The sequence below is a fragment of the Erythranthe guttata genome, chromosome 6 (assembly GCF_056151865.1).
Source record: "Erythranthe guttata isolate IM_541 chromosome 6, IM_541, whole genome shotgun sequence".
In the NCBI taxonomy this organism is placed as follows: domain Eukaryota; kingdom Viridiplantae; phylum Streptophyta; class Magnoliopsida; order Lamiales; family Phrymaceae; genus Erythranthe; species Erythranthe guttata.
Window position 1 is genome coordinate 6,454,583 of NC_142538.1, and position 140,017 is coordinate 6,594,599.

The 140,017-nt window shown below is 34.1% G+C and overlaps 21 protein-coding genes and 1 long non-coding RNA gene across 30 annotated transcripts; 8 read left to right on the forward strand and 14 right to left on the reverse strand.

Annotated features, from left to right (window-relative positions):
* Window positions 1-381: 381 nt before the first annotated feature.
* Window positions 382-2,870, forward strand: LOC105951083 (putative pectinesterase/pectinesterase inhibitor 59). Its single transcript, XM_012974475.2, has 2 exons — window positions 382-1,407; window positions 2,040-2,870. The coding sequence occupies exons 1-2, from the start codon at window positions 429-431 to the stop codon at window positions 2,732-2,734; spliced, it is 1,674 nt and encodes a 557-aa protein (XP_012829929.2). The 5' UTR covers window positions 382-428; the 3' UTR covers window positions 2,735-2,870.
* Window positions 2,871-12,496: 9,626 nt separating this feature from the next.
* On the forward strand, window positions 12,497-15,241 carry LOC105951090 (NAC domain-containing protein 7). 2 transcript variants are annotated; one of them, XM_088819724.1, is made up of 5 exons: window positions 12,497-12,607; window positions 12,715-12,768; window positions 13,418-13,609; window positions 13,708-13,983; window positions 14,275-15,241. In XM_088819724.1, exons 3-5 carry the CDS (start codon window positions 13,450-13,452, stop codon window positions 14,997-14,999), a joined length of 1,161 nt encoding a protein of 386 aa, XP_088675850.1. In that variant the 5' UTR covers window positions 12,497-12,607; window positions 12,715-12,768; window positions 13,418-13,449; the 3' UTR covers window positions 15,000-15,241. The 2 variants fall into 2 exon arrangements, with proteins under 2 accessions (XP_088675850.1, XP_088675849.1); XM_088819723.1 differs by having other exon boundaries at window positions 12,503-12,768.
* A 4,765-nt stretch (window positions 15,242-20,006) lies between these two features.
* Window positions 20,007-23,441, reverse strand: SKS2 (SKU5 similar 2). The gene is made up of 9 exons (XM_012989310.2): window positions 23,022-23,441; window positions 22,457-22,566; window positions 22,101-22,371; window positions 21,866-22,004; window positions 21,383-21,749; window positions 20,929-21,294; window positions 20,766-20,844; window positions 20,463-20,665; window positions 20,007-20,372 (listed from the first exon to the last, which is right to left on the reverse strand). Exons 1-9 carry the CDS (start codon window positions 23,154-23,156, stop codon window positions 20,273-20,275), a joined length of 1,770 nt encoding a protein of 589 aa, XP_012844764.2. The 5' UTR covers window positions 23,157-23,441; the 3' UTR covers window positions 20,007-20,272.
* Window positions 23,442-27,908: 4,467 nt separating this feature from the next.
* LOC105964801 (BAG family molecular chaperone regulator 7) lies at window positions 27,909-31,024 on the reverse strand. Its single transcript, XM_088819725.1, has 3 exons — window positions 30,195-31,024; window positions 28,552-28,833; window positions 27,909-28,310 (listed from the first exon to the last, which is right to left on the reverse strand). The coding sequence occupies exons 1-3, from the start codon at window positions 30,888-30,890 to the stop codon at window positions 28,080-28,082; spliced, it is 1,209 nt and encodes a 402-aa protein (XP_088675851.1). The 5' UTR covers window positions 30,891-31,024; the 3' UTR covers window positions 27,909-28,079.
* Window positions 31,025-35,530: 4,506 nt separating this feature from the next.
* Window positions 35,531-37,930, reverse strand: LOC105964783 (uncharacterized). The gene is made up of 4 exons (XR_016031527.1): window positions 37,720-37,930; window positions 37,457-37,586; window positions 36,932-36,996; window positions 35,531-35,840 (listed from the first exon to the last, which is right to left on the reverse strand). It is a non-coding gene; the product is annotated as an uncharacterized LOC105964783 (long non-coding RNA).
* Window positions 37,931-44,712: 6,782 nt separating this feature from the next.
* On the forward strand, window positions 44,713-46,419 carry LOC105964800 (uncharacterized). 2 transcript variants are annotated; one of them, XM_088819727.1, is made up of 3 exons: window positions 44,713-44,903; window positions 44,937-45,150; window positions 46,144-46,419. In XM_088819727.1, exon 2 carries the CDS (start codon window positions 44,939-44,941, stop codon window positions 45,113-45,115), a length of 177 nt encoding a protein of 58 aa, XP_088675853.1. In that variant the 5' UTR covers window positions 44,713-44,903; window positions 44,937-44,938; the 3' UTR covers window positions 45,116-45,150; window positions 46,144-46,419. The 2 variants fall into 2 exon arrangements, with proteins under 2 accessions (XP_088675853.1, XP_012844762.2); XM_012989308.2 differs by having other exon boundaries at window positions 44,714-45,150.
* A 204-nt stretch (window positions 46,420-46,623) lies between these two features.
* On the reverse strand, window positions 46,624-48,676 carry LOC105964799 (putative glycerol-3-phosphate transporter 1). The gene is made up of 3 exons (XM_012989307.2): window positions 48,605-48,676; window positions 47,537-48,518; window positions 46,624-47,460 (listed from the first exon to the last, which is right to left on the reverse strand). The coding sequence occupies exons 2-3, from the start codon at window positions 48,492-48,494 to the stop codon at window positions 46,901-46,903; spliced, it is 1,518 nt and encodes a 505-aa protein (XP_012844761.2). The 5' UTR covers window positions 48,495-48,518; window positions 48,605-48,676; the 3' UTR covers window positions 46,624-46,900.
* Window positions 48,677-50,871: 2,195 nt separating this feature from the next.
* LOC105964778 (heat shock 22 kDa protein, mitochondrial) lies at window positions 50,872-51,975 on the reverse strand. The gene is made up of 2 exons (XM_012989283.2): window positions 51,666-51,975; window positions 50,872-51,384 (listed from the first exon to the last, which is right to left on the reverse strand). Exons 1-2 carry the CDS (start codon window positions 51,868-51,870, stop codon window positions 50,984-50,986), a joined length of 606 nt encoding a protein of 201 aa, XP_012844737.1. The 5' UTR covers window positions 51,871-51,975; the 3' UTR covers window positions 50,872-50,983.
* A 1,131-nt stretch (window positions 51,976-53,106) lies between these two features.
* LOC105964798 (LUC7 N terminus domain-containing protein) lies at window positions 53,107-58,348 on the reverse strand. Of its 3 annotated transcripts, XR_016031774.1 has the most exons (9): window positions 58,034-58,318; window positions 57,572-57,700; window positions 57,346-57,385; window positions 55,949-56,024; window positions 55,657-55,857; window positions 55,357-55,569; window positions 54,662-55,039; window positions 54,486-54,552; window positions 53,107-54,342 (listed from the first exon to the last, which is right to left on the reverse strand). XR_016031774.1 is itself a non-coding variant. In XM_012989305.2 (8 exons), exons 1-7 carry the CDS (start codon window positions 58,074-58,076, stop codon window positions 54,707-54,709), a joined length of 1,035 nt encoding a protein of 344 aa, XP_012844759.1. In that variant the 5' UTR covers window positions 58,077-58,348; the 3' UTR covers window positions 54,438-54,552; window positions 54,662-54,706. The 3 variants fall into 3 exon arrangements, 2 of the variants coding, with proteins under 2 accessions (XP_012844759.1, XP_012844758.1); XM_012989305.2 differs by lacking the exon at window positions 53,107-54,342 and having other exon boundaries at window positions 54,438-54,552; window positions 58,034-58,348; XM_012989304.2 differs by lacking the exon at window positions 53,107-54,342 and having other exon boundaries at window positions 54,438-55,039; window positions 58,034-58,333.
* A 7,378-nt stretch (window positions 58,349-65,726) lies between these two features.
* PEX11B (peroxin 11B) lies at window positions 65,727-67,089 on the forward strand. Its single transcript, XM_012989281.2, has one exon. The coding sequence runs from the start codon at window positions 65,907-65,909 to the stop codon at window positions 66,579-66,581; it is 675 nt and encodes a 224-aa protein (XP_012844735.2). The 5' UTR covers window positions 65,727-65,906; the 3' UTR covers window positions 66,582-67,089.
* Window positions 67,090-67,786: 697 nt separating this feature from the next.
* Window positions 67,787-69,762, forward strand: LOC105964797 (cell number regulator 6). Of its 3 annotated transcripts, none has more exons than XM_088819728.1 (5): window positions 67,787-67,976; window positions 68,109-68,227; window positions 68,630-68,744; window positions 68,994-69,262; window positions 69,377-69,762. In XM_088819728.1, exons 2-5 carry the CDS (start codon window positions 68,117-68,119, stop codon window positions 69,593-69,595), a joined length of 714 nt encoding a protein of 237 aa, XP_088675854.1. In that variant the 5' UTR covers window positions 67,787-67,976; window positions 68,109-68,116; the 3' UTR covers window positions 69,596-69,762. The 3 variants fall into 3 exon arrangements, with proteins under 3 accessions (XP_088675854.1, XP_012844756.2, XP_012844755.2); XM_012989301.2 differs by having other exon boundaries at window positions 67,805-67,976; window positions 68,116-68,227; XM_012989302.2 differs by having other exon boundaries at window positions 67,801-68,227; window positions 68,630-68,748; window positions 68,998-69,262.
* Window positions 69,763-71,908, reverse strand: GONST3 (golgi nucleotide sugar transporter 3). The gene is made up of 2 exons (XM_012989299.2): window positions 71,463-71,908; window positions 69,763-71,117 (listed from the first exon to the last, which is right to left on the reverse strand). The coding sequence occupies exon 2, from the start codon at window positions 71,110-71,112 to the stop codon at window positions 69,988-69,990; it is 1,125 nt and encodes a 374-aa protein (XP_012844753.1). The 5' UTR covers window positions 71,113-71,117; window positions 71,463-71,908; the 3' UTR covers window positions 69,763-69,987.
* A 9,973-nt stretch (window positions 71,909-81,881) lies between these two features.
* TIP5;1 (tonoplast intrinsic protein 5;1) lies at window positions 81,882-83,083 on the forward strand. Its single transcript, XM_012989288.2, has 3 exons — window positions 81,882-82,124; window positions 82,207-82,460; window positions 82,691-83,083. The coding sequence occupies exons 1-3, from the start codon at window positions 82,001-82,003 to the stop codon at window positions 83,078-83,080; spliced, it is 768 nt and encodes a 255-aa protein (XP_012844742.2). The 5' UTR covers window positions 81,882-82,000; the 3' UTR covers window positions 83,081-83,083.
* A 416-nt stretch (window positions 83,084-83,499) lies between these two features.
* LOC105964779 (F-box protein At5g51370) lies at window positions 83,500-85,365 on the reverse strand. The gene is made up of 2 exons (XM_012989284.2): window positions 84,083-85,365; window positions 83,500-83,979 (listed from the first exon to the last, which is right to left on the reverse strand). Exons 1-2 carry the CDS (start codon window positions 85,270-85,272, stop codon window positions 83,694-83,696), a joined length of 1,476 nt encoding a protein of 491 aa, XP_012844738.2. The 5' UTR covers window positions 85,273-85,365; the 3' UTR covers window positions 83,500-83,693.
* Window positions 85,366-87,284: 1,919 nt separating this feature from the next.
* On the forward strand, window positions 87,285-88,958 carry LOC105964794 (uncharacterized). Its single transcript, XM_088818869.1, has 5 exons — window positions 87,285-87,809; window positions 87,868-87,890; window positions 88,087-88,306; window positions 88,388-88,481; window positions 88,548-88,958. Exons 1-5 carry the CDS (start codon window positions 87,345-87,347, stop codon window positions 88,811-88,813), a joined length of 1,068 nt encoding a protein of 355 aa, XP_088674995.1. The 5' UTR covers window positions 87,285-87,344; the 3' UTR covers window positions 88,814-88,958.
* Window positions 88,959-89,736: 778 nt separating this feature from the next.
* On the reverse strand, window positions 89,737-93,885 carry LOC105964793 (splicing factor-like protein). The gene is made up of 2 exons (XM_012989297.2): window positions 91,151-93,885; window positions 89,737-90,086 (listed from the first exon to the last, which is right to left on the reverse strand). The coding sequence occupies exon 1, from the start codon at window positions 93,627-93,629 to the stop codon at window positions 91,188-91,190; it is 2,442 nt and encodes an 813-aa protein (XP_012844751.2). The 5' UTR covers window positions 93,630-93,885; the 3' UTR covers window positions 89,737-90,086; window positions 91,151-91,187.
* A 1,074-nt stretch (window positions 93,886-94,959) lies between these two features.
* On the forward strand, window positions 94,960-98,642 carry LOC105964791 (N-terminal nucleophile aminohydrolases (Ntn hydrolases) superfamily protein). The gene is made up of 8 exons (XM_088819729.1): window positions 94,960-95,104; window positions 95,654-95,750; window positions 95,991-96,162; window positions 96,706-96,770; window positions 96,869-97,255; window positions 97,351-97,409; window positions 97,919-98,023; window positions 98,153-98,642. The coding sequence occupies exons 2-8, from the start codon at window positions 95,688-95,690 to the stop codon at window positions 98,388-98,390; spliced, it is 1,089 nt and encodes a 362-aa protein (XP_088675855.1). The 5' UTR covers window positions 94,960-95,104; window positions 95,654-95,687; the 3' UTR covers window positions 98,391-98,642.
* On the reverse strand, window positions 98,596-101,016 carry LOC105964792 (putative kinase-like protein TMKL1). Its single transcript, XM_012989296.2, has 2 exons — window positions 100,175-101,016; window positions 98,596-99,432 (listed from the first exon to the last, which is right to left on the reverse strand). Exons 1-2 carry the CDS (start codon window positions 100,674-100,676, stop codon window positions 98,843-98,845), a joined length of 1,092 nt encoding a protein of 363 aa, XP_012844750.2. The 5' UTR covers window positions 100,677-101,016; the 3' UTR covers window positions 98,596-98,842.
* Window positions 101,017-107,042: 6,026 nt separating this feature from the next.
* LOC105964780 (acid phosphatase 1) lies at window positions 107,043-109,190 on the reverse strand. The gene is made up of 3 exons (XM_012989285.2): window positions 108,578-109,190; window positions 108,258-108,467; window positions 107,043-107,382 (listed from the first exon to the last, which is right to left on the reverse strand). Exons 1-3 carry the CDS (start codon window positions 109,018-109,020, stop codon window positions 107,205-107,207), a joined length of 831 nt encoding a protein of 276 aa, XP_012844739.2. The 5' UTR covers window positions 109,021-109,190; the 3' UTR covers window positions 107,043-107,204.
* A 3,437-nt stretch (window positions 109,191-112,627) lies between these two features.
* Window positions 112,628-115,327, reverse strand: LOC105964771 (G-type lectin S-receptor-like serine/threonine-protein kinase At1g11330). Its single transcript, XM_088819730.1, is given in 8 exon segments — window positions 112,628-113,172; window positions 113,267-113,417; window positions 113,510-113,744; window positions 113,847-114,057; window positions 114,143-114,333; window positions 114,416-114,523; window positions 114,667-114,969; window positions 114,972-115,327. Coding segments are annotated over 8 exon segments (1,773 nt in total). The 5' UTR covers window positions 115,228-115,327; the 3' UTR covers window positions 112,628-112,854.
* Window positions 115,328-116,189: 862 nt separating this feature from the next.
* LOC105964789 (G-type lectin S-receptor-like serine/threonine-protein kinase At1g11330) lies at window positions 116,190-118,988 on the reverse strand. Of its 2 annotated transcripts, none has more exons than XM_012989292.2 (7): window positions 118,202-118,988; window positions 118,005-118,112; window positions 117,716-117,906; window positions 117,430-117,640; window positions 117,098-117,332; window positions 116,853-117,007; window positions 116,190-116,776 (listed from the first exon to the last, which is right to left on the reverse strand). In XM_012989292.2, the coding sequence occupies exons 1-7, from the start codon at window positions 118,752-118,754 to the stop codon at window positions 116,757-116,759; spliced, it is 1,473 nt and encodes a 490-aa protein (XP_012844746.2). In that variant the 5' UTR covers window positions 118,755-118,988; the 3' UTR covers window positions 116,190-116,756. The 2 variants fall into 2 exon arrangements, with proteins under 2 accessions (XP_012844746.2, XP_012844744.2); XM_012989290.2 differs by having other exon boundaries at window positions 116,857-117,007; window positions 118,202-118,985.
* Window positions 118,989-132,709: 13,721 nt separating this feature from the next.
* On the reverse strand, window positions 132,710-135,440 carry LOC105964790 (G-type lectin S-receptor-like serine/threonine-protein kinase At1g11330). Of its 2 annotated transcripts, none has more exons than XM_088819731.1 (7): window positions 134,717-135,440; window positions 134,504-134,611; window positions 134,216-134,406; window positions 133,930-134,140; window positions 133,593-133,827; window positions 133,352-133,502; window positions 132,710-133,275 (listed from the first exon to the last, which is right to left on the reverse strand). In XM_088819731.1, exons 1-7 carry the CDS (start codon window positions 135,270-135,272, stop codon window positions 132,952-132,954), a joined length of 1,776 nt encoding a protein of 591 aa, XP_088675857.1. In that variant the 5' UTR covers window positions 135,273-135,440; the 3' UTR covers window positions 132,710-132,951. The 2 variants fall into 2 exon arrangements, with proteins under 2 accessions (XP_088675857.1, XP_088675858.1); XM_088819732.1 differs by having other exon boundaries at window positions 133,348-133,502; window positions 134,717-135,432.
* Window positions 135,441-140,017: the final 4,577 nt, after the last annotated feature.

Consider the following 140,017-nt stretch of genomic DNA (forward strand, 5'->3'; position numbering starts at 1 on the left):
TTAAAAAATAAAATAGCATGCAATATCCATTTATTTTAAAATATACATATAAGATGCTTCCCTTTTCCAACAAATTACAACAAATTAAATTTAATGCAATCTTCAACATGTTCTAATCAATGGCTCTTGACACGATGATACGGCAAATTAAATTAAATTCAATTAAATCAAATTAAATTAAACCCCCTCTCTAAAATACTTAAATCCCATGCACCTTGAGTGTAATGGCAGTGATCCATGAAACAAGGATCTCGTCATTTTAAAGATACTTCAAATTTCAACTTTCATCAAACTAATTAATTTATTAATTTATTTATTCTATTCATTTAATTTCCCTCCATTTCAAACAATCCCAACTCTCAAAAATATATACTTCTATAAGAAGAAATACCCTTGCACAAATTCAAACCCCTACTTTCCCTTTTATCATGGTTCAATTAAACTCTCCAAATTTAAATAAAACCATGACCATCATAATAACTAATTATAACCCTAAATCCTCCTTCTTCGTCGTCTTCGTTCTTTTCGTAATTATTTTCAGTAAAGAAATACACGCGGATGACGAAATTACCAAAAAGGGCATCGGGTGGTGGTGCAGCACGACACCCCACCCAGAGCCCTGCAACTACTTCATGGCCCGGTTCGACCCGAAAACCCGGGAAGATTTCCGGACCATGACTATAGTTGCCTCACTGGAGCGGGCCATAGACGCCCAAACCCGGGCCAATGTAAGCGGGTCGGGCTGCCGGAGCAAAAGAAAAGCTATTGTGTATAGAGATTGCAATAAGCTGATGGAGAACACAATCCTCCAGCTCACCAGCACGTTGAACAACATCCAAACGAACGCCACGTTTACGGTTTTCGACGCCCAGACGTGGCTGAGCACCGCCCTCACGAATATCGAGATCTGCCGATCCGGGTCACGTGACCTGAACGTGACTAAGTTTACTTCCCCGATTCTATCGGGGAATGTTTCCGAGCTTATAAGCAACTGCTTGGCCACAAACGGAGCTCTCCTCCTCGACGGCGGCGGCGGCGGAGGAAACTCGTCGGCGGCGGCGGCGGGGGGGGGTGGCCGTCGGGGGTTTCCGGGGTGGGTTTCCGGCGGGGATAGGAAGCTGTTGCAGGACATGGCGCTGGCGGCGAAGGCGAACGTGGTGGTTTCGCAGGATGGGTCAGCGGGGAGTTTTAGGTCGGTGCAGGCGGCGATTGACTACGCGACGGCGAGGAGGGTGGGGAATGGGAGGGTGGTGGTGTACGTGAAGAGAGGAGTGTACAGGGAGAATATTCTGGTGAGCAGGACGATGAATAAAGTGATGCTTGTCGGAGATGGGTTGAGGTACACCGTCATCACCGGCAGCCGGAGCGTGGCGGCGGGTTTCACTACTTACAGTTCTGCAACATTTGGTAAACTCTCTTCGCCCCGCTTTAATTATTTAATTATTAGGGTTTTAATTAATTAGCTCGTGGTTTTTCTAATTAGACAACATAGTTTCGATTATTTTTTTTTTAAATTAAGATTTTATTGTTGTTTGCATTTTATTAATTTCAGTATTTTTTGTACTTTTTTTTTCTTTTCAATTAGCATGCATGTTGCAGAATTAACGTGATAATGTTATTACTTTGACCAATCGGTACAGTTGACTTTGAAAAGTGATTAAATGTAACTATTCTTTGTGGTAGTTAAGAACAGATTTATCTTGATCGAACTCGTCGCATATGATTTTTTAAGTACAATTTGTGGGTTGGGTTATTAACTTATTTTAAATTAAGAGAGTTTACCCAGTACAAATATAAGTGTCTGCGGATTCTTTTGTTAAAAAAATAAAGATTGAGAAGCTATATATAATCAATCAATTGCATGGACAACATATCTAGCTTAATGGCTAATTAATTAACATGTTGTGACTTGTGATTCAAAATTGTTAATCAACCAGTTGCTTGAGTCTAAATTTTTTTAGCACTTTATTTAATTAGCCCCAAGTAATTTCCATCAAGGCGAAAAAAGCTCGAATTATATTTGACATTAATTTTTTCAGGAATCGACGGCATCGGATTCATAGCGCGAGGAATCACATTCCGGAACACCGCGGGCCCACAAAAGGGCCAGGCGGTGGCTCTCCGCTCCGCCTCCGACCTCTCCGTGTTCTACGCATGCGCGTTCGAGGGCTACCAAGACACGCTCTTCGTCCACGCGCAGCGCCAGTTCTACAAATCATGCTACATCTACGGCACGATCGACTTCATCTTCGGGAACGCGGCCGTCGTGTTCCAGAACTGCATAATCTACGTCCGGAAGCCCTTGGTGGGCCAGGCCAACGTCGTCACGGCCCAGGGCCGGGGTGACCCGTTTCAGAACACGGGTATATCCATCCACAACTCCCGGATAATGCCCGCCCCGGATCTGAAACCCGTCGTCGCCTCGTTCAAGACGTATTTGGGCCGACCGTGGCAGCAGTACTCTCGGACCGTGATTATGAAGAGCTTCATCGACGGGTTTGTGGTCCCCGAAGGGTGGTCGAGGTGGGAGGATTCGGATTTCGCGTTGAGTACACTTTATTATGGGGAGTACAAGAATTTCGGGCCGGGCGGGTCGTCTAGGAACCGGGTCAAATGGCCCGGTTACCATATTATTACGAGCCCGAACGTGGCAAACCGGTTCACTGTGGGGAGTCTTATCGCGGGTCGGGCGTGGTTGCCTTCCACTGGGGTCCCATTTATTGCTGGGTTGTAACTTGTATTATTATTTATTATTACACGTCTTGTTAATTATTATGTAATTCTTTTTTTAGTGATTTATTAGTTGATTAATTTTTTACATGTCATGCCATTATGACAGAAATTAATGAACGTTACTTAGAATTGTTCAATTTATTTGTCAATCCATAAAAAGAATATAAGAAACTAAGGTTGTTGTTTGTCGCATATCGAAAATTTGTAACACGCGTAGTTATGCACATTTATATATGAAATGAACAGTCAGTCTCTCTTTGAGCTAGCTTTTGGAAATGAGTTCTATCCAGTCGAATAGTTTTTGTTGATATAATAGTTTTATTTTTGGGTCTATTAGATATAACCCCCTTAAACATTCAAATAATAAGGGTAGACCCAAATTTAAATTTGCCATTTTGATAAAAGCCCAAACTTTTCGTAATTACATAATTACCCTCAATCAAATCCCACAAATCCCGTTACTTTACCTTTTTAAAATTAATAGACTGTCTCATATCTTTTAATAGACTATCCCATGTATCTAATTCGACTATGGGTTTAATTAATTGACTATTCGAAAAAATAATAATATATATGGAAACTGAATAATATGTTTGTTTGAAATACTAATCAATTAGGGTAATTTTCCTTATTATATGAAAACGATTAGGGTAAATAATAATATATATGAAAAAATAATAATATATATGGAAACTGAATAATATGTTTGTTATACTAATCAATTAGGGCAATTTTCCTTATATCATGTAATAGACTATCTTATTGATCTAATTCGACTATGGATCTCGTTAATAGACTATGGATCCCGTATTATTCAACCACATAGTATATTAATAATTTCAATATAGTACATTAATCTGCTATGATAGTATATTACGGTTATAATATTGATATGAAATTGTGTTACAAACAATATACCACTGAAATGACAAGAACATTGAGAACAACACCAACGTAAAGTATTCCACATAACCAATAAAATAGTACATTAATAATCTCATAATTTCAATCAAGGGTTTTGATAAAATACATAAAACACATCATAACACAATCAAACCAATATGTCGAGTTAAAAAGCTCTAGTACATTAATAATCTCATAATAGTATAATAAATTGATAATGGTAGTATCATACGGTATTCATAATAGTATACTACTGTATTACAACGGTTTAACACTTAACCGAAGTTACCGAGCCATTACATCGTAAACACCTCTTTATAGCAATCAACCCACCAAACCTCAACAAAATCCGTACGAAATTCGCCATCGAAAAAACCTAAAATCATGAAACAAAATTAAAAATGCAGAATACTAAAAAATAATTAAATAGACTGCAAATACATTTGAATGATAATACATTAATATCATCAAAAATAAACTTAAAATGCAAAATTCATACGCTAAATTAAAAAAGACTACGAACTATATTTTAATGTACTACCCAGCACACTTAAATCGACTGTTATAAACAAATAAACCAACTATCGATCGGGATAAAAACATGAACTCGACCAAAGCGGACAATTATTCCGATTATTGCATAAACCAACTACGAAGCTCATATAAAACAACTCTGGTCCGATCTGCGTGAACCATCCTCTTCTAACTCTGTCAATCCTCTTCCAAACAAACATCATCGGCCAAGAAAAACGATATATATGACGGAATAATTTTGTTAAAAAACGTTCTACTTAATAGAATCAAGTATCAACACAACTCTTAAAAATTTCTAACCACCGTACACGACAATCATGGATATTGAGCAAAAAATAAAAACGAATAACGCATTCATACCCGCTTAACAACGTCCAACAACAAACGCTCAAAAATCGATCCTATTTCCACGACGGTGCAGAAATCTTCAATGACGATAAAACCCGCTGGAACGATGAAGAGAATCTTCAAAAAATATTGTACACGATTTGATATAACGGCCAATGATCTCACGTAAATTTATTCCGTGATTTTAGGCAACGTATCAGCAAATCTCAAATCACGTATTAAAGGAAATAAATGCCGTTTAATAATAAAACAGGGGTATTAAAGGGAAATTATATAATATATTTTGCCAAGTTGGCAAAATTGGGTGTATCTCAAAAAGGGGAAAAAAAATTGGATCTACCTCATTAGAAAATATGAACAAGGGGGTTTTCCCTAATAAACCCTTTATTTTTCCGTTTTAAGTGTTAACCGTTAACCGTATATACATGGATGATAAATCTGTAAATTGTAACTGTAGAGCTGATTCGGATATATATATATATATATATATATATATATATATATATATATATGTATGTCAAAATACCATTTTTTTTCCTTAATTCATTTGTGCTCTTCAAAATGATTATTTATGTGAATATCTCCATTACATGTGGCCTAGTTGTATTTCTTACTATATACTACTTGAGTATCATGTACTCATTATATAGCTAGGTATAATTCTACAAGTACTCCTAGATATTTATAAGAGCAACTCCAATGGGGTAATCAAATAGAGTATTCAAACATTTAACTCCCATTTACATACATAAAAATAGAAATCTTTTACTCCAATGGAGTTATCAAATGAGGTTTCCATTTTGATAATTCATCTTTTGGGTTGTAAAAATACTTGCTGGAAATTGAGTTATCAAAAATGTAACCTCCTAATCATTCAATCAGAAGTTGACACGTGGCAATTACAAATAAAACCACCAATAAACTTCCAATTGATAATTAATTTGATAACCATGGTTGGAGTAGATGAATTTTAAATCAATATTAAAATAATTCTCAAATATCAAATGAGTATTTGATAACTCAATTTTGATATCTAGCATTGGAGTTGCTCTAAGGATAGAGTTATGGTCAAATTACGAAAACCGCCTTTCTATTTAGATAATTACAGTCACCTCCCTCAACTATGTATTATTTTATGAAAATACCATCCGAAGGTAAATTTAAGGATATTAAATCGGTAAAACCGAACCGAATTTCGATACGCTAACATTTCATACCGTTTACCGAACTGAATATATGATTTGGTTTGGTAAATAATCGAATTACATAAATTTTATATAAAAATATTTAAAAGGAGAGGGTGGTTGCGACTACCTAAACAAGAAGTTTTTTTTTTCTCGTAATTTGGCCGTACCATAGGGGACAGGGGTGCAGTAATTTGCTCTATTTATAAAGTAGAGTTCATTAGGTTCTACTTATTCTCTCTCTAGGAAAAAGAAAAATAAAAAAAATCACAGACACACACTTATTATTATAAGATGACTTATTTCTATTTTAAACTAGTATAATTTTATAATATTAATTTTATTGGTTGTGTGAAAGTCATTCTTCGACTAGTGTATGTTCGGTAAATTCTACCGCATAAAACACAGCAACTGTTTTCGCTGAAGTTGGGTCGAAGACCAACCAAACATTCGCCCGTATGCGACCTTGCCGCCCGATACCCACTATACCATCCGATGAGTTGACCGCCGTTTCAAAACTAACTTTAACCATATCGGAGTTTGGGGCCTTTCAACGAGAATTCAGAAGAGCGCCCCCTATATTCGCATTAAGGACCTTGGTAAATGGTAGACGTATCATTTCTCCAAATTGTTGCAAGAAAAGGATTACTTCCATAGTTACCCTTTGTTGCCCTTCAAAAAATATATCTGTTGTGAGAGAAACATAAGGTGAGAGACTATATGAAACAAAACAATATCTCTAACATCATAATCCATTTGTCTAATGATTGGAGAAAAGAAAAAGTGTTAATCGAGCCAAATTCGAATTTTCTTGTCGACCGTTTCTTGATAGGGTCGTGTCGATATATGTTTGATTATGGTTTTATTTGTAAAAAAAAAATTGAATTTTTTTGGGGTCAAAATAAACGTCATTTAATGAATTTTTTTGCAGGGAATTTCTAAAGTGAGGTGGTTAATTTTGGAGCAATGGGGGTATTATTGTCTTTGTAATGTTTAACGTGGCATGCACCCAAAGCGAAATCCGCGTAGGCCCACAAAAAATATTAACAAGAAAAAAGCGGGAAGAAAATATATTATAATATAGGGCTCCGGTACGCCGTGAGATTAATGCGGATAGTGGGACCCAGAAAAAGTAGGGGCTCCGCGATGCCATTGGTTCGCGTAGAATTCTTCCATTCAGACGTTAACACGTCATCACAGAACGCCGTTTCCCCACTCACCACCCAATCCGTTAGCACGGGTGCAATGATGTCATGCCAAGATTCCGCGTTTTCTTTCTCAAACATTATAATCCGATAATGTCTTTTGGTTTGTTAACAGTATGGATTAGAGCTAAAACAAAAACAAAAAAAAAAAAAAAAATCAGTAAAATAATTTTGTTATTAATTGTTTGGAAAAAAGGTATAACCAATACTATCAAATAATAGGGGGTTTGGCTAAACTTATAAGCCGTTAAAAAAACTTTGTAAAATATTTAAGAGTTTATAAGTTCTTTTAAAATGTTTGACAATTTAAAAATTTAAAAATTCAAAAATTAAGCTGCCGATAAATAAATAAGATTGTTTTTTAGAAAGCACATATACCCAAACTTTTTATTTAAGATCTTAAAATAAGTAAAAAATGATTATAAGATTATTATCCAAACACTTTATAAATTAATTATAAAAATAAGACATAACAACTTATCGACACTAAAGATAACTTATTAGATGTAAGAACTTATCAACTGTTTAAAATGAATTTACACAAACGGACCCTAAATGCAGAATTATAAGTTTGTTGTCATCTTATAGGATATTTTAGGAACTTATTATGAGCTCTCAAAAATTAATTAGCTTAGTAATTGTTTAAGAAAAAAATATTACATTAAAAATTAGTAGTTTAAAAATATATTAATTTATTTTTAAATTAAGTTTTACATTAGCTAGCTCCCTCCTTTGGTTTTTACAATAATAATATTATAAAATTACCAATTATAACATCTTATAATTTAATAATCCATAGTTAATTAACCAAACATCTGAAGAACTGTCTTCAAAAGTAAGATCTAACATTCTATAAGGTCATAAAATCTTAAAAGATGCATTGGATCTTTTAAGTAAATTAAGACAAACAACATCTTGGGTAGATTACACTAATAAAACATACATACGGCCGTCTTTCGGACGCTATATCTGAAAGTTACATCGGGAACTTTTTTCTTACCGACTGATACAAAAAATCAGAATCTAGAAATTCATTTCAAAATTTAAGCTGCACATTTTCGTCCCTGAAGCATTGCACGTTGATTTTTTTTTTTAAATGGATGGCGGTGGGATTAAAACACAAACCTTTCATTTGCCTAGCTCTAGTCCTACATTGGACGACCACGTTATCCAAAAACTTGAATTAAGATCCATCATTTAATATTCATATCTCCAGCATTATAATATGTATAATGCAACATCAATTCGAAACACATGTGAAGACCGAAGTGATCAAAATGGACTTAATTAGTTAAACCATCTTTTAGTTAAACTTAAGATTTTTTTTTTAATTTTTAATTTTTAAATTTTTTTTTTGATTTAATTTACATATATAGTGATGAAAAGTACATGATGATGGTCTATATATATATATATGTGTGTGTGTGTGTGTGTGTGTTACATTAGAGTGAGTAGAATGATGAGAGTCGGTAGTGGATGAGAAGCGTATTAGTGACGAGCAAGAATAAGCTGGTAAGTTCAATCATGTCTTGGGATTTTATATGATATTATGGAGGAGTGACTTTATTACCAAAAAATAATATATTATATAATATCATAAATATTTTCTTAATTCTTTTTAAGTGAACAAATTACACAAAATATATTTAATCGATATTATCGATTTCATGAATCCGCGTCGTCCTTTGGAAAGTTTATGCGTTTCCTTTTTATTAAATTTTGCTAAACTCGTGGTCGAGTACGTGTAAACCCTCTAAATGTAAAAATTACCCTATTCGTTTTCAACAAACAGTAAAAAGAAATGGTTTGTTAGATGCTACATTCGACTAATTTTACTAAATATTTTTTGTCATACATGTGTATAAGTAAGTATAAGATGTTGTCCTCGTCTCATTTTATTAGATCTATCACAAAAAAAAAAAAAAAAAACACTATATTTTATTAGGTGTAACAAGCACAATACTTGAAGAAAAAAAATTGTACGAGCTTAATATTTCATAGATTCTCTAGTAACTAATTATTCGAGTAAGTTTGAGAATATCCTGCAATGGATGGCCTAACGATTGGAATAAGTGAATTTGTGTCTATTAATTGATCTATGTTCGAATCATCTTTCTGGCGATCGCCAAATGGAGTCTGTCACAGTTAGTCCAGTATGATCTACGTGTCTGGTGTGACTCGCATCTACGAGAGTGTAGATTTTATGAGTGGAACAATCAACCGCTGTGCTCATAATTTAGGAAATTGACAAGCTAACAACATAAAATTAAATGAGACGAGACAAAATTAGAACTAGAATCATTAATATAACAAACATCGAAATAATTTGTCACCATACAAAGTCTTTGTTGCATATAATTAGCACTCAATAATCCCCCACAGAAAAATGAAATGTCCCATAGAAATCAAGTTCGAACCGTGCGCATTTGTGGGGCCCATTTTTGGTCACTAGTGAATAGTGATAGACAAGAATTGGTAGGGACAAGAAACACAATTGGGTTCAAAGGGGGTCCATTATTTTTCCCCATTTTGACACATGGGGTTTTGGTTTTAGGCCTTGAGAATGTTCCATTTAATCAAGTGATCAAAAAGAAAAGAAATGAAAAAGAAAAAAAGAAATTATATTGATTTTGTGTTGGATCACCCATCTTTAGGTGATTAAATATAAACACTAGGGTATGACCATTGCACGCGAGTAACTTATCTATGTAGAGTCGTCGCCATGTCGGGAGCTGAAAATCTTCGAGTCTTGAACTTGTAAGGGTATGGTGATTCCGGTGGTTGATTTTGTGAAAAACCTTCAGACACCCAAGTCAGTAGTTGCCTATGCAAACAGGTGACTATGTAAAACAACATGAATTTTAGGTAATTCAGATATAAAGGATGTAACGTACCTTGTTAAGTGAGTCAGGAGCTAGGGCTTTTATTTATGTCTCCATTTAAAACGAATTATTTAAGAAGTCAATTCAATAGAATACAAAACCTAAAAAGAATTAGTATTTTAATTTCAGAACTATGAAGAGGAATTATGAAAGTGCGTTTATGGCCCTAGAAATTAAACTAAGAAGCTTCTCTAAATCTTTGAGACAAATCTGATATTAATTTTTTAAATAATTTCAAAAATGTGATTTTTCTCCCTCTCCAAAAACTCAATTATAATTCATATTTTTTTAATTATATTCTGCATTTTACTTAGTTTATATTTAATTAAATATCTAATAAGTTTCAGTCAGCTTCAACCTTCATCAATTGCAGTACTTTTATACAGGATTTTTGTATAGGAGTGGATTACGGTTTATTCTATGCTACATTGGGTGAAATACATTGGGTAGATCTTTACCATTAATATATACATACACACCCACACCTACATTGATGTGTGTAGACCAACTATAGAAATCAACCGGTGTAATCTTCACTGAATGTAGTATATAAATAACCGTGGATTAGTAGGGGTAGGAATTGGAAATAAAATTTTGAATTATTTCGATCCGATATTTTTTTGGAACAATACTTTTTGTTTTGAAAGTTTCAAGTTCAAAATTTTGCGATTTTTTTTAAAAGGAAATTGAGATGCATATTAGATTTTGATTTTCTTTCCAATTTTTACTTTAAAAAATAGTTCCAAAAATTACGACTTTGTCCCTCTAAAATTAGACACAATACCAATATTATTATAAATTTTGTATTCTTTGTGACCTTAAAATTGAAATTTCATAATACCAAATAACACAAAAAGGTAAAATGCACTGTAAAAATTTATGTGTGATGAGTTCGACCAAAATTAAATTCGTGACACGTAACACGTTCAATAAATTTAAACCAACAATTACTACACCTGAATACATGAAACACCAACTTGGAAAAAAGATAAGTTGAAAGCAAAGATGAAAAGAAAGCTAGAAATAAGAAAAGAAACTTGAACACCACAATAAGATCATACTTTTTTCCCCTTTTAAACTAACACATTACACATGTCATATCCTTAATTTACCAGATATTCTTTTCTGGAAAACATTCCAATATGAGATTGTTTATTATTTTAAAAATACTCTAATAAAAAAGTAATAATGTAGCACGATAAGTAGCTCTATTTAAAAATAATATATATAGAACTAAACCTAGTTATTTTCTTAACCAATATAAAATATTATTGAATAAATAATTAAATTGAAGGGTAAATTACGGACACCTCCTGACCTAAGGTTAAATTACGAAAAAGTTCCTTATATTTGGATAATTATAATTACCCGTCAACTATGAATATTCTTATAAGTTCATCTTTGCAATATTAAATTTACTATATGTATTTTTTATGTTTAAAAAATAATTTAAAATAAAATTTAATTATAAATATAACATCTACCATTACTTATATATAGTAATTTTTTAAAATCATATAAACAACTGACTTAACAAAAAAATTATGAGTTATTATAGTTAATATAAACAAATAAGATTTTTCTTATCATATTATATATATATATATATATATATATATATATATATATATATATATATATATATATATATATATATATAATTAAAATCAAGAAAAAAAGTTGGTTTTTAAATTTACAACGATTATCTTTTGTTGTCAAATCACTTGGGGGATTTACAACAAAATATTTCGTTGTCTTTCGTCACTTATTCACAAAAAAAAAAATTTGTTGCCATTGTAAATGTATTTACTACAATTTTGTATCGTAGCAAAAAGAAATACTCTTTTGCAACAATAAAGTTGTTGTCTTACATTAAATTCGTTGTAAAATATATACGATATTATTAACGACAATATGTTTCGTTGCCTATGAGATTCAAAGGCAACAAAAATATCTTGTTACAAAAACGTTATTCTTTAGCCACAAATACTATAATTTGTTGCTAAAATATAACTATTGGCAACGGAATTCATTTCGTCGATAAAGAAATCGTTGCCTATTTTGCATTTTCTTGTAGTGGTTTCGAGTTCCACATTTTGAAACAAGATGATCATAAGATGTGTCTCTTGGCTTGTAAATAACAGATTGTGGTGTATCAGCAAACTGCATTTTTGCGCAAAACAAGTACAAACTAGAAAAAAATCCACGGAATCTAGAATATTATGTTGAATTTGACATTATAAAAGTGAACGTAAAAGAAAATTCATACTTAATGGTTGATTGTAATTATCCAAATAAGAAGATTTTTTTTATAATTTAACATTATCTCGGGGGTGACAGTACTTTACCATTAAATTCTGCGCAAAAATTAAGAGGTCTCTATCAGTTGCGGGTGGGCAATTCCGCCCCATTTTTTCTAGCGCTCAGAAAAAAAAGCTTTCACAGCAATTCTGGTCACTGCTGACAGCGAGACACAATCAAAATATATAAATATTATTTATTTAATCAAACCTTTCATCATCAAACTCTCTCTCTCTCTCTTCCTCTTTCTCTCTCTAACGATCATGAGTTTGGTAGTGTGTTTTTGCTTCGTATAAATATAAGTCCCATTTGTTCATTCATGTTTCTCTTGCTCAGCCACTAGGGTTTTCTTTTCTTCTTTTTTTTAAAAGAAGAAAAGTATTTTTTGTTCTGTTACAGAAAAAAGAAGAAAACCCCCTTTTTTATCGGGATCTGATCATTCGGGCCGGGCCGGGCCGACAGGAAGAAGACACTGCGTGTAGTTAAGACAGTAGTTGATGAGGGTTCAATTCCCGAGGTGAAAAACCTTTGTTTCATCTTCTTTTGGTCATTTTCTTGTCTTTTCTTTGTCTTTTGATCTACACTCAAACTTTCCATTAATTTTTTTGGATGAATCAATTGAAGTTCTCTGTGTGCCTAGATCCGTGAAGTAGTGTGCAGATCACTCGGATTTTCAAGGTCTCTCTCTCTCTCTCTCTCTCTCTCTCTCTCTCTCTCTCTCTCTCTCATGATGTTATGATTTCATGCGTGTTTTAAGCAATCATGATTTCATTAGTGTGCGAATTAACAACCCTCTGATGAAAAGAAAATTTTAGTTTGTTGATTATTTCACACCTACATACATAAGACATAAATTCATTCAAACTATTAAAAAAAAATCAAAGAAAAGATTTTTTTTACTTATTTATTAATTTTTTTTAAAGCTTGATCAAAACATTTTCTTAACGTTTATTTCGATCTTTTCGTTACTAAGAATGTGAATTCAAAACTGGGCTTTTCGATCTTATCGACATTATATTATATATATACTCATGTCGAATCATATGGTTAGGCATATCATGTATGTATTGCAGTAAAAAAAATTAATAAATAAAAATAAAATGTTCATTCTTATATCTTGATTGAATTTTTTTCATGATTAAGTTTGGGATTTGTTTTGTTAATAATTATTTTGCTTAGTAATTAATAAAATAATTGTATAGGTACTACTTCAAAACAGTAGCAATTAGTAAATAATATATAAATATGTACTAAATCAGATATATTTGAAAATTCTAGTAGTTAATCACTCGATCCATAAAAAAAAACTTATGTTGATAAATTGCAGGTTTTTTTTATCGGATTAGTAAACGAAGAATTATGAATACATTTTCGCACGTTCCTCCTGGATTCCGGTTCCATCCTACCGAAGAAGAACTTGTCGATTATTATCTTAGAAGGAAAATTAATTCGAAGCGTATTGATCTAGATATAATTAAAGATGTTGATCTTTACAGAATTGAGCCTTGGGATCTTCAAGGTAATATATCTATATTATATTATAAGTAATATGTTTTTTTTTCCAATTAAATAGAATTATAAATGTTAATTAATTAATTTTGTGCTTGTATTCGTTAGAGCTTTGCAGAATAGGAACAGAAGAGAGAGATGAATGGTACTTCTTTAGCCACAAAGACAAGAAGTATCCAACCGGAACTCGTACGAATAGAGCTACCGCAGCTGGATTTTGGAAGGCAACGGGGCGCGACAAGGCGATTTATTCGAAACATGATTTAATTGGAATGAGGAAAACTTTGGTTTTTTATAAAGGCAGAGCACCGAATGGTCAAAAATCCGATTGGATTATGCACGAATATCGACTCGAGACTGACGAAAATGGAGCCCCTCAGGCAAGTTTTTATTTCTTTAAATTTTAATTTTTCAAATACAACAATTAATTATATGACATTTTAGGTAATCACAAGAATGTGCATCTATTAGTTATTAATTATTATTTATGTAGAAGCTATAAACTAGGTTTAGCTTATGTGCCTGCATGAAATTAAAAAAAAAAAAACCCTAATAAAATAGCTCTTGATTTTTAAATTTTTTTTTCTTATTCTATATATTATATTAAATTATCTTATTTTTTTACGAATAATATTTTTTTATTTCTTTTGGAAATAAATAAATTAAAACAGGAAGAAGGATGGGTAGTGTGCAGGGTTTTCAAGAAGAAAATAGCGTCGACGCAGAAACACAGCGAACACGATTCGCCAATTTGGTACGAGGATCATGTTTCGTTCATGCCAGACATGGATTCACCAAAGCAGCACCACCATTCTTATTACAACCATCCTTATAATAATAATAATAATAATAATAATAATAATAATAATAATAATAATAACAACAACAATAATAATAATATCAATAATAATAATAGTAATAATACATCTTGCAAGAATTCGAAGATGGAGATGATTAGTTACTTGCAGTATAGCGGAATCCCGTCCGATAATAATAATCACAATCACTTTCTTCATCAGCTTCCACTTCTAGAAAGTCCGAAGTTGCTTCAGCCGCAAGCTTCGTCTTTTGAGGGAGGTGCACTCAATGTAAACCCTAGGAGCAATTTCGATCACAATTTTCAGACGAGTACGAATTTGTTCGGAAACAATATTAATATTAGTGAAGTACTGTCCGAAGATCAGGTGACGGATTGGAGGGTACTCGATAAGTTTGTTGCGTCGCAGCTCAGCCAAGAGGAAGTTGTTTCGAAAGAAAACGATAGCGTTATTATTAATGCAGCGATTCAAGAATCGAATAATATGAATATGGGGGGTAACTTGAACAGCAAGCAAGAAACTATGCAGGAGAATAACGCCTCGACTTCGTCTTCTAGTTGTCCGATTGATCTGTGGAAGTGAATCGTGATCTCGATAAAACGAAACAAGACTGTACATGTTGTGATATTTTTTTTTCGGGAGGAAGTATCATCATTTTATACAGTTTCTTGTAAATAATAAAACTGATAATATAGTAAAAGATTATTTGTTGTATATCTTGTAAGATAATTTAAGGTAATATCGGATAATGAATCGTTCTCCGATCCATTGCCGATGTAATAACTAATAATAGCGAAACTGTGTAAACGTATAATGCATTGAGCAGTAAATTTAAAATATATATATGTATTAATTCCCCTTTTGTATTATAAAATGTCATTTATTTTCCAAACTCAAAGTCAAGAAACCCTAATTAGCTAAGAAATTAAAACTGCAGGATTAATATATAAGCAAATTAATTTAATGTGAAAAATACCAGATAGTCCCAAATAACAACTTTTACATCCAAAAAGTCCCAAAAAAAATATTCTTCAATCTGAAAATCAAAATATTAATTAATAATAGATTATCCAAATAGTCAAATTCATTAAACCTATTCATTTTAATTTGGTGGAATATATATTATCATTCATTAAATATAATATATAATTCATAATATTAAATTATAATTTGAATTTTTTCGTCCAAAGTGACGATTAATATAAAGTTTGAAGAGGATTTATTTTATACATATATTGAAGGATAATATAGTCCACTAAATCCTATTACAAATTTTAATTTATTTTTATTTTTTATTTTTTTACGAACCAATTAAGTCTAAAGAACTCCGAATTGTGATTTTTTTTTCCTACTGATAAAACACCTAGTGGAGAATGATTAAAATTGGGCAATGAGCAGAACAAAAGTAGCTTGTTGATCGATCACCTGGTTATATATTTTAATGGTAGCATTTTTGTAAATAACCAATTTGAGTGATCGCGACTTTGATCTTGCTTGGCTGTTAATCGTCGCGAAAAAGGCAAAATAGACGTCCCTTTGAAGGCCAGGCTATACGGCCGCGGGCATTAATGCATGTATGTATGTTAGCTTCTTGTATGGTACAAATATATATAATGTTCTCAAAAAGACTTTATGCTAAAGTTTTCTTCTCCTTTACACATAAGTAAACCCTCTAGTACTTATAACTAATAACAAAACCTAGCTATCATGATGATATATACATATATATTTTTCTCAAATAAGCTTTCTAAGCGATGAGTATATATACTCGAACAACGTCTGAGAACATATTAATATATCATTTACAAATTTTCTAATTTATTTTTTGTGTTACCTTTGCATATTTTATTTAGTTTAATAGTCATTCCACATTTATTTATATATATATAAGTAAGTAATGAGAAGTGTGTACTTTAACAAATATTACTTCATACATAGTTCATACACTTGACATGCATACGTAAGATGCATATATATGAGATGAAATATCAAATTGAAATCGAAGATGCATACGTATATATACTAGCTAGGGTTTTTTTCTCGCCATATGAAAGTTTCATGTTATAGAACAAGAGGTCACGTGATAATATGACTCAAAATAAATAAATAAATATGTATATTCAATTCTAAAAAAACGACGAAAATGCGTTTCAGAAGGGGATTTAGTGAAAGTTGAAGAGCATGCATATATTCAAACTGTAAAGTTGTTAAGCAATGGAAAATAATATTTTCTTTGAAAAGCCCTTTTGTTTTTTAATTTCGACCGTTGAATTAAGAAGCTCTTCCTTGGAGCAAACTATATATATATATATATATATATATATATATATATATATATATATATATATATATATATATATATATATATATGCACTGATTGTTGTAAACGATGAACGATGTAAAAATAAAAAAAAGGGTATATATTAATTACCAGAATTATTCACAATTTCTTCCATTGATGAATTTGAAAGGGAGCCAAGAAAAGCAGCAGAGAACAAGAAAAACAAGAGCAATATATTTATATGGAATGTACGAAAAGCTATGCTCATGTCTTATTCAAGAAAATATAGCTGAAGCATTTGTCTTGTAATAATCGACATATCAAAGTATATATGTATGTATGTATGTGCGTGTGTGTATATATATGTGTGTGTGTGTGGCAAACATATGAATCCTAGGAATAGAAAAAGGGAATCATCTTTTCAAGTGAATGAATGTTTTTTGGTCGGCCGGTTGAGGTAAAAAAACTCTACACATATACACACTAAAACAAACATATATGATTATATATATCATGCACTGCAGCCTAGGATCATAAAACCGGCCATATAGTGTATTTGAGTATTAGTACAAATGTGCAATGGAAGTTAACATCATTAAAAGCCTGGAATTTTTCATGTGGATTGGTATGATTTTGTATGATCACGTTCTTCATCATTTTTAAACAAAAAAACATTTATGTCTTGGGACTTGGCCCGGACCCAAAAAAGTTCGAAAAAACTCTCTCTCTCTCTCTCTCTCTCTCTCTCTCTCTCTCTCTCTCTCTCTCTCTCTCTCTCTCTCTCTCTCTCTCTCAATTAAGAAGGGTTTTACAAGAATATAGCGGTATGAACTCATTAGAATCATTAGACCTTTTCAAAGTCAGAGTTCATTCTAGAAGATCAAAATTCTAGAACAAATTAATTTTAAGGTAAATAACATTAGATTGCCTAAATTTTAATTTGCTCTTTTTTGGGGATTACAACCTCAACGAAAAAAAAAAAAAAAAAAAACTCCGATCCCACCCTAGCTTAATAAATTGTGCCACATTGCCCATTTTCAGGCTAAAATCGCCGGAATTGGATACACGCGCATTGCACATGCGATTTAGAAGGATTTTTTTGTCTTTCCAAGTTTAAAAAACCTTTTTTTTTGTAATTTCCCTCAATTCATTATCTTCTTCCTCTTCTAGCCATCATCCCCAATTCTTGTACAATTTCCCCATTTTTTTCCAATTCCTCTTCTCAATTCTCATATGCCCCGACCAGATGAAAAAATCATCACTCAAAAGAGGCACATTAGACTCAACATTTTAATCATAAACAGTTATAGTAGGTTGAACAGATTCATCTTCACAATCAGAAATTATCATTTTGATCACATACAATTTTAGAGGAAGGAATTTCGACCTCGTTTGTGGTGGATTCAACAACAATCACATACGTATTGGAGATATTAATATTAAATGATACATTACACTAACAGCTTAAGCTTTTGGTTGGGATGGTCATTCAACATGGTATCAGAGACAGGCCAAATGAAAGGTCCTGAGTTCGAATCTCACAATCACCCATTTAAAAATATTTCAAGTGCAAGGCTTCAAATGTAATTCGCCTGCACTTGACGGATGCGATTACGGCCCCAAAACTCGGGACATTGCTTATATCTTGGGTAATGAGTCTGCCATAAGTAAGACAACACATTCTTAACGCAGTGATTAGTGTTTTCTCCCTTGTCTCATCCTTATTGTCGACAGATATATAATACATAATGAATAAGTAATATATTTGATTTTATTCTTCTATGAAACTTTAGCTCGATCTCTTTGGCTAAATGTTTTTCTTTTTTCTTTTCATTTGTCAATTGGATGATACGCTGACATTATATTTGATTTCGATGATCTTTCTTCTTACATAAGTGCTCATTTTCACTAATACTCTGAGTTAACAATATTTTTACCAAAGAGTTACTTATAAAAAACATTGTTTGCTTCTATTTTACCTAGGGGTGAGCAAGTTGGACCCATCAACCCGCTACACCCGTCAAACCCGTGAAAAACCGCCTCATTGGGACCGGAAGGATAGATCCATCCATAGGATCGGGTCCTAAAATGGCGAAGAACCGTGGGTTTGGGTCTAAGACGGGTCCAATTTTTTTTAATACCCGTGAAACCCGTCCCGCCCCGCAATACAAAACGCCGTCGTTTTGTTTACATTATATAGTATAATAAAGTAATAATATTAATGAATAAATAAAGTATCTCTAGTGTATCAAATACATAAATCAACTAAACTATAATTGTGGAAGTAATAGCTATAAAGATTATGAAAATTTCTAAGAAAATGTAGGAAAAAAAACATATATATACAACGGTCAACACACGGCAGCAAAAAAAAAAGAAAGAAAATGGTGTTGAATGAAGCTTAATAGCGTTGGTTATGCTTGAAAAAATTATATTTATTTTATTTAAATTTTGTCTTTTTAAGTTATGAATTAGTTATTTTTAGTTTTATATTAATTTTTATTTACTCTTGACACTTACATTATTTATGTTTGGCTTCAATTTAAAATTTTAGGTTATTCATTTTAGTTTCTAATTATTCTCCGGTAAAACTTATAATTATATATATAAAAAAAATAGTTTAGACGATAACGGGTTTCGACCCGTAAAGGTTGGGTCCTACTACAAACCCGCCATGGACCCGTCTATCATAAACCCGTTAAAAACCCACAAGTTTGGTTCTTCAAAATCAAGAACCGTTGTTTAACGGGACGAGGGCGGGTTTTGATAGAACCCGCGGGTTTATGGCCCGCGCACACCCCTAATTTTACCGAAGAGATATATGCATCATCACTGCAGAACTAGCTACGAATCTAAGGGCATGTTTGGCTAAATTTATTTTAAACAGTTGATAAGTTTTTATGCTTAATAAGTTATTTTAAGAGTTAATAAGTTGTTGCATCATAATTTTAGAATTAATTTTTTAAAGTGTTTGGATTATGATCTTATAAATTATTTTTATTCATTATAAGATCTTAAATAAAAAGGTTTTATTTGCTTTTCAACAACTTATTTATAAAGAAATTAAAGTTATTTTTTTTAAATTACCAAATACTTTGAGAAGAACTTAGAAGCTCTTTTCAACAACTTATTTGTAAACAAATTAAATTTTTTTTTTTAAATTACCAAAAACTTTAAGAACTTATAAGCTTTTTTTAACAACTTGTAATCTCAGCCAAACACCCTCTAAGTCAACAAATAAGAACAAAATGTAAAACAAAACAAATAAAACAACATACAAACCCAAAAAGGTCCACCAATAAATATAATTTAAAAAGGAAAATTTATATTAAAGAATCCCATCTTTGGGCACACAAAGAATGTTACATCTGCAACAACACAATCACCTACAATCACACACTACGAAAGTACTTTGGACAATTCCACACAAACAATGTATATCATCAAATTCAATAGTTCGAAAAAAGGAAGAAAAAAAAAGTTTTCCTAAATCGAAGTAAAAATAACACGATTTCTATCAGGAAGTTCTTCCAACAATTGTAAATATTTCACCAAACTACAATTATTCCTTAGCTTAAAATGCGAGAAATATCGCTGTAAGATACGCTATTACCAGAACAACACAGAAATGCGAGTCTACTTTCAGAGACGAGGCTAACGAAGTTTTCTGCGGCCTGCAAAGTAACATAAGAAAGCATATATTAGTATCAACAAGTTAAATGAGATTAGTGTGGACTTATGTAATAATTAGTGTCGTAAAATACTTTTGCATGTGGCTGAGGGCTCCGCAGTAGAGAACATTATCGGGCACAGGCAACTCCGTTTTGTTTCCGGAATCTTCTGGATTAATAATTCTCATGTATGTTTCCTGCCCAAGATACCACCTATCAAGATTCTCTGTCCTAAGATTCCACGCACCCACGTTGTCGAGAGACACAAACACAGCTGTCCATCCTCCCGGAAAAATCTGTCCATACATACATACATGTAATAAAATTATAAAATAAATGGTTCTTGATTAACACTAAATATTAACAAACACCAATAAACGAGCTTTTATTGCATACCTGGACAGTGGAACGAGATATTGCGTCCCACCTATTGTACGATCCTCTGTTTTTCTCCGTCCATTCACCATAGCCCATCCTGCACAAAATTAATCAAAAAATTAATTAAACTCGATAAAGAATTCATTTTTAAGTATATATGAAAATTATATATATTATATACCCGACTACAAAGAAAGAATATCCATCAAGGTGAAACGTTTGCACAATGGTATCATTGTTCTGCAATATAATTTCGATGAACCCTTTATAAGTTGCATTGATGAGGGATCTATCCACAACGGCAGCCCTATCCGAGGGCGTCTTCGGAAAATCGAGCTTATAGTCGCCCTTCACTTTGTACACATCAGCAAGGCGTATGGGAGTATCGGGATTCACAAACGAAATCCCGTTGTACGTAGCTCTTAATTTCCCGTCTATAGTCAAAGGCGGACCACTCTTGAGCACATACACGTCGGTCACATTTATCGAACCGTAGTGGAACGAGCCCTGTGGGTTAGGGCGGGCCCCACTAGCACTCACGTTCTGCCTGAACCATACATAAAACATGAAAAAAAAAAAAGATAATAAGAAACAAAAAAGAAATTTTATTACAAACACAATTATAATAAACAGACCTGATGGACATAGCCTGGTTGAGCGAATACGAACGGTCGTAAACATCGTTAGGTGGGTCAGGGAGCGGGCCTGTGGGGCCCGCTTTTGAGTTGGAGTAATGTAAAACCGCAACGCCTGTGACCTTTTGCCAGAGTGATTCATTCACAAACCTAGCACTCGCTACTATGTAATAATCAGTGCTTGCGTTCTGATCCATTGTGACTAGAAACGAGAACGACTGGCCCACGTGTATATCCATGCTCGTGTAGTTCTGCTGCGACGTGTAGTAGCCTTCTGTCTCTGCCAATAGCAAATTGTGGCCCTGTATTCGGAAATTCAAACTAGTCGATACTCCTACATTATGCACACGAATTCTGTACGTTTTACCTGCAATTTCAAAAAAACAAAAAAAAAAAAAAAAAAAAAAAAAACAAGAAACGTTAATTATTAAAAAATAAAAATGAATCGAACTAATCGAATTTTGTGAAGATTTAAAATTTTACCCGGATCAACGTTTATAGTTTCGTGCTCGATTCCATCGGGTACGAGAGAGGTGTTGTATCTATAGGGTCCTTTTCCGTTAATAAGAACTCCATCAGGCATTCCTAATTCTTTTCCACCATCGAGTGCATTTCGAAGAGCCTAATGATTTTTTTTTATGCATTAACCGAAATTAATTATAATGTCGTACTCTACAATCCGAGTGCATAATACAAAATTATCGAAAAAGGATTATACCGTATGGTTGCGAGTATACCAATCGCCGATCATAATTACGATATCGCCATCGGGGGTATTGAAGGGAATGGGAATAATGTCCCGATTATTGACGATGAAAGGGCCGAATCCACCAGACGATCTTTGCATGCCGAGCGAAGGGTAGTAAAAGAAGCTCCCGATTTGATCCTTGACTTGGAATTGATAAGTCCAGTTCCATTTCGGTGGGATCGGGCAATTGGTGCCGAGAACACCGTCTTGCCACGAAGATCGACGCATCTGGATTCCGGACCTGGAAAATGAATGAATTAGTGGGAATTAAATAAATCGGAAAAATCAAATTGAAATCTGTGGAAAATTGGGATATAATTGTTCACCATGTCATGAGGAGATTTTCGTCTAGTTTGTTCTTGACGTTTACGGCGACGTTGTAATTAGTTGTGACATTGAGAACAGGGCCTGGGAATTTCCCATTTACTGCTATTACCTGTAAAAAGGGAGTGAATTGCATATAAATATAATCTGATGCAAATATTAAATAAATAAATAAATAAATAAAAATGAATTATAAAATAACAACTAACAAAGAAAAAAATAGTAGTTTTTGGAAGAACACCAGATATGAGAAATGAGAACTGTATGTACAGAGCAAATTAATGTAAATCGAAATCGAAATCGAAATCGAACCCGAAACGGAATAGAATAAAATCTGTATAGCATAGAATTTACTGCTAGTGTTTATCCATAGTCAAAATCCAATTTACAAAATTGAGAAGTCACAAATCCGCACAAGTCAAAAAAACAGAATCAAATTCGATAAATCCTAACTTCACCAATAACCAAAACAGAAAAACAAAAAAAACACACACACAAACACACACAGTGAACGGATGAAAATTGAAAAATTGAAAAATTGAAAAAATGAAGAAATAATTATTTAACCTGTTGAGGAACACCAAGCGGAGAGGCAGTGATGTAAGAGATATCCAATTCGAAGTTGGCGAAGGGGTCGGCGCCAAAACACACACCAAATAGCAAACCGACGAAAATCAAATACAGCAGACGAAAAGCCGCCATTAACGAATTGAGCGAGCGCAGAAACTTTTATTAATTAACAAATAACAAAAAAATAAATCAGTGTTTTTGTTTTTTTTTTTTTTTTTTGGTTTTCCAGAGCCAAGTTTATTCAGTGTTTTTTTTCACATGAAGAAACTTCGCTGCGGCAAAATGCAGAGGAACGGAGTGAGTGCTAATTAATTTTGATTCTCTGCGGCTAACTGCTGTGCTGTGCTGTGCTGGCTTTTGATTCTCTCTCTCTCCTCTTTCTCTCTCTAAATGCTGGTATGAAGTATTCATGTCTATATATTTCGTTCTAGAATTGTGTGGCGTGATAGGCGTTTTTTTCCTTTACCGGTTACTTTTACAGCCGGTTTCACTTTGTGTCATTATTATTACTTATTACTTATTATTATTATTATTATTATTATTATTATTATTATTATTATTATTATTATTATTATTATTATTATTATTATTATTAAGAAATAAATAAATGGTTTTTTTAGTATTTTGATTAATTTTCTGAATTAACAAATTGAAGAATAAAATTAACTCGATTTGGAATTTCTACATAAAAAATAGGGTTTATACTATGCTGTACCGTGTGATAAATACATACAAGATTGTTGATTTATTCATTTTTTTTTACTTTCCTTATTTCTCTATTTTCACATATTGATTTGTTTTTATGATAAATTCACATATTGATTTTGATTAAATTAATTATCGATCGGAAATTTTATTATTTCATATTGTCTGTCTGTCAGAATTCTTGCATTTTTTTTCTTCATATTATTCCTAAATTCTCTCAAACATCACCAATGGAAAGACCGAGAGTAATTCGTAAAACGATAAATTTATTATATTAAATACGTATTTATTAGTTTTCTTAAAAGTTTGTAATGAAAATTGCATTTAATGTTGTTTTCCTCTTCTTGTTCTGCAGATTATTCAAAAAATAACACAATTAATGTAAGTAAAAATGAATTTTAATGATTTACAGGATTATATTTATTTCATTACATTGTCTGAATAAGGAAAATGTTATATTGAAGATTCACTACTTATAATATACAGAGGATTATTACCATAATAAACTTCAATATTATAACAGTTCATGGTAATAAAATTTATTTATTTCCCAATATATTCAATCCGAAATGATAATTTTTTTGACTTTTAAAAGAATGCAAGTGCAAGTGCAATATTACACATAATCTTGTACAAAAGGAAAAAAAGTAAAAGAATATTTTTTTTCCCGCAAAACTTCTTAATTTATAATCTATAATAATAAAATCTATTAAATTTAATTGGAATTAATTCGTTTCACATTAAATATTGCACCAATATTTCTTTTATTTGGAAAGTTTATTCCCCAAATCGTCCATTGATATTCGAATCATTTTTTTGACACAAATATTATAAATACTCGAGCTTTATTTTTGTTTTTTTAAAACAACCGGCAATTACCGGTGGCCATTCAACGCTTTTTGCATGCAAATAAATGGGTCCCACACATGGCGAACGGGATTTATGTGGGGCCCATTGGAAACAAACAGACACCGGCAAATTTATCCACTACCAAATTTGCGCTTTTGTTGCCCTTTCCTTTATACCTTTGGCTTGGCGCCAATTTGCTGACCTGGCAATTTTTTTTGATTTACTCCTTGTTTTGCTTCTAGCTAATATCCGATCTATGAGATGCTGCATCGTGATTTTATATTTATATTGTAAACACATATATATACATGAGTGCGTGTTATTTAGTATATATCAAAAGTTTAAGATTTACTAAAAAAAAAAGTTTAACATTAACATTTACAAAATTTAAGTTCATAATTTTGGATTTTATTTAAATTCAGTTTCCTAATTCATATTCGAGTATTTAAATTTATGGGGTGATTTGCCAAACACCATTCAAATCTAATTTTTTTTTCTAAGGATAATTATATTTTCTCGTTTCACTAAAAATCAATCAAACAGCTTAATTACAGAGCTTAGTTTAAAGATAAACATATCATTTTGTAGGATAGTGGATGTAAGATCACAAACTGAGGGTCGATATAATTTCTCAATAATATGAAAAAAATTTGTAATTACAATTTTACCTCAGGGAGGTGATTGTATTCTGCTCGTGGATGAATAAGTAGACAAGCTCTTACTCAATATCAAATTTTAAAAGGCTTGTCTTTGTTACTAATATATGAAGGTCAATTACCAAGTTTTTGCATAAAACAATCATTAATTTAAATTATCTAAATAATAATATATATATATAAAAAAAAAAAAAAAAAAAAAAAAGATTATGAAGGCGAATTAAATTACTTTCACTAGCTACTAGTCATTTTCACTTACCATCACTAAATACTAAATTAGAGAGAAAATGTCATCATCACACAATATTGGCAATTGAGTAAAAATATTGTTCTATCACATAAATATATTTTCAGTTTCAATACTGAATGGACGTCCAAACAAAAACCCAACTAATTTCATTTTTTTAGGAATTAATAAATAGGTCTTAGGTGCGTCTGAAAAATATTCAAGTTGATTTTAGCCTGAATTGGAACACCGACTCAATAATTGAATGAAAATACTATGAACCCTAAATAAATTTATGAAAAAAAAAAAAATCATTTTTATAAGGATAACTATCACTTTAACCCTTTTGCAGTTACAAGTTTTTGCAAATGACTCTCATTGTGCTTGTAATATCAGTTAATATTTTCGTTGTATTTGGCAGGGAGTAACGTTCCTTAGTTTTTTTTTTTTTTTTGTTAAAACTTAACTACGTGGTTAAACATTAAAGAAAGTTGTAAGCACAAGGGCACCATATGCAAAAATTGTAGTATTTGATGTTTGAAACACAAAATTAATTTTGACGGAAAAACTATAGACGATATCCCTATCAACCACAAGGGAATTATGTGTTGATATTACGAGCATTAAAGATTCATTTGCCAAAGCATGTGATTATCGAGGATTTAAGTGATATTTACCCTATTTTATAATTGAGTTAATTTATCGACTAATTCATTGATAATTTACTAATGTAGAATAAAGTCTAATTTTTACGTGTAGTCTAGAAAATGAACAAAGAAACAAAAGAAGAAAAACAAAAAATGAGCTGGCTAAGTGGCTAAGGTTAGTTTGCAATAACTAAAACCAACAAAAAAGTTATATATATATATATATATATATATATATATATATATATATATATATATATATATATATATATATATATATATATATATATATATACAACTATATTTTTATTTTATTTTCCATTTCCGTAAATTAAAAAAATGTCCTTATCCATAGTCGTTTTCCTTCTTTCATTTTCTCCTTAGTATTTGAATTTAAGAATTTAAAAAAAATAATGAAATTTTAAATTCATAGCCTTGGCTTTAGGTATAACATACATTATTTCTTGAAGTGGATGTTATATATCCATATTAGATTCGAGCTAGAAGGCATTATTGTATATATTTTACATAGCTAATTTCTCTTAATCTAGAATCTATTAATTAAATAAGTATATTAAAATGAATTAGTAATTAAATTAAGTGACCAATATTGTTGATGTTACATATATTTTACATGATGTGATATAGAATAAATTCAAAGAGATCAACAATCGGCTTGTGTCTTCATTTACAATTATATGCGAGATTTTTATATCGTAATGAAGGAACACGCATCCAACCATACAGATGTACTGAGTATACCTACATTCTCGTATAATAGCTTGCAAATTATACTAGAGATGTCAATTACATTAGACTAATAATGTGTGACAAGTTCTACCTAGCTACCGTCAACACCGTTAGCAAGGGATTTCAAACGCGGGTCAATTGACCGATGGTAAATAAATTATATTCATTTATATATAATTAGTTTGAGAAGAGGAATTGTTTATTAATTAATTAGTATTAGCAAAATTACAAATTGGGTCCGAAAGCATGCAATTGCTTCTCGTTCAATCTACCCATGCACATTTAAATTTCATTCAACAAATCACCCTCTTGGTTGCCTAACTACCTTCAAACAGAAAACATTATCTGAATTATCTCAACTTTTTTTATTTTAATAAAAGAATTCATTGAAAGACCAAAAAGAAAGAAAAAAAATAATAATAAATAAAGAAAAAGACAAAGAAGATAGATAACTGATCGCTTTCACGCCTTGGGCTTGGATACACTAATTAAAACACTTTAATCAAACCAAGAAAATCCATAAACAAGTCAAAAGAAATATAAATAAATAAAATATTCATACACCTATATTTTTCTTTGAAAAAATTACAACTTGCAGGCTCACTTGATCCAACCGTTAGATCATTCCTTACGGGACGACTAACCATAACTCCCTCTTCCAAGAAATGTATCGCTTTTGTAAGATTAAAAACCAAGTATGTCGGTCTTACAATTCTTCGGTTCAATTCAATTTTGGTTTTTCTCGGTTCACGTTCCGATAGTTTATTTTTTTCCCTTTTTTCCAGTTCAAAATCAAATACAAGTTTCGAGAAATAAACGTATCAATGGTAAGAATGCCAAAAATATTACCGAATAAACTCCACACCTCCCTCGCACATTCTAATTGGAGAAACTAATGCTCGAGTTGTTTCAACCTAGGTTTTCAGGTTTTAGATTTCGGGTTTTCGGGTTTTCGTTTTAACCCGAAAAAAAGCCCCACATTTAGGGGCTTCACTGCCCGAACTCGACATTATTCCAAACGTCAATCCAAGGCTCCAAGCTATAACCTCAATCAAAGCAAATTAAACATCATTAATTTCACAAAGAATTCAGATCTTCGTCCACATGTTAAAGATAAAACTAGAACACAAGTCTCGACACTTACACGAAATATTTCTAAGAACGAAAATAAAATCAAGTTGTTCAGCTAAATACGCAAAAACATGCGTTAGTTTTATTACAATCAAACATCGAAACTTTGAGAACCGCTAGTTTGCTCTTGATCAAGCATTTGAACCACCTGCGCAACACCAGCAGCGAGTTCCTTGTTGATAGTGCCATCTGGCATATCGAACATTCTCCTCCTCATCGACAAAGACCTTCCGGAAGCTTCTTGAGGCTCCACCACATCAAGCATACCCTCCAGCTCTTCCACCATTGATTTCTTCGCCCCCCTAACCATCACATCATAACCCTAAATCCCCCAAAAAAAGAAAAGAAAAAAGAAACCCATTAAAAGAGCACATAAATATATGTATGTACGGTAGAACCTCGATAAATTAATAACCTCGCTTAAATAATACTTTATTCCTGGCCCAACTCGGTAAATACATATTAAATTATTATTTCGATAATTTAATATTTCTCTAAATTAATAGAATTTTGTTAGTCCCGACTGTATTAACTATATATGTATGTGTATGATAGGGTGGTACCGGAATAGCGTCAACGGTGAGAAGAAGAACGATGATTTTTTCGGAGAATCTCTGACGCTCTTCGGCATTGTTTGATAAACGACGGCGATAAGAGAAGTTGTTGAACAAAGACCTTATTTCCTTCAATTTTGACTTTGCAATTGCCAGCTCGCGAAGTGCGCGTAGAGATTGAGACCTTCGAATTAAATAAGCCCGGAAACTGATTTGAATAAGAGAAGCTGCGTCTTGTGGAGAGAGCTCCTTTTTCTTTCCGTTTCTCTTCTCCGCTCTCTTAGCAAAGGCCTTTCAACACACGAATGAAAGGAGAAACATGTTGAATAAATATTGAAACGAGCCTCAATTTGTAAGCGAAAACAAGAATTGAATAAAAAAAATACGTCTAGACGATTTCATATTTTCTTGGGGAATGTTCCAATTTACGGATCCGTCTCCAAAACGATTTTTTCTTTCCGAAAATTATGTGGCATCCACTAACTCTCAAGCCTACTTTATTTGTAAAGATTAGGGGTGAAAGTCGGATGCATCGGAACGGCATTAGTTTTTTCGGAAAATTTCCAAAAAAAAATTGGAAGTACAAAATCAATTTCAATTCCAAAATTTTCGGAATCTAAAAATTCATTCCAATTCTAAAAGACCTGGAAATTTCGGAATTTCGGAAATCACATAAGTTTTAAAATTTCAAAACTTAGCGGAAATTTTCTGAAAATTTCATAATTTTCCAAACATAAGAACATCCACGTCGATAAAAGTAAAACTAATAACTACTAAATTTCAGTTCAAAAAATTAAACCACATCGTGATATCCAATAAAACTGCTACCAATAATTCAATATGTCAAAATCCTTAAACAAAACTTCAATCATATTATTGTTTCAGAAAACAAAAAAAAAAAAACAAAAAAAAAACTTAAAATAAGTACTATAATATATATAATTTATAGGTGTATTTTTTGGGAAAAAGTCGGAATTTTTCGGAAATAATTTTGGAAATTAAATCGCATCGGAAATCGGAAATCGGAAATTCCAATTTTTTTATATAATTCTAATTCCAATCCAAAAAAAGTCGGAAAAATTCGGAAATCAGAATTTCGAAAGTCGGAATGAAAAAAGTTGTTCCAAAATCGGAACTTTTCGATCGGAACCGGTGGAAATTGGAAGCTCCGTTCCAACTTGCACTCCTAGTAAATATACATAGAACTTTCAATATTTTCAACTCTCATCCAAAATTCTGCATCGAATCAGACATAAACTACATTAATTGTTCGAAACGATTATATACATGCATATATATTATACATGTATATCTAACTCTTATAAAGAGAAGGTTTTTGCAGATTAAACGAAAGGCAAATGCTGCCATTAATCAGTACATGTGAACCGATCTATCAAAATTTCTTCAAAACATCGAATATCGACTCACTTCTTCGTCGCCTCGGACTAATCGAAACAACACAAACATACAAATAGGCAAAGAGACCTTCACAAATTGTTTCCACCACAAAGGATACTCTATAGTTACTTATAATAAAATATTCAGAAGAAGAGCCAAATTCATATTGTTCATCACAATTAAAATATTCAGAAATCGGATTAATAAAAAAAAAAAAAATTGAATTAATTAATTAAAACAGAGCAAACACTGACCTGCCTCAACACAACGCCACCATGGCGTGAGGGCTCTTCAATCTCAACAATGCGGGCGGTGGGGCCCACCTGCTTACCCTTCTCCTTCACTTTATCACCTTTCTTCTTCTTCGTCTCCTTTTCCGATTTGCCGCCGGTCGACACATTAACCGTGTAACTCCGTTCGATCGGACGGCAATCACCGCCCTTGCCCTTGCCTTTAATCTGAGCCGTACATTTGTAACTCTTCTCCAACACGTTACACCCATCCTCGCCGTTCTTAATCCCCGCCGTCCATTTGTACTTCCGGTCTTCGTCCGGCTCCTCAATCTCCGCCGTCCACGTGTACTTCCGCTCGCCGATCTGCTTCTTCTTCCTCGCCTTCTCCTCTTTCAATAGGCTTTCCAAACCGATCTCCAATTCCGACACGCGATCGGATATCGCCTGCAGGTACAGCTCACTGGGTCCGACCCGGCGGGAGATCCGGCGGGTCGAGGTCCGGGATGGGGTTTTCTCGAACCGGATCAGATCGGCGACGGCGTCAAATTCATCGAGAGGAAAGTGTGGAGGGTGGGAATATTCTAGAAGGTCGAAAGCGTGGTGAAACTCGTCTTCAACAATGGCGAACGAAGGGAAGAAGGGGTTCAGGAAAAGGGTTTTCGGAGGGGAGAAAATGGAGGTTTCTTCGACAATGTCGAATCTCCTGAACCTCCTCATTTTTATCAGATTTAAAATCAAGAAAAACTCGGTCGCGATTGAGGTGATGATATATATAGAAATGAATGTATATATATGTATGTATATGTATATGTATAGCTTGGTTTTGTGGATATATTTGTGGGTTCATTACTAAAATAATATTAAATTTATATTTATTAAAAGAGTAAAAAACAGTTTACCCCCTAAACTATAGCCCGTTTTGCACTTTACCCCCAAAACAAAATTTTTTTGCACGTTTTTACCTAAACTACGGTTTTCGTTGCACGGTACCTTAAAAAAGGAATATTCCGGGCATTTTTGCCGGAATCCCACACATGTGCCTTTCACGTGATTTTTCGAAGGGTAAAACGTCTCATCACTTAAAAACGCCTCCACCACCAATTACATAATTATTAATAATTAATAATGAAGACAGAAACTATTTAATTAAACAAAATCATTATTAGAAAAAAAAAAAAAGAGTCCACCATCAGATTTGTAGATCAGATACAGAGAACGATGCCGTTCAACAGTGTACTGGTGGCGTCAACGGCGGAGATATCGGCGGCGGTATGGCAGCGGCTGGCGTGTCTGCCGGAGCAAATAAGCAGCGATCAGATGTTGGAATTGGTCGTATGTTTCCCTCTTAAGCAATTGGGCAAATTTGCCCTTTTCGTTTGGACTTATCTTTGCGTCGCTCCCCACCCTAATCGCCATCTCTACTACGCTTCCTATTACGGAATACAATAACAGTGTAGTAAACAGTTTTAGAACTAAAACTAACCATGGCAGACATTGTGATAAGCTTGACGAACATTCCTCTTAGTACACCGCTGGCTGCAATTGATTTTGCAAAAATCAATAAAATAAAATAAAATAATTAACTGCAAAATCAATCCCCAAAAAAAAAAAGATTACCATTTGGCAGGTTCAGTAATTAAGGAGCTTATATTTGCCGAATACGGCCTGAATCTACCGCCGACTTCCTGCAATCACACACACACACACACACACACACACACACATAAATCGGAGAAATTAGATATACAGAAATTTCAGAATGGCGAGCTTTTAGTGTGTATTTTTCGGAGAGAGAGAAGGTGGTCGAAGACTCGATCGGCGGCCGGTGGGTGACGGAATTTTTGGCTGGGATGGGTATGGGATGGTGGTGGCACGGTGGGCGAATGGGGGAAGAAGACAAAATATTTTTTTTGTTTTTTGTTTTCTTTGTTTTGTTTTTATTTTTTATTTTTTTGTTTTTTAAAGAATAATTTATATTTAATATTAAAGATGTAAGTGAATGTACGAAGATACCCCTGCAAATGTCACGTGCAAGTCACATGTTTTAACTTTCCGGTCAAAATTGCCGGAAAATTGAGTTCAGGGGGCACCGTGCAACGAATTAACGAGTTCAGGTAAAAACGTGCAAATTTTTTTTGTTTGGGGGGTAAAGTGCAAATCGGCTCATAGTTTAGGGGGCAAACTGCTTTTTACTCTTATTAAAATTTCTAATTGACCCCATCAAATATATTAATTAATTAATAATGAATAAAAATAACTAACGACATTAAAAATATATTATAAATCTATAAAAACTTGATAAAATATAATTCCTTTTTGCTTTTCTTGTTTCTTTTTGCTTTTGAAAATCTCACCTCCAATCTTATCCATTAGTTTTTTTTATTATTATGGCAAAGACTTTTGATTTACTTTTATCATAGCTTAACGAAAAGAAATTATCCAAAACATTGTTACTGTAAGAGCTTCCGTCCCGAAAACGGCCTTTGAACTAGAACATCATCTTCAACTTTATCGTCTTTATCAATTCTCATGTTGCCATCATCACTAAGTTATGTTATTTTTTTAGGGCAGTCCAAAGATATTGAGTAACTATTTCACCATATCATCCAAATTTTTTTTTTTTGGTATTTATCAAAAATGATAATTCTAATAATATTTTCATTAATTAATTAATGTATAAATTAACAAATTATTAACTTATCGATAACTGAATATGTGACCACATTAATTGAATTGATTAGTTAGTATTTTTAAGTGAAGTTGGTAAATTTAATATTTTTAATTAGAGATTTAATTGTAGTTAGTATTTTTAAGTGAAGTTGCTAAATTTAATATTTATTTTAACGAGTATATCTTCGAGTTTACAAATTAGAAAATCGTACTTGGATGATTTATGTAGAAATATTAAATTAATAAATATATAGTAATTTTTCTTTTAGTTGTTGTTTGCAAAAAAAATATTAAAAATTAAATTGGAAGTTGATGATTGTAAGTGCCTTTTTGTTTTTCAGGAATAAAATTATGGGTGTCGTGGAAAAATTGACTATAGAGTTTGTAAATAAATTCAAAATTTTAATTTATGTTTGTGAAATTCCTTAAATATCACGATAAAGTGGAGTTAGATAATATATATTACAATCCCACATGAGTGTAACTCAACTGGTTCCGGAGATGGTAAGTTGGTGCTAGGATCGAATTCTGGCAGTCGCAGTGTCGGAATTTCAACTCCAATGAGGGTTGGTTCCTTGTGACCACCAGATCCGGGTCCGCTGCCTTAACGGACCATTTAGTTGACGAATCCTAGCAGTCGCAGTGTCGGAATTTCAACTCCAATAAGGGTTGGTTTCTTGTGGCCACCAGATCCGGGTCCGCTGCCTTAACGAACCATTTAGTTGACGAGTGATTTCGCCTTTTTAAGATAATATATATTAGAATAAATTCTAATTTTTAATTTATTTTAAGATAAATAAAAGTAATATTCGTAAAAAATCATAAATAAAGTATGCATTAAGCTAACTAAACTGAATGTATTTTCAGAATCGTTTTACAAATTACAAACCCCACTTTTGTACGCTACTTTTTTACAAGAACAGCTTTTTATGCGATTTTATTATATAGTAATTCTTTGACGTAAAAAGGAACAAGATCCAAGTCAATCAAATTATATTTTAATTTTTTTTTTAATATATTGTCAATTTTATTATGCTTTTACATCACGTCAAATTATTTATGAATTGGGATTATCTAGCATATAAGTAAATTATAAGCATTACTAATTTGAATTATACTCCACAAGAAAAATCAAATGAGGCTATGATGAACATATGATTGATTTATTGAATAGCAAAACCAAATAGAAGTAGTTGCGTATAATATCAAAACATTTACCAAAAAATAGTGTGTAAGTAAAATTGATGGATCATCGCGTAGTAGTTGCGTATAATATCAAAACCTTCACCAAGAAATCGTGAATTGTTGCGTAAAGGATGACCTAACAGTTGGAGTAAGTGAGTTTGTGTCAATTGACTCAAACTTGAATTCCCTTATCTACGGTCACTAGGTCGAACTCGTCACACATGATTTACATCTCTTGTATTAGTTAATTATGAATTAATCTCGTATAAAAAGATAGAGAAAATAAAGAATGTTTTGTGATCAAATCCTACAAAATCAAGAAAGAATCTTTGGTGATGCACATAATCGTAGGTAAAGTATGGAGGAGCACATGGGCTTCTGATTTCCGACAACTCTTCACCATTCCCATTTGTCCTAAACTCTTTAATTATTGAATTTATTATATAAAAGGATCTAACTTTCAGGTAGTTTATTTAGTATATCTTCAATTGTATTATATAAGGTGTACTTTTGATATAGAAAAATATCATTCATTCATCATTTATACAAATTAATTTGAGTATATACATGTATAAATTAAAGTTATACGAAACTTTAGATGGTGTTTGTAAAAGCTTATTTAAAAGTAGAAGTCAGTGATTGTGAGTTAAATTGGGATTAAGTGATTATTTCTAAAAGTTGAGGGTGTTTGCAAATTAATTGGAAAATCAATTAAAATAGAAAAAACAAGTACAATGGTGCTTTTAAAATTATAGCTTAAAACAATTTATTTTAAGAGAAGAAAAAGTAGAAGCTTGTTTTATAAACACGTAAAAATAAATTATATGCAGAAAAAAGCTCATAATCTATTTTTAAAAGCAAACACCACCTTATGAAACCGATGGAGTATTACATTTTAATATTTTATGATAATAATTAAAAAAAAAAAGAAGAAAAAAAAAAGTCTTCTAACTTACTCAAGCCCAATGTGATTCGGCCCATCTGCGTGCAAAATAATTGTACGCTACACAGACTACAAAAGAGCCAATTAAATACATTTATTTAGATAATGTTAGGTTGCACAAATCGTATTAATTTAGGTTTTTAATTAAACTATAGTGAAAACTAAACCCCTAATGGATAATTAGACTTTTTATTCAGTACTATGTTTCTTTCCTTGTATTAGATCTAATATTAAAATTATTAATCTAGTACTTAATATGATTTATCTATAACGTCCCTAATGTAATAACTAATAATAATTCAATCGATCATACTTTTTGTTGTCCTTTACATATATATGTTTACAAAATTAATCGCATGAGGAGGCTCACTAATAATTTTATTGAATAATAACATCTATAACTATAAGATTTTATTTTTTTATTGCGAGTCTAAATTAAATTATTATTGCCAATTGAGCATATTACTAATGAGTATTGTTGCCATATTAGGGGTGTAAATCGAATGGATCGGATCGCAAATACCCTTTTCGAAAAAAGTACGATTTCTTTTTTCCATAATTAGTAAATTTAAATAAATTTAATCATGCATGATATAATGAGTTATTATATATTGTTATCAATTACAAAACCTTCACGTAAATATATCGATTATTACAAGTGGCAACATAATCAGAGTACGAACACTCTTTATAAGAAATTAAATAATGATGATAATAATTATTGTATAAAGTAAAATTAAAAATCATTTGTTGTGAATGGGTGATTTGCGATGGGGTGGCTGGTAATCTGTTTCTGAAAGATATTCTTCCTTGAAAATTGAGGAATTTAAATTCTTTTCTCTAATACTTTGATGTGTCCATCTTGAACCCTACATTTAATAATATATTGGTTATAATTAATAAATTAACAATTAATAAATTGATGAAAATGTTTTGGCCCACCGATATAATTTTACTTTTCACCTACTCAATATACATTCTTTTGACATTTTTAAATAAAGCATGTTTGCCCCACCAAAATAATTGTTTTTTTTTTCGTTTCTATAATATATTAAATTAATTATTTTATTAGTTCCTAGATGAATATGCTATTATAGGAAAAAATATAATTTTAATCATTAAAAAAGGTAAATAACACAATTATGTTACGGTTTATTTGATGCTACACCCAGTGAAATACACCATTTATGGCTAATAATTATTCAAAATCTTCAATTTAATATTTGGCTTCCAAAAAAAAAGTTTTGCAAAACTAAGTCTAAATTAGAATATATAATTAGAACATTAAAAAAGAAAACATAAATCACTAACCATCCACATTACATAAAATAACTCTCACCCTAATTAATTCCATAGGATGCCAGTTCTAAGTTATAGTGTGTAACATTAGAAATTATTTTGAGTGTTTAATTAATGTATATTATTAATTTATTATTTTACATTTCGTTATTAATATATAATGCTATTCTTTAATTTATATTTTTCATTCAGTGGCTCTTACTATTGAACTCCTCTATTCCGTTCATATTTGTAAATATCAATCTTAATTTTAATACAGTTAAATCTCTATAAACTTCTTCTAAAAAAAAAAATCCTCTATAAACTAATACAATTATGACCAGCCAAATTTTATCAATTTAGTGAAATATTAATTTAACAAAATATTTTTTTTAGCACGTTGCCATCGAGTCAGGTCTGAGTAAACATATTATCGAGGTTATTAATTTACCGAAATTCTACTATATATTATATATGACCTCACATATTTTCTTTTAAGACAAACTACATCCTTAATTATTATAATTTCAACTTTATGATTTTATTTTATTTTAAATAATTTTCATAAATCATTAATTAATGTAATTTCCTCTTATTTTTTTCATATAGTATATATATGCGTTTTAATTTGTTTGGGGACAAATTAAAAAGCTTAAAAAAAGAATAAAAATTTCTTATTTACCTCTGCAGATTTTGTTGCATGCAGCAAAGCCTTGCGAAGAGAAGACTTAGAATCCTCACTACTTCCTGCATTTCTCATATGTATAAGTAGTTCAAACATCTCTCTCTATATATACATATATATATATATATATATATATATATATATATATATATATATATAAATGAAAATTAAAAGAAAATGTAATGTATATATCATGAGTTAGACCAGTAGTTCTTGGCTAAAAACTGGTAATTAAATGTAACATCTTCCAATGTAGGGTTTTGTGTGTGTGTGTGTGTGTGTGTGTGGAGTGTAAGTCACGTTAATTAATGCCAACTAATTTTATGGAAGAAACAATATATAAAAAAATAATAATAATAATTAAGACACAAATGATATATAATTAAGAACTAAATCAACTGAAACACAAAACATTGTATGTATATGTATATATTCAGTTATGAGTAGGAGATCTGGTGATTGGTCGAGAATAATCGGAAAAAAACCCGGAATAAATGGATTGATGATGATTAGTAATTACACCTGACTTTGTTCCTTCAATATTAATTAATCCTCCTTTATTTTTCTTGCAAACATCTTCTTGATCACTTTCCTCCCCATTCGAACTTATCACACAACTTTTGTTGCTGGATTCGAGCTTCGTTTCCTCGATCTGCTTACAAATTCGGAACAAAAAAAAAAAAAAGAACCCAATATTTAATTTCTCTTAATTACATATATATAGTTGTAATTAAATATGTAAGAAAACTATAATTAAATATAAAGAGATGAAAATAAATAATTACCTTGTGAGGGTAGTGAAGCTTCTTGTGCAATATATCAGCTAAAAGGCGAGCATTACATGCATGCATAGACAAGCTGCAAAGAAACAATATGATCAAGAAAATGGTTTTGGCACACATAATAATTAATTGATATATGGTGATTTAATTTAATTAGTTTATAGAAATATTATGGATTGTTTATATATATATTCTGAGAAATTTAAAGATGTATATTTTCTTTTGTGACTGGGGAACTATGTATATATATATATATGAGTTGTCTATGATTAGACAGTATTGATTCTACAACTGGTCTGTTAATTATAGTGAAAGATCAAGCTTTTAAGTTAAAAGGTCGGTTCAAATAGCTTTTGTTGGCCTAGGGATTTACAATTATTGTTTGAAAAGTTAAAAAAAATATTTATTTATTAAATATATGACAATAACAATTATATCAATAAATAATTGAATAGAATACAAAGAGTTTTAAAAAGTAACATAAAATATAGTTGTGTAATCTTTGAAAAGCACAAAAAAAAAAAACTTGTAAATTAATTAGAGATGTATGACTGAAAAATAGGAGATTAATGTTGAAAGGATTCTATGCAATTTGGTTTGAATTTTGTACATTTTTCCATTACATTATTAGTAGAGCATAAAATGTCATTATAGTTTTTTAGGGTTAGCTTAATGTTTCTTTCTTCTATGTATAAAGATACACTTATCAAATTGGGGTTCTTTAGGGTTGACCTCACGTTTCTTTATTCTATATATAATGATACACTGAAAAAATTAAGAATAATTATTTAGGAGTAGTAAATATACATAATTAGAAGTTAGAACAGTAAAATGCGACAGATAATATGAAATAAAAATATTTATCGTTAAAAGACCTAAACTTATGCAAAAAAGGCAAGAATAGTAAATAACTAATTATGGAATATATTTCAAAAAAAAAGAGCCAAAGAAGGAAAAAAGAAATAAAGAAAAATAATAAAAACAATATATGTATAGACCAAGATTGTGTTAGTTTGAAACAAGAATTTGGTGTAGGAAGGGACAAAAGAGACTGTAGTAAACTAGAGAGGTAGGTTATAGGGTACATAGTCTGGTAACATGAAGAAAAAAGCATGCAGTGTGTGTGTGTGTGTAATTTGACAAGACATATGATTGAGTAAATTTCAAGTTAAACACTTCACCTTATCTAACTGTTTTGTCAGGTCTCAATCAACACTGTTCTCTTTTTTTTTTCTTTTTTTCTTTTTTTTTTTTTCTGTTTTTTTATTTCACCCCCAAAGCATATTTGACTACTGTGTCATGCATATATATATATATATCTGGGCCTAGTGCCAAACCAAACCCCACCCACACACGCACACTCGATCGTACGTACGTGTGTATAATAAATACATCACTAATAACTCTTACTTCATTTTAACATTATTAAATTACTCATCGAGACAATTCAGTAGCGGAGCCAGCATAGCATGCATAGGAATAAGAGAGGCAATGGCAACCCGACATCTAAAAGTGTTCGGAGGTGGTAGCATTATCGGCCCCTTTTAGAATTCTTTTAGTGCTTCCGGCTTCGGCCACCGGAAACTTGAAATCATCCTAGTGGGACAATTGTTACAGCTTGTATACACATAGCAATGCTAACGAAATTATATTATCATGGCTCAGTTTGCTTTCTTATATAGAATTAGTCGATATAGTACGATTGTATAATTAATGGTAACTGATTGTACGTTTGGAGTACTAGGAAGTTCAAACTACACAATTACTCATTAAATTAAGGTAATAAAAAGTTGTTTTATGAAGTTATCGAAACATGTTTTGGAAGTTATTTTTCATTTTATTTTATGGAAATATATGTTTTGGGGAAATAAATTCTGAGAAATAAAGTAATGTTTGTTTATAATTTGAGATCAGACAAAATACAGGGTGGTGATCAAATCACATTTGAAGTTGTTGAAAAAAATGTATTGTTGAAAAAGAATTGAAATATAAAATGATGTTTGTTTGTTTTTTAATGAAGACAATTTTTATTTTACCAGTCAAATCCTTTTTTATTGCGGCAGTCAAGTTATGTCCGAAATAGAGAAAAACTTTTAGAGTTGTTTAAGGAATTTCAAACCTAGAATTTTAGCTTAAACATTTTTATCTCCAGGATTTTAGGTAGAAAAAAAAATAGAGGGTTCACATTGAAAGTAACAATCACAAAATCAGGGGAAAAATAAAAAGTAAACAGACACCTTGTAATTTGTAATGAAAAAAAAATATTAAAAAAAAAAAAAAAAAAATAGGTTCCTTGATTTAGGTTTGATGGATCAGATATCTATATGCATTGATATCTGAGTTAGACCATCTATTGCTTATTGTCTTCTACTTCTTGAATCTTCCAATTTTTACTATTTGTTCATGATATTTCAGATATTATTTCACCAATTCATGGGAAGCACGTGTGCGGGAGTAGGGTAATTTGGTAATTTTCAATAAATTACTACATATATTTTGCATATATTCTATCTCGTACATGGTTAATTTATGAAAGTTAGGTGATTTTTATAAAATTTGACAAATGTAAGAACAAATTGATTTTCAAGATTAGTAACTTTCTTATAACTTGTTCTCTAAAAAAAAATCGGTAGCTGATGCGGGATCAATCAAGATTGGTAGCTCGGCTCTTGAGAGTCGAGCTCGAGAGTTGACTCTAGAACCCAGGTTCAATGCCACGAGCTCTCGTTGACCGAAATGCATATACTTGTTAGCCTAACTTTCCAGAACCCGTCCCCATCCCATATATTCGATCAATTATTTTTGTCAATTCCCATTATGTCCCATATTTTTTCGGGGCAGGTAATACCCAGAAATTTTTTATCAGGGTGGGGCACGGATCCATCGGAACGGGCCATCAGTAAGAATATTACTTAATATTTTAATTTGTGGTAGGAATATTACTTAATATTATTTAATGTTTTTGACTACTTCCATAGTATGCTTCAAACACAAAAGGTTATTGCAATTTGTCTGGAGATTTACAGACATGCTCCAAACATTTACCCTAAACTTAAGTCTCTTAGCTTTTGGCTAAAATAGAAACAAGAAAAGTCAGATTGACAAAATTAAGAAACAGAAACAATTTTTTTGTATGTTTCTAGGATGATTAACTTCCTATGTGTCTCTCCATGTTTGCTGCTAATAGTAATTACCACCTTAATTTAATGTTAAAAAAATATGAAGATTTGAATTTAATGGAGTTGTTGGCATTGGAATGCTAATATTAATCTAAGAGAATACAATCCAATAAAATTTACAAAAGAAAAAAAAAAGTCTGAAATATTGACCCGACTTGATGGTAATGTGCCGTATCGACTAGTCTAGTAAATTTAATAATAAGGGTAAATTACACCTATACATCTGAGGTATGCTAAAATAACTATAAGGTGGTCATTGTAGTATCGGTAATTAGACAATTACCCTGAAACATTGTTAGAAATCTTTATTGAAAAAAAAAAAGAAAAAAAAAATAATAATAATAATGCACTGGATAAGTTATTCCGTTAGGGTTCTAACGGACTATTAGTTTTAAGTAGTGGTGGAGACTACATAGAGTTAGATGGTGACATGGCTCTCCTCACATTTCTTAAATTATTATTATTATTTTATATAAAATTTATAAATTTTCTTCTATACTAGCATTAACGCCCATGCAGGAAACAAATATAGTGAATATCGGTATGACTGTAATTACCAATACTATAGGGACCTTAAAGTTATTTTAGCATACTTTCGGGGTGTAGGTGTAATTTACCCTAATAACAATGAACAGACATTGTAAAAGAACATCATTCATTTATTTCTTTACCTAAGTAGTTATTTAATTTAATTTACAGGCACGTCGGAAACCAAGTTCTGATACGGAAAGATATATAAGTTTATTATTTATAGTATTTTGTTACCATTGAAGATGTTTAATCTAGACGGCACGTAACTGAATAACAATCATGATTCATTTCTAACTGAACAACGAAGCAGCACTCGCAGCAACGACGACGACGACAACTAATTTAACATGATCAAAAGCAATCAAGCAATAATTAAAGAACTTAAGAAACACATTTATTGGCAAACTCATGTACCACTTATAGGAAATTATGAATATGGCATTTTTTTCCAGCTTACAGACAGAAAAAGAAAAACAAAAAAAAAAAAAAAAAAAAAAAAAAGAAAACAAAGTTGTTGAACTGTTTCAGACATAGGTATGGAATATACTACAACAATGAATCGATTTCTTGTCAGATATTTCAGGGATCAAGAATTCAAGATAAAAAGCATAGGTAAGAATTCATGCTGCTCATTGCAGCATAAGATTCTTATTAGCTAGCTCCAAAACTACTATATTATATTTTTTAACTGATTCAAAACAATTGAGACAAGTTAGACTAGTTTCGACTTTCGATCAATAGAAACAGTACGCCGTTCGATCCCATGTTAACAAAGTCGGATATAATCTTAGATGTGATCATTAGCTAGTAGAAAAAAGACTTTTTATTACGAGTTGAATTCGCAGCAAATTGTTCGAAATTCGTAGTAAAAGCTTGTTTGCTACGACTTTACTATGATTTTTTTCTCCATAGGAAATATAGGCGTGACAAATACTTTATCGTAAATATGTAATATTATTTATAACAAGATATATCATGAAGCAAATAAATGTACCTATTAATTTCAAATTAGCTCCTTTTACTTGAACCTTTACATGGTAGCAAATAATTATATCTATTATTTACCAAAATCATATTTGTGAAATATCGAGTTAACCTCAAACGAAAAGTGGAACTAACTAAACAGTAAAACATCTATCGTAATTTTTTTTTTCTTCATAAATCCCATAAACCAAATTCTGATAATACTTCTACATTGCGAAATTCTGATAAAACATTCGATCGTAATTGAATACAACTTATTAAATTACTTTGAATGCTGGAAGAAAAAATAATGGTAATTTCGGGCATAAATTCACATGCTCTCCCATTCATTACACCTGTAAATTTAAGAACTTCTCCAATTGTCTTAGCACCGACATGATTTTAACCAATTTTTCATTGTGTAACAATATCCCTTGCTACATACACTTTCGCCAATGAATCGTCAACCTCCTCTTCATCAGTAATAGCAGAAATACAAACACATTCTGCAACAAATTGTTTTGGTATTACACAACAATATATGTGAACACGACTTCCAATCTAGAAAAAAAAAACAAAAACGTAACTCCTCCTCAAATTAAATTTGAATAATTTAATTTTTATTTATAGTTATTCATAATACTAACAACGACCTTTAAATGGATAATCATACCCTAATAGGCTGAAGAAATTCTAACACTCTTTTGATTCATAGGTCTTCGACCGACATTCTCCACCTATAATTTAATTGAAAAAAACAATCGATCACATTTTCGATAGCATAAATATACAATAGTGTATATCCAAGCACATCACGTCATCGTAAATTTCGTAATAGTACTCATGACATAACTCAAGTAAAGGTAAATGTAAAGTAAAAAATTAGTACTTGTTGTTCATCCAAATTAAGAAATATTTCTAATTCAGTTGGTCCTCAGCAAGGTAGATGCAGATGCAGATGCATCTTGAACCTATATAAATTTATATTATGTTAATATACTTTTAAATTTTGGAGTTAATGTCATAATTTTTTTACCTTACCTGAGCATTATGTGACTTGCCCGAATATATTGCAGGAAATTGACTTATTTATAACAATTCCAACTTCTTAGAGAGGTTATTAATCTTCTCCTTCTCCAGGAGCAACGACTCTTTCTCATAAATAAAACCTTCTTTCATTTTTTTATTTTTTCGAAATTTCTTCTTTGAAATCCTTCGTTCTTTCTGACTCCAATTTTTTAGATGTTTCTAAATTAAAAAGTACTTAGGTCTTTCCATCCTACATGCCTTCTCCTCGAAGAAATTGTGCATTGAGCCAATTGTTGCTTAAATTATTGCCATTTTGGAAGCTTGCATTCTTATAGACTAAACTAAGATAATCGACTTCAACTACGTTGTTGATTGGAATATTCAGGTCTTAATTGATAGTATTAAGAATTAAGGTATATATTGGACATTGTGGCCTATATAGAGGTTTAAATTTGTCAATCGAAACTCAAATTTCGCACCTCACAATCTTGCTTTGTGGCCCAAAAGTTGAAGATTAGGAAGGAAATGTTTCTCCTAAATTCACAATTTTTTTAACTTACATAACTAAAATTCTGATTTTGAAACATAGTGGACTAAAACTCTCAACTAGCAAACTTACAGCACTAAAAAACTCATTTTGCCCACTCATAATCGAGGTAACCACTTGTAGACTCCTTTTTCTTGATGCTTTCTATTTAATCCTTTTCTTTTTATCAAAAAAAAAAAAAAAAAAAGAACTAAATTATCCTTCATTACATGTAATACAAAGTTAATTGTAATTGATTTACTTGTTAACTCATTGCAAAAGGCAAGAATAACATTTGAAGCTTATCGTAGAAAATGAGTTCTTGCACATTGTTATTTTTTCCTCTATAATTTTCAATAAATAAAACTAAGTTAGGATTTAAAACGATTAAATATTTTTTCGTTAAACTATATTATCTATGAAAGTTTGAAAATAACTCAAATGATCAATACAAAAATGAGGACGGCTATCGTTCAATCATCGCTCGCTTGTCATTAAATTGCTTCGTCATTGCTCTTCGCTACTAATCGGTCTTGAAGGAGAACGTTCACCTTGTAGTACGAGGCGATCTTTTACGACGAGGATAGCTTTCTTTATATAACTGGACTTGAAAAATGTCAAAATTAAGTTATTTCAAATGGTTATGATTAATATTAATTATTATTATTATTATTATTTTGGGACCTTCTAAATTTTGCTTATTTGACCAAAAAAATGAAAAATAAAATAAAATGAAACTAAGAGACTATATTTAATTGGAAGGAAAAGAAAAAGAATAAACCATATAATATAAAAGCCGACTCGAAATTCCAAAACCGGCTTTGCTTCTTGGGTGGGTTATTTTGTCGAACACCATACGAGCATTCTCAGCACCCATCAATTTCACACCATTCGGCCGCGCACGGCGGACGATCACGGTGGAGCTGGCGGTTTTGTTTCAGTTCGAATCAGAAAAAAATCTCAATCAAACAGCAATTTGCTCCTCCATATAGCTATGGGTATATTCAGGGGCAGCTTCCCGTTCGTAGCTGGATCAGTGTGCGGAATATACATAGCTCAGAATTACAACCTCCCTAACATGAAGAAGGTCGTTTACGAAGCCCTCTTCACCGCCAAACAAGTCGAAGAGAAGTACCGCAAGCCTAAGAAGCCTGGCGACGACGTCGTTTGAGCACTTTTCTCAATTTCGGCGGAATTAAGTTTCAGGTTTTTCCCCCTGCAAATTTCTCTCCCCTTTTTTTTTTTTTTTGCCCCTGAAATTCATGATGGTTTTATGCGTTTAATAGAGGTAATTTGATTTGAATTGTATGAATCGGATTGAAAGAATTAATTGATCAGCTGTGGTTTATCGAGGGGTTTTCATTGCTGTTTGATGTGATACAGAATCGAAATTTTGTCTGAAATTTTTTAGGTAATTAATTCGAGCTAGGGTATGTTCTTCTCTGTGTGGAATTAGGAGCTGAGATATCCGTTTTATCCTCTTGTCGGAATCCGCATTCGTTCGTTTTTTGTCAGCTTGATGTTACGAAATTCATCCATCTTACGGCAGTCGGGTAGTTCATTAGGGTTTCTTTCTTTTCTATTTTGCCCTTAAAGTTTTGATGGTTTAACATAGAGATAGATAGATCCGATTGTATGTATTGGATCGATATAATAATTGATCAGCTACGTGTAACTGGTTTATTGAGGGATTTGACTGACGATTAACTTAATTTAGAGTTTGCTGATCTCGTTTGTTCGTTTGGTGTGCTACTGAGTTCGAAATTTGTGGGAATTTTAGATGCGTTTATTGGAGCTATCAACCATGAGAGTGTAGATTAGCACCTTTTTCAATGTCGTCTCGGATTTCAATTTTTGTACCCTCGTCGAAATCTCTCTTTGCTTAGTTTTTGTCTGCTTAATCTTGTCAATAAAATTCATCCATCTTACGCCAGTCGTCATAGTTCATCGATGGTTTACTTTTTCTCGTTGAAGATGTAATAATGGACAAATTCTTTTACGCTTCTTTGTAGTAAGGCAATATATTTCAGTCTTGGTCACTTTCTGTTCCTTATTTACGATCTGGAGATTTAAGATACGAAGCAACTCGCTTATTTGCAGTAGTTCTATTCTGTTCTTGATGAGCTTCAGCGTGTATTAAGATTCGTGTATCTTTCATCTCGAATTTTCTGAAAATTGACTTCGATGGATTTTTAACAGTTTGCAAAAGGATTCATTATCTCAAAGACGCATACCTGGAGTAATGTGGGGACCGGACGGACTGCCACATGTTTAACTGACCGTTTGTTGACGGTACGATTTTGATAATTAATTGTTGATCTGCTTAGTGTAAAAGATGATCCTTTCTGAAGATTGACCATGTTGATATTATAAACTAGTTGTATATTGATCGAGTTTTAAGCGTGATGATCTTTGTGTATACATTGTTCGTTCGGTACTTGAGAAACAAGATAGTGACAGAACCACTCTCAATTATTCCATGTTGTTTCCTTACTGCATAGTGCATACAATATATACATGCTACTTGTTGATGGTTGGTTTCAAATTTGTGTTCAAGAAAATGCATTTGTAATATGTGTGTGTGTGTGTGCGTGTGTGTGTGTGTGTGTGCGTGTGTGTGTGTGTGTGTCTATATATATATATACACACCATTTTTTTGTGCCAGAAACAGAGTAGAGATCAGAAAAGAAAATGTTAATATCTGCATAGCCATTTCATGTGGTCTTTCCTAGGGGACAATGCAGCTATTGTCCCATGTAAGAACTTATGTTTACATGTAATAAAAGAAACAAAACAAAACAAGGGAATCGCCATATCTTCCCTTTGTCACAATCTCCAAATCAACATCTCCTCGAAATGCAAAACAAAATCTTTCCAACTCGTCGAAGCCAAAAATACCTATCATCACACACAAAAACAAGAAAACCCGAAAGCCAAAACGCCATCCAATATCAAATCATACTTCACGTACATCGTGGGTAGTTCTAGAAACTTCTTCCGAACCCGACCCTCGAATCTTCTCCGCCACCTCAGCCACAACAAGCCTCGTCAGGAGCAAGCCAGCTATTAAGGCAGCAACCATAAGCATAGTAAACACTCCACTCCAGCTCTTAGCCGAGATATAGCCAGTTAATAGTGGTCCAATAGCAGCTCCAATCGAACCGGTTCCATCAATTATAGCAGTAACAGTTGCCAAAGCTCGTGCGTTGCCCTTCAACGAGCTATGTGTTCCTAGGTCAGCTGAAACTGCGGTTGTAATAAGAGCGTAGGGCCCGTTCACGAATACTCCCGTTATAATCATGAGTATGATGTTTATGGTCATGGATATATGGCCATAGCTTCTGTACAAGAAGAGAGCTGGTATAGAGCAGTACATGAAGCTTGCAGCTGTTATCGCTCTAGCGTCCAAACGGTCGGAGATGTGTCCAGCTAGGATTCCTCCGACCACACCTCCCACATCAAATAGTGTCGACAAGTTTCCGGATTCTTCATCTGTTAAGTACCTCCCGTTTATAGCTGCCGACGGAAGTTACGAACGTATAAGAAGCACATAAACAATTATATGATTAAAAAAACTTGTAAAAATATGTACCTGTGTGGCTTATGTAGAAAGGAAGCCAGTATAAGAATGTATAGGCCACCAATTTAGCGAAGAAAAGGCACAACGCAAAAGGGGCAACCCCGGGAATCTTCCACGCCTTTAGAAACCCGACGGGTTCGTGTCGCACTGATTTTTGTTTCATCAAAGGTTCTCTACTCATTTCCTCCCATGTTTTCTTTGGGTGAACGTCGTCTAAAACGGCGTCCACAGATTCCGGAGTCACCGGTAACAAAAGGAACACCACCAACGCGACCAAAATAATAAGCAAACCCGGAACAAACATCGACCAACCCCATCCATACTTCAATAGAATCGAAGCAGCAACAGAACCGATAATATTACCGAAAGATGTATGAGAGTTCCAAACGCCCATTATAAGTCCTCTCTTCTTTTTCCCGAACCAATTACCAACAACCGCAATAACCGACGGCCAACCGGTGGATTGGAACAATCCAGCAAACATTTGAACTATCAAATAGTAATAGAAGATATGAATGTTTGCCCAATACCCGATCCCGAACAGAGCGGTGAAAATTCCCGTCCCGACCATTCCTATGGTGAGGAATACTCGAAGATCCATTCTATCTCCAATATGGCCCGAAAAATACATTCCCACTGCGTAAACAAAAAGGAAAGACACGTCGAGCTCACCGAGCAATGCCGTTCCATCTGGACCGTTGAAAGGTATCCAGCCTTTCCTCTTCAGTGATGGATGGTCAGGATTTGCGCGTCTCGTATATAGGTTCGATGATTGGGGGTCGAGGGCACTCTTGACGATGCTCGTGGTTTTTCGAGTGGTGTGGTAGGATAGGTAGGCGAAAAATGTTATCGATAAGACAATGGCTTGATATGTCTTGTAAGAAATTGGAGAACCTCTTTTGTACTCGATGTACCGGATTCCGAGAGGCTTTACTTCCGCCTCCGGGGCTTCGTCTTCCATCGAAGCCATGAATTGCTTGTGAAGCAAGTTTCTCTGTAAATAAAACAAATAACCATGAATTAGATTATAAAGTGAAGAAAGCATCAAACAGTACAGTTGTAGCTAAAGAAAATATTTACCTTTTATTTTTTATTTGTTTAAAGAACAAAGAATTGTCTGATAAAGGTAGTTCCTTGATCAGCTATTTAAAGGTGATGCTTGTAGAAAGGGTCAGTTGTGGATTTCCAGAATTGTCCCTCTCAAATTTGACTTAGATGACTCGATTGACATATTTGCCCTCAGAGGTGTTTTTTTTTTTTAATTCATGTTTTTGACTTGGATATTATATATAAATAAAGTTATGAACAACCATATCCACAAACCTATAATAATGCTAATATGTTTTTATTGTTGAAAATTTCCTAAATATTCCTTAAAGTGCAAAAATGAATAAAGGAATAAATACTTTTATCAGGAGTATTTACTTATATATTTCACTATGATTACATATAATATTATATATAAGTAAATACTATGATTACATATATATATATATATATATATATATATATATTTGATCTTGTATAATTTGGGAAGAAAAAGAAATTCACAGACATGCTACAATTGTCAAAGAATGATGTTATTAAATATTGTTGACAAATGCTTTTGGAGTATCTTTTAAGAATATGCTTTTATTTATCCTAAAAGATGTGATAACATGATATAGTTAGATTGTGTCATCAGCTACAATTGTAGAGTATGTATTCATACTGCCAGCTTAGCTCCAAATCAACATTATATATTTATATGATATCGTGTTTCTTTATATATATAAAAATAATAAATTCTTTTGTAGGTTAGGATCATTGAACATCTCATCGAAACACGACCTCGATCGATGTACCGCGGCCAAATGTTAACTTAATTTCAAAACACTTGATGGCCCTCCAAGAAGGGTCGTTCAATAAAGGGACAAGGTTGAAAGGTATTACCATTTACTAGGGCTGGCAATCGGGCCATGTGAGCCGAGCTTGGGTCGGCTCAAGCTCACATACCATCAGACTTCGTTCACATACCATCGGGTCTCATTGTTATAGGCTCAAGCTCGGCTCATGTATTTTTTCGAATTTCGGGTTTATATCGGCCCCATTACGATATAATTGTAATGAGTAAAAAAAAATTATAAAAACATGTAATAAACAAGATTTACCTTCATTGAAGCCAAAACTTAAACGATATTTGCAAGTTATTAGAAAAACTTAAAAACAAGACCAAAAGAAGTATAAAGATTAGTTACTCTTGTTATTGGAAATGTTTTATATTCTCAAATCTCGGTGATAAATTTCAGCAATTAGATATCGATGTATTTTTTGCATTTGATCCATATTTTACTTATTGTCACCGCCACCGCCATTGCTACCACTTAATTCATTTTATTTTGCAAAATAAAATAATTTTATACGGTCGTAACTTGTATAGTTGTATGTTGTCATAGCATTACAATAATAAATATATTATATATTTTATTATTAACCTAATCGGTCGGGCCTTATTCTGGTTGAGCCATAGTAGGCTCAAACTCGGCTCATAAATAAGTCGGGTTTAATAAAATGGCTCAAGCTCGGCCCGGCGCACCAAAAAGTAGGCTCGGCTCAATTGCCGGTCCTGCCATTTACCAAGAAATGGAACCACGGTTTCTTGAATTATACACATTAATAGAGTTAATTATCTGAATAGGGTTAACACATTAATAGAGTTAATTATCTGAATAGGGTTATTATACACGAGATGTAGGTATACCAATGCACCTATATAGTTGGCTGCAAGTTCCTTCATTACCCAAAAAAAAAAAAATCTGAATAAAGAAAAAGTTAGAAAGACAATTTTTGAAACGATTATATTCGAGTAGAGATTAATTTTGAAGAAATTGCTAAAATTATGTCCACATTTGAATTCCGTCGTTCGGATTCGGGTACATAACATCCAGACTCAATCGCTTCCATGTGTTTGGGGTGCGACGCCTAGGGGATGCCTGAAAATTAAGTTTTTTGTTGCGGCGTTGCTCGAGTTGACAGGTTTTTGGGCGGCTAAATGCGGAAGAATGTCAAGCTTTTTCGGCTCTTTGAACTTCAACATTCTAAGCTTCAGGGATCGAGGACGGATGTGGTGGAAGATGATAGCATGACAGTGATCAACGCTCTCGAAGTCAATGTTGCTTCTTAGTTCGTTTAATTCTTGCAATTTTTCTTTTATTAGACTTTCCGGTTACGCATTACCTTGGCTCATTGCCAAGCTACTCGATTTGATTTAAGTTGTACCGAAGGATCTATCCTTTGGCATTGATTAAAGTGTAAGATCTCGTAAGCGCAACAAACCCGATAAAGATAGCTTAATTAAATCCTCAATAGAAGATAAAAACATCAAACTTCATTTAACAAAAGCTTTCATTTCATCAACTAAAAAAGACTAACCATCTAAAACAAAAAAAGGCTCCAACTTCAAAAAACCAAACCATTCATTCACTCAACATTGACATGGAAAACATCAGTCCTCTCTTCTTCCTTAATCTTGGGCACAAACACTTTCAGAACGCCGTTTTTAATCTCCGCCTTAATCTCACTGGTCTTGTACAGTTTCTCCGGCAGATCGATCCTGCTAGTGTACCTCCTTCCGCCGCCTTCCTCCTCCTCGAATTCCTTCTTGCCCTCGCCTCTGATTACCAGTGTGTTCTGCTCCACCGACACTTTCACATCTTCTTTGCCGAATCCCGGCATATCCATACGCAGATGGAGACCTTCGGCGGTTTCTCTGGCATCCCAGTTCCGGCGAATGCTCGTAGTCACAGGCGATTCCATGAATTTATCCATCATGTTCAGAATTTGGCTTAGGCTGCTTCTTGTGGGGAAAGGACCAAATGCATCTGCATTTACACAGAATTCAGAATTGTATTTTGCTAATTAAGTGACTAATTAAGTGATTAATTAAGCGAAAACACTTCAATTAGCGTATTCATCGGAGATTCGGAAATCGTGTTAGTTAAGGATCAAAATCGTCGAAACAAATTGGGGGAAAAACAGAGGTTTATTGCAGAATTGCACGATACAAACCCTACGGCTGACTGAATTAACATGCGGAGATTTATAAATTAAAAAAAAAAAAAAAAAAAATTGAGTGAGTGAGTGAAGAGGAGAGAAAGAGTACCGGAGAAGGGGGAGAAGATGCGGCGATCGGGGCGGCGATCGACGTCGACGTCGCGGTCGTCGCTCTCGTACTCGCGGACGGCGTTGGTGTTGAAGCGGCGGTAGGAAGCCGGCTGAGACACGGCGGCGGCGGCCGATGGACGGAGTGACCTGGAGATGAGGTTGGATGACGAGATCAGCCTCTTCAGAGCGAGAGAAGACGCCATTGTAGGTGATGAGATATTTTTGGTTGAAAGCTTGGAGAAGACGAAAAGTAGAGTGAGGTTTTGTGAGGGTTTTACGATAACTGAGAGCACGTGATTTGCAGGTGAGTGAGGATCAGCTGAATTTATAGTGAGAGGAGAGAGAGAGAGAGAGAGAGTGTGTAGAAGGTGCGAGAGTGGGGATTAGGATTTTCGAGAAGGTTCGCGACAAAACGATAAACTGAAGTCATGCTTTGGGCCAAGTACGGAAACATTGGGCCTGTAATTGTGACTCGATTTGTATTCAGAATAAGTTGTTCTAGTGACCAGTGTAAGTCAATATCTCGATATTTATCACGATACGATATAGTTTCTATAGAATTGATATAATTCGGCACCTGTATTGTTTGTGATCAAATACCGCAAATATCGTTCGATATTGCGAAACGATACGATATGTGCGACACTTGTTTTGGAGATGATTTTGTCGATTTTCAACACAATATCGTATCGTGGTTTGGTCGTAGTTCAACATATTGGGGCGTTTTGTGTGATTTTCAACATATTTTTTAGTAACATCTGTGTGTTTTTTATTTATTTTTTTAACTTTTTTTGTTTCTTTTATTAAGGAAAAGCGAAAGAAACGCTTTAGATAAATTTATTTTTTCTCCAAATAAAAACCAATAAATTTGTTATTTTCTTTTCTTTTTGAGTCCAAAACCAATAAATTTTGTTGAACGTCACATAAATCAAAAGCAATTCATATTAGCAAATGTAATAAAATCGACAATAGAATTTTTAAAAATTATGTCGTTTGTCTTAGTTAATAATTTAATATTGAAACTTTAATTTAAATGCATTTTGAATGAATGGTTTGACTTTAAAATATTATATTTTGCATATTTATTGCATTTTTATTATATGATATATATTTTGTACTATTTTTAATAGTTAGTAAAATATATTACGATACGATAAATGATGTGATACGGTATATGGAAGAAAACCATACACAATATATTTCCGATATGATAACCATGCTAGTGACTAACCTGGCTTTTAATCATATTAACATTCTCATTATCTTTAGTTCTCTATAAAGAATTTTTTTTTTGTTAAAGTTTTCATATTTTCCAAAAAATAATTTCGAAAACTTGTCTAACTACCCTTTTAATATCTCAAGACTAAAAATGAATCTTCTAACGAGAGTATCAAAATGGGTAACTACTTTGATATTTCATTCATTTGTATGCAAAAATATTTTTGAAAATTGAGTTATCAAAAAATTAACCATCTAAACATCCAATCACAAACCGACATGTTACAATTACAAAAAATAAAAATAAACCAATGACTTCTAATTGATAATTAATCTAATAACCATGGTTAGGCAACAGCTTGGTCAACATAACCCACCGGAGCCGTAGCAAAAGTGAGGCTCTTCGTAAGGCAATTGTGATTTGCTTGTTGACTCGAACAATTGTAGATCTATCCATGACCAAAATGAAACTTTAGCGAAACTAATATTAAATTTATCGAATAATTTCGTTGTAACTATATCGTAGGCCTGAATTAATTCGAATAATGTCAATCCAAAAATGTTATTAGTCGTCATAGATAAATTAGCCAAACAAAACTAATAAACAACTGAACCAACCAACCCAATGCTATTAAAATTTTGTGAAACGAGTGATTTTCGTTACCGTCAGTCATAGTGCAACCAAAACTTCCGACTGGCGCCGCCATTAACACATGGCCAACAATATGTTACAGTAGAGACTGAGTAGAGTTGTTTTGATCGATCACAAACTCGTCCTAATTTTTACTGCAAGAAATATTCCTAACGCAAAAAAAAACATATAAAAAAATCAACTACTTCATACAACATCGATTATAATGAGTTGATTTATTTCTTTCAATATTTTTTTTTTCGACTACAAACAAATTTACTTGCACCACTGTGTCCAAGACCACCACACCTTCAAATTACGAGAAAAGAAAAGTTACCGGAACATCATCCAGCAATCTTGAAATATGACCCTTATGCGGGGTAAGTTTCATTTTTTTTCTTTTCTAATTTTCCCAAAACTGGGTGCGATGCTCCACTGCTGATCGAGACCTGAATAATAGCTTCAAGGAACAAAGGAAGAAGAATGCGACAATTTTTTGTCATACTCTCAACACCAGAACAAGGAAACTATTTGATTCCGACCTATATCTATTTCACATAAATCCCGATTCAAACTACAATAGAATTTTAACTGTGACAGTTGTAAGACTAGGTACTAAACTTGCTATAATTCCATTATTTATAGTCATGATACATGCATAGATTAAATTCTCTGTCCATTAGAGATGAAAAAACAAATCAGGTAAGAAAGATTTACCCCCACCGATCAACAGCTTCACGGCATATCTACATGAGATCTTATTTCTGTATTTACTCACTTCCCCAAATAAGCAACAATCACAAGCAAGAATTCACATTTGCACGACCTGAGTTACCAAAGAGAGGAGGAAAACAGATTCGCACGAACAAACCAAATTCTAGTACCAAGAAGGATGATAAACCGACTTTTGAGCCATTCAAATTTCAAACAGTCGAAACCAAAACTTTGAATAGACGATAAGTTACCTACCTCAATCTTTTCTCCTGTAATAATATTGGTGATAGGAGATGGTATAGTAGTAGTAGTCTCAATACAGCTGTGAGAACAGAAAACCAACTTTTACTCAACTTAATGACAACACAACTTTTTCAAGACTCCAAAATCACATACATTATAAACTTAATGGTTTACGAGAAAGTGTCTACCTCTTCAGAATTCAGATATATTTCTACACATTCCTCTCTCTCTATTTAGGGGCGAATTGGACTCCTCGATGACCTCCTTCGACTATTATGCCTGTGAGGAGAGCGTGACCTGCTTCTTTCACGTTCTCTGTATCTATCCCTACTGCCTTCTCTTCCATTACTCGAACCGCTGTTTCTCCTATCTGCTCCTCTTCCCAATTCTCGGCTCCCTCTACCATTCCTTTCGCGAGATCTGCCATGATCACGATACCTGTCCCTGTCAGCAGAATCGCTTCTCCTGTTTCTGCTCTCGAGCTCTTTTTCTCGCAGCTTCCTTCGCTCTTCGGCTTCTTTCTCCCTAGCCAATCTTTCATCCTCTCTTGCCTTCTCCTTAGCTTCCTGCAAATTGTATATATTATCAAAACCCCATTTGGGTCGATCGATGTGACTGATAAGACTCGTTGAATTGATTAGAATTACATTGTTCATGTTGATTTAATATGTGATTGCGCTGTTCTTGCATTGGAATATTCATATATAATTTGATAGGGGTTGAGTTCTGGACTAAGAATCCTTCATATGCCTGATTAAAAATCCGGGCCCATTTCTTATCATGATCTTGAAACCTAACAAAGCTTGATTCTATTGTCTATCATCCTAATAATAATTACCAAAAAGCAAATCAAAATAAAGATGCAACTTTTTTTGAACGATACCTTGTACTCGGCCAGAAATTCACGGACCATGCCATAACCCATATGCTGCTTCCCAGTTACATGTGACTGAGTTCTCTCTGCAGCATCATTCGCTACTAAAAACGAACCACATATTTCACATAGTGCCATTTTTTTCTCCTGTGCAACCAGCAACAGTTTATCCGGCTGTGGTGGCTGAGTTAAGGCTGTCTTCTCGATATTAAGAAGTTCCACCTGAAAAACAAAGCGGCCATACTCAGGTACAGTTAACAGTTTAGTATAATTCAAAACCATTACTGAGTGAACAGATAAAAAACAAACCTTCCGCATAAGTGCCTCCGCTTCATCGACCTTTCCTGCTTCACCAAGAGACTCAACTTGCTCAAGTAGGTTCTTTATCTTCTCCTCCAGCACTGACAACTGCTCGGCCTTTTCAGCTGAAATTGGAGGGGGAGGGGGGACTTCGACATCTTGTGCAAGGCGCTCACGGCCACGCCTAACTCTTCGATCTAAATCTGAAACCTGAAAAAAGAACATTGTGTGTGTATTGTTGGACAATTTGTTTTATTAACTGAAAAAATTAACTTAATACTGCTTGAAGATGAAAACTTACCAGCCTTTCACAGAACTGAGATAATTCAGCTTCAAACTTAGGAACATATGAATCATGCCTGGGGGACTCCTCAAAACTACAGAGAGAAACAACACAATGTCAATAAATTTTGAAATGAGCTTAGATATGTATGATACTAATATACTGATTTTTCAGGGTCTCAAGTTAATGTACTTGGTACTTTCAGATCACAACTGTTAAGTTATCAAATGGCTTAAAAAGGAACTGAAAAAAGTCCTTTCTGAATATTATATGACGGCCATCTAGACTAGAAGTTAAGAATGGCACAAAAGGGAAAGAGGGATGCAGCATATAAGATGTAGTGTAGGGGAATACTCAAAACTAAACACAGAAACAACTAAACAGCTTGCCAAATTTGATATGTTTCAACATATATAAAGCTTCTCCTAAGTAAGTAACACATGTTCCCACATAAACAAAATATATCCTAACATAAATAATTTATAACGCAACATAAATAAATCCTAGTACAATCCTAATCCAAGCACAAATGCTTCAAAATAAGAATGATGTCGTTAAAATCAAGGATTTTACTAAAATTTTAAGGATTCTAGACTTGGATCGGAACTGAATTAGGATGAAGTTTTTTCGGCCGGACCCAATTGTTTTTCTTCATGTAACAATCAATGATGAAATCTAAAAATACTGGTGAAGGGAAGGCAAAATGACACAAACGAGAGTGCAGATTGGAATCAACTATCAACTTGAAGTTGATGATAGTTTATCAGTTCTTTAACCCTTTAACTTATGTTCAGATGTTTTACTTAAGTTGAGACATGTTTTATTTATGTCCGGAGATGTTTTATATATGTTGAAAAAAGTAATATTTGAGATGGTATTTACAGGGTACGTAAAATTGTACGATTTCACAATCAAGAATGTACGATTCATTTTTTATATTTACTTTAAATATCAATTTTGACTACCATAAATGGCATCATAAATCTTATGCCAAAAGATATTCTACATTGAAGTTCTTATCTTTATATGCATGCAATGATGAAAGGGAACAGGAACAACAAATGGGAGTTCTAAACTAATGTCATCACAAAGACCACAATACGATCATATATTATCTCTACAGAGTTTCTAATGCTGAACTTGCATCGAACCTCTTAAAAGATGTGGTGCATGCCATTTTGGAGAATCAATATGAAGAAATTAAAATGTTACTAAAGCATGTAAAGTGAGACACTTGAATACCAATATTATCATGGATCTATAGAAGGAATGCAAATCGAAAAGACAGAATTGCGGGATAAGGTACAACTTTCCAATCTCAGAAGAATACAGAAACAAAAACTGCGTCAAAAAGATTATCTTTCCATTTCAAGTCGAAAATTAAGTAAAAAGACAGCTTAAGAAGAACTTATTACCTTTCCTTCAACTTCGGATCATGAATTTTTGGGCATACCCCTGATGCAAAAAAAAATGCAACAAAGACTATCAAAAATCAAATAGCAGGTAGAAAGCCATTGAAAATTGCTTAAAAGTAAACTACGTGATTAAAAAGCCTGATTCTTTCATAACCCATTAATAAACCTTCAACAACAGAGATGTTAAATAATGAATATAATCGAAGGAAAGGAATCAAGAGATTACCTAGATCACTCCGAGTGTTGACAAACAAATCATGGGGACAGAATCGAACCATATAGCATCCACAAACATCCTTATCATCCCATTTAATTTCCCGGTGCCCTTTTCTTTCTTCTTCAGTCAAATTCCGTGCTGCGGGAATCATATCAACAAACCAGTGTCTTATAAATCATTCACTCGGCAACATCCAAAATCACAGTATACAAATGAAACAGAGAATCATATGATTATAACAAATTTGCATGCACTACTACAATATGCCAATTTAGACATCGTCTGCTGAAATTGTAAATTGTGAGGCAACAACAACAAAAAGATGCGAAATTAACGAGCAATAATCTAACGACAGAAACAATATTGAAAATCAAAAAAATTATAAAAAAATAACCGCAAACTCGAACGAAAAGAAACCCCCGAATTAAGATTGGGAAATTTAAGGGTTTAAAGGGCGGAATTGATGCAAACCTGAGCCCATGAGTTCATCGAGCAAAGCCCTCTGAGCATCCATCTTTTTGAAATTAGTCGGCTGCTGAAGCTCGAATCAATGATAATCCGCAATAACAATAACGTTAACGAGTCAAAATTTCGATACAATTGCAATGAGAAACCCTAGGATTTTAATTGGGGGCGGATTTTGTAGTGAATACGATAAACCAAACGCTGTGCTGAAGTGGAGTTAGGGTTTTATTGCTTGGTTAAACTATATTCCTTAGCCCAACCACCAAGCGTTAGATATAACAGAGCTCATATATGAAATTGTGTTTTGGACAAGTACAACTTAGATATAATTACTTAATAATAATAATAATTAATATTTTCGTAAGTCAATTAATTATATATATTTTTAATGATTTTACATTAAACTATATAACTTATAAAAACAACTTTGACATAATTTTGTGGTTATAACTTATAAGTACATAAGTAACATATTTGTAAAATTGAGTAATGTTGTTTTACAATATTTGGATGCAGAATTCAAGCATGTGGGTGGAAAATCAGACGAAACGGGGTGGAATTACGCTTTCCAATTTGTCGCAAGTAGATGTTCAATTCCACTTAAATTCCCAAAAAATAGTTTGGAGATCGAAAATTTTAGAATTTAGAATAAAAAAGAACTTGTTCCATAATAGGAATCGAATCGACACGAAATGCATATGTCAGGATATTAGATGTGTGCGTCAAGTCATTAAATGTGCGTGTTAGGACCCCGAGCTCGGAGTTCGGCTCTCTCGTTCGAATACATTATGGACAATTCGCTAGATCGAGAGTCCGGCTCGCTCGACTGAGTGGGCTTCCTCATTGGGCCTGGCGAATTGGTTTTTGCCTTAGAAAACCTTCATGGAGCTTTAGGGGATGTTTGGTTATGTTTCCAAAACGAATTTCTAGTTTTCAAAATTTCTGATGGAAAAAGTAGATTATTGGTTTTTGTGTAGAAAATGGGAATATGTTTGGATGAAGGTGTGTTTTTAGTTTTATGTAGGTGTAGAAATGAGAATATGTTTGGTTGTGGTGAATTTTCTCTACGAAAGTACGTGCAAAAGTAGAATATAATAATTGATGATGATGATAGTGATGATGATGATAATAATAATAATAATAATAATAATAATAATAATAATAATAATAATAATAATAATAATAATAATAATAATAATAATTATTATTATTATTATTATTATTATTATTATTATTATTATTATTATTATTATTATTATTTTATTATTATTATTATTATTATTATTGTTGTTGTTGTTGTTTATATTCTTATATTATTATAATTATTATAATTATTATTATTTTATTATTTTGGTGCTGAATTCATCTCTCTCGTTGTGTGTGGGGTGGGGTTTTTTTCTAGAAATTTGAATCTGAGTAGTAGATTATTATTATTATTATTATTATTATTATTATTATTATTATTATTATTATTATTATTATTATTATTATTATTATTATTATTATTATTATTATTATTATTATTATTATTATTATTATTATTATTATATTATTATTATTATTATTATTATTATTATTATATTATTATTATTATTATTATTATTATTATTATTATTATTATTATTATTATTATTATTATTATTATTATTATTATTATTATTATTATTATTATTATTATTATTATTATTTTTAGTAGTAGATAGAGAAATTGTGAGGAAAGAGAGTGTAGATATTAATGAGGAGAGAGGAGAGATAGTGTGAATATTAATGATGATAGAGAAATGAGTTGTTGGAATAAAATATATAGGTTAGTAGTAGGTTTTAGTAGGTTTGAAAATTGGAAAAAGTATGAATAGTGTATTTTCAATAGAAATTTGATAAGAAAAAATGGGAATTTCTGGATAAAATTGTGAAACAAACATGATCTCGGTTTTATGAATAGTATAAAACTGGAAAGTGGGTTTGGAAATGAAACCAAACATCCCTAGTATCTTGAGCCCCAACTCCCAATCGCATGTTTAAATGATCCACTTAATTAATACAAATATGATCGACATTATTTAAACAAATTATGTGTATAAAGTAAATAAATATAAAGTATATTCAAAATATAAAACTAGAGAGCAACGTTTTCAAAACTTAAAAGATTTTTTTATTTAAACATGCATATATAAAATATTAAAGTCGTTAAATAAATTTAAAAAAATAATTTTAACCTCACAAAGAAAATTGAAAAGAGGATGAAACAATTTTGAATATGGTTGAAAGTGATAATATTTTAAGTTTATTTAATGATAGATATAGTAAAAATCCATTCGTATGTGTTACTTAATGAATAAGCACGCAATTTTGAAATGAATGGTTAAGATGTTGTTGGATTCGTTTACGGCACATTTGGTATGCAAATGGAGATGCTATGCAAATGGAGATGCTGAGATGGTATAAGTTAGTTACGAAGAAACTGTAACAGATTTGGAAGCCTACAACGTGGATCTAGACACTCAAAAAACGTGTGGAGGATGTGTATCGTTGAATTATAAATACGCTACTCTATGTATAAAATAGTTAGTTATTGATTAAGCGATCTTTGTAAAACATGAGGAGAGGGAGAGAGAAAAATTTCAAAGCATATTTCCCATTATTAGGATTTTCGGGAAGCTTTAAATGTGTGTGTATGTATGTATGTTGTAAGTCAATCACTTTAATCCTTGAATAAATTTAGTTAACTGAAATGCTATTCATAGAACAACTTTTACCGGCTTGCAGTGCGACTTTATTTCATTTGTAATTTTTCAAGAAAAAAACCAGCATTTCGTATTCCCTAACACGAAATGGATAGAAGCATTTCGTGCAAAGAAGCACGAAATAGTGTTTTTTTACGATGTACGAAACCATAGTATTTTAGTTTTTTATGTATTTCGTGTAAATTTACACGAAATACAAGCTTGAATTTCGTGTAAATTTACACGAAATACAAGCTTGAATTTCGTGTAAATTTACAGGAAATGCAAGCTTGCATTTCGTGTAAATTTACAGGAAATGCAAGCTTGCATTTCGTGTAAATTTCCAGGAAATGCAACGTGAAATCACTATTTTTTTTAATTACTCCATTTTTAACACTCAAATAAATACAAGAGAATAACAACAAACTTAAAATGAAATTCAAATACTAAATAAACTAAAATTCAAATGTAAATACAAATTAAAATAAACCTATATTTCGTAAACTACGTACCATACTTTAATATAATAACAATATACACAAATCCATAAGACATTGCATAGTATTCATAACAAAAAATATATATTGCAAAATCTACAACCAAACTACAAAAATTATATGGTTTACATGCTAAAATAAAAAAAATTAATAGTAGCTTTTTTATAGTCGAAATAAACGGAATTGAATTTTTCTTTTCTTTATTAATTCTTTCTTGTTTTTTTTCATTATTGTAAATGTATTTATCAATAATTTTTTTTGTCGATTCAAGAAAGAGTTCCGTATTTATTTTGGGAATATTAATAATATATATAAATATATTTGTGTATATTTTTTCAATAAAAAATTTAAAAAAAAGGTAATTTACAGGCTATTTGAGCATTTCGTGTAAATTAACGTGAAACAACTATTTTTTTTTTATTTTTTTTAATTATTTCATTTTTAACACTCAAATAAATACAAGAGAATAACAACAAACTTAAAATGAAATTCAAATACTAAGTAGACTGAAATTCAAATGTAAATACAAATCAAAATAAATATTTCGTAAACTACGGACCGTACTTTAATCGTGAGATTCTTGTTCTTGTTCCTGCATAACAAAAAATCGTATTAAATAACTTCATTTTTTTAAGGGATTTCACATTATTTAATACGATTTTTTTATGTAGGAACAAGAACAAGAATCTCACAATTTGATTCATAAGATTTAGGATTCGATTTGCTATAAAAACATATATTTTAAGAATAAAACTAAATTATGCTAAAATTATTGGTTTTGATTACAAACACTAGTTACATATGATCCTAAATCTTATAATAATAATAAGAATAATAATAATAATAATTACATTGATGAATATTACAAATTAAATGACCATAAATCATACACTTTTAATACTTAACTTTTTTCTTTATTGTTTTAAAGAAATTGGTCTGTTTACTATTAATTTTTTTTATATTTTAGCATGTAAACCATATATTTTTTGTAGTTTGGTTGTAGATTTTGCAATATATATTTTTTGTTATGAATACTATGCAATGTCTTATGGATTTGTGTATATCATTATTATATTAAAGTATGGCACGTAGTTTACGAAATATAGGTTTATTTTAATTTGTATTTACATTTGAATTTTAGTTTATTTAGTATTTGAATTTCATTTTAAGTTTGTTGTTATTCTCTTGTATTTATTTGAGTGTTAAAAATGGAGTAATTAAAAAAAACAGTGATATCACGTTGCATTTCCTGGAAATTTACACGAAATGCAAGCTTGCATTTCCTGTAAATTTACACGAAATGCAAGCTTGCATTTCCTGTAAATTTACACGAAATGCAAGCTTGTATTTCACGTAAATTTACACGAAATGCAAGCTTGCATTTCGTGTAAATTTACACGAAATAATACAAAATTCTGAAAAATAAAGCGTTTCGTGTTGTATTGCACGAAATGGAGTATTTCATTTCGTGCAACAGAACACGAAATTCATAAAAATGTCGAAAATCGACAAAAAACTCATTTTTTAATCTCAAAATCGATTTAGGTTTCATACTTCTTGATAATTATTGTGTTCTAAATGATACTATCGGACAAATTTGACGATTTGGTAAGTTTTAAAATTCGGAGGTTGAGAGGATTTCGAAAAATGTTAAAGGGTTTTTTGACAAATGAATTATTTCGCACTGTAACCGGAAAAAAATGCACTATGAATAGTAAGCCCCTTTAGTTAATGTTTGTCCGTGGATATAGGAATCTTCTAGTCGAACCGCGTATATATGTGCGTAATTTTTTATTATTATTATTATTATTATGTTTTTTCGGTCAAATATAACTTTCAAAACTCGATAACCGTGCATTCTACTTGTTTACATTCCTAGGAGTAATATACAAAACTGAAATGATTTACGCGGCAGCAAAATTACGAATGTCGTTCACAATAGTCTTCTCTTTCTCTCTCTAAGAATCCTCAATTCCACCCAAACCCCTAAATCCTCAAAAGCCCTAAAATTCACAAAAACCCTCAACCTCTCTCACAAATCCTCCCAAATCCGAAAATCTCGTCAATTTGAAAGGTAATTAATCATCTAAAGTAGTTATATATATATTAAATTTGTGGTTAATCATGTGAAAATCCCCCGAAAATCGCGATTTATAACTATTTTTAGTGTTGGGTTTTCAAATTTTCCACACCCAAAATGGGCGTGGGAAAGCTGTTTCCAACTGAAATGAATAATTATATTTAAATAAGTATTAGTTAACAAACATGTTGTAGCCTAGTTGGTCAGGCCTTTTGTCTAACAAACAATAGGCCCGTGTTTGAATCTTTGTAGCAATGCGTATTTATTATTTTTTTGCCTAGTATAATGAAATGAATATATATATATTTAAATAAGAATTTGTTATCAAAATGGTAGTAGCCTATTTGGTTAGGCAAGCATGCAGGTTCCACTGCAACACCCGTGTTTGATTCCTTGTTGCAGCACAAATATTTATGTTTTTTTTTATTAAAACACAGTCAGCACTCGCCCCAAACCGGGTGCGGAAAGTTGGGTCGCGCGCCCTTATCGAGTTTTTTTGCGCCCAGTTTGGGCGTGAATCGAGCTTTTTTTGGCCCAGTTTGGGCATGAATCGAGCTTTTTTGCGCCCAGTTTGGGCGTGAAACGTATTTTTCGGCGTCCAAATTGGTCGTGGGTTGCTTTTTCGCGATTTAAAGAACAAAAACGAACAAATTTTACCTCATTGGATTCCGTATCTCGATCCTCATTCGATGCACTCATTTTTTTTTTTTTTGCAAATGGCTACAATAACATGAGTTTTGGAATGATTTCTAATATAAAAGCTAAAATTGTAAAGAGAGAAAGAAAGATAGAGAGTGGATTTTTTAAAACGACATTCGTAATTTTGCTACCGCGAATAGCACATCCCTATACAAAATTACAAACTGGCAAGGACAAATTAAGTATGAAAACAAGTTACAAGTATCCGAATTATTTTGCAGATAATATATAATAGCATTCTTCACATTTTGGCATTAAGAGTTTGAGTTTTATTAAATAATATGAATTTGTTCCAACCCGCGAGCTTCTTTGCAATTAAGAAAATGCTCATAGAAATTATTTGTTCTTAATTTAATTTAGAAATTATAAATAAAGAAAAAAAAATAGAAAAATGGATAAATTACGGCCACCCCTGACGTAAGATCGAATTACGAAAAAAACTCTTCATGTTTGGGTAATTACAACCACCCCTCAACTATGAATTTTCTTATAGAGTTAAATACAAAAAAAAACCATTAATGGGATCCCATGTACTACATATACCCCATGTACTACATATAAATACAAGAACCCCCTACTGTCATTTGAATAAAACCTTTTATTTTTGTCATTTGAGTTTCTTGATTTTTGTTTTTATTGATTCCCCAAAACAAAATAGTATTTATTAAACTTTTCAAATCATTTTCTCAAAGCAATTTAAAAAAGTTTATCTCTCCTTCGGACATGATGGGACTACTATTGTAAAATAATTTGACTGATACGGTAAAATATATCTTCACTAAAAACAGATAAACATCACTTCATCTTTCAATTTTTTTCTTCTAAAATATTTTTTTTCTAACACATTTAAATATGATTTGACTCCTACAGTGTATTTTGTCTCATTCCAAAATATAAACAAACATTACTTTCATTCTCAAATTCTTCCCCCTAAACATATTTTCTCAAAAAATAAGTTCCAAAACGCTTCCAAACATTGCCTAAGCAATTAGATGTTTTGGAGAAAAAAATATCGATATCAAAATTTCACACGTAAAATTAGCTGAAAGTGGTAAAATATATAGTGGAAATGGCTCAAACGAGCCCATATATATATATATATATATATATATATATATATATATATATATATATGCTTAAGTAGGTTCGTCATATTTTGGAAAAAAATGTAATGTGAGGAGGGTTTTTGTATTTATGTGTAGTAAGGGGTTATATGATATAAAGTTCATAGTTCAGAGGTTTTAACCATTTCTTATACGTTCATTCTTACGGTGTCACATTTAGTGGAATTTTCGAGATTATCTGTAATATCCTTCAGTTTGTACCTGTTTTACCCTATTTGAACTCCATATTTTAAAACAAGATGATGATAAAATGTGTTTCGTGGCTTGTAAATATCAGATTATGGTGTATCAGAAACTGCAATTTTGCACAACACAAACACAAACTAAAGAACATTTCACATAACCTAGAAAATTATGTTGAATTTAATACTATAAAATAAACGTATAAGAAGATTTATAATTGATAGATGATTGGAATTACCCAAACAGAAGTAATTTTTTTTTCGTAATTTGACATTCCTAAACCGTAGTTTACCGCCAAAACAATTATTGCATTCTGAATGACTGCATAATAAAAGACAAAACAATAATGTCCAACCATATATAATATCACTTCGATTTTCTTTGTTTTATTTTATCCAATAATAATAAAAAATTAAAAAATATTTCCCATAATTTTGTGGTTATCCTCAATTTCGAATCACTACACAATCCCTTGCAATTCCCAATAAGCTCCATTTTCATCTCTCTACTCCAAATTTTCAACACCAACTCTCAATCAAGAAAGAAAGAAAGAAAGAAAAGCAGTTAATAATAATGGATGACAAAGTTGACAGACTCGTAATCTTCTTAGCAAAGAGGGATGGGATTGACAAGCTAGTCAAGACTTTCCAGTACGTATCCAAGCTGGTCCACTGGCGCGTCGAGAATTCCCACCCACGCGCCGCCGACAGGGCCAAGCAATGGGAGGTGGCGTCTGGCCTGAGCCGCAAGGCCTTCCGCACGGGCCGATTCCTCACGGGCTTCAACGCCCTCCGCCGCAATCCGGGGCCCACCGCGACCTTCCGCGCGCTGGCCGTGCTGGCCAACGCCGGCGAGATGGTGTACTTCTTCTTCGACCACTTCCTCTGGCTGTCGAGGGTTGGGGTTCTGGACGCCAAGCTGGCGAGGAGGATGAGCTTCGTGTCGGCTTTCGGGGAGGCGTTTGGTTACGTGTTCTTCATCGTGTCGGATTATATAGTCATCCGGGATGGGATTAGGGCGGAGAGGAGGATTGTGGAATCCGGGGTGGAATCTAAGGAGGGTGACGTCATCAGGAAAATTAGGGCGGATAGGGTGATGAGACTGATGGGGGTGGCGGCGAATGTGGCGGATTTGGTGATTGCTTTGGCGGATATGGAGCCTAATCCTGTGTGTAATCACGCGGTTACGCTTGGGATTAGTGGACTTGTTTCTGCTTGGGCTGGTTGGTATAGAAACTGGCCCTCTTAATCATTATTGATTTTATTTAAAGGGAAAATTACAGTTTCCGCTCCGTAAAGTCTGCACCGATTTCACATCTGATCCCCATGTTTACGAAAAATACATTCAGTACCTCGTGTTTGAATAATTTAACACTTTTGATCATTCATGTTTATTTACCGTTAGTCAGTCAGTTAAGAAAGTGACGGACACATGCTTGATTCCGTTAGTTTTAACGGGATATTTGACGGAAAGTACTAAAAGTTTTGAGTTTTTTAAATACGAGGGAACAAATGTGTTTTTTGTGAACATAGAAAATCAAATGCGAAATCAGTGCAAACTTGAGAGATGAAAACTGGTATTTTCCTATTTAAATAATCTTTTTTTCATTTTCCTTTTTCCCACATTTGCAAAATATTTTTGCATTTGTTATTTATTTCTTTGACGGTGCAAAATGAGAATAAGAAGTTGTATAGATAATAATTTTGTATTTTTGTGTCGATGATGAAAACCAATAATTAAAATGAGTTTGGGTCTTTTTCACTGGGTACTCTACTTTTGTGAGCTCAAATGTTTTTGAGTTGCTCAACCGACATTTGAACAATAATGAGTGGAGTCGTTCCTTCAACAGTGAATCTCGGCATTCTCTATCTTTCTGGGCTTAAAGACTCTTGGATTGAACCAATCGACATTTGAGCAAAATAAATATCAATATTATTATGTATTCTATATAATCACTCAAAAACAAAAATTTTGAACTCCGCCGATTTCAGTAAGAAATGTTTTGGACGGAGTTTTTTTCTCCATATTTTCCTATTTTTCGATCTACGATTTTTTTTTTCAAAATTTTATTGAAACAAACCTGGCTTAGTTTTTGACTTCCGTCTTTTTGTAATTTGTTCTCGAACATGTTAATTTAACTCGACCTTAGCCGATTTCGGAAGATAAAAACTTGTTCAGAAAAAAAAAATTGAATTGGAATCGGGTGGATTTATGAAATTCCACTTTTGCTCTAGTATAATTTAATATAATATAAATGGATAATTATAATTCATACATATGCTTTTGATTTTTTCTTTTGAAATTTTAAAAATTATTTTTGAAAATTAAAATCGGACTAGAAATCCGTTGTCATATATATTCAATTCCAAATTCAAGTGAATAATAATTTAAAAAAAAAAAAAGAAATTGGAAAAAAATATTTATTATGATAAAATAAAATAAATTCCTAATCGCGAAAATTAAAAAAAATAAACCATGTTTATGCTTCCGTGTTGAGTAGAATACACAGAAAGTCAGTTCATAGTTCACACACCGAAAAGAAATTTCACCCAAATCTCCGCCATTTTCAATTCTACACTTCCTATTTCGTCACAATCCAATTGCGTTCATCATCAATCAATCAATCAATCAATCAATCAATTTGTAAGTACACTCTGTGTGTATCGTCTGCGCCCCCCTTTTTCTATTCGGTGATTTCATCTTCTTCAATTCAGTTTTGGGGTTTTACTTTTGCCGGAATTTTCTGAATTTTTTTGGGGCTTTTTCTTCGGATAGTTTGAAGAATGGCGGAGGAATTGAGTCACGCTTCGAGATATGTGAAGTTGACCAAGGATCAAGGCCCGATGGAGGAGATTAAGCCCGGCGAGCTTAATCAGCCAATCGATGTTCCTCAGGTAATTTTCCGTTTCCCCCTAAATTTCTGTATCTATATGTGTGTATCTATCGTCTGTGTATGTTTTATTGTGTGATAGACTGAGTGGTGATTAAATAAATTGGGAGTTTGTTTTCTATCTGGTTTGTGCATAGTGTATACTTGTTTTAATTTGAATTTCAATCTTTTTTCTATACCTAATCGCATTTCGGATTTTAGAATATCCCCCAATTTCGATCTGATTCTTGTGAGATTGAATTAGATCGAGTATGAAGCCGAATGCCTATTCGGTAAATAAAGACTCCTTGTTTGTGAATCCATATTAGAATCTTCTTGAAAGCCTTGAATAGACTTGTTGTTTGCCGATTTTTTTTCCTTTTGTGTTCAGAATTTTGATTATATATGTGTGGTTTTTTATCTGTAGTTGCACGTTCGCAAGTGCAACGAATGTGGACAGCCTTTACCGGAAAGCTATCTAGCTCCTGCCGATGAGCCTTGGACTACTGGGATCTTTGGTTGTGCAGAAGATGCAGAAAGTTGTAAGTTCGTTTCATAGTTCAGTGAAAGATATTGAAGATTTCTAATGTGTCGCAAACTGCTATAGATAATCGATTTTTGCAAACTCTAGTGAAAAAACAAAATGCACGGTTTTTAGTAGTTCTTGAAGTCGAATAAATAGCTTTCAAGGTGAATTTGGCAGATTAATAACGGAAGAAGCAAATTTGAAATCTTTAAGGTTTTCGGTAAATTTGATGATTTGAAAGCCTTTTATTTTCGATTTGTAATAGGTAGAACGGGACTATTTTGCCCTTGTGTTCTGTTCGGCCGCAACGTAGAGCATGTGAGAGAAGATATTCCGTGGACCGGGCCATGCATTTGTCACGCTGTCTTTGTAGAGGGTGGGCTTGCATTTGCTGCAGCAACTGCAGCCCTGCATGGTTTTATTGACCCAAATATGACATGTCTCATTTACGAAGGTTTGTTCTTCAGTTGGTGGATGTGTGGGATATACACCGGCATAATGCGCCAGTCATTGCAGAAGAAATATCATCTCAAGGTGATCTCAATTTTTTCCTACTTATAAAAGAATAAAATGATTGTGGCGTCACAGTTTTATCATAGTATTCAAACGAATTGTTGATTTAATTCTTATTTTCGTGTTCGAATGCAGAACTCGCCATGTGACCCTTGCCTGGTGCACTGCTGCATGCACTGGTGTGCTCTGTGCCAGGAGCACAGAGAGATGAAGTCCCGATTATCAGATGAAACCGCCATGCCAATGACACTTGTTAACCCACCTCCCGTTCAAGAGATGAGTGCTGCACGCGATTCACCATCCACCTCAGCAAATGCCAACCACCAAGTTCATCTCGAGATGCAAGCTTTATAACAAACTAGCAGTAGTATTGCCCTATATACTCTACAGAAAGCTTTTCATTAGCTCAAGTTTTTAGTTTTCTTTTTCGATATACAAAACTGATGACTGTATAATCTTTTCAAGCCCCTTTTCTCGGTGTATTGTACGTTTCAATGTTTTATACAAGCCCTATTCAGAAATTACGAGGCAGAAAATAATGTCAAATATTTTCAGACCAACAAATGTAACCGGACATCCGAGATGGAACAATTCCTACTATAAAATTCGTCGACTGTTGGATTTAACAAATTCGACTTCCCAAATGAATCAACTAGGTATAGAAAGTCAAAAGAAAAGAAGAAAAGAAACAAAAACAAAAAGGAAATATAACAAACAATTACATTGAAACTTCCCAAGAAATTGAACTATGATTTTCCTTCTACTCCAGCACCTTGCTTTTCATCACCATCATTCCCCACAATGCTTTGCAATTCAAGCAATTTCTGCTTTTCCTCATCACTCTCTTGAGCCACTACTTCCTTTGCAGGCTTCGGTTTATTGCTAGTCGATTGCTGATACAATATGCCACCACCCATACAAATCAGAAGCCCCAAAGTTCCCACAAGAGTCGAGTGTTTATCCCAAATAATCAAATTTATCACAACCGTAAGCAGTTTGTTCACTATGCCAAGAACAGTGAACCCCGTAGCAGAAATCGCCCTTCTGCAAGAAAATCCGAAAAACGAGATCGCCAAACCAAACAGACACGATAATCCAACAGGCAAAACAACCTGAAACGAAGACCAATCAGATTCATCCGAAATATCGTGCTCAATCTTCTTCAGCTCCCCCATTATAAGCAACTCCACAGGAAACAGCATCAAAGCCTCGAGATTGTTGTACAGCACAAGACCCCACGTGTTCAAACCAATAGTCATCACCACATGCTTAATGTAAACGAAATCTATCGACATACTCACTAAGTAAGCCAAAGCCCAGCTATAAGCAGTGAGTGTGAATTGATAATCCGTTATGACATAAAGCACACTGCCAGCGAAGATAGTGGCGAGCGAAAGCCATGTCTTTAACGCAGGCCAAGGCTGGTGCAAATAGAGGGTTTCGCCTATTGCAACGAATATCGGAACTGCGGAGCGGAAAACGATGAATGTGTCGACATTTGCGTGGAGTAGGAGCTCACTGTTTGTGAATAGAGAGAGATAGAATATAACCGCGGCGGGTAAAAAGCGCCACATGGTAAGAAGATCGAGCTTATCGTGGTCCACCAGCTTGAGCCACCCACAGAGTACAACTCCGAGGACGCTTGTGAAGTACTGCATAGCGGTGAGTGCTCCTGGGTACGGGAATTTCATGACCGCCCATTTGTTGATGATCGAGAGAAGCGAGGCGGAAAGGCAGTAACCGGCGGCAATTCCGTAAACCGAGGCTTGCTGGAGCAAGCTGCTGTACCAGAATGATAGATGTCCAGGAGAGATCGATTGCGAATCGGATATGGGATTTCCCTCTTTCGGATTTTCAGCATCGTTGGACATTTGATCTGAACATACGTACATTATCATCGTAATCAAAAATCGTATTACACCTCAAATCGAACTTCATTCACGCATTTTGCGAGGTTAATGTTGGATTTAAACCTAATAGCTCAGTAATAATAACAGATGCATACAGCAATTTTGTTATATCCATGCTAGAAAATATACAGTAAAATTGGTTTATTCAACTAATAGTAGCAATTACACTAGCTGTTCACTGTAATTTGTTCCTCGAATCACGAGTAACTGAAAATATCAGTAGATCAAAAGAAAGCCCCAAATTAGGGCTAATTACATACACTAATAAAAATAAAAAATTCTGAATAACTGATCGAGGGGAGAAAATGTACCTATCAAAATTTGATGCCACGCGCCGCTGTCAGTGAACTTTGGGTGGCTGAAAAAGCCTGAGGCTGGCGTGATTTACATACAGTGGAAACGTCTCTTTGCAGAGAGCAGTGTCGGTGAAGCTATTTTTTTCTCCGCCGTAGGGAGATTTGGACACTGGATCTTGTTAATTTGTGTCGGTAAGTGGCGGAGTTGAAGGTGAGTAGAAAGGGGGTGGGCGGCTCCGGCAGAGGGGCCGTCGGTGGGGGCGGAGGGGAAAGGGAGGTTGTGGTGGCGAACGGCGATGGATGGGTGCTGGATTTGGGGTTGTGAATCGTGATGGGGAAGAAGAAGAAGGGAAAGAGAAAAAATAAATAGGAGCTAAATTTAAGCAGGTGCTTCAGTACAAGGGATTTTGTATTATTTAATCCTAATCAAGTTAAGCAGCAATAAGTAATGTCTAAATAAATGAAGTTAATCGTGGTGAAATAAAATAAAATAGTGCAATGTTAATTTGACTATATTTAAGATTATGAGTGGAAATTGGGACATAAATTTTGATCCAATTATTTTTTTTTTTTTTTTTTTTTGAATTCTTGTACCAAAAGGCGAAATTCATCGCCCCATACCCCTCTGTCCCTTGGCCTGACAAGTATTTGATGGATGAATGTAAATCATGATAACTCAACGGTCCATTAAAGCAGCGAACTCAGACTTGGTGCCCACAAGAAACCAACTTTCATTGGAGTTGAAATTTCCACACTGCGGAGTTCTATTTATCTAGTCAAAGTTGGCCTTCGTTGGAGAATCGACAATGGGCATTCGGTTAATATTTGGAAGGATAAATGGTTGGCGAGAGAAAATACATTTCAGATTTTCACACCCATTGAAGACAGGGAGTCGGAAATGAAAGTAATCGAATTAATTCATGAAGATACAGGGCTGTGGAAGTCTGGTTTAATTTAAGAGAGGTTTTTTTATGACGATTGTAAAACAATTCTCTCTACCCCTTTGGGTAGGATAGTAGGCCTAGTGCATTCGGTTTTTGAAGACGATTGCAAAGCAATTCTAGCTATCCCTCTGGTAGGCTAGAGCATTCGGACCGCTATATTTGACACTATAATCGAAACGAGTTTTTCTCAATTCGTAGTACTTATCATTTGACCCTTAGAATCAGACAATATGGCAGTGTTCAACCTGAAATTATCTCGAATCCTCATAATGCTCAAGAGTGGAAGTGGATATGGGCTTTAACTCTACTAAACAAGATCAAGATTTTCCTCTAGAGAGCATTTAAAAACTTGCTGCCTATTTCCACAAATTTGATGACACGCAAGGTTTTGGAAGTTAATCGTGGTGTCTTTTGTGACGAAACAGGAGAAGATGTTATGCATCTTTTTGCTCTTTGTACTTTTGCTCGTCAAGTATGGCCATTGAGTGAGATACTACAGTCAATATATCATACAACGGAAATTGAATTGGGTGCATGGTTGCGTACCGTAAAAAAAATCTAGATTCCAAGGCATTTGAACAATGCATACTACTATGTTGGGGGATTTGGTATGCTCGTAACAAACGGGTGTTCGAAGGTATGATTTCTGATGCTATGAATATAGTAGGGTTTTCTAAGAAATTTTGGAATGAGCTACATATAGCTACAATACAAGTACTACAGATATGCCTTCTGCGCAGTCGAACTTTAGTGAAATGGATTCCCCCCGAGCCAAATGTAGTGTACATTAATTTTGATGCTCCGATGAATAGAAGGATGGAATATATTATTTTGATGCTATAGGAAGATCGAGCTTGGGTGTATACGTAGGATGGGTTCGCGGTTTTTGAAATCAAATTTGGATCCTACGTCGGTAGAGGCAAAAACGGCTTTATTGGCTGTTGAAATGGCTTGCAGAATAATTGGGCAACAATCATTTTAGAAGGCGATTCACATGTGATTATTGCAGCTATCCAGGGAAGATCAAGCTCACGAGCCGAATATGGAAATATCATTGAAGAGATTAAACAGATGATTGAAACTTTTGCCGCTTTTACGGTCCAATATATTTTGGGAAGGTAATCGGGTAGCTCATGAAGTAGCGTCATTATCTAAAAAAGGTTCATGTAATTTGGGTGTTCTTCCTGTCAAGATTCAGTCGATCCTCTGCTCTCAAATGAGCTAATGAAACATTTTTTGAATTAAAAAAAAAAAAAGAAAATTTGAAACAATATCTTTTACCATCATTCTACAAGTTCTGATTCCGATTTTTTCCCTTTTTTAGTTGAATTGTAATACATAATAGATTTTGGTTACTGATCTAATTTAAATTTTCAAAAATATTTCCTGACACTTGTAATTAGGGGTGAAAGTCGGATGGATCGGATCGGAATTAGCCTTTTCGGAAAATTTCCAAAAAAAATCGGAAGTACAAAATCGATTCCAATTCCAATTCCAAAAATTTCGGAATCTAAAGATTCATTCCAATTCCAAAAGACCCGGAAATTTCGGAATTTCGGAAAAAAATCGGAACTCACATAAGCTTTAAAATTTCAAAACTTAGCCCAAATTTTCTAGGATGTTTATATTTTTTAAAAAATAAGAACATCCACATCGATAAAAGTAAAACTAATAATTACTAAATTTCAGTTCAAAAAAATAAATAAATATAAACACAACATAATATCCAATAAAACTTTTAACAACAATTCATTATGTCAAAATCCTAAAACAAAACTTATAGGCGTATTGTTTTGGAAAGTAAGTATAATATAAAATATATTATTTATAGGTGTATTTTTCGGAAAAAAATCGGAAATAATATCGGAATTAAATCGGATCGGAAATCGGAAATTCCAAATATATTTTATATAATTCCAATTCCAATCCAAAAAAATCGGAAAAATTCGGAAATCGGAATTTCGGAAGTCGGAATGAAAAAAGTTGTTCCAAAATCGGAACTTTTCGGATCGGAACCGGCGGAAATTGGAAATTCCGTTCCAACTTGCACCCCTACTTGTAATATAAATATTATTATTTACTATTACACCCGGTTATAATCACCGGGTGTGGCTAATTGTGACACGTGTCCCACTTTATGAGTTAATTGTTTATTTTTTATTTTTATTATATTTATTAATTGAATTTTTAATTATTTTCAAAAGAACCCCACCCACATCCGTAATTTTCTCTCTCCTTCCATACTCATCTTCTTTTTTTCACTAATTCATTCTCTAACAATAATCCATCGAAATTGCAGCAACCCATGTAATTGAAAGAATTTTTATTCACTTCAAAGCTGGATTTAATTTTGGGTCTCTGTAAGACCACCGTAAGTATCAAACAAATATAACAAATGTTTGATTTAAACTTGTTGTGGAGTGAAGAGCGAAAAAAAATGAAGGAATAGCCATCAATGTTTTTCAGAGAAAGCTGCAATATTATTTGTGAACATCCAGTTAAATTTTTGAAGTCCATCAGAATCTGGGCATTTGATTTTTCAGTCTTACTTTCAAAATTTGGATTTTATAATTTTAATGAAAGTTTTTTTTTTTTATCAAAAGGGTTTGTTAGAAAAATAAAAATCAACTGTATAGGCATAAAGATTCTTTCAATTGCAGCAATGGTTACTCTAATTTTGACGAGAGGAAGAAACGTGCATCAAGAGGAGGATGAAGATGATAGTTAAAATGGAGAGAGAAAATATTTAAATAATTAAAGTTAAAATTCTGATTTACTTTAAAAAGAAAATTATTATTAAAAATAAAAAATAAACAATTAACTCATAAAGTGGGACACGTGTCACAATTAGCCACACCCGGTGATTATAACCGGGTGTAGCATCGAGGCCGCCGTGGGGATGGAAGTCAGACGCATCCAATAGCACTTAAAAAAATCTCGAAAGTGAAAATCGAATTCCAATCGACATTTTGAAAATTGGAATGAAAAAAACTTGTCCCAAGTCAAAAAAATTCGGATCGCACTGGCTAGAATTCAGAATTTCCAATTTTTAGTCACCCTATAATATAAAATACATAACACCATTGATGTTATATCTGTAATTTTTGGAACATAATCGGACTTTTTTGGAAATATTTTTGAAAATTAAAATTGATTCAATAATCGTAATATCTATATAATATATAAAAGTTGAATTCCACACCTAATTGATTGACATTTGTCAATTTCAAATGATAACGTGTCCTTAATTTCATCCCATGTGTCTATTTAATTGGTTAAGAAAATTAAGCAAAAAACATGTCATCATTTATAAAATTGTACATGTCATTAACTATAATTATTAACTTTATATATAATATTAAGTTTTATATATAAAAATTACCAATCAAAGCATATCACATTTAAAAAATCAGCACCAATTTAAATCAATCATGCGTATGATATATATATATATATATATATATATATATATATATATATATATATATATATATATATATATATATATATATATATATATATATATATATATATATATATATATATATATATATATATATATATAAAGGATAGGATTTAAAGTGTAATATCCCACATAATAATATTTATCATTTTTTACATATACCTTCCTAGAATAAGGTCTACAATATTATTTCTTAATAAAAAAAATTATCATCTTTTTATTGCATTTAATGTTTTTTTTATTATTACCATATGTAATTGATTGTTTCTTTTTTCATTGTTCATATACAAGTATATAACCCCCACCGATTCACTTTATTCCACCATCATTTTTCATTCGATAAAAAGCGTATGGTTGTTTTGATAAAATCGGCTCCCTTGTGAAATTAAGTTTTCTTGATTTTTTTTCATTATGTTATTCAGTTCTTTCGTTATTTTTTATTGAGTATTTTTCTTTCATTTTTATTTTTATAATATTATATTACCTTCGAAATTTCGTAATTATAATTTCAATATATTATATGCTCAAATTTGGTGTTAATACTTTCAATTATTTTATGAAAGAATCATATAGGTTCGTATAAATACATGAATGAATCATCTTTACCTCATGATTTTAACAATATGTTTCATTTTGTTTTTCTTACTAATTAATATTTATATTTTATTATATTTTTCATATGAATATCCTCTCGAAAGCTATGTTCGATGGGTTTAGGAAAGACATGTGCCTCGCTTATACTTTTAATATGACTGAATCGTGCCGATTGATAGACGATGGTTTGCATAACAAAGAATTGGTATTTGGAAATTGTAAGGGATTGTCATACTCGGTTTTGAATGGAGAGGCGAATGTTTTACTGTTACAAGGTCGTATGACAGTGCCTACTTCGTTTACTGGACGGCCGACAAATTTCTCTCGAAGTTAAAAAAATTAGTTCTTAGATACCGTTGATTTTCACTTTATTGTTTATGTTCTTCATGTAAGTATTGAATCTTGAAACTTATTTTATTGAAAAATATTATCGAAGTTTGTATATTTAATAATGTTTGAAACAAAACATGTTTGATAATGTAATCTTTAATTTGACTTTTCTGTATATGTAACTATATGAAACAAATTCAAATATATATGTACAAATATACTAACCACGTCTTTCATATATATATATACTTGATTATTATATGTGTTATTATAAGCATTTATTCGATAACATATATTTGTATATTTGATATTATTTTTCCCATGATACGGTATTTTTATATATATATATATATATATATATATATATATATATATATATATATTAATTATCAAAATATATAGTTTATATAAATTGCTATATATTATACTGCCTACAAATACGTTAAAAAGATCCAACTCATAATTAAATAAATATCTTAGAATAGAATAGGTATTTTTATCATTCATCAAACTAATGAGTAAACAAAAAATCAAAACAATTAATATTATTACGTATATATGCATATATCTGCACATGTTAGTGGGTATTATTACGTGCACTAGCCTGGATGGAAAAAAAGATTTCGTAAGATTCCGTATACTACAAAATAATATATTGATACGCATTGTGCGGCTATATGTTCCTAAAATAGTTCTATATTTAGTCTTAGATTTTGTATGTGTGCAATATTTCGATAAACAAGTGTTGTAAATTGCCTAATTATGATTTTCTCGATATATTTATTCCCATTTTCAGTCTATCACAATCCATTGTTTATACAATTGTTCATTCTCATAAAAGAAAACCTTAAACTATCTGTACGAGCTAAGCTTGAAAAAATTATCAAATTTCAAATATCATAGTATACCAATAAAAAATTATCTAACAAATATCAAATTAGTTTATCATTTCATTTGGTACGATATTGCTGCAATATTGAACTTATACGAGATTTAATGCAATCCATTATAATGTGGGTAAAGATATAGACATCCTATCATGGAAAAAAAATATTTAACTATAAATATTTTGGCTAATTTTTAAAGTTAAAGTTTTAAATCATCGAAAAATAAAAATATTAATGTAGGATATCATAGCGTAAATAATTGATTAGTAAATATTTTAACAACGTATATATCCCACTATACTTTGATATTGGAATAGATGAGTTCTTTGTCTAACTTACAAGTTATGTATCTAAATTAATGAAATATTCTTAAGTTTTCTATTTCCCATCATATAAAATCAGATATATTTTTTTTAATTAAAATTTTAAAATATTTGTAAAATAAAATTATTTATTTTATAATATTTATAAGAATCTAATATCGATTTTATATCTCTACTTTTTTTAAAATCACAATATATTCGACTGATTTACACAAAAAAATCAATTAATTTTTCTTTTTCCATTTATTATTTATATAAGCATTTTATAGTGACTTTTGTTAATTGAAATTTGATCTATTTTCATTAACATCAGCCTTTATGTTAGTTTCTAACATATGATCATAGGTGTAAATCTATTTAAGTTGTATATTAACAGGGATAAATTACGAAAACCCCCTGAACTTAGGCTAATTTAACGGAATGTTTGTTTCCGTCTTACATCGACCCCCTTACACTATGACTTTTCACGGAATTGTTTTTATTACTTGGAATATTATATTCCCCGAAAAATGTTGATTCTACCCTGCACACGCGACATTTTTTTATGGTACTTTTTAAATAAAAAAATTACCCTGATGGGGACTTTACACGGAATCTTAATTTATTCTTCTTAAATAACACCTTCATAACATTTTAATATTACCTTTACCTCCCCTAAGGGAATAGGATTAGAAATATGATAAGGATTTGAAATAGATTATGATAACGATTATAACTAGCATTAGTATATCCAGATTAGCATTAATATAGAAATTAGTATTAGCATTAGTACATGTAAATTATCATTAACACTTATAATATTAACGTATTAGTATTAGTAATAGAATTAATATTTGCATTAGTATTAGTATTAGTATTAGTATCGATATTAATATTAGTATTAGTATTAGTATTATTATTAGTATAAATATAAGTATTAGTATCAATATCAGTATTAGTATTATTATTAGTATTAGTATTAATATTAGTATTAGTATTAGTATTAGTATTAGTATTAGTATTAGTATTAGTATTAGTATTGATATTAGTATTATTATTAGTATAGTATTAGTATTAGTATTAGTGTTAGTATTAGTATTAGTATTATTATTAGTATTAGTATTAGTATTAGTATTAGTATTAGTATTAGTATTAGTATTAGTATTAGTATTAGTATTAGTATTAGTATTAGTGTTAATATCAGTATCAGTATCAGTATCAGTATTAGTACGAGTATCAGTACGAGTATCATTATCGCTATTAGTATCATTATTAGTATTACTATTAGTGTTAGTATTAGCATTAGCATTAGTATTAATATTAGTATTAATATCAGTATTGACATTAGTATTGATATTAGTATTGATATTAGTATTGGTATTGATATTAGTATTGATATTGGTATTAGTATTAATATCATTATTAGTATCATTTTTAGTATCATTATTAGCATCATTATTAGTATAACTATTAGTGTTAGTATTACCATTAGCATTAGTATTAATATCAATATTAACATTAGTACTGGTATTAGTATTGATATTAGTATTGGTAATGGTATTAGTATTAGTATTAGTATTGGTGTTGGTATTAATATTTGTAGGATTGCTATTATTAATAGTATTAGTATTAGTATTGTATTTGTATATTAGTATTAGTATTAATATTAGTATTAGTATTAGTATTTGTATTAGTATTAGTATTAGTATTAGTAATAGTATTAGTATTTTAGTATTAGTATTAGTATTAGTATTAGTATTAGTATTAGTATTAGTATTAGTATTAGTATTAGTATTAGTATTAGTATTAGTATTAGTATTAGTATCAGTATCAGTATTAATAGTAGTATGAGTATCGATGTTAATTAGTATCAGTATTAGTATCGATATTAATATCAATATTGGTATCAGTATTGGTATCAGTATTGATATCCGTATTGGTATCGGTATTGGTATCGATATTGGTATCAGAATTGGTATCAATAATGGCGTATACATCGATTTCTTATCTGTTTTGCAATATTTATAAGTTGTATTGTTGTTTGAGTAATGTGCATCACTATTTGAACATCGTTAGTAATAAACTTACAGGTTATTATTTGAATATCTATTATGTTATTTCTCTGCTACCGTATTTGTTGTTAACTTAGTTATTTTGCAGAAGATTGACATAATGTAGTAGATTGCATTCCACGAAATAGAGTTTATACCATATGTTTTAATGATTTCACTTAATCTTCATATCGTGTTTTGCGTGTTTCGTATTTTCTTCTTTATAATATATAATTGAATTTCTTATGTTACAACTCTTAATTAAGAAATAAAGTTTATGTTTTTTTATTTTATTTCCTTCCATTTTTTATACTTGAATTCGTGTTGTTATAAAGAGATAGTCGTTTCAATATTATTATTATTTCTCATTTCAAAACTGACATCCGTGCAACGCACGGGTGAAGTACTAGTAATATATATTCCAGTTTATTTCCAAAAGAAATGAAAATTTTGGAATAGTAGTTTTCGGAATTCGGCAAAATTCAGAATTTCCATTCTAATTTCCACCCCTAATTAGTGGTGACTAAAAAAATTGAAATTTCGAAATTCGCCTATTCTGAATTTGTTGGAACAAAATTTTAATTAGTTTCGAATTTGCATACATGAATCACATTGGTAATTTACTAATTTGGACAATGAGGGATTAATGTCCCACAATAACAAATTATTTTCAGAAATACTAAACCAAGTCTCGTTAGAGTTATACTTTCGGTCTAGTTTAGTTGTTAGGATACGATTAGTTAAGATAATTTTATTAAATCCATTTATATTATTGGACAATAAAAAATATACTTAGAAGATAAAATAAGTCATGATAACATAATATTTGCGAGTCGACCCGTAAGTTATTGGGGATACCAAACATCAAACAAAGTCTAATTATTTAGTTAATTATGGTTAATCTTCCCGATCAAACAAGAACTCATTTTCTATATATTCAAAGGGTGGTGATGAATGCACGACGTGTTGTAATGAATGTAGGACGTTTTATTTAAAAAAAAATCAAAAGATAATATATATCCCATCTTATTTTGTCAAATATTATTCTTTTAGATGTTTTTAACGACATGGAGAATATTACATGAAGAGTTTTAGTAAATGTAGACTATTTAAAAATTCAAAACCTAATACATCTCATATTATTCTTTCAAACTTTTTTTTATAAGTCTCCATCGACAGTACTTTGGAAGAATATCACACAATTATTAATCATCATTAATCACTAAGAACGTGAATTTATTGGTTTTGGAGGATGATGCGGCTGAAAGTGCTATTAAAAGCGAGGTAAAATAATCATTTAGGTGCGAAAAAAAATTCATGTTTTATGTGCAAAATTTGCATTTTTTCTGTTATTCGTACAAAATTTTATAATATATATTAACTTTGTTACAAATTTGGACCGGGATCATCTCGAGACGTTTAAAGAAGTCGATTATAGTGAATATTTTTCATCGGACAAAATATTTTGTAGGATAAACGAAATTTAAACGAATTTAAAGTATTTATTCAAATGTGTTTGAGATTGAAGATTGTAGAGAATAAATATAGTTTTGTAAACATTTAATAAAAACTATTGGATGAGAATTAATTTTTATATTATGTATGTAGCTACTAAAAGTCTAAAATACGTTCTAAATAGGAATAAAAAATAAATCCTACGTTTACTAAAAGCCGTACTGTATTCTTCATTTTCCATATTTCAAATGTACAATTTTCACACTCAATTAGTAGTGTATTTAAAAGAGAAAAAAAAAAGAAAAAAAAAAAACTTTACATAACTGTAATTGGCGGCAAAAATTTTGAAATCAAACACCTCCATTCACCAACCGTCACAACTTCTCTTCCACTCCACAAATTTCCTCCCAACTGCTTATAACTTCTCAATAAACTTCAAACTCTCTCTCTCAGAATCTTACATAATAATAAATCAACGAATCCATTAATTTTATGTTCTTTAATTTCATAAAAGTTGATAGCAAAAAATGGCATCACTCAAATCCCGTTTGGACCACTCCATCACTCCCATCGCTCTCCGATCTTACCTCGCAGAGTTTATTTCCACCTTCCTCTTCGTCTTCGCCACTGTCGGTGCCGCCATGTCATCCCGTACGTATTTTTGTGACGTTTCGCTAGTATCGAATAAATCACCCTTTTGATAATTAGTTGCATATAAATTTGTTTTTAACAGGAAAAATGATGGCTGATTCAGCACTACCCGATCCGTCAAGCCTAGCGGTTATTGCAATGGCGAACGCATTCGCCTTGTCGGCGGCGGTGTACATTTCCGCCAGCGTCTCCGGCGGACATGTGAATCCGGCAGTCACCTTCGGAATGGCGGTCGGAGGACACATTACGATTCCCATGGCTATGTTCTATTGGATGGCACAAATGCTTGCTTCGGTTATGGCTTGTCTTCTCTTAAAAACAACTACCGTCGGACAGGTAAATGAAAAATAAATAAATAAATAATATATATAGTTAAACATCTATAAATTAATACAGTCGGGACTAGCGGATTCTATTAATTTAGCGAATTATTAAATTATCGGGTTAATATTTTAATAAGTTTTCACCAAGTCGGGACAAAGAGAAACTATTATTTAATCGAGGTTATTAATTCATGGAGGTTCTACTGTACATTGATCTGATATTATTTTCTTGAATATTTGCAGCAAATACCAGTGCACGCAATCCCGAGCGAAATGACTGGATTCGGAGCAGCAGTATTGGAAGGTGTGATGACATTCGGACTTGTGTACACCGTGTACGCATCTGCGGACCCCAGGAGGGGGGCAATGGGGGCCAATATGGGACCTCTAGCAATCGGGTTTATAGCCGGGGCAAATGTTTTGGCATCGGGTCCTTTCACGGGGGGGTCGATGAATCCAGCACGCTCGTTTGGTGCTTCGCTTATCGGAGGCAGTTTCAAGAATCAAGCTGTTTATTGGGTCGGGCCTTTAATCGGAGGGGCTGTTGCTGGAATTGTTTACGATAACGTCGTTTTCCCTTTCCAATCCCCTGATTCTTTGAGGGGTGTTTCTGATGATGGAGTTGGAGTTTAAATTGTTGCTTAACCAGATTGTTTTATTCATGAAATAATTTGTTTTGTTTTTCTTTTTTTTATTTTAGGAAGATAGTAGTTTTCTTGTACATCAACTTACTGCTAATTTGAATGATTAGTAATAACTGTTTGGTTCTTGTTCTTCTTGATCCTTTGAAATTACATAAAAATGTGATATGGGGTTTCTTGCAATTAGTACCCGTGTGTTGTATCGATTTGCTAAAAGATAGCCCCATGTTATTTTTATTTGCAAAACCCCCCTTATAATTAAGTTTTTGCAGCACAAAACATCCTAAACAGGGGTATTAATTGCGAAAAACCAATTAAATTGTAGGGGGGTTTTGTCAATAAAATAATATAAGATATTTTTTTAGAAATTCGATATATCACAGGGGTACTATTTGCAATAAACTCATCAACTAAGCAATGATAATTTTCTTACAAGAATTGGAAGTAATAAAAGTTTATTATGTATGATGGTTGAAAAAAAAAAACAAATCTTTGGAGGTTTTTGAGAAGCGGTGGGGGGCCATGGCCCCCCTCTATAGTAGCCCTTTGTTGGATCCGCCACCGGAACAACAACAATGTAACACAACATGTTAGATTTGAAGTTTCTACGAGCCCGGCAAAGATTTCCAATCACGGGCTTTATTGAAGAACTTGTCGCCCCTCTTTCCCATTCCAGTTCCATCAAGACTAATCGAAACACGAGTTCTTCTATCGGGCTCCCATTTCAAATTCTTGAGAGACGAAAACACGTCCGAAACCACTTCGTCGTCCTTTATATTATTACACGACTTCACTTTGAGGCTCTTAAGTTCGTTCCACGAGATTATTACAGTCTCCAAACCTTGCGATGTAAGCAACGAGCACCCTTCTAAAGACAGCATTCTCATTGTCCTGCAAAGTAAATCACCACATCGAAAAAGTTACATATTAACAATTCTTTTCGAGATTATTAATTTAATCTATAATAAGATTTTTCGTACAAACGGAAAGTTACCTTAAAACACTTGCAGTGGTGAACATATCATCCGTGAGACCCCAACAATTCTTCAAAACTAATTCTTTCACATTTCGACACACTAAAAACAACGCCCGCAAACTCGTTTTATCCCTTATCCGACACTTCTCCAAAAATAAACTTTCGACCGCCGGACAAAATCCCAAATGCTCGTCGACTCGAAAACCACCATCGATCCTCGTACACGACAAAAGCCTTAAAGATTTCAAATTTTCGAAGTACGAAAGAGCCAGCAGCCAACCATCCTCCATTTCGTGACTACAAAGAGTCAACTCTTCGAGCATTAGGCAACATTGACCAATTGCTCGAATCCCCTCGTAACTCCCTTTACATCCGCTCAATTCGAGTTTGACCAATCTCTTGCACCCCTTTGCTACAATACTCAATCCGATATCCGAAACCAACGACACATAAAGCCCATTGACGGTCCCACTCAACCTTAAAATCTGCAAATTCTTGCAGGCGGCGATCCCACGAAGAACACGATCGTTGCACATACGCAGCTCGAGTTCTTGCAACGTGGGGCATTCCTCAGCTACTATCAACAAGCCCGTTTCACCCGCATTGATCACCGCTAATTTCCTTAAACTCGGAAAACCGTCGGCTAAAACCCTCAAACCCCTGTCTACTTCATCAGCACTCAACACAGAATCTTCATTAAAAACCCAATCTTTATTATCGGAACCGACACGAAAGGATACAGTCTTGTGGGAGACCGAAATACCCGAGTTGTTACGAGGCGAAACGAGACATCCACCGACCAAATCGACGCGAACGAGATTAGGGAATCTGAGAAGTAATCTACCTGAAAGGAGAAAATCCCAATCGAGAAGCTTCAAGGATCTGACGAGCCTGCCTTGAAGATTGAGCCACCTCTTGGAAACAAGAAAATTCGCAGTCCTCTGTGATTCGGGAATCTTGGAGAGAATCTTGAGCAAGATTCCATCGGAGAGAAGCGAAGTTCTGTCGGAAACAAGACTTGTTGTGAGAGTGGTAAAATCAGCTTGGAGTTTGGTTGTGGGTTTTGAGAAAACAGAAAGAGGGACCCTTTCTTGAGTAGTGCTGCTGAGGGAATGGCGACGCATTGAGTACAGCACGTTGCTCAAGGCTTTCTTGTTCTTGAACCATGGCGGCTCTTTGTTTTCTTTGTCAGCGGCCGAACAAGCCATTAATTATCTCTGCACTTCTTCGAAAGAATTGAATTTGATTGGGGTTTTCTGGGTTTTGATGCTAACGGGCATCTATGCTATGAAGGTGTTTGTGTGTGTATTGTGGGGTATAAGTGTTAAGGAATTGTTGTTTCAAATTGTTGAAATTTATTTGTCGGGACATGAGAATTTGAATTTGCGCTCGGTCGGCAGTTTGCTGGAAATACTGAAACGTGAACCCCATTACATTTATTAGTTGGGTTCTTTTAGTTTTAATTTAACTAATCTTTTAACTAGATCATTTATAAAATGAAAATCAATGCCAAAAAGACCTTGAAATTGAGCATTTTGGCACTTTTAACCTTTGAAAAACAATAATAGCACTTTGCATTCTCAAAACACAATAAATCATTCACAATGCACTTTTATCGCTAAATTATATTTTCTTACAAAATAAAATCAAATAAACTTTTATCGCTAAATTATTTGATTGATAGATGTGTTATTGTAACTGGTGGAAATATTAGGTACAAATATTTGTAAAAAAATATCATTTTAAGATATATTGTGTTTCGAGGGTGCAAAATGCTATTAATTATTTCGGAGGTGCAAAATGCCAAAATGATATAATTTCAAGGGTGCAAAGTGTGATTAAGCCCACAAAAATATTAAAATTTTCATTTTTCTTTATTCAATAGTCAATACCAAACACACAAAAATTACGCATCCATTATGTGTCAAATTTAGTGGAATCTTTTGAGTAAGCATTTTGCACCATCGAATGACAAGTGTTTGGCATTTTGCACCTTTAAATTGTAAAAATAGCAGAATGCACCCTCCAATTATAATATCCTTGGCAAAGTGCCCCCATTTCAATATCACAGGTCACATTTTAAGCCAAACGTTGAATGAGGGTGCACTTTGCAAAGGGTATTACAATTGGAGGGCGTATTCTGCAATTTTTACAATTTAAGGGTGTAAAGTTCCAAACAATTATAACTCGAGGGTGCAAAATGTCAATTAATTGAATCTTGTAGATTATGTGTAATATTCTCCAGTTAGTACCCATTTTACGAGCTCCACATTTTGAAACAAGATGATCATAAAATGTGTCTCTTGACTAGGGGTGTGAACGAGCCGAGCTCGGCTGTTTTGGCAGACTCGAGCTCGAGTCCATTATGCCAAGCTCGAGCTCACCGAGTTATTTTTTTTGGGCTCGAGCTCGAGCTCGAGTTCGATCTCATTATGTTTTTTTTTTTTTTTTTGCTTTTTTTTATTATTAATCTTTTATTAAAAAATATTTATAGTATAATGAAAAAAATTATAAAGTAAATAATAAACTGTAGTTATATATAATTTTAATTTTTTAATGTTATATTTTTATATTATAATAATAATAATAATAATAATAATAATAATAATAATAATAATAATAATAATAATAATAATAATAATAATAATAATAATAATAATATTAATAATATTAATAATAATAATATATAATATATAAAATATATGAAAAAAAAAAAAAAACACCAACTCGCTCGCGAGCTAGCGAACAACTATATTTGTGCTCGAGCTCGAGCTCGTCCAAAGCTCGAACTCGTGAGCTCGAGCTCGAGTTCGAGCCTTTTGTCGAGCCGGCTCGTCGAGTTCGCGAGCCGGCTCGGCTCGTTTACCACCCCTACTCTTGACTAGTAAATATCAAATTGTTGTGCATTAGAAACTACATTTTTACACAAAACAAGTACAAACTAGAGAACATTCTACGAAATATAGAAGATTCTATTGAATCTGGCACCGTAAGAATAATCATGTAAGAAAATTCATAATTGATGGGTGATTGTAATTACGCAAACAAAAAAGATTTTTTGTAACTTAATATGAGTTCAGTGGTGCCCGTAACTTATCCAAAATTAAATTATACTACTAAGTACTAAGTTCCAATTTCTCACCGTCCACAAAATTTCACAAAATATTTTCTTATGCCTAAAAATCTAAACGAAAGAGCGGGTCAAATTTACTGAGCAGAGCAGAAGTTAAAATATCTTATATCTATATGCCAGAAAAGGTGAGCCTTTGTAGATAAGAACATGCGGAGGTCATTCGGCGGCAGTGGCAGAGGTATGGGTGGAGGTAGCGGCGGCATGATGAGAACCGTTCAAAGGGCTGTCAGGGCTGGCGTCGTCGGCGGCGCACCGCCGGAGCCCTTCTCACCTTCGACCACCACCACCAACATCGCCGCCGCTAATGGTAGTAGGAAATCAAGAAAAGGCAACAACTTGAATAACAAGCAGCCCACTTCTCCAAACAACGCCGCTTTATCTCATTCTTCTTCTTCTGGAAATGGTAGATCAGCCTTTTCTTCTCTAATAAATCTGCCGGCATCTGCTACTTCCGGCCCAGCTGCACCCACCACCTGGCCGGGGGATTCTTCTTCTGAATGGGAGTGTGTAGAAGATGAAGAAAGGGCACGTGTTTTTTATGATGATTTTGTGTTTGGAACTGCTCCATCTACAGATGAAGTCCACCATGCATGCAGTTTCTGCTCTTCAACAGTCAGTTCTTCTACTTAATTATAATCTCTCACTTTTTCGATTTCTTTCTTCAATTTAGATAACATCAATTATTTGGAAAGGGTATGATTAAATTTTGCAAGTAGTTTCATTGTAAGAAATTACATAGAATGTTCAAAAAAGGTACTGAAAAAAGATTGATTAGTTCTTGGATTCTGTGGCATTATTCGAATAAATTGCATTTTGCCGTGTAAATCGAAACCGTGTTCTATTGTATCTCGGCGCACGTATGTTTGATTTCAATGGTTTTGATCGACAGGGTTATTAGTCCGTCATCATACAGGCGTTTTCCGAATACAAATCTTGCTGAGAATATAGGCAGAGATGAAGTAGTTGGTAACGGAATCGGGTTCGAGAGGTTAAATTCTTCACCCGAGTGCGAGATGGATTGGATCGAACCACTGGCGAATGACTATAATTCAAATAATAGAGCAGTATTTGATGCCTTCCATTTATTGCACACAGAAACTTCTGTTCAGGTTTTTTCTTTTTTTATTTATTTAAATAAATTATCATGATTTATTTCAACTGAAATCTTATGTTGTATTGTTTTGGTGAAGAGGATGGTTGTATCTTTATCGTCGGATAAAGCTCTTTGGGATGCTGTCATGAACAACGAGGCGGTTAAGGATCTCAGACGATCACTCCATCAAGGTTCCGTTTTTTTCTTTTTTTTTTTCTCCTTTTGTGTCTCTGCATCTAATCATTTGTGTACATCAGACGACAATGTAGTCGTCGGGGAAAGCTCGGGCGAGGGCTCCGGCGGGTCCAACCCAGTGAAGGATTTGCTAAGTTGGATAGTTGCGAATGCTAAGTCAAAGATGATGCAACTAATTGACACAATGGCAAAGTTTCTGAGTCAATATTTCGAGCTTCAAAATGAGGAGAAGAAAGGAGATCCTTTGGACGAAAAGCTTAAAACTTCTTTGTTGCTTTCGATCATCGTCCTCTTTGTAGTGGTCGTTACTCGAGCACAAGGGGCATGATTGTAATTTGCTGACGTTACCTAATGGTGTCTATGCCTATATACCTAATTGTATCTTTTTTCTCTGTATGGGAGTTTGTATATTTATCAGAATGTAGAATATACTTTCTTGTGGTCAACAAAGTTCCGATGTTTTGCAGCAGAAATGAATAATCTCTACATCAGACCGTGAACGATGTTCAATATTGAGCGCAACGTAACATGTGGTAAGGAAGAAATACATTGATCCATTTGAAATATCATTCGGTAAGAATGTTCAGTCTAGACTACCCACACAAATCCTAATTTTCAAGGGCAACTTAAAACGCTCGAACACCACATAAATTTGTTCGAGTAATAGCATAGAAAATTGCTGATTTGTGAAAACAGTAGTCGATATAATTGGACCAAGTCGAGAGCTATGTAAGCATTCTCTTCATTCGTGTGGGATATAAATATATACAACCCCCTCTATCCCATGCAGGCACAAACCCTATTACTAACGTCCCTCAAGCCAAGTCGGACAAAAATTTCGAGGAAAAATATCAAAAACTCGGTTTTCTCAGATTTTCTGTTGAAATCAATTTAATAATCAGCAAAACATCATCCAATACAATCTAGACTCGCTTCCTTTTAGACTAATCAAACCGAAATTCATTTAGTTTAAAAAGAAACACTAAGCTTAGTAAAAAGGCAAAACCAGGAGCCCCCAGCACAATCACACCACCTGCCATACATGAACTAGGAGAAGGAATCAGCGGAAATTAAAAACGAAAAAAAAAACTGAAATTGGAAGGCTCGTTTAGTAAGAAATTGTCAGATTAAACATACCATCTCTGACACCTCACAATCGAAGTTGCTTACCTTCACTTAGATTAGTAGAGAGGCAAGCATCGGCTAAGCATCCATTAGTAACAAGTTATGGATAAGCGTAAGAAACCAATATAAGAACATGTTAGGAGAAGATTAAGAAATCAAGAGTAAATTTGGGACAGTCAAAACAAAGGTCAGCAAACAGAATCTAGAAAGTCAAACATATAACGTAAAAATTGACTGAATAAGACAGACACAATAAAGCAAAAATAAAAAAGAAAGCATGTGCCAATAAAGGGTTAGTTCAACAGTCGAAAATGTGAACTAGGTAGCACAACACATGGCTGAATTATCCGGGGAGTAATCTCTCAGCTCTCTGCAAATGTAACACTACAGCAAGGTTACGTGAGTCCAAAACATCCAACAAGTAAATCATGGCAAGAGATAACGAAATCAGGTTGGCAAGAGCTCCAACAAACTGCCTGTCAAGATATTAAATAATGGCAAAAGAAACAAGTGTTATGATTGGTCGAGTAATAATTAGAAAGCTAGTTTAAAGTGAAAGCATGTACGATTAATTAAATCAAATAAAGATATGAGCTTGAAGGAGTAGGCTGTAACTCCAACTAATGGTAGAGAAGGTGCCCACGGGCAACATAGATAGTCATCAGTTAGAATACGAATATCTGCAGAGACTCATCAAACATTTCATGAGGAAAAGACAAAATATTATCCACACGGCATTCAATCATTTTACTTGTAAGACAAGGATCTGATAGGAATAGTATCCACACAGCATTCAAGCATTTTATCAAGTGTTGTCTTTTTTTTCTAGGAAAAGACTATCAACTAAAAATCATTTGTGTTCCATAATAAAGAAAATAAATGAACCAATTTCTACATAGATTAGTAATAAACATCAAATGCATAAAGCTAATATGAAGCGAAGAGAAGAAAAACGGACTGGTAATCATGTGACATTAATTCCTTTTTTATCATATCATTCACGGCCAATTATATCCTCAATCCATTGTTCCGATGGAATGCTTATATCATAGAATTAATCTACTAGTTGTACACTTCTATTACATTGATTCATTGTCATGATTTCATTTCATCATTGTAACTAATATGTACAACTGAATAACATTGATTCATTGTCATGATTTCATTTCATCATTGTAACTAATATGTACAACTGAATAACATTTATCCTAATCGGCATATTCAAGACAATTTGTATCGCATTCTACAATATTCTAAATTGACTAAACAAGTCCCCCTCTCCCTCCACAAAACACACACCCAAATCGCTCTGCATGGCAAAACATGCATATCAATTCCTACATGACAAGCTATTCGGGTCAATAATGCAACCTCAGAGACATCACAATAACATTTCAATTAGAAAAAAAGATATGTATGGACAAATAAATAATTGAAGTTATAAGCCAGCAATGATCAGATATAACAAGTTCTTTTTTTTTTTTTTTTAAGATGATATAGCAAGTTCTTTAAATACAAAGAAAGGGAGAACCATGCTTACCTGTCATTTGAAAAGCCATTTCCAGACAATCACAGCATCATTTCATTTCTGCCATGAACTTCTCATATTCCGAATCTGCACCGTAGTTACTTTTTTCAGCAGCTGCAGAAGGTGGAGGCAGTGGTGGATTCGAGGCCCAAGGAACATTACCCAAGCTTTGGGAAGGATCCAAATTCGACTGGGGCATAGCAGGAGGAGGGGGAGGAGGAACAGCACCATAATGCGGTTGATAACTATACGGAGGTGCTGGGTATTGATACTGAGAATTTGGTAGCACCGAGTTGCCATAGGCATAGGTCGGAACAGATTGAAACGGTCCACTACTCTGAGCCTGAACTCCAGGTGGATAACTTTGCCGTGTCTCACCGGAAGATGAATAACTTTGTTGAGAATCAGTAGAAGAAACAGTCTGTGTCTGCACACCAGACGAACCAGGAGGCAGTGGTGGAGGAGGATATTGCATTCCATACTGAGAAATGTGCTGACCTGGAACTGGAGGATACATGGCTGATCCTGGAGGGGGAGGAGGGGGAGGCTGATAAGGGGAATAAGAAGGAGGTGGTGGTGGTTGTCCCCACGGAGCTGCCGCCCCAGGATAGACCCCAGGCGGTGGCGGTGGTGCACTTCCAATGGGCCCACCGATCCTGTACTGCTGTGAAGGGTACCCACCACCAACATGCTGATTTGGAGCAGGATACGTCGGCATAGGTTGAGCAGGAGAGGCTGGTGGCATAGCAGGCTGAGGAGATTTACCTGCAACTCTCACAGCAATTGATCTACCGTCTAATTTGTGACCGTTCATGCTAGCAATAGCAGTATTAGCTTGCTGGACATCAGCATACTTAACAAATCCATAACCTTTACTAAGGCCAGAGATCCGGTCTTTGATAACCTTAGCCATCACAATTTCACCAAAAGCAGAGAACAAGCTGATCAAACCATCGTCCTCCATCGTAGGAGGCAAATAGCCAATATATAAATTTGTCTCGTCGTATTCCTTTGGCTTCATTACATTCGACCCTAAACCAGGATGCGCTGAGTTACTAGAAATGTTTGTACCACCTGCCCAAGGAGGATTGGTGCCCGTACTGCTAGGAAGAGCAAGTGTCGCAGAGAGTGACTTGGTTGCGGATTCTGGCCCTGTTCCACCAAGTTCCGCCAGAAAGTTCTGATACTCATCGTCCATTTTCTTCCCAGTGGTATTCTTTACCGGGCAATCGATAGTAGGATGTCCACCATCACCACATATCTTACACAAAACATCGCTCTTAAATGTCGATAAGCGTGAAGGACATGCAAATTGTCTGTGGCCAGGCTCACCACACAGTCTACAAAACTCTTCATCCCTGATAGTACCGTTCAATGCTGCAAGCTCCCTAAGCTGCTGTCTCTTGTGCTCATTGAGAACCTCATCAACAGGCTGCAATAGCTTCTCAACCATACCCGCAGCAGCTTCAAGTGACTCCTGTGTATCCGCCTCCACCAACACATGCAAGTCCTCGTTATCCGAATAGTCGGGCTTCAAATCTCTCTTCTGCTGCAGCCTACCCTCCTTCACCGACCCTTTGCCCCGAATAACAATCTTTGCTCCAGTCTCTCGTTCCATTCTCTTCTGAGTGTTTCCTCTAGGACCAATTATCAACCCGATAAAATTGTAACCAGGGTACTCTTTCAACGGAATATATAGCTTCTTATGAAGTTTTGGTGGCCTATAATCAGCCGGTGGCTTGAAGGCGGGATTTTTCTTAATAATCTGGGATATAATCTCTTGTCTCTCCCTATTCAGTTTCTCCCTTGCACGGTACTCCCTAGTGTTAATCCTTACTCCCATGTTATCGTATACAGGTTCCGGAGAGGGCGACCTAGCCCCCTCTGGACGATCATCCAAAGGCAAACCAGATTGCAACTTGCGACTAATCTCAAGTAACATACTATTCAAAGATTGAATCTCGGGATCGAACTCAATACCTCCGGCGAAATCCTTCATGAAATCGGGGAACTGGACCAAGGGTTTGGGCTCATCATCAGCCCACCTCGACTTCCGCTTCCTTCCTCCAGCCCCGGAATTGACATCACCGTTCCCACCAGTGCCTGCGGAGCCATCGTTGGTGGACTCGCTCGGAGGCGGATCCCACCTGGATCGCCGCCGCCTTCGGCTGGTGGTTTCCTCCTCCCCGCCGGAGACATCCTTATCGGCGCCGCTTCGGGTGCTGGTTAAACCGTTTCCTGACACTAGCGGATTCGAGGAATCGGGTTTCGGGATAGGCGCGGATTCATCGGCGGCGACAGCTCCGTTCGGAAGAACGATATTGGATGAATCTAGGGTTTTGTCGAGGTTTTCAGATTGGGTATGAGGGTAGGAGCTAGGTTGATTTTGGTGGTCGGCGTTGTGGTTGTCTTCGGCGTTAGGCGGTTGAGGTTGAGATTCAGATTGGGGTTCAGATGGGGAATCCATGTAATTGGATTGAAGAGTATCCATTGTAGAGAGAGAGAGAGAGAGAGGAGAGAGAGAGACGACGACGAGAAGCTATTGAAATGTGATGAATGACGAGATGAGGCCGTAGAGACGCCGTATTTAGGGTTTGGATATTATACGGTTGTGGAACGGCGGTTCACGTGGACCGAGTCCTATCTTTGCAACAACTCTTTCATCATTTGTTATACCCCATTTATTCCAATAATACCCTTCAAACAAATTAGAGACCGACTCTACATTTTTCATTAGGGTTGTTCATGCGTCAGTGTTACCCGATACCAGACTCATTGTCTACCCGATTCGTTTTGATCAGGCCGATAATTTTAATCGACCCATGCATGGTTAGGTCGGGTATAGTATTTGTTGAAAAGTTGGTTGATCGATATTACCCGACCAACCAACTTTTTTTTTTTTTTTTTATTTCTCTTTATGTTTTTATTGACTATCAATTCTTAATCAAAAAAAAAAAAAATACTATCAATTTCAATATTTAATTTTTGACCTTTCGGTGAAATGAATAAAAATACACAACTAAAAGAACTCTACTCTTCATTTTTTTCCCTTATCTTCGACTATGGTCTCTCTCTCCCTCTCTTCCTTAACCATAGTCGCCGATGTATCCCTCGTCTCTCTTTATCGCCGACGACGCGCCGTTGCTTCCTCCAAAGATTTACCTCTAGTAGCCCTCTCTAGTTCTTTCTAAACTCTTAGGTACGGGTTTTTGTGTTTCTCAAATTGAAATTAAAATTGTGTTGTGAACGTGTGAATGGCTGAAAGTGAATCATTTAGTATTTTATATTGTTTTTGGAATTTTAATTTGTAATATGTGATATTGTTGAAATTTGATTTTGGGCATGAAATATTGGAACGTTTGTTGCTGAATTTGATAGGGGAATAGCATTTTTTTTTTTAAATTAATGTGGTCGATAATTTTCAACCGGTCCGTACCCAACTCACAATAGTCGGACCGATAATAGTTTTACATATTTGTAAGAGTCGGCTGGTCGGGTCGGGCCGATAATCGGCCGATAATCAACCGATCCGACCCATGAACAACCCTATTCCCCTAAAAATTCGTCACATAATTGCGATTAATTTGCACATAATATCTTTATTCTCAAAGAAAACTACCCCTAATCAACCCGTACTCTCATCGTCGACGGTCTATACAATCGTCCCATAATTAGCAGTCACATTAAGATTTAATATCACAAAGCAACCTACAACAACAGTGTCACAAATCGAAACAATCTAGTCCACAATTCCTCCCCTCCCTCGATAATTAGTAGCCGAATATAGTTTATTTTCCACCATTGTCGGCGAACGGTGATTTATAATTGTTGGGACCCTCGGAGATGACGCCGATGGTCACATATAGATAGCCTTTTTCTTTTACGCAACAAAAATAATGAAAATTAAAGCAATTTCCAACCGCAAACGAATAACCACTCCGGACGACATCATGAATCTCGATGCTGGTAAGAATTTCTAGTTAATTCATACATGGTCACATCGATTGATTCTACGCATCAGTAGTTACACACAATTCTTTCCTTTGTAAATGAATGATATTTTGCATTATGAATTTCCAAACCTCCTATTTTTGATTTATGACTTTTTTTTTTTCTTTTCTGGAATTAATAGTTAGAAATTATAATTCCCAATCGAATTTTAATTTTTGAAAAGATTTCTTAAATACCATCATTTTACAAAAATTACACTTATAATATCAATCAAGAATTCAAGATTATTTCGATTTCCAATTTTCAGAATTTTCATTTACAATATTTTTCTAACAGAATTGAAATTAGTTTTTCACTCTCCACAAAAAATAAATATTCCAGTCCTATTGTCAAGTAAGTGCATATAAATACTTTTGTGCAAAGTTCAAACAAGTATACGGGGCAAAATTGAGAAGAACTCAAACAAGGGATCCAATTTGCAAAAAAACTATTCATTGTGGGAGTATTTTACTATATTTATAATTTAGAGGGAGTAAAATGCTAAACACCATACATGCTCTACAGGCCAGTCTGCGCACAGATACAACACTCTCGAGTGATGTCTACCAACTGCGACAAATTTCTGGTCGCTATTTTCTTCGTCGCTACTCTGTTCTCCGCGGTAACACACTACTCTCTACCTTCACGATTTGTGCATCGATGATATATTACTCCTGTATAAATGATTATTCGCGTTATTTTGCTAATTTCTTACTTTATTTGTTAAACCTAAATCCTTGCAAGTATTCTGGATTTTTTAGCAATTTTAGAAATTTTGATGTTTTATTTGGGCATTGTTGTCGTTTTATTGCATTTTGATTTTGAATTGGATTGATGTTCTATGAAATATTTATTCGATTAGGTATTGGGAGATGGGATTAAGAGTGGTGGGAAATTGCCCATAGTAGTGAGCACTTGGCCCTTCTTGGAAGCTGTTAGATCAGCATGGAGGAGTGTAGATAGCGGGTTTTCGGCTTTGGATTCAGTCGTCGAAGGTTGCTCTGCTTGTGAGGAACTCAGATGTGACGGTACAGGTTGGGAAATAGAATTTGCATTTTGTGTAATTTTTTGTTATTTTAGATTTGTCGGACGTAATTTTAATTGGTTTTGCTACTCCGAAATCGCAATTTGCATGCATATTACATACGGAAAATTTTGCAAGTATTATACGCAACTTTAAAGCCCGATTTCATTAATCAGCTGAAATTTTGTCTGGCTAATGTAGCTATTGGGAAACCTACTTTTTTGCAACGTTTGTATTAATCGGTCTGTTTCCTTAATTTTGTTCGTCCGAAAAGTGTTTTAACTTAGCGTTGGTAGATATTTACAGCCGTTCGCTGATAGATATTGTATCGCATTTCTAGATCGGTTATTGATTGAACTGTTGGTTCCACGTCTAAGAAATATCTGCATTTCGGGCTGTTAAAAAGCACAAGAGACGAGATTGCATGTTCTAATTATGCGGTGGTTAATTTGGTGATAGTATTACTTTCAATTCGGATCGAATATCTTCTATGATTATTATTATACCATTAAAAATAAAAGAATATGATGTAAAACAAAAAATTCGTGAGCAGTTGGTCCGGGTGGAAGTCCAGATGAGAACGGAGAAACCACCATTGATGCTATGATCATGAATGGGGTATTATCATTTACCGTTCCTTGTCGTTTAATACGTTCTTTAATATGAAAGCTAAAAAATTGATTTATTATATTTTGCATCTGCTAAGACATGCATAGGTGACGATGGAGGTAGGAGCTGTTGCTTCGATGAGATACGTGAGTGACGGCATCAAAGCCGCAAGATTAGTAATGCAGCACACGGAACACACTATGCTTGTTGGAGAGCAAGCTTCAATATTTGCTATTACTATGGGTCTTCCGGGCCCCACAAACCTAAGCTCCGAAGAGTCTATAGATAAGTGGACGAACTGGAAAAAAAATAAATGCCAGCCGAATTTTAGGAAAAATGTTCTGCCGGTCGATGATTGTGGTCCCTACCATAGTAGTACGAACATCGGTGAGAAGACATGCTTGAATGTAGAGAGAGATGGTCTTGATGAATCTTTGTCGTACCAGTTTGATGTACATAATCATGATACGATATCATTGGCTGTTATTGACAAAGTAAGCTACACTTTCCCTCTGAATATTATAAATTTGTCGATTTTTTCGTTTGTGTTTAGATATTATGTTTTTATGTAAATTGCTCTTTTTTTCAGAATGGAGACATAGCTGTTGGTACATCAACTAACGGGGCCACTTTCAAGATTCCGGGCAGGTAATAAAATTTTTTGTTGTATGTTATTGTTAAATGCCACGAGGTAATTTGAAACGTCGTCAACATTTTTTGTTATCTGTAGGATTAATTTAGAAGCTTATAGAACTCTTTTTGAATTTTTACCGTCATGTTTTGGAAGAAACGAGGAGGCAAATTTAGGGTTAACTTTGTAAAGTAATGACGACTTTCTAAAAATAATAAAAGGAAAAACCGAAAAAATGGAAATAAATGCTTGTACATAAATGGAAAATAACGAAAATCAGCTATGAAGCAACCTGTAAGTTAAGAATCTATTGCCGTTTCCGTTTAACAAAGTACCTGAGAAAAATGCATTAAACACGAATATCTAATTACCGTCGTTTATCGCTGGAGGACTTTCGAAGCAAATTTAGAAAAAACTACGCTGATACAATCTGGATAAACTGAGTCAAAAACTTACTCACCGATTTTATTTTTATGGGATTCGTATGCGTAGTAAAATAAAACCTGAGTTTGTTTGTACTTTGTAGGGTAGGTGACGGGGCAATTGCTGGATCTTCAGCTTATGCTGATAGTGAAGTTGGAGCTTGTGGTGCAACTGGGGATGGCGATATCATGATGCGCTTTCTTCCTTGGTATATTTAAATTTTAATTGCAAACTTCATTACATCAAAAGTGAATTATTTCCAGTGTGTGATTCTCGTTTTTTCCATTTCCAAACAGCTAAATATTTATCGCTCGATTTGTTTTTTTTTTCCCCCCAGCTATCAAGTGGTTGAGAGTATGAGATTAGGCATGGAACCGAAGCTTGCTGCACAAGATTCCATTTTAAGAATTGCAAGAAAATATCCAGATTTTGTAGGGGCCGTTTTTGCAGTGGATAAAAATGGCGTCCATGCTGGCGCATGCCACGGTTGGACTTTTCAGTACTCGGTGAGGACCCCCGATTTGGATGACGTGGCGGTTTATACTGTCACCCCAGAAATTCTTACAACAACATGATTCTTCTTCATCTTTGTACACAATTCTTACTACTGCTGCTGCGGTTTTTCGGAAGATTAAACAGAGTATTAGGCAACAAGTTCTTGTCCGAAAATTTCGAATTTATTTTCCAACTATTGATTTTTTCGAACCAAATGGACCAAAAATCTAATCTTTCTGTTTTTTCCTTTGGGTGGATCTGTATGTGAGAGGACAAGAAGTCTACTTTATACTTTCAGAGTGTAATAATAATACAAAACCTTTGGTCATAAACTGTACAAAAAATCCAAGAAAAACTTTAATAACTAATACTGCACAAAATGATTGCTCTACCAACTTGGTTTCGACATTGATGAATGAGAGAAACCTCTTTTGGTTTCGGAAAAAAAAGGGCAAAAATAATCGTTTTTAAGTAACAAGACCACGCGTTCTTTAAGCATAGTTGCCATTTATACACTAAAAAAATCTCAACTTTATTCTCCAATTTCTCGAAGCTTCTCAAGGACTTCATTTATTTCAGGCCGAAGTAGACGAGACGGAGAACAACAAGCCATCGCAAGTTGAAAAAATCTCAAAATTCGATCTTCCGTTACTGCCCTCTGCTCATTGCTCAGTCCAACAAGAATGTCCGGATGGTACAATTCCGTAATCCGATCATCAAGAATCGCAGTCCTCAAAACGCTCGGCAAATAAAAATCTTGATCCGGATTAGTGTTTTCTTCGATCGGCAATTTTCCGGTCAATAATTCGAGAAGGATTACGCCCAGGCTGTATACATCGCTCTCTCGGCTAGCGTCCCTCATTTTAATCAGCTCGGGGGGTTTGTACCCCTGAGAAGCGGAAGCTTCCAGCATTTTCTGCCCTGCAGTCGGATTCAATAGTAGATGTAATCCAAAATCCGACACGTACGGATTTTGATGCCGATCCAAGAGAATATTCTTCGACTTGAGATTTCCGTGAATTACGGGCTTTTCTTGAAATGAATGAAGATGGTGAACTCCTTCTGCAATGCCGGTCGAGATCTTGTATATAACGGCCCATTTACGAGCCTCGCTATTGCCACCTGTGTATTAAAGATAATACCATTAAGCATTAAAGTAAATTATATTCCAATTATGCAACAAGATATGTCACAGTATCAACACATGTGAAAGGGGGTGTGTATTCAGATTTCAGACCAGACAAAGACAATTGCCATATAAATAAAGCCAGATAGCAACACACATTTAGTCTTTGTCCAAACAGCTCACAATAATTTTTCAGACAAAGTTAAAAAAATATGTAATATTTATTTCATACCCAACATGACAAATATCGTTTCTTTATTCAGATATCAAGACAGCGAAAGATAACGGTCCGTCTATCTTCACATCCAATTATATTCACTAAATTTAGGAAAATTCAGTGCCATCTCTTTTTGTTAAAGCTACAATCTTGAAAAATAGAAGCAATCCCATCAAAATCAAGATTCACATAATATTTCTTCAAAAATTCTATTTAAGAAAAAAAGAGGGCAAATTACGGCAAACCCCCTGAGATAAGGTTAAATTACAAAAAAACCCTCATGTTTGGATAAGTACAACTACCCCTCAACTGTGTATTTTCTTACGAAAAACACCTCCATAATATAAATTTAGGGGTGTTCATTCGATGAAATCGTACCGACATTTTTGTATGCAAAAATTTCATAAAACCAAAATATACGATTTGGGTCGGTAAAATAACCGAAATACAGTTAACCTTACCTCAAGGGATGGCCGTAATTTACCAAAAAAAAAAGGCGCACATTAGCAAAAGAAACTTACATTTGATAAAATGAGCCAAATTTCCAGAGGCATAAAAGGGATGAACCATAAGCTTCTCCCCTTTAGGCCCTCCATAGAATGCAATCAAAGGCACCAAATTGGGATGCCTAATTGACCCAAGCAACTCCACAATAGGTAATGACTCTTTTGCCCTCAGTGTACAAGTAGGCCTCAAGAACCTCAGCAGAGCAAGTGAGCTTAAATTGACTAAACTAGCCTTGTACAGAGTGCCATAGCTAGATTTTCCTATAACTTCACCAGGGGCATCAAGAATTTCATGTGCAGTGAGATCCTCACCGCCATGGTAACTTATCAAACCCTCGGCCTTCACCACATTATCCCCTTCTTTCTGCTCAAACGGTGATTCCACATCTCTAGAACCATTTTCCCCTTTTACCCTTCTCCCTGTACAACACAATACTGTGAGTAGTAAAAGAATTGTGAAGAATGCTGTTAGTGAGGTTAGCCCTATAATCAACACTAGCTTGTGTTTGTAATTCATTCTCTTTTTTTTCTTTTTTGGAATTCTTGAATTTTTTTTTTTGGGTAAAGATTGAATCTTTATGAATTTGCTGGAAAAATTACGAGGGCCCAAGATCTGGGAAATGGCGTTAGAAAATGAAGTTGAAATGGGAAGTGAGAGAAAAAAAAGGCGGTAAATGCTTTTTTGTTCGAAGTTTGTGAAACTCCGATTGGGGTTTATAATAGGAAATTCGGCAGATTGATTTTAATTTGCGCCATGTAATTTCGGAAGAGTAGCAGAGAAATCTGTGTGCGTCTGAAGAGAGAGAGAGAGAGAGAGAGAGAGAAATCAAATTGATGTTTTTAAAAGTGTGAAAATGGTTTTGCTGAGGTTGCATATAGTTCAGTTTTATACCCACACAGGGGCGGGCACGCACACTTGTCTTGTCTTGTCTCGAAATAAATTATTTTTAATTTATGGGTAAAAAATTATTTTTAATTTATGGGTAAGTTACAAATCCCCAACGCAAGGTCAAATTACAAAACCTATTACAAAACCTCTTCCTGTTTGGGTAATTACAACTACCCTTAAATTATAAATCTTCATACACATTCTTTATTTCTGTTTCAAATTTAGTGGAATCTTCAAGATTATATGGAATATTATGACTTTTGTACCCGTTTTATTCCATTCAAACTCCACATGAAGCAAGATGATCATAATGATGTATTTTTTGGCTTGTATTATCAGATTGTGGTGCATCAAAACTGTATTTTTATACCAAACGAGTACAAATTAGAGCACATTCCACAAAATCTAGATGATTACGTTGAATTTGACACCATAAGGGTAGAGGTGTAAGAAAAAATCATAATTGAGGGGTAGATGTAATTATCCAAACAAGAGAGGGTTTTTTCGTAAATCGACCATACCTGATGGGTGGTTCTAATTTACCCTTATCTAAATTAATAAATGATATGTCAACAAGTTATTATTTAAATAATAATAAAAATATATTTAAAACTCTTTAAAAACCATGGCCAATTGACCAATTTTTCTCTTTTCTCATTCTTCACTCAAAATGAAACTGTAATTATTATTGTTTTTTTTTTTTGATGAAACTGTTTTTAATTTTTAAATTCTTCTTTGAACAACTTTTAATAGTCTTGATTTATTTATTTTTTCTTCAAAATATAGTTTAATAAAACGAAATTAAAATATAGCACAAAATTCACATTGCTGGCAGATTTAGGAATCTATATCCTTTTAGTTGGCCTATTTTAATTGTTTCTCGTACGATTAATTGTATGTCAGTTTCAATTTGACCCAACTTTCGATCTGTTATTATATAAGTAAATTGTTGAATTGTAAACTTGTATCTGATTACTAATTACGTTAAGTATGAAGCATCTTCTACAATTAGTTTCGAAGAAATGCGTAAAGTGAAAAGAAAGACTCTAACGGTAGAATAATCCATGAAAGTATGTATTCATGTGTGTTTTTTAAATTAGGCGACCATTTTTGTTCGTTTTGGAAAGACAATCCCGCGCAGAACCAACATTTGCAGATCCATTTTTTTTTTCCGCAAAAATCGACACCTACGTGTCGATTATATTGCCAAAAGAAAAGAAAAGAACAGAAGAAAATAGTCAAATATCGACATCTTAATGTCTAGAACACTAGCAGAAATTCAACACCAAGATGTCAATTTAAAAATTGACACGTCGAAATTTTACCCACATAATCGATCTGCAAATGTCGACCAACAATACAATGAATCGACATTTGCAGGTTAATTTTCTGGGTTCGATAGTTTTCAAAAAAAAAAAAATAATAATAAATCATCCATTGTATCTTTAAATCGTCGATTTTCAACATAATGACACAACTATGTGTTCATAGAGACTTCTTCAAGATATTTTGACAAAAAAAGTCAGAAAAGATCGATTGCAAAAACCCTTCCGTTTTCTTTAACCATTTTTTGAGATTTCGAAAACCACAATTGTTGAAGGTTTTGCTTGGGCATCAGTGTTTGACGTTTTGCTCCGGTGACTATGAAGAATTGCTCGGTTCCGGCTTCGGCGGTGGGTTTTGCTCCGACGGTGATGAGTTTTGTTGTGTGTAGTCTTGCAAAGTTTTATCTTTTTCAATTTTGCGAAAATACTCTTTGTTCTTGCATCAGCAAAATAAGAGAAATATAATTAATCAACATATTTGTCATTTCATGATTTTCATCTTAGTAAAACTAGTATTTTTTCTGATTTTCCTTTGAGTTGATCTTCCGCTTAATAAAATGGGCGAATGGCAAACATGCCCATTACATGGGACTTAAATGCATTTTGGTCCAAAAAAAAAACAGTATCTCAATTAAACCCATCCCCATGTCGTTAGTCTAAAATACCCTCCATAATATAATTCTTATCAATTTCATTCATTATGCTCTAACTTCCTTAATATTATACATTGACCCCGAATTTAAATAAATATATCACATTAACCTCCAATTTTTTTTTTCTGAATTTTTTTTTCCGGCCAGATTCCGGCGTTGACCGCCGTAGACCGCCGTTGACTTTTTTGTTTTTTTTTTTGAATTTTTTTTTCTTAGATTTTTTTTTTAATTAATATTACTGTCTTGGCTACTAAATTACTGTCTCAGACAGTAATATTACTGTTTGGGTCAGTAATATTATGAATATTATTTTTCCGAACAGTAATATTATTAATATTATTGTCTAAGACAGTTAAGGCAGTAATATTAATTAAAATAATTTTTTTTAAGAATTAAAAAAAAAAAATCAATTAGCAGTTAAATTACTGTCTCCGACAGTTAAATAACTGCTGGAGACAGTAATTTAACAACAATTACCGTAATATTAATTAAAAATATTTTTTTTTAAGAATAAAAAAGTCAATTAATAGTTAAATTACTGTCTCCGACAGTTAAATAACTGCCGGAGACAGTAATTTAGCAACGAATACAATAATATTGATTAAAAATATTTTTTATAAGAATAAAAAAGTTAATTAACAGTAAATTATAGTCTCTGACAGTTAAATAACTGCTGGAGACAGTAATATTAATTAAAATATTTTTGAAGAAAAAAAAAGTCAATTAAGAATTAAATTACTGTCTCCGACAGTTAAATAACTGCTGGAGACAGTAATTTAGCAGCCAAGACAGTAATATTAATTAAAATATTTTTTTTAAGAAAAAACAAAATTATAAAAAAAAAAAAAAAAAAGTCAACGCCGGAGACCGGCGGTCAACGGCGGCGACCGGCGGTCTTCGGTGGTGGCGGGTCAAAATTGTGGTTAAAATTGAAATTATGGTTAAAATTGGTTAATTGATGAAATTGAGCTAAATTTGGGTGTAAATCATGAAATTGGAGTTGTATTGGGTTTCAATGAATTATGGGTAATTTTGATATATATAAAAGGATTTTCCTTATTTGCAAATAAGTTTGAGTGAGCTGGATTTATTTGAAAGACAAAAAAGTTGAATGTTTATCTTTTAATTAAGTGCCCTTGTCATGGGCCTTTTTTTAATTAACGCTAATAAAATAAGTATTTCAAGTAGGCGCGGTCTAATATTATATGTTAGTTGAGTGGACACATATTTTGATACATGAAAAATATAATATTTTAGTAATTATAATGTTCGTAACAAGAAATTTTATAAATTTTACATACAATAAGAATTCGAATTTTCTTGTATTCGAAATTTGATAATAGTGCAAATAATTTAATGTTCAACCTCATTGGACGGGGTTCGATTATGCCCCCAAATCTTAACTACATACAAAAGTATTTGAAAATTGATATTTATTTCATTGAAAATTTGATCAAAATATAATGCATCGACATTTTATATTCACACAAACAAATCCTAAATTTCTAACAACCTCGTTCCTCTAGCCCCAGTTAGTCATAATATCATATTTACATTTAAGTTAGGTGTTATTGACATTTAAGTTAGGTATTGTAAGTTGTAACAACTTACAAAAAGAAGTTGGTGCCCTCATTATTGCAAATCATAGTAATTAGTTGTGTTATTGACCCAACCAAATAGCTTTAATTTGCTATCTTTTTCCCCCATGATGAGTATGTTTTTTTTTTTTTTTTTTCCATTTTTTTTAGGGATAATTAGTGAAAATCCCTCAATTCATTTACTTATATTAAGGTGGATATAACCTCCTTTTCATTATTAGTGAAAACCCCCCACCTTATATTAAATAATATTTTTTTAATTAATATTATTTTAGACATTACTAATATACCTAATTTGCCCTATTATATCTAAAATAATTAAACCTATTTCACGTTCTCTATTTCTCTTATTCTTTTCTCTCTTTTCTCTCTACATATCGGCGTGTTCTGCCACCGCCTCCAACCCTCTTCAATCTCTGCGCCGCCATCGTTATTCTCTTCTCCCAACGGCGTTCCTCCCTCAACCGACGCGAAAAGAAGATGGTCTTCACCCCTGGGATTCTCTCGTCAAGGACGGCGTTAGGGTTTTCGCTAGGGAGAAAGACGAGATTATGCAGCGGCGCTAGGGTTGATATTGCGTCTGAGATTTCAATACAGACCACCGCCCCATTGTTTCATTGTTGTTGTTCTTCTTCTTCTCTGATTTTTTTTTTGGAATCCAATTCTCGAATCTTAATTTTCTTAATTGGAGTTTTTGGTTGAATTCTTATATAGAAGGCTAATTTTGTGTTAAATCAATAGTATAATGTAGGTTTTGTTTTTGTTGAAATTGTGTGGTGTTATTTACAGGATTATAGATATTTTCGTACAGCAATATAGTTGTTTTCGTACAACAATATAGTTGTTTTCGTACAACAATATAGTTGTTTTCGTACAGCAATATAGTTGTTTTCGTACAACAATATAGTTGTTTTCGTACAACAATATAGTTGTTTTCGTCAGCAATATAGTTGTTTTTATTACTTTTTAGTTGAATGTAATAGTTGATTTTGATAAATGAGAGTTGTTGGAGATATATAGTTGTTTTAATCATATTGTTTTAATAACAGTTGTTTTAATAATAGTTGTTTTATTGAAATATAGTTGTTTTAAGTGAAGACAAAAAAATATAGTAAAAAAATATAATAAAAAAGTTAAAAAAATATTTTTTTTAAATATTTTTTTTAAATAAGAAATAAATAAAAAAATGAAAATTAAAATTAAAATACAAAAAAATAAAAGTGTATCAAAGTAGTTTATAATAGCTAGTGAATAGAGAAAGGGTAAATTTGAGAATAAAAAAAGGATGGGTCTCCCACTAATAAAGAAAAAGGAGCTGGATTCATCCTTATTAAAATAAAGGTGGAGGGGGTTCTCACTAATAGTCCATTTTTTTTAAAAGAAGCTCGTAGAGAAAATTAAGGGATGATAGTAAATTTCGATCGTAAATTGACGACGAGCCCCGACACTGTTCACATGTAATTATTTAACTAGTTTATAAAAGTGTGAGGACATTTTTACTACAAAAATAAACATCGGGGGAACTCTTATCGAAACCAAAAAATCCGTTGTCCTTACTGTTAAGGAAGTTACATCTCAAGGACTTTTAGCTAAATGCATCAAATTCAACAAAAAGTATTTCTTTTCAATATGCAACATATAAATCATATAAATTCCAAAAAATGTTATATATATATATATATATATATATATATATATATATATATATATATATATATATATATATATATATATATATATATATATATTGTTAACCGCAAATTTTCGAGTCTACAAAATATAATAAAAATGCAAGACAAGAAAATAGGGGACACATAATTTATTAATCAAAATGACGTGGATTACAATCTCCATGAATTCCCCTGATTATTCACTCCTATTCTAGATTTGATTCAAGGGCTTTAAAAGCTTGTTCTTGAATCGAACGAATGATTTCCTATCACGAACACCTCGAATTCAAATATGATATAAATCCGAGGCGGAGGCTCGAGACGTGAGCTTGAGAGCTCGATTTGTGTCTTTGCACGAGCTAGGGTTTTGACTTGTAGCATGGGCCGATGGACTTGGATACTGCCATTTGATTTATTGGGCTAGATTTGTGCCAAATTAGATAATCCGTAAAATAAGAATTTATTACTTATTTAAGGATTAATCTATTTGTAAAGCCCAAATATGTTATGAACTTAGATTTGAGACCCAATTAATAATCGATTTATTTGGCCATTAATTGGTGATTTTTTTTGAAATTTCGGTGTCAGCAAATATATATATATATATATATATATATATATATATATATATATATATATATATATATATATATATATAAACAATTTGGAAGCATTAATTCAGACCAATATTGTCAAATCTTGAATTATTCCTTTTGTCATTACTCCATATTTTCCAAATTATCGAACCATCAAACAAAATTAAAACTCAAATCTATATTATCTTTCAGAAGTTTGATGCATTCCACAGCTAAATATATAATATATAATATATAAATACATAATATAATACAATTCTTTTTTTCCTAGTTCACAGTGAACCAGAAAGAATTCAGACAAGATTAGTGTCTGATTAAGGAATATAATACATTGGATTCGGAAGCTTGAACGAACGTTCGGAAATGGAAGTACCTAATAAATCACTCCATTGGTCTCCCGAATTTCCCAATATTTTATAACCTTCTTCTACGAGCTCGTTTCTCTTTCCCGATTTGTACTTTGTCGCTGTTTTCCCGTTATCCTCTGTCGATCTGCAAATTTGGAACTCGAATAATCAATAATGATTTAGTCGTAAGTACTATTAGGTTTGCCAATAATGTTTAATAAATCAATCAATAGAAAAGTTTATAAAAATTAATTATTGGCCAACATTTATGGATAAGATGCCATGATATAATATACCAAGAAACATCATGAATTTGGGTCCCGAAGAACCCGAAACAGTTGACATGTGCACATGAAACACTAAATGCGAGATCACTTAATTTATTCCGTTAAGGAAAAAACACCGAAGCGTGGATTAAGGCCTACACGAAAACAGTTGCAATCATCTTAATTCAAGACACATGCAATGTAGCAGATAAATAAATAAATATATATATGTGTGTGTGTGTGTGTGTGTCAAGTGTATAAATGAGCACCCGATGCCAATAAATGAGTATACTAATGAAGGATTCGAGAAAAGAAAAAGTTATGTACATTATTATCTCGTTTCTTTTCAAACAAGGGGGCAAATAGTGGTAAACGATTGTAACGTAATATATAATCCACGAGCGATAGCGACAACATTTTAACGAAGACGCAAACACAACAAAAGACAGAGTGTCGTTAAAAGCATGTATCGATGTCGAGACTTTTAAGTGGAACACATAACATAGCAACTACCACGCGTTGGCATTTCGCAATTGTAAAATTCGAGACGAAATCTTTACACAAACGGCACGATCAATCCTTCGTAGATAATTTCACGACAACTTCACTAAACAAGTCCGACAAGATAAAATAAAAGATCGTATAGCTTCATTTCATCACTAGACGAGATTTTGTATTTTATTAGGAAATGCTAAGCATTTAAAATGTTACCAAGATAAAAAGTTTATAGTATAAGACAATCACGAAAACTCACCTCAAAATGAGCTTATCCCAATTCCGAAATCCAGCCCGGACCAAATTCCGGGCCGTAATATTCCGGAACCTTTCGTTCCGACCGGTCAACAAGAAAACCTTAAACCCCAAACCTAGAACCTCTTCATAAACCTTCAAACTAGACTTCAAAGCAGGGGCCTCACCCTTTTCAACCCACACATCAAATTTCTCACCATCAAATATTTCCAACCTACAACAAAATTACAAAATTACCCACACAATCATTAATCCCAATAAACGAACAAAAATCGAAACCCAAAAATTTTTTTTTTTTTTTTTTAAATTAGTGATTAGTATTACCCATAACCATGGTCAACATAATAGGGAAGATTGGAAAGCAGGGTTTCATCCACATCAAAAACCCACGAAAATTTACCATCCGAACAACTCAAATTTAGGGTTCTTGCGTACAGTAGGGACTCGTTAGAAACCCTCTGAAGATCAATTTCGTAACCCTTGTATTCCATATACTCCTTCACGTAATCAGCGCACTCGTCTGGAATTTTCTTCCATGGGCTTAGATTATTCGCCTCCGCAGCCACCCGCCAGCTTGTGCACTGCAATTCGGATTCTTCGGCGGCCGGCGATTTTTTCAAGTGGTGGGATTCATTAATTTCGAGGATCAATGGCCGGGGAAATTGGTGGTCGGTGCTTGAAGATGTCTCTTTGGGGAAGGCGAGGGGCAAAACGGTCAACAAAAAGATGAGCGAGGAAATCGTGATGGGACGGCGGGGAAAATTCATCGGAGTTTCCGAAGATTGTTGTTTTTTATGTAAAGATGGTCGAGAAAAGGTTGGGTTTTGGGACTGTGGGAGAGGTTATTTTAATGGCGCGGAGTGACGTAGAGTCAACGGGAGAGAGAAACACGCAGTTGTGGGTGTGGTGTGTGTGTGTGTGTTTTACATGCAATTGTGATTGGCTAATGATGATGCACTATAAATTATAAATGCGTGGTTCAGCCAATAGAATCAATCATTCCTGAAAGAGTTTATTATTTTATTTTATTTTTATTTCTTGGGTACACATTCAAACATGGGCCCATTGCGGCCAATCGTGGGGGGATTATTTATTTTTTAGTTCTTTTTATTCTTTTTGATGATTTGAATTTTGTTTCTTCCATTTGGTTTCTTATAATTCTTGTTGGGTTTTCTTGATGAATTATGTTGACCCAATTTCAATTTTCAGTGGCGGCGGTGTTGGGCGGCTTCTTTCGGCTTTTATATTGACGTTGAGGTCGTTCTTGAATTTATTCGATCAATTTCTGAATATTAATCCGTAATTCTTCCATGGATTTTTACAATTGTTCCAGCCGTTTTGTTTCTGACATCATGATTTTTCACAAAGTTTTAATGTGATCTCAGCTTTGATATAATAGTTGCTTTGCTAGCGAAACGCACAAAATGACTATTTAAAGATAATAAGTAAATTACGGCCACCACTGAACTATGGTCAAATTGTTACTTTTGTTGGTACTTCTACAAAAAAATTATGTATCTTTGTTAAGTAACAAATGTGATGCCTTAGAAGTATTTAAATGAGAATGATCATGACATATGAATAAAAAATTGTTATTCAACGATTGAGATGGATGATATGGAACTTCATTTGACGAGATTTTTGCTTATGAAAATAAAGTTTATATCCATGTTGATACATTCTAGAGTAAGAAGCTAGAATTTGTGGGGGAGATGTGGCTCACCACGTTCTTAAAATTGCATCATATAAATGTATTGAACATTAGCAATGTGGGGGTGCTTTGACAAAGTTAAAAGTACCTAAGTTAAACAAGTTCAAATGGCTTGAAAATATTGAAGTACATGTTATTGAATATGTGAAGTACTGTAAAATGGAGTAGTGTACGTGTAAGTTGTTAGCTAAATATATATCTCTACTGGGATCAAGTGGGGATTTATTAAATTAATAAATAACCAAAGATCAATAAAAGAACTAAAAAAATCAACAATTTGATTTGACTTTCTAACTTATGAGTTACAAAGTGAACGTAGGACAATTAATGTAGTAGTGTCCACTTAGGGGTTAATTGTCTTTGAGACAAAGAAAAAAATTATTGAAACTCGTATTGTCATTTGATAAAAAAATTGTTATTAAATAACTTTAAATTCAACGAGTTTGAAATACGGGTATAATAAATGTACAAAAGATTACATGTTTATGAATGAATGACATGTCAATCATGGGTTGTAATCATGATATTATCATGAAAACTAAGAAAATATTATTAAAATATTTCAATATTAAAGACATTTGTCTAACTAATGTAATCTTAGAGATTGAAATCACTAAGATTTTTATGAACTTATTGTAGTCAATGTGTTGAGACATTACTAGTCATCTAGTTAAGACTATAACTCTTCACTTAGTGAAGAATAATGATAAACAATTGTTCAAATATTCTTGAAGAGATGGTAGCTTATTGAACTAAATCCATCCAAATGTTGATTGACTCATTAAGCAAGCCATGTAAATAGCTAATCATGTAACTAATCAATGGATGAGTTAATAAAGGGTTCTTAGAAGTTTAAGATTCCTTTAAATGTGGATTATGATATATAATGTATCCAATTGTACTAAGAATAGTACATACAAATTGGATATGTGGGACAAAAGATACTAAGTCTAGTAATGATTATGTATAATCAAAATCCTCAAATAAGTGTGTATAGCTCAATTCACTATGGAATTTGAGTTATAGTTTGGGAGAAAGCTAAAGAACAAACCGAATAACTCCATAATTTTCTAGAAGATATTATGTGATGGACTTAGTTGGTGTTTGTAAATAATTGTATTAGTTGTCGACTGTACAAACAATACAAAATGGTAAAGTCTCGACCAAAGACATAACACCATTAGACAGTTGATCGCAAACAATCTATGTTCATCATGTGAAAATCGAAAAGTATTAATTTAGTAAATCCATTGACGAATGGACAACCAAGAGATCAAATTACTGCATATCTAGGGGAATGGGATTGAAATCCACTAATAAAGAATGTTCATAATGATAAACCAACTTTGTTGGTTGAAGATCCCAGAATCTTGGTTTAATTGGACAATTAAGTTATGAATATTCAAACAAGTACTTGGAACAAATCAAAGGATTTTTAATAATTCTTATACCTATATGGTGGAGTAGTGCGTGATACTCTTAATAGGAAGTCACCTATATAAGTGAGAAGTGGAACCGCTTCAAATGAGAAACACTTATGAATCCGAGATATGGTCCAATGCCGAAATGGACACGCCGTGAGAACCAAAGGAGCTAGAATTATTATTGTGTAAGTGTTGTTGACTTGGTTTACACAAAAGGCTGATTAGTAAGACATCGCGTTCACTAAGCAGCGAGTAAATCCGACAACATTTTACTAAGGAAGGTTCAAAGTTACAAGCTACCTCGCCCTATGCAATAACAGTTCGTTTGGACTTTCAAAGTGTCACATGCATGCATTAATCTCATTCACGTGGGAGATTGTTGGAAATTTTGAGTGTTGGCTCAATTTTTAGTTGATTATTTAAGTGGAGTAAATTTAGTCTATTAAAATTATTTTTTAATGAATGAGAAATTAATAAAATTACTTTAAATAATACATGAAAAATGAAGTGGTGAATAGTGGTGAAAAACATGTAGTTGTTTAAACACCCTTTGATAAATAGGTGTTTAATAATGTGAAAAGGTGTGGTGCATTATCAAATGCTCATTTTCCCAAGAGTTGTGACTTGTGGTCATAACCTTCGAAGATCTATAAATAGATTATAAAATCCACCATTTGAATCATTCATTAATTCATTTTTCCACATGGAATTCAATACATTAATTAAATTTATTTCTCATCATAACATCTCGTTGCATATTGTTGCCATTATCAAGTTCATTTCTTCGTGTTTAGAAAGTTCAAAGCTCTCGGTTTTGTTCGCCTGTACTTCAAGCCTTGTTGTGCTGCAAACTCGAATACCCACTAGTCCTTGTATCTTTAGGCAATTGACTAGAACCATTAGTACGTACTAATACGGATCAATAATATCTTACGGAGAAAGAATTTAATTCTTGCCTTGACTTCTTTTTCCGTTCATAAAACTCTGTCCAGATTGCAATTCGATATATACCTTATAATATCTTATGTGTCCCATCTCTGGCCCACCATAAAGATGACTGTGGTTGGGCTTTTCTTTGGAGTTATAAGTTTTTATTCCTTTAAATTGGGTCTTAACTAAAATAAGCACACCATATTATAGTAGAGGCATAATGGGCTGTATCAATTATATATATTAAATTGTAAGTGGAAATTTAAAAAATAAATTTGAATTCAGCTGATTTCAATTAAAACAATCAAATTTGGAACTAAAGCCTCTACATAATGTCCTAATTTTCATGATGAATAAAAAAAAATTAAAATTCTTACAACCAACACCATAATACAATGGCCGGAACAAAGGGTCGCGATCCTGCAAGGACGAGCTAATCCGGCGTTAATCTAATCTAATCCCAATGTTTATTATTCTTTTATATTTTATTTTTATAAATGATAGAAAAATATATGTACATACATATTTGTCAATTGTCATCGGCCATCAACAGCGGAGAGAGTAATATTATTTACGGAGCCGCTACTCTCTTGGCTCTTCTGATAAAAACATGTTCTCATATTCAAAGGGTCCGAATTTAACGCAAATGTAACGTTTTTCACCTCCGGAAGCTTTGAGATTTCACTGTTGAGCATCGAGAGCACACCCGAAACCGACGGCCTATCTTTAGGCAGTTCTTGTACACACAGTAATCCAATGTGTATGCATCTCACCACTTCCGTACGACAACTCTCACCCGATATTCTTACGTCTATCAACGCTCCAACCTTCTCTTCGTTCCACATTTTCCACACCTTTTTTTTTCCGAGAAAAAAAAATATATATATGAAAAATTATTGTCATTTCGAGTTTGCATATTCAAGATTTAAAGTAGACGTACGTACGTACATGTCCTAAGAGGTTGACGGAGGTTTCATTATTGTTAGAGCTCGTGTTCTTTCTACCGCAGACGATTTCAAGAATCAATACTCCCAAGCTGAAAACATCGGACTTCTCCGAAAATTTTCCTCCGATTGCATACTCGGGTGCCATATATCCGCTGCAAGAAAACCGCGATTTTAACTATCAAGTTTTATATATCGACAAAAAAAATATAAAATACTGGATCAAATAATATGTGCGATCGCTTACTATGTTCCGACCACTCTTACAGTGCTGATATGATCTTGCTTGGTTCCGAAAATTCTAGCCATCCCGAAATCGGAAATCTTCGGATTCCAATTATTATCCAGCAATATGTTACTGGGTTTGAGGTCTCGATGGATAATCTTTAATCTCGAATCTCTGTGAAGGTAAAGAAGGCCTCGGCAAATGCCTTCGATAATGTTTAAACGCTTTCTCCAATCGAGGATTTCTTGTGATTGATCTGAATAAAAAAAATAATAGTGCATATATAAACAGAACGAGTGATGAGTTTCCTCAATTTTGTCGAACAAGAGATAGAAACTAAAGATGTCTGAAAACCGACCGAAGAGGAAGAAGTCCAAGCTCTTATTGGGCATGTATTCGTATATAAGAATCTTCTCGTTATTCTCCACACAACATCCCAATAGTCTAACGAGATTTCTGTGTTGGAGTTTAGAAATAAGCAACGCTTCGTTCATGAATTCATCCATCCCTTGTCCCGACCCTTTCGAGAGCCTCTTCACCGCGATTTCTCTTCCATTCGCCACTTCTCCCTAAAGTAATTGCACCCATCGAATTTTTATAATCGCATACATATATATGTATATATAAATATATAAGGAAAGAAAACACATTTACCTTGTAAACAATGCCAAAACCGCCCTTCCCGAGCTCATTAGCATTCGAGAAGTTGTTAGTAGCATTTACGAGAACCTCAAATTTGATTAATGGTAACTCTTCAAGATTAAACCTACTTAATATTTCTTGAACGGACGGATTAAGTGAATCTGATTCTCTCTCTCCTCTGTGCACGACGGCTCTTTTTTCGCCTAATTAACAAGAAAAATATACTAAGTAGTGAAAGCCGAAAATATCGGTTTTATTCATGGGACTGAAAATCTGTACTCTCACCTCTTTGTTTACACATCCATTTCCAAGAAAAATACATGCATAAGGACAATAGAGAAATCCCGATTATAACCGAAGCTATTACGATTTTCTTCAAGTTTTTCTTGTGTTCTGCATCAACACAGCAGCAACCAAAGGAAGCAGAATCAGCACAATCTTTCAAAAGGGCATCTCAACAACTAAAAAACGGGGCTGAAAATACACTAACAAGTATGTCTTATCAAATCAAGAACCGAAAAACCAAGTCAAATTACCAAGTTCAGAATTCGCCACACGAAAATAAAGATCGGAACCCAATCCACTAGGGAATTTCTGAATGTCGAACAAGGTACTATTCCAAAACATGCACCCGAAATTATAATCGTGAGCATAAGCCAAGCAAGAACAGTTCATCGAGCACATCTTCTGGCACTCGTTTTTCGGGCCGGGCCAACGCTGGGAGTAACCCGAAACTTTGATCATCTCTATCCTCAAAAACACATCTTCTCTTCCCCCATTAACATAACCACTACTATTGCTATTATTTCCTATACGGCACTCTAAGGGAATTTTCTCGAACACCCGGCGGTCCAGTTTCCGGAACCCCATTCTTGCTTGTTCCGCGGTTCGAATCCACGTAAGCAAGTGCAAATTGGGGAGCCTTGTGAGTTGCAGCTGCCGAAAGCTCCGCATCTGGCGTAGGTTTCGCAAGAATTTGTAATTGTGGTGGTGGTGTTGTTATTGCCTTGCGCTGCGCAAATTCTTGGGTAGAGTGCAAAGAGTGTGATGAATATGAATGCAGATAGATAATTGAGAGTCTTGATTCGGATGATCATGATATTATTTCTCTCTTTGGAACAACAGAACAAATGAAATTATTATCAGTATGTTTCGAAGGTAAGTAGTTGAATTAATTGCAGAGTTATTGTCAGCGGAACTGTAGAAAGCGATATTTGAAAGAAGAAGTTTGACATTAATGGAAATTCAAGCTCTGAAATATTCAGCGCCGAAACCACCCGGTCCCGCCAAGCCATCAGGTTGGACTCACCAGATTAATTTGAGATTATTATTCCATTTTATTTCTTGAGTGGGGGTGGAAATTGAATTAAACGAATTTTGCCAAAAAAATATATATTATTTTCCCTTTTCAAGTTTGAACTTTTGATTCGTCACGCGGGTGGAAATCGAACGGAATGAATCGAAAATTATTTTTTCGGAAAATTTCTATTTTTTTTTTGAAGTAAAAATGGGTTCCAATTACCGTTTCAAAAATTTCAGAATGACCTGAAATCGGCGGAATTTTTGAAATTTCGGAAATTACGTATATGTTCATGTGAAGACGATAATGACTTTCTTTAAATTATGTTTTGGAAAATTGCAATTCGACCTCTTTAAATTTCTGTAATTTTACAAAAATTCAATTTGGTTCTTTAGTTTTTACATATTTAAGGAATGGAACTTTTGTGTTTGCAAAAACTCTCCAGGGTATTTTTATCCTTTTGCAACCGGTCAATGGGAAAAAAGGTAAATGGGTCGAGTATGCTATCAAAAAGTAAATACATGGGGGCATTTGCTAATTTATTTATGATAGGGGATCACACAATTGCGATTTTCAGAGGGATACTAAATGCAATTCACTCGATTTATTGCATTGGGCACCTCCGTGTATTCTCTAATTGCTAAAAAACTTCTTGTGTTATTTAATTAGCAAGAACTCCCCATATAATCTTTTTTTTTTTTTTTTTTTTTTTAGCAAAGTACCCCTAAAAACTCACTTAAAATTTGCATTATAAGGAAATTTTTGTTAATAATTATGACACGAGGAATTCTTTAGCAATTCGATATAACACATGTTTACTATATGCAATAAACTCCAATACATGTTGATCGAGTGAGCTTACGCGCAAAAGAGAGAAAAAAAACTGAACCTAAATTAATAAAGATGAGCGATCTTGAACCTCCTCGTACACAAGCCTATACATAAATACATACATAAGCTAAGAAATCCCTATGTATATTCCACTCTCTGTATTCACAATCTTCTTCGAGACAACTACGAATATTTCATCGACCGTCAACGACGGAGATAGTAACATTATTCACAGAGCCACTACTCTTTTGACTCTGCTGAGAAGAACTTGCCCTCGTATTCGAACTACTATTTGAATTCAACGCAAATGCAACTTGTTTAGGTTCCGGAAGCTCTGCTATTCCGCTCTTAAGCATTGAGAGCACACTCGAAACCGAAGGCCTATCTTTAGGCAGTTCTTGCACACACAGTAATCCTATGTGTATGCATCTCACCACTTCTGTACGATAACTTCGACTCGATATTCTTACGTCTATCGATTCTCCTACATCGTCTTCACTCCACAGTTTCCACACCTTTTTTTTCGGAGAAAATAAATAAATAAATATACGACAACAAGACATATAAAATTTAAGGTAGAGACATACATACATACATGTCCTAAGAGATTGGCAGAGGTTTCGTGATTGTAAAAGCTCGTGTTCCTTCTTCCGCAAACAATCTCTAACATCAACACCCCGAAGCTGAAAACATCAGATTTTTCGGAAAATTTTCCTTCGATTGCATATTCGGGAGCCATATATCCGCTGCATGCTCCAATTAAATTCTTAAAGTTTTATATATACCGATAAATAATATAAAATGGATCAAATATAATAATATGTGCGATCGCTTACTATGTTCCGACAACTCTTACAGTGCTGATATGATCTTGGTTGCTTCCGAAAATTCTCGCCATCCCGAAATCGGAAATCTTCGGATTCCAATCATTATCCAGCAATATGTTACTGGGCTTGAGGTCTCGATGGATTATCTTTAATCTCGAATCTCTGTGAAGGTAAAGAAGGCCTCGACAAATGCCTTCGATGATGTTTAAACGCTTTCTCCAATCGAGGATTTCTTGCGATTGATCTGAATAAAAAATAATATCGCATATATAAATAGAACAACTGATGATCGTTTCTCAAAATTATCGAAGAAGGGATAGAAAAAATGTTTGAAAACCGACCGAAGAGAAAGAAATCCAAGCTTTTATTCGGCATGTATTCGTATATAAGCATCTTCTCGTTATTCTCCACACAGCAACCCAATAGTCTAACGAGAATTCGGTGTTGGAGTTTAGAAATAAGCACTACTTCGTTCATGAATTCATCTATCCCTTGTCCCGATGCTTTAGAAAGCCTTTTTACCGCGATTTCTCTTCCGTTCACCAGTTCTCCCTAATGTATATATAAGCACCAAATGTTACAATCGAAAATTAATACAAGCACGGAAGGAAGAAAAAAAACATTTACCTTGTAAACAATGCCGAAACCGCCCTTTCCAAGCTTGTTAGCATTGGAGAATCTGTCGGTTGCATCTACGAGTACATCAAATTTGAACAATGGTAATTCATCAAGATTTAACCTACTTAACGTGTCTTGAAGAGACGAATCGAGTGGTTCTGATGCTTCCGCTCTTCCGAGCACAATGGCTCTATTTTCGCCTAATTTGACAAAGAAAACAACATACTAATTAAGTAGTGACGCCAGCTGTAAATACTCGTTTAATATTCGTAGAAACTGAAAGTGTAACCCTTTTTACCTCTTTTCTTAGCTACCCTTTTCCAAGAAAAATACATGCATATAGATGAAAGAGTTACGCCGATTACAGCCAAAGCTATTACGATTTTCTTCAAGTTTTTCTTATGATCTGCATCAACAAATAAAAAAACAACCAAAGGAAGCTTAATAAAACCAGCACAATCTCTCAAAACCACTAAGCATCTCTATCTAAATTACCAAGTTCAGAATTCGCGACACGGAAAAAAAGATCGGAACCCGATCCACTAGGGAATTTCTGAATGTCGAACAAGGTACTATTCCAAAACATACACCCGAGATCAGAATCATGAGCGTAAGCTATGCAAGAGCAGTTCATCAAGCACTGCTTCGGGCACTCGGTTGCGGGCACGAGCAATCGCTGCGCATAACCGGGAACTTTAATCATCTCTATCTTCAAGAATCCATCTTCTTTCGTCCCGTTACGGCTACTAGTATTGTTATTATTATTGTTTTCGATACTGCACTCTAAGGGGACTTTTCTCGAACACCCTGCGGTCCAGTTCCCGGAATCCCATTCTTGCTTGTTCAGAGGTTGGAATCCACGTAAGCAAGTGCAAATTGGGGAGCCTTGTGAGTTGCAGATGCCGAAAGCTCCGCATCTGGCGGAGCTCTCGCATGTGTTTCTTGCTGCTGCTGTGTTGTTGGTTTGTGGTGTGCAGAATCTTGCACAGAAAGAAAAGAGTGTGAGGAATATGAAAACAAGCTCTGGATAATCTTCTTGGATGATCATTATAATATCTAACTATTTAATCTGCCTAATCTCTCACTTGAACAGAGGAAAAAAATAAATTAAAATTAAATTCATAGTGTGTTTTGAATGAATTGCAATGAGAATTTGAAGGTTTGTTTATTTTTGTGACTATTCTAAGTGGAATTGATGGATGGTAAAAATGGTGGAAAGAAAAAATTGAAAAAGTTGATAGGGAAATTCTTTTGTGATAATTAGAGTCTGGAATTGCATGATGGAAACCATCAGTGGGCGTGGATATTTAGATTTAGGCGTAGAAATTAGGGGATAATTGTAGATTTGATCCCTATATTATTTTATTTTTTTATTTTGGTCCTTGAATTTTTTCTTCAATTATGATAAAAAAAAAAAAAAACTTTTTCTGCAATTAACCAGTTTTTTTTTTATAATTTCCGCCAATTGTTTGAAATTGATGTTAGTTTGGAATGTAAAGTCACGTGTGAGGCACGTGATCATGCACATTATTGTATACAAGACTAAAAACGTGATCTGAAATTACAACATATGTTTAATTATTTTTTACATATTAATAATTACAAATAATGAAATAAATTATTTTACAAAATTAAAATTTGACATGATCAAATTAGTGATAGTGTTTTTTGATTAAAAATATTTAAAAATAAAGAAATAAATAATATTTGTGAATAAAAAATAATGTACTAATTCCTAGAAATTCTCGTATGGAATTTTGTCATTTCACAATTTTAGTACAATTCTCGAATTTAATTTTATTTGGACGAAATTATAAGAATAAAGTGATATTGGGGTTAAATTAACAACATAAGTAAAAAAGAAGGGGTTACCACGCAAGTTATTTTTCCATCCAAACTAACAACAATTTCAAACAGTGGACGAAAATTGTAAAAAGAACTGGTTATTTCAGGACCAATTTCGTGCCAAAAAAAAATTTAAGAACCAAAATCGAGAAAAGGTGTATAATATAGAGATCAAAATTGTAACTATCCCTGATAATTAGAGCATGCATTAATTACCGAGTAATTTACTAAATACTGTTCATCACTAATAATATTCTTAATAAATTAGGACCGTCGGATCTTCTATCCCTCTAAGACGAAATTACCCACGTCGCTTTCTCCCATACTCCATTCACTTATTCGCTTATCCATTTCAAATGCACCACCATTTTCGTTACCTCCCACCCCACCCTCAAACCACCATATTCACCCCACCACCGTGTTGCCGTCGTCGTCGGATAAGAATTGACACGCACACATACAAACTCTCTCTCTCTCTCTCTCTCTCTCTCTCTCTCTCTCTCTCTCTCTCTCTCTCTCTCTCTCTCTCTCTCTCTCTCTCTCTCTCTCTCTCTCTCTCTCTCTCTCTCTCACACACACACACACACATACTCAATCACACAAAAAACAGTTATGGAAAATCGGACTTGTGTTTGTAAATGCCCATTTGGAGGTTCATGAATTGCAGTGTTTGGTTATTCACTTTGTTTAGCTGTAGAACGTGGAGCGATGATTGTCAATAATTAATATTCCATAGAAGATGATCATTAAACATGACTAAACTCTTGCAACTAAGTATTCTTTATACTTTCTACTGTATATTACTCATATGTGTATAATTTCTTTCTAAACTCCATAACTAATTTCCACTATATAATTTTTATGTGTGTATACTTCTCTGTGGAATGCATATATTCAGATTCGGTTTAAGCCCTCTAAGTAAGCTCTATATGCTATAGAGTACGTATATTCATGTAATTTTTAAGTTCTAGACTTTTGGTATCTATTGTTCAAACTGCAGTATCAAACAATGCATGAAGAAAAAATTGTCTATTCAGCGTCCACTTAACCCTATTAGAGGACTACAGGGACTTTAAATGGTATCAAAATCTAATTAAAGGACCTTAATCAAAATGATAAACATTGTCTGTCCTTAAATGGTACCAAATGTTTTTGAAGGACCTCTAGCTCATAATCCAAGAACAACAAAAAAAGCACATTTTGAATGTTAATATTATTATATATTCAAATAATATATTTTAAACATATATGTTTTATACATATATTGTTTTTTTCTTATATATATTGTTTAAAACATCCTGATAATTTGAAGATGAAATTTATATTATTATTATTATTATTCATTTTTATATAATTCGAATGGTTAAAATAATGGTACCTCTTTATTTTTAAAGGTAGTTTTTTGTAAAAACAATCCAAAATAAAAATGAGAAAACCCAGATAAGCAAAGACCTAGAACCACCCTTTCGAGATGAGCTGATAGCATTATTGCGATCTAATGTAGACGTCTTTGCATGGCAACCCAGCGATTTGACTGGCATCGCACCTCGTACCGCTGTACACAGGCTCAATCTGCGACCCGAGTGCAAACCTATCAAACAAAAGCGACGACACTTCGGCATCGAAAAGGACGAAATTATCAAGCGAGAAGTCCAACGACTCCTCGATATTGGGCATATTAGGGAAATCCAATTCCCCACATGGTTGTCCAATGCGGTGTTGGTGCAAAAGAGTAATGGACAGTGGCGGATGTGCATCGATTTTCGGGACTTAAACAAGGCCTGCCCGAAAGATGACTATCCCTTACCTCGCATAGACCAGCTCGTAGACGCTACCGCCGGATGTGAGCTACTCAGCATGATGGACGCTTCGCAAGGATACCACCAGATCCCGTTGGAGGAAAGGGACCAACCTGCAGTGAGCTTTATCACAGCCACGGGCACTTATTGTTATGTGGTGATGCCTTTTGGCTTGAAAAATGCGGGAGCTACGTATCAGAGACTAATGGATAGGATGTTTCGGGCTCAGCTCGGGCGCAATATCGAAGTTTACGTCGATGACATGCTGGTCAAAAGCAAAAAATGCTCCACGCACCTTGCTGATTTGGCTGAGACATTTGCCACCCTTCGCCTTTATGGGATGAAGTTGAACCCAGCAAAGTGTGCATTCGCAGTAAAGGCTGGAAAATTTCTCGGGTATGTAGTTAATCGAGAAGGTATCAAGGTGAACCAAGATAAAGTCGAGGCGGTACTCCGAATGACCCATCCTCGGTCTATAAAAGAAGTTCAGTCCTTAGCCGGTAAAGTGGTGGCTTTGGCTCGATTCATATCGCGAATGGCTGATAAAAGTCTGCCTTTCTTCAAAGTCTTGAGAAAAGCGGCACAGTTCGAATGGACCGAAGAATGCCAACTCGCGTTCGAGGCACTAAAAGTTTCGTTAACTCGCCTGCCCATCCTTAGCACCCCTGAGAAAGGCGAAACCTTATTCGTATATCTATCGGTGGGAGACGAATCGATTAGTTCGGTCTTGTTCAAAGAGGTAAGTGGTCAACAACGACCGATCTATTACATCAGCAAGATCCTCACTAACTCGGAGATTAAGTACTCAGAAGTTGAGAAAATAGCATACGCGCTGGTCCTCACTACGCGGCGAATCCGGCCTTACTTCTTATCTCACACAATGGTAATCCGTACGAGCTTACCACTCCGACAAACCCTAGGCCAGCCTACGGCATCGGGACGAATTGTTAAATGGGCAGTTGAGTTAGGACAATATGAAATCCAATATCAACCTCGTACCTCGGTCAAAGGACAAGCGTTGGCGGATTTCATCCGGGAAACCACTAGGGTACCTATGGAGAAAGAATGGAGAGTCTACGTGGATGGGTCATCCACAGCGACAGGAGCAGGGGCAAGAATCATAATCATTGACCCCACGGGGATCGAGGTGGAATTTGCTGTTAAATTACCACGAGTCTCCAATAACGAAGCGGAATACGAAGCCTTCATCCGGGGTATGGAAATCGCACAAGAACTCGGTGCACGGGTGGTACGAATAAACTCCGACTCTCAATTGGTTATACACCAGTTAGAAGGGGATTACGAAGTGAAGAACGATAGAATGAAAGGATATGTAAACAAAGCCCGAGCAATACAAGAAACTTTCGAAGCTTGCACCGTACATCAGATTCCGAGAAATGACAACCAGCGAGCTGACTTCCTTGCCAAAATTGGGTCGTCGGTCGTCGATTGCGTCGAAAGGAAGATCTCCATTCTCATTGCTCCTACGCCGACACCCGGGATCATGATGATCGATGAGGAATCCGATTGGCGAACACCTTTGTTCGCATATTTCAGAGGGGAACGAACCGGTACAATTAGGGAGCAACATCGCTTAGCATACAAAGCCAGACACTTCTACGTACGACATGAGATATTATACAAGAGAAACTTCACCACGGTGGATGCAAGATGCTTAGGAAAACAAGAGGAGAAACATGTCCTGGACTAAGTACACCGAGGAGGTTGTGGAGAACATGGAGGAGCTCGGTCCCTCATACAGAAATTACATCGGGCCGGATACTATTGGCCCGGCATGAAGAGGGACACCCATCAATACGTACAACGTTGCATACAATGTCAGAAATTTGCCCCACTTATCCATAAACCGGGAGAAGAAATGACCATCATGAGCGCCCCCTGCCCCTTTGCCCAATGGGGAATTGATCTAGTGGGACCTTTTCCTCAAACCACTGGCAGGAAGAAATTCCTTATCGTCGCGGTGGATTATTTCACCAAGTGGGTTGAAGCTGAGGCCTTGTCAAAAATAACAGAGGACGAGGTCATGCATTTCATTTGGAAATATATTTGTTGCCGGTTTGGTCTACCCCAAAGCCTCGTCTCGGATAATGGCACTCAATTCAATGGCAAAAAGATTCGCGCGTGGTGCGAGGAAATGAAGATCACACAGAAGTTTGTGGCAGTAGCACACCCTCAAGCCAATGGTCAGGTCGAATCTACAAACCGAACCATTGTCAATGGCTTGAAGAAGAGGATAGACGAACTAGGAGGCAGCTGGGTAGATGAGTTACCTTCGGTCCTTTGGTCTTACCGAACCTCGGCCAAAGCAGCTACCGGTGAAACACCATTTCGGTTAACCTACGGAACCGAAGCAGTAATTCCAGTAGAAGTGGCAATGGATACACTCCGCATAGCCACGTTCGATGAAGAAGCAAACGACGGTGCATTGAGAACCCGGCTGGACGAGATTTTTGACTTGCGAGAAGCAACCTATTTACACATGGAACGAAGCAAGAATTTGATCAAGGCCCGATATGACCAAGGGGTTCGATCTCGCTCATTCCAGATCGGTGATCTCGTTCTACGACGAGCTGATGCCCTAAAACACACAGGAAAACTGGAAGCTAATTGGGAAGGACCATACGTGGTCACAAAGTGTTTGGCTGGTGGGGGATACGAGCTGGCAGATGTAGAAGGAAAACCATTGCCACGGGCATGGAATGTCATCCATTTGAAACGCTTCTTCGCGTTAAAAAAAAAAAAAAAAAAAAAAAAAAAAAAAAAAAAAAAAAAGAGAGAAGCAGAGAAGCAGAGAAGCAGCACATCTTGTAAAAGAAGAACATCAATAAACGTCCATTTTTCGAGCTGGGCTAGGCCCCGTGGTTTTTTCTCTCCTTATTTGGAGGGTTTCCACGTTAAAAATATCCTTGTGTTATCTATTTAAATTACAAACCGAGGCGTTAAATCGCGTGTTTTACCGAGGCGTTAAATCGCGTGTTTCACCGAGGCGTTAAATCGCGTGTTTCACCGAGGCGTTAAATCGCGTGTTTTACCGAGGCGTTAAATCGCGTGTTTCACCGAGGCGTTAAATCGCGTGTTTTACCGAGGCATTAAATCGCGTATTCTATCGAGGCGTTAAATCGCGCGTTTTATCAAGGCGTTACATCGCATGTTTCATCGAAGCGTTAAGTCGCGTGTTTTATCGAGGCGTTAAATTGCGCGTTTTATCAAGGCATTAAAACACATGTTTTGCTGAAACGTTAAATCGCATGTTTTGCCAAAGGAAGCAATAGCCAAAGGCTAAGTTCAAACACAAGTAAATTATTAAAAAGCTTGCCGAGATCAGGTTAAGTCCTAAATCAATGAGATCAAAGGACGACCACCCACACGGGTCCTAAAAGATTCAACTCAAGTTCAGATAGTACTTTGCTAAAATTCACTAACCATTCCTGAATATACTGCACTAAAGTAAAAGCAGCCCCGGCACACATGAAAAACAAAATTAAAACAAATAAACTTGTTGATATATTGAAACGCAAAAAACGAAATAAGTTGTTCGGAACATGCAAAGGAAAAATACGAGTACATTGTACAAGGAATAAGATACAAAAACGGGCAAAAACAAAAGAAAAACTGGCTAAGCTTTCTCGGACGGCACCATCCCGGTTCCGCTTTGATCCCCGGCGGTCGGAGAGGAAGATGAGGTAAGGTCGGGCGGTGTCTTGTTCAGATTCGCCATTGCGTCAATGGTCTCGACATCTCCAACAAGGTCGGTAATGATCACCGAGGAGCTTCCTTGGCGAGAGAAGTCTTCAACTAACTCTCGATGCACCTGCCTCCACCACTCCAGGTCGGGGTCCTCGTTCACGTCCCCTTCAAAACCCGGGATCACGTCATCAGGCAAGTCCTCGGCAAGCTCATTTTCAGCCAAGGGGAACTCAATACCAGCACCACTTAACCGTTTCCGGACAGCCTTCACCGCTTCCGAGAAGAAGAAGCGAGCTAAGCCCGATGCTTGTCGGGTAAACGTCGTCGAACGCCATAGCCGATCGAAAAAACGATGGACGAACGCCTCCATGAAGCGCAGACCCTCGGAGGAACCCGGGAACAGCCTGTGGCCTTCCTTCACTCCCTCGGTGAAGTTGGAAGATGCCTGCACCCCGGCCGCAAATAGCTCGTTAGAAAGCCCTTTAGCTTTTTCCTCTAAGCTCGCATTATGGGATGCTAAAGAGTCCTTCTCTGCTTGTAAGATCTTCTCCCTCTCTTGTAGCCTCCTCACCTCGGCGAACAACCCCTCATTCGCCGACTCGGACACCGCCAGACTCTCCTTCAGACCTCGGACCTCTTTGCGGAGCTGACCGACCTCCTTCTTTTGGTTATCATACGCCTCACGAGAGACGTCATCCCACCCCAAAGGGCCCGAAAAGGCGATCGCAAATTGCTACACATACAGGAGACTTAAGTAAAACCAATTGTGACTAAGAAACTTAAAAGCTAACTCGTGCGTGCGAGGTAAAACAAACCTGTGTTATGTTATGTAAAAGCAACTCGAGCCGATCGCCCTTGCTCATTTGCCCGAAGTGAGCAACGTCTCGGGGAAGCGCCATAGCTCGGCAAGCAGCAATGGCGTTCTCTGCGTTCTGGCAGAGATGAAGTGCAAAGTTAGGAGGCAGAGATGACCCAACTTGCCCCGAAGCTGACCCGGTCTGCCCAGGCGTCGACCCGACCAGCCCAAGGGCTAGATCAGCCCTTCTCTTCTTCGTGGTGGGCTCTTTTTCCACCTGTTCTTCGGCCGAGGAGGGTGGCGGAGAGGGAACTGCAACTATGGCCGAGGATCGACGAGGAAGCTCGGGATCCTCAACGCGTGGCCCACCTCGGGGACGCGAAGCCCCAACATTCTTCTTAGAAGGCCTTTGCCTTAGAGCCCCCTCTTCGGAGGACCTTTTCTCGGATTCAGCGGCCACAGGGCGCTGAAATTCGGACGCCTGAAATTCCGGCTCCGATTCGGATGGGCGAGTCGCCGGCTTGTCACCTCGGAACATCCTCTTCATCCTTAAGTCTGTTCGTGGGATTAAGGAAAATGTGGTGAGCAAGTGGGCAATATATCGACAAGCATAAAGTACAGTCAAATAAAGAGCAACAGCCCGAAATGAATGACGAGTTATTACAGAAAATTAATATCATGTTTAAACCCACCTAAATCCTCTTGAGTTAGGGGATGAGTGCCGTTGTCATGGAAGTAGAAATGGCGAAGTATCGGTGGAAAACTTGTAAGAGTCTCAGGCATACCATAACTTGGTTGAAAATGAACAATCATTTTCAAAAGCCACTCGTCAATCGCCAGGGGTTTTCCCCTCCGCTTGTCGGGCAAGGTGGCGAACCAAGGACATAGGTAAGGGGTATCAGTGGGGTTTTTCGCAAAAAAGTAGTGACCCTGCCACCCATCAGTTTTATTGGGCGGCATTAATATTTTGAAACCCGGGCGAGCCGAGATAGAGATGTGGAAGGGACTGGAATTTTTTAAGACCATCACACTCCGAAATCGAGCTGGAGTAGGGGTCACGCCCGACCAGGCGCAAAGCATGCGGAACCCGGTCATGACGACTATGGCATGGGGATGAAACTGATTGAGGGATACATTGCACAATTGCGCAATCTCGGAAAACCAAGACGAGATAGGAAAAGAAAGACCGAAATAAAACTGTTCCGAGAACCAGGTGCTAAAACCTGGGGGTGGACTTAAGGGACGCTGATCTCGAGAAGGTAATATTAGTTCGACGTCAGTAGGAAGGCCTATATCGCGAACTAAATTGTCTAAGTCCACCTCGCTTAAGGTACTGGGTCCCCACTGGTCGTCTAAATCGCGCCCCTCAGACAATGAAGGAGAGCCACTCCTCGCGGAGGACAGAACGTCGTCTCTCCCCTTTCTCTTAGATTTTTTCAGTAATTTACCTGAAGGGGAAAAGAAGGGCCCTTCCTCCGAAGAAGAAGAGAGAGTGAGGGTAGGATATTCATCTCCCTCTCTGGAAAGCATTCTCTGACCGAAAGGGTCGGGGGAATTGGAAGACATAGGCTAAGAACAGTAAAAAGCAGGGTAAAAATGGAGTACCTTTGTCGAAGAAGAAAACGAGCACGGGATGGAAAGAACTTGGTTCTCGGAAAAGCAAAATCGCCGGAAGTAAACAAAGACGGGGAGAGCACAGAAGTGAAGAAGAGGAAAAAATTTTGAAAATTGTAGAAGTCAGATACTTATAGGAGAAAGAAAGGAGGAGAATTCGATTGTGACCGTCTATTCGAACGGGCGAGATTCAAAGTAGATCGCCTCGAATCCGGCGCAAGAGGTGTCGATTGAAATCCCTCAGTAATGACCTAGGGAAGAGGGAAAACCAATCATAACCGTTTATCCGGACGGACGAGATTTAATGCAGATCGCCTCGAACCTTGCGCGAAAAGCGTTGATTGAAATCTCCTCATGATGACCTAGGGAACCCGAATCGACCACACGGGATGTCAGAGCAATTAATGGACGAAAAAGGGGAGGGGGTTGCGTATGCCGACGTGAACTTAAATCGAAGTACGAACTAACACCTCGTACTCCATACTTATAAAACGAAGTAAGGGAAAGCCAACCCGTTTTATAAATAAGGAGTAGGGGGGGAGTAGTTGATACGGGCCAGTTTGACAAATAACGAATAAGCGTAAGCCCATTAGGATAAGCCCAGTATGATAGGCCCACGATAAAGAGCCCATGATGACTTAGCTCGAAGTTATGGGCGAGGTCGCTGTATTGTGCAAACCTCGGGAACTATATGGGAATACCTTAACTCGCCAGCCCAATACCAAAACGAGGTAGGGCGAGCCCAAGGCAATACAGGCCCAAGATATGTGACTTGAGGGTAGGGGTGGAAATCGGACGGATCGGATCGGAACTAGGCCTATCGGAAAATTTCCGATTTTTTTCGGAACACAAATTTCATTTCCAATTCCGATTCCAAAATATTCGGAATCTGAAAATGAGTTCCGATTCCGATTTTTTCGGAATTTTCGGAAATTCGGAATTTTTTCGGAATTTTCTGAGAAAGGGAAAAAAAATCGAAAATAGTACTGACCAAAATCCAGCTTTAAGCTCGCAACACGATCCAGAATTTCAATTGTCTTCAAATTACCAGAACAAGTGGACATGTTCCACATAAATAATTCCTAAGATTACGATATTTCTACTGAAATTACAAAAAAGAAAGAAAAAGAAAAAAGTTCTCCATTAATGGCGGATATCGATCGGTTCCGCTGACGAATAATTAACTCAATGAATTAACGAAATGAAACGAGATATGTGGTTGAGGAACAGAACGACGTCGGAAAAGAAGCCTGAGCAACGAACCGCAATAGAAGAAGGAAGAAGAAGAAAATGACTTGGGTTTTTGTTATGTCTGAAAGAAGAAGAAGCGGCGCGGCTGGGAATGATTTGGAAACAATTAATTAGGTTAGATTTTACTTGTCAAAAAAAAATTAGGTTAGATTTTAATGGAGCTAATTTTATATTGTATACTGGGCCAATTTACATTGGATCAAAATGCCAATCATTTAAACAAATAAATATACAGCCCAACCCAAAATTGAAAAATTACAGTTGCCTTAGTTCTAGTATAAAAATATTAAAATATATAAATGTATATTGAATTTTAAGTATATATAAAAATCGGAAAATTTCTGAATAATTCGGAATTAATATGGATCGGAATTCGGAAATTTCCGAAACTTTTATTACAAATTCCAATTCCAATCCAATTTTTTTTCGGAAAATTCGGAAATCGGAATATCGGAAATCGGATTACAAAAAATCGTTCCAAAATCGGAAATAATCGGATCGGATTCGACGGAAATCGGAAATTTCGTTCCGATTTCCACCCCTACTTGAGGGTAAAGAGAAACCCTAAAGAGGGAAAGCCTTGGAGGCCAAGTTTTCTCCATCTATAAATAGAATGATCATCACACATACACACACACAAGAATACACATTAATTACTGTTACATTGCATACACATTTTTCTATTCCGATCGCTGACTTGATCGTCGGAGCTTTCCCGCCGGGAACCCCTCCCGGCGTTGCAGGTACCTTCACCGGAGTACGGACCAAGTTGACTTGGAAAAGACGGAAGCCCCACGGACGAAATCAGGTATCTATTGTTCAAACTGCAGTATCAAACAATGCATGAAGAAAAAATTGTCTATTCAGCGTCCACTTAACCCTATTAGAGGACTACAGGGACTTTAAATGGTATCAAAATCTAATTAAAGGACCTTAATCAAAATGATAAACATTGTCTGTCCTTAAATGGTACCAAATGTTTTTGAAGGACCTCTAGCTCATAATCCAAGAACAACAAAAAAAGCACATTTTGAATGTTAATATTATTATATATTCAAATAATATATTTTAAACATATATGTTTTATACATATATTGTTTTTTTCTTATATGTATTGTTTAAAACATCCTGATAATTTGAAGATGAAATTTATATTATTATTATTATTATTCATTTTTATATAATTCGAATGGTTAAAATAATGGTACCTCTTTATTTTTAAAGGTAGTTTTTTGTAAAAACAATCCAAAATAAAAATGAGAAAAGGGAAATGATTTAAGAAAAAAAAATCAGAGTTCATAATAAATATTCTCAATGTTTGAAATATAGTTTGTTTGTGTGAGTTTATTTACGAAAAGTGGTAGTACTCCCTCGGAACTTGTTCATCAAATTTTTCTGGATATGATAAACACAATATGCATGGAAACAGTCTGGAAATATATTCTTCACTCCTTTCAATATTTCGCTGTTCCTGTTTGACCCAAATGTCAATACGTTCTGTCCTAATGGCAGATTTCAGGTGTTCAAAAAAAATATGCCCAATTGCAATCAGTCTCCTCATTGACAACAACAAAAACTAAAGAGAATAATGCTGAAAATAAAACTAAACATTAAAACATGAACCAACACGTAGTAATATACAGTTAAGTAAACGAAATTGTGTTGATCACTTACCATTTTGACCATCCTTCCCGTCTGCAGCAAGCAAAATCCCTCTATATTTCCCCTTCAAGAACGTACCGTCTACGGTCAGAACTGACCGGCATGACTTAAAACCCATCAAACAAGCACCCACAGCAAAAAACATCGCCGAAACCTACTCGTTGCTTGATCAATGTTCAGATGATATACACTTTCAGGATTGGTCCTTTCAAGTTCGTCAAAGTAGGATGGCAGATACAAATACAAGGTTGTGTGATCACCGAAAATGTCTTCCTTAGAAGTCTGAATAGTTCTCCAACCAACATAGTAGCTGATATCAATACCAAAATGAAGCTTCGCATGGACAACCACATCGTTGGCCACCCACCCAGGCTTAGCTCTGACTTCACTCATCATCAACTCAGTAATTATATCAGACGTCAACCTCTTCTTACTAGACGTAGCAAATCCACAACCACACGTATGATGCTTGACATGTCTTTTAATATAAAAGAACTCATTCGCGTGCTCAATTGATGCATGTATCCTCCACATACAATCCTTCACATCCCTATCTTTACAAACTGTAGTGACCCTAACACGCTCGTTCTTCACATACCGGAATTCAAATTCCATCTCAATAGCATACAGACATAACACCTTCCTAAAATCCTTCGCACCACCTTCAAACACTTGCCCAACATCTTTTATAAGATTTGCCCAATTAGCAGTCATTAGCTGCGGTGACCAGCTGTCACCAAACTACCGGATTAACACTGCAAACACCTTGATCGTATTCCGGTACATAATTATTTGGTAACACTGGAATCAACCCAACTAACCTCCGACGATCACCCACTCTCTGTTTTATAACTACATCAATCCGACTAATTCATAGTTCCCGCATAGAAGACAACATGAACAAAACATCATCATCGTCTCCCAACATACCCTCCCCAACACCGGGTATATTGTAAGACATAACCTCGTTGTTACGATGTAATCCATTAAACTTAGAGCTTACAAACCTAATTAACTCTTCAAAATTAAAATTTCCAACACAATTTTTAACCCCAAAAACACCATCAAATTTCAGGACCAGAGTCACACATAAAGACATATTCAGATTGCACTCTGCAACACATGAATCATGTCAAAATAACTACATACAACTACGCAATGGAATTCATCAGAGTGTAACCACATAAACGCGTACACAATGCATGAACGCCTTCAACACCTCAAACGAAAAACATATACAACTCGTACAAAACTATAACTATTCTTAAACATATATCTTACATATGGAGACAAATTGAAAATGAACTCTACAGACGTGAAATCCGATAAACACTACTACATATAACTACCCGTCGGAAAACACAAAGTCAGTGAAAACATCAACGCATGATTACTTCATGAACACATTTAATGACAAACAATCAAAAAACACGAGATCTACAAAAATTATAAACAATTTACAGATTATATAATTGTTCGTCGACAATTAATTCAGAGTGTTGAAATTTAAGCAACACTTACAGTGATGATAACGGCGTCTTCGAAAAATGAATGATACAGAGAGCCACAAATTTCACCACAGATACTAAAACCAAAAGTTTCAAACAAAACGATATCTCAAGAAATCCTGACAAAACGAATTTTCCTGTTACGTCGCACATTTTCCGTCTTCACAGGGAATTATAACGCTCGTGTTATGTATACATGGCAACGTCCACGTTTAGAAAAGGACTATTAAGAGCATTTTAGGTACTTCATATATGCCGAGAAAGTATGTCAAAATATTTTCGAAATGAGGGGGTTACCCATAGAGTGGAATCCGCATGGTAGTTGGTTATATATAATTTGGAAATTAGGGATCTCTAAAATAATCCCTTCTTTAAATTATATTTGGAAAATTGCAATTTGACCTCTTTAAATTTATGTAACTTCAAAAATTCAATTTGGTCCCTTACTATGTATTTTACATATACAAGCGATGGGGTTTTTCTTTTTGCAAAAACCTCCCCAGGGTATTTTGTCCTTTTGCAACCGGTCAATGGAAAAAGGTAAATTGGTCGAGTATACTAGGGGGTATTTTCTAATTTATTTATGACATGGAGGAATCGCACAATTGCGATTTTCACAGAAGTACTAAATGCAATTCACTCGGTTTATTGCATTGGACACCTCCGTGTCTTCTCTAATTGTTAGAAAACTCTTTGTGTTATTTTATTAGGAAGAACTCCCCATATAATTATTTTTTTGTTTAGCAAAGTACCCCTAAAAACTCACTTAAAATTTGCATTATAAGGAAATTTTTGTTAATAATTATAACACGAGGAGTTCTTTAGCGATTCGATATAACACGTGCTTACTAAATCCAATAAACTCCAATACATGTAGATCGAGTGAGCTTATACGCGCGAAAGAGAGAGAAAAAAAAACCCTGAACCTAAATTAATAAAGATGAGCGATCTTGAACCTCCTCGTACACGAGCCTATACATAAATACATACATAAGCTAAGAAATCCCTATGTATATTCCACTCTCTGTATTCACAATCTTCTTCGAGACAACTACGAATATTTCATCTACCGTCAACGACGGAGATAGTAACATTATTCACAGAGCCACTACTCCTTTGACTCTGCTGAGAAGAAGTTGCCCTCGTATTCGAACTACCGTTCGAATTCAACGCAAAAAATGCAACTTGTTTAGGTTCCGGAAGCTCTGCTATTTCGCTCTTAAGCATTGAGAGCACACTCGAAACCGAAGGCCTATCTTTAGGCAGTTCTTGCACACACAGTAATCCTATTTGTATGCATCTCACCACTTCTGTACGATAACTTCGGCTCGATATTCTTACGTCTATCGATTCTCCTACATCGTCTTCACTCCACAGTTTCCACACCTTTTTTTCCGGAGAAAATAAATAAATAAATATACGACAACAACACATATAAAATTTAAGGTAGAGACATACATACATGTCCTAAGAGATTGGCAGAGGTTTCGTGATTGTAAAAGCTCGTGTTCCTTCTTCCGCAAACAATCTCTAACATCAACACCCCGAAGCTGAAAACATCAGATTTTTCGGAAAATTTCCCTTCGATTGCATATTCGGGAGCCATATATCCGCTGCAAGCTCCAATTAAATCATAAAGTTTTATATACACCGATAAAATAATATAAAATGGATCAAATATAATAATATGTGCGATCGCTTACTATGTTCCGACAACTCTTACAGTGCTGATATGATCTTGGTTGCTTCCGAAAATTCTCGCCATCCCGAAATCGGAAATCTTCGGATTCCAATCATTATCCAGCAATATGTTACTTGGCTTGAGGTCTCGATGGATTATCTTTAATCTCGAATCTCTGTGAAGGTAAAGAAGGCCTCGACAAATGCCTTCGATGATGTTTAAACGCTTTCTCCAATCGAGGATTTCTTGCGATTTATCTGAAATAAAAAAATAATATTGCATACATAAACAGAACAAGTGATGAGTTTCCTCAAATTTGTCGAACAAGAGATAGAAATTAAAGATGTTTGAAAACCGACCGAAGAGAAAGAAATCCAAGCTTTTATTAGGCATGTATTCGTATATAAGCATCTTTTCGTTATTCTCCACACAGCAACCCAATAGTCTAACGAGATTTCTGTGTTGGAGTTTAGAAATAAGCACTACTTCGTTCATGAATTCATCTATCCCTTGTCCCGATTCCTTAGAAAGCCTTTTTACCGCGATTTCTCTTCCGTTTGCCAGTTCTCCCTAATGTATATATCAGCACGAAATGTTACAATCGAAAATTAATACAAGCACGGAAGGAAGAAAAAAAACATTTACCTTGTAAACAATGCCGAAACCGCCCTTTCCAAGCTTGTTAGCATTGGAGAATCTGTCGGTTGCATCTACGAGTACATCAAATTTAAACAATGGTAATTCTTCAAGATTTAACCTACTTAACGTGTCTTGAAGAGACGAATCGAGTGATTCTGATGCTTCCGCTCTTCCGAGCACAATGGCTCTATTTTCGCCTAATTTGACAAAGAAAACATACGAATTAAGTAGCGCCGACAGCTGTAAATACTCATTTAATATTCGTAGAAACTGAAAGTGTAACCATATATATACCTCTTTTCTTAACTACCCTTTTCCACGAAAAATACATGCATATAGACAAAAGAGTTACGCCGATTACAACCAAAGCTATTACGATTTTCTTCAAGTCTTTCTTATGATCTGCATCAACAAATAAAAAAACAACCAAAGGAAGCTTAATAAAACCAGCACAATCTCTCAAAACCAAGGGGGGGAAAAAACACTAAGCATCTCTATCTAAATTACCAAGTTCAGAATTCGCGACACGAAAAAAAAGATCGGAACCCGATCCACTAGGGAATTTCTGAATGTCGAACAAGGTACTATTCCAAAACATACACCCGAGATCGGAATTATGAGCGTAAGCTATGCAAGAGCAGTTCATCAAGCACTGCTTCGGGCACTCGGTTTCGGGCACGAGCAATGGCTGCGCGTAACCGGAAATTTTAATCATCTCTATCTTCAAGAATCCATCTTCTTTCGTCCCGTTACGGCTACTAGTATTGTTATTATTATTGTTTTCGAAACGGCACTCCAAGGGGACTTTTCTCGAACACCCTGCGGTCCAGTTCCCGGAATCCCATTCTTGCTTTTTCAGAGGTTGGAATCCACGTAAGCAAGTGCAAATTGGGGAGTCTTGTGAGTTGCAGATTCCGAAAGCTCCGCATCTGGCGGAATTCTCGCAGGTGTTTCTTGTTGCTGCTGCGTTGTTGTTGGTTTGTGGTGTACAGAATCTTGGACAGAAAGAAAAGAGTGTGACGAATATGAATGCAAGCTTCGGATAATCTTCTTGGATGATCATTATATCTAACTATTTATCTGCCTATCTCTCACTTGAACACAGGAAAAAAATAAATTAATTTAAATTAAATTCATAGTGTGTCTTGAAGATAATGGTTGAATTCAATGAGAATTTGTAGGTTTGTTTATTTTTGTGACTATTCTGAGTGGATTTGATGGATGGTAAAAATGGTGGAAAGATAAAATTGAAAAAGTTGATAGGGAAATTATTTTGTGATAATTAGAGTCTGGAATTGCATGATGGGACCATCAATGGGTGTGGACATGGGTGCAAGTTGGAATGGAATTTCCAATTTCTGTCCGTTCTGATTCGAAAAGTTTTGATTTTGGAACAATTTTTTTGATTCCGACTTCCGAAACCAATTTCCGAATTTTTCCGATTTTTTTGGATTGGAATTGTAATTGTATAAAATAAATTTGGAATTTTCGATTTCCGTTAATTTCGAAATTAATTCCGAAAAATTCCAAATTTTTTCCACCTATAAATTATATAATACTTATTTTCCGAAAAATACACCTATAAGTCTTGTTTTATGATTTGACATAATGAATTGTTGTTAGAAGTTTTATTGAATATTATGTTGTGTTTATTTTTCGGGGTAATATGCTATGAGCCCTTCAAACGAAACATAATTTGAACTAAATGACAAGTTGAAATTCATTTTTTTTTAATTAAATCCTTAATTTGAAATAATATATGGGTCACATCCCTAATTTTGTTTTTATACCTCCCTATCTTGCCCTTATACTCTAAATTATATAACCTACATACTCACGTTTCTCCAATTCAAATCTATTTCGTTCTTTTGGTTTCTCTCACGTTCTCTCTCTCACACGTTCTATGTATCTCTTTTACAATCCCGTTTTTTTTTCTCTCTCTCTCACCTCTCTATCCCCATACCTCTCTTTTGCTAATTAATTCAGTAGTACTGAGCCAGGGGTTGTAGTGGAAGGGGCGGCGGCGAGGGTTGTGGTGGAGGAGGTGATGGCGGCGGCGGGCTGTGGTCGAGGCGGCGGGCTGTGGTGGTTGAGATGGCTGCGAGGGGTTATGGTAGTCGAGGCGGCGGCGGAGGCTGTGGTGGTTGAGTCGGCGGCGACGATTGTGGTGGTCTAGGCGGCGGGCTGTGGTGGTCGAGATGGCGGCAAGGGGGGGTGGTGGTCGAGGCGGCGGCGGGGCTGTGGTGGTTGAGGCGGCGGCGGCGGGCTGTGGTGGTCAAGGCGGCGGACTGTGGTGGTCGAGATGGCGGCGAGGAGTTGTGATGGTTGTGGCAGCGGGGATGTGGTTATGGTGGAGATTTGATCTTGATTTTCAAGAGATTTTGTTTGATTTTGTTCAAAATAGTAAATCTAGATTTTCCCAAAGATGATAGGTGAGTACGGTTGCGACGGATGCAGATGTTGGCGGCTAGGGTTTGACGGCTGCTGCGTTGACGGTTAGGGTTGGCGAGGATTGTGTGTTGTTGGCTGCTAGGGTTTGATAGTACGCCGTAGTAGACCATAGTGTACTGTTGTATACCATAGTCTACTAAAGGCTAAAGTATTACAACAAATAATATATATATATATATATATATATATATATATATATATATATATATATATATATATATATATATATATATATATATATATATTATGTATATATATATATGTATATATATATATATATATGTATATATATATATATATATATATATATATATATATATATATATATATATTGAATTAACAAAAACGAGTTTTGTTTTGTAATTTTCAATAATATTGTAGAATTTTATTTTTTTAATAATAGTGTAAAAACGATAGTACACCATAGTACAACATAGTACATCATAGTACACCATAGTATTTTTAAAATTTATTGAATTATTTAACAAAAAAGAAGAAAAAAAAAACGTAATTTTCAAAAAAAAGTCACAAATAAGGAAAAAAAAATTGTTTATAATAATGTAAAAAATGCAGAGTGAAAATTGAAAAAATAAAAATGAGTGAAAGGGCATTTTTGGAATGAATTTAATAAAGGATGTGAAGCAAATGTTTAATTGAGCTTGTCATTTAGTTCTAACTTCTAATTAGTTTTGTCACCAGGGACCTATATCTTAAGACCCCCTATTTTTATTTATTTTTTTGAACTGAAATTTAATAGTTATTAGTTTTACTTTTATTGACGTGGATGTTCTTATTTTTTAAAAATTATGAACATTGTAGAAAATTTAGGATAAGTTTTGAAATTTTAAAGCTTATGTGAGTTTTATTTTCGAAATGCCGAAATTTCCGGGCCTTTTGGAATTGGAATAATTTTTAGATTCCGAAAATTTTGGAATTGGAATTGGAATTGATTTTGTACTTCCGATTTTTTGGAAATTTTTGAAAAGGCTAATTCTAATCCGATACATCTGACTTTCGCTCCTAGGTTGATATTTAGAGTTAGGCGTGGGGGATAATTATAGTTTTGATCCCTATATTATTCCTTTTTTTTTTGTCCTTCAACTTTTTCTTCAAATAATCATTTTTTTTTACAATATTCGCCCATCGTTTGAAATTTATGTTAATTTGGAATGAAAAGTCACGTGTAAGACACGTGATCATGCACATTATTGCATAAAAGACTAAAAACAATATTTCTGAAATTACAACATATGTTTAATTATTTTTTACATATTAATAATTACAAATAATGAAATACATTATTTTACAAAATTAAAATTTGACATAATCAAATTAGTGACCGAGTTTTTTGATTAAAAATATTTAAAATAAAGAAATAAATAATATTTGTGAATAAAATATAATGTACTAATTCCTAGAAACTCTCGTATGGTATTTTGTCATTTCACATTTTTAGTACAATTCTCAAATTTAATTTTATTTGGACGGAATTGTAAGAATAAAGTGATATTGGGGGTTAAATTAACAACATAAGTAAAAAAGAAGGGGTTACCACGCACGTGAATTTTCCGTCCAAACTAACAGCAATTTCAAAAAATGGTAAAAGAACTGGTTATTTCATGACCAATTTCGTGCCAAAAAGAAAATTAAGAACCAAAATTAAAAAAAATGTATAATATAGAGATCAAAATTGTAATTATCCCCGAAAATTAGAATAGGCATTAATTATGGGGTAATTTGCTAAATACTGTTCATCACTAATATTCTTAATAAATCAAGACCTTCGGACCTTCTATCCCTTTAAGACGAAATTACCTCTCTCTCTCTCTCTCTCTCTCTCTCTCTCAATCACACAATCACACACAAAAATTATGGAAAGTCGGACATGCGTTTGTAAATGCCCATTTGAAGTTTCATGAATTGCAGTTGTCAGTTATTCACTTTGTCTAGCTATAAAACTTGGGGGAGCGATAATTGTCAATAATTGATATTTCATAGAAGATGATCATTGAACATAACTAAACTCTGCAACTAAGTATTCTTTATACTTTTTACTGTATATTACTTATATGTGTATAATTCTCTTTCTAAACTCCATAACTAATTTTCACTATATAATTTTCATCTGTGTATACTTCTATGTGAAGTGCATATATCCAGACTCGGTTTAAGTCCCTTAAGTAAGCTATATATGCTATTCATGTAATTTTTAAGTTCTAGACTTCTGGTATCTATTGTTCCGGTATCAAACAATACACGAAGGGAAAAAGTGTCTACTCAGCGTCCATTTAACCCTACTAGAGGACTTCAGGGACTTTAAATGGTACGAAAATCTAATTAGAGGACCTTAAACAAAATGACAAACATTGTCTATCCTTAAGTGGTACCAAATGTTTTTGAAGGGCCCCTAGCTCATAATCCCATAAGAACAAAGAAAAGCACTTTTTGAATGTTAATATTTCAAACATATATTTTTTATACATATATTGTTTTTTTTCTTATATATATTGTTTAAAACATCCTGATAATTTGAAGATGAAATTTATAATAATAATAATATTATTATTATTATTATTATTATTATTATTATTATTATTATTATTATTATTATTATTATTATTATTATTATTATTATTATTATTATTATTATTATTATTATTATTATTATTATTATTATTATTATTATTATTATTATTATTATTATTATTATTATTATTATTATTATTATTATTATTATTATTATTATTATTATTATTATTATTATTATTATTATTATTATTATTATTATTATTATTATATGATTCGAATGGTTGAAATAATGGTACCTCTTTATTTTAAAGGTAGTTTTTTTGTAAAATCAATCCAAAATAAAAATGAAAAAGGAAATGATTTAAGAAAAAAAAAAATCAGAATAAATATTCTCAATGTTCGAAATATGGTTGGTAGTGTGAGTTTATTTACAAGGGGCAATATGCCAAACACCCTTCATTGGGAATTTAATTCTTGATAAATCCTTTTTTTATAAATGATATTTGAGATAAATCCAATGGGTCTGAAAAACCATATATGCCCTCACTAACTATTAATTAGTATAATTATTTAATTTAAAAAAAAATACACCCATAATCTACACCCAAATTTTCTCCTAAAATTATTCCCCTCATCCCGTTAATTCAGTTTTTTTTTCCTTTTCTTTTTTATTTTGTTTAATGGTTTTCTTTATTTCCATTTAAAATAAAATTTTGTAATTATATTATTTTTTTTGGGTTGTTTATTTTAAATTATTATTTTTTCTTATTTTTTTTTTCATGTTTTTATTTTAATTTAAAAAATGGTTTTATTTTTATTTTCGTTTTT

Bases quoted from the DNA above. Each gene is read 5' to 3' on its own strand.
- LOC105951083 (XM_012974475.2), top strand. From the start codon at position 429: ATGGTTCAATTAAACTCTCCAAATTTAAATAAAACCATGACCATCATA. The intron at 1,408-2,039 runs GTAAACTCTCTT...TAATTTTTTCAG, and splicing joins TTACAGTTCTGCAACATTTG to GAATCGACGGCATCGGATTC.
- LOC105951090 (XM_088819724.1), top strand. From the start codon at position 13,450: ATGAATACATTTTCGCACGTTCCTCCTGGATTCCGGTTCCATCCTACC. The intron at 13,610-13,707 runs GTAATATATCTA...TGTATTCGTTAG, and splicing joins TGAGCCTTGGGATCTTCAAG to AGCTTTGCAGAATAGGAACA. The intron at 13,984-14,274 runs GTTTTTATTTCT...TAAAACAGGAAG, and splicing joins AAATGGAGCCCCTCAGGCAA to AAGGATGGGTAGTGTGCAGG.
- SKS2 (XM_012989310.2), bottom strand. From the start codon at position 23,156: ATGGCGGCTTTTCGTCTGCTGTATTTGATTTTCGTCGGTTTGCTATTT. The intron at 22,372-22,456 runs GTGAACAATTAT...TTCATTTTCCAG, and splicing joins GAAAATCTCCTCATGACATG to GTCCGGAATCCAGATGCGTC. The intron at 21,750-21,865 runs GTAAAATTTTAA...TTGAAATTGCAG, and splicing joins AACTATAAACGTTGATCCGG to GTAAAACGTACAGAATTCGT.
- LOC105964801 (XM_088819725.1), bottom strand. From the start codon at position 30,890: ATGAGGAGGTTCAGGAGATTCGACATTGTCGAAGAAACCTCCATTTTC. The intron at 28,834-30,194 runs GTCAGTGTTTGC...GTGTGTTGAAAG, and splicing joins GTGGCGTTGTGTTGAGGCAG to GCCTTTGCTAAGAGAGCGGA. The intron at 28,311-28,551 runs GTACCACCCTAT...TGGGGGATTTAG, and splicing joins TCACCGTTGACGCTATTCCG to GGTTATGATGTGATGGTTAG.
- LOC105964800 (XM_088819727.1), top strand. From the start codon at position 44,939: ATGGGTATATTCAGGGGCAGCTTCCCGTTCGTAGCTGGATCAGTGTGC.
- LOC105964799 (XM_012989307.2), bottom strand. From the start codon at position 48,494: ATGGCTTCGATGGAAGACGAAGCCCCGGAGGCGGAAGTAAAGCCTCTC. The intron at 47,461-47,536 runs GTACATATTTTT...TTCCGTCGGCAG, and splicing joins TTTCTACATAAGCCACACAG to CTATAAACGGGAGGTACTTA.
- LOC105964778 (XM_012989283.2), bottom strand. From the start codon at position 51,870: ATGGCGTCTTCTCTCGCTCTGAAGAGGCTGATCTCGTCATCCAACCTC. The intron at 51,385-51,665 runs GTACTCTTTCTC...GTGTAAATGCAG, and splicing joins CATCTTCTCCCCCTTCTCCG to ATGCATTTGGTCCTTTCCCC.
- LOC105964798 (XM_012989305.2), bottom strand. From the start codon at position 58,076: ATGGATGCTCAGAGGGCTTTGCTCGATGAACTCATGGGCTCAG. The intron at 57,386-57,571 runs GTAATCTCTTGA...TTTTTGCATCAG, and splicing joins CAACACTCGGAGTGATCTAG to GGGTATGCCCAAAAATTCAT. The intron at 55,858-55,948 runs GTAAGTTTTCAT...TTCTTTTTTCAG, and splicing joins CTCAGTTCTGTGAAAGGCTG to GTTTCAGATTTAGATCGAAG.
- PEX11B (XM_012989281.2), top strand. From the start codon at position 65,907: ATGGATGACAAAGTTGACAGACTCGTAATCTTCTTAGCAAAGAGGGAT.
- LOC105964797 (XM_088819728.1), top strand. From the start codon at position 68,117: ATGGCGGAGGAATTGAGTCACGCTTCGAGATATGTGAAGTTGACCAAG. The intron at 68,228-68,629 runs GTAATTTTCCGT...TTTTATCTGTAG, and splicing joins AGCCAATCGATGTTCCTCAG to TTGCACGTTCGCAAGTGCAA. The intron at 68,745-68,993 runs GTAAGTTCGTTT...GATTTGTAATAG, and splicing joins TGCAGAAGATGCAGAAAGTT to GTAGAACGGGACTATTTTGC.
- GONST3 (XM_012989299.2), bottom strand. From the start codon at position 71,112: ATGTCCAACGATGCTGAAAATCCGAAAGAGGGAAATCCCATATCCGAT.
- LOC105964779 (XM_012989284.2), bottom strand. From the start codon at position 85,272: ATGGCTTGTTCGGCCGCTGACAAAGAAAACAAAGAGCCGCCATGGTTC. The intron at 83,980-84,082 runs GTAACTTTCCGT...TTTACTTTGCAG, and splicing joins ACCACTGCAAGTGTTTTAAG to GACAATGAGAATGCTGTCTT.
- LOC105964794 (XM_088818869.1), top strand. From the start codon at position 87,345: ATGCGGAGGTCATTCGGCGGCAGTGGCAGAGGTATGGGTGGAGGTAGC. The intron at 87,810-87,867 runs GTCAGTTCTTCT...TCTTCAATTTAG, and splicing joins GCAGTTTCTGCTCTTCAACA to ATAACATCAATTATTTGGAA. The intron at 87,891-88,086 runs GTATGATTAAAT...TTTGATCGACAG, and splicing joins ACATCAATTATTTGGAAAGG to GGTTATTAGTCCGTCATCAT.
- LOC105964793 (XM_012989297.2), bottom strand. From the start codon at position 93,629: ATGGATACTCTTCAATCCAATTACATGGATTCCCCATCTGAACCCCAA.
- LOC105964791 (XM_088819729.1), top strand. From the start codon at position 95,688: ATGTCTACCAACTGCGACAAATTTCTGGTCGCTATTTTCTTCGTCGCT. The intron at 95,751-95,990 runs GTAACACACTAC...TTATTCGATTAG, and splicing joins TCGCTACTCTGTTCTCCGCG to GTATTGGGAGATGGGATTAA. The intron at 97,256-97,350 runs GTAAGCTACACT...TCTTTTTTTCAG, and splicing joins CATTGGCTGTTATTGACAAA to AATGGAGACATAGCTGTTGG.
- LOC105964792 (XM_012989296.2), bottom strand. From the start codon at position 100,676: ATGAATTACAAACACAAGCTAGTGTTGATTATAGGGCTAACCTCACTA. The intron at 99,433-100,174 runs GTAAGTTTCTTT...TTTAATACACAG, and splicing joins TTTGGCTCATTTTATCAAAT to GTGGCAATAGCGAGGCTCGT.
- LOC105964780 (XM_012989285.2), bottom strand. From the start codon at position 109,020: ATGAATTTTCCCCGCCGTCCCATCACGATTTCCTCGCTCATCTTTTTG. The intron at 108,468-108,577 runs GTAATACTAATC...ATTTTGTTGTAG, and splicing joins TATGTTGACCATGGTTATGG to GTTGGAAATATTTGATGGTG. The intron at 107,383-108,257 runs GTGAGTTTTCGT...CCAAATTTGCAG, and splicing joins TGGGATAAGCTCATTTTGAG to ATCGACAGAGGATAACGGGA.
- LOC105964789 (XM_012989290.2), bottom strand. From the start codon at position 118,754: ATGATCATCCAAGAAGATTATCCAGAGCTTGTTTTCATATTCCTCACA. The intron at 117,907-118,004 runs GTAAAAAGGGTT...TTGTCAAATTAG, and splicing joins AAGGGTAGCTAAGAAAAGAG to GCGAAAATAGAGCCATTGTG. The intron at 117,008-117,097 runs GTAAGCGATCGC...TGGAGCATGCAG, and splicing joins GTAAGAGTTGTCGGAACATA to CGGATATATGGCTCCCGAAT.
- LOC105964790 (XM_088819731.1), bottom strand. From the start codon at position 135,272: ATGATCATCCAAGAAGATTATCCGAAGCTTGCATTCATATTCGTCACA. The intron at 134,407-134,503 runs GTATATATATGG...TTGTCAAATTAG, and splicing joins AAGGGTAGTTAAGAAAAGAG to GCGAAAATAGAGCCATTGTG. The intron at 133,276-133,351 runs GTATGTATGTCT...CCGGAAAAAAAG, and splicing joins CTGCCAATCTCTTAGGACAT to GTGTGGAAACTGTGGAGTGA.